This window comes from Ranitomeya variabilis, chromosome 5 (genome assembly GCF_051348905.1).
Source record: "Ranitomeya variabilis isolate aRanVar5 chromosome 5, aRanVar5.hap1, whole genome shotgun sequence".
Lineage (NCBI taxonomy): Eukaryota > Metazoa > Chordata > Amphibia > Anura > Dendrobatidae > Ranitomeya > Ranitomeya variabilis.
The window spans coordinates 371,409,298-371,553,476 of NC_135236.1; the positions used below are offsets into that span (position 1 = coordinate 371,409,298).

Here is a 144,179-nt window from a genome sequence, read left to right on the forward strand (position 1 = left end):
AGTGCCCATCAAACCAAACCAACTTGTGGGAGGGGCTTCTGGAAGCATGGGGTGAAATTTCTCCAGATTACCTCAGCAAATTAACTGGTAGAATGCCAAAGGTCTGCAATGCTGTAATTGCTGCAAAGGGAGCATTCTTTGACGAAAGCAAAATTTGAAGGAGAAAATTATTTCAAGTAAAAATCTTTTTTCTGTACCTTGTCAATGTCTGCACTAGATTTTAAATTCATTTGTCAACTCATTTGATTAATAAAAGTATGAGTTTTCATGGAAAACACAAAATTGTCTGGGTGACCCTAAACTTTTGAATGGTAGTGTATATATATAATGTAATAGATGAGGCTCCTCCAGGTCAGCTCTGTCCTTTGTGTATACTGTATATACTTGTGTATAAGCCGAGTTTTTCAGCACATTTTTTGTGCTGAAAATTCCCCCCTTGGCTTATACACGAGCCAATTGTCCCAGAAGCCGGCAGGGGAGGGGGAGCGGCGGAGCAGTGGGTCACTGAGGCAGGAGTCGGCAGCTGTGGCTAAAGCCTGTGCCGCTGCTGTAATAGCGCACAGTGCCAGCCGCAGCCCCCGGCTTCCAGCACACAGCCTACCGGCGCCTCCTCTTTGGCACTGCATCTCGGTTCCGGCGCCAGCAGCTCTTCCTCTGCCGAGCAATCACATGGCCCCGCTCATTAACTCTCCACTCCCATAGGCGTGAAGTGCATATTCATTACCTTAATGAGCGGGGCCACGTGATCACTCGGCCACAAGACAGAGCTGCTGGCACCAGAACGAGATGCATCAGGGAGCGCAGGAAGGTGAATAGGATGTTTGGTTTTTTAATATGAAACATGCATAAAAAGGATAAGGGAGCCATGCTTGCAACGACAGGGACAGTGGAGCCATACATACAACGACAGGGAACGGGGAGCCATGCATACAATGACAGACCGGGGAGCCATGCATACCAGGATGGGGATGAGGGGACAATGCATACCCAGCTTATACTCTGTGGCAAAATAAGGTTCCTCGGCTTATACTCGGGTCAGCTTATACTCGAGTATATACGATATATATACACTGCTCAAAAAAATAAAGGGAACACTAAAATCCCACATCCTAGATATCACTGAATGAAATATTCCAGTTGTAAATCTTTATTCATTACATAGTGGAATGTGTTGAGAACAATAAAACATAAAAATAATCATCGTAAATCACAACTAATATCCCATGGAGGTCTGGAGTTGGAATGATGCTCAAAATCAAAGTGGAAAATGAAGTTACAGGCTGATCCAACTTCAGTGGAAATGTCTCAAGACAAGGAAATGATGCTCAGTAGTGTTTCTGGCCTCCACGTGCCTGTGTGACCTCCCTTCAATGCCTGCACATGCTCCTGATGAGGCGGCAGATGGTCTCCTGAGGGATCTCATCCCAGACCTGGACTAAAGCATCCACCAACTACTGGACAGTCTGTGGTGCAACGTGACGTTGGTGGATGGTGCGAGACATGATGTCCCAGATGTGTTCAATCGGATTCAGGTCTGGAGAACGGGCGGGCCAGTCCATAGCTTCAATGCCTTCATCTTGCAGGAACTGCTGACACACTCTAGCCACATGAGGTCTGGCATTGTCCTGCATTAGGAGGAACCCAGGGCCAACCGCACCAGCATATGGTCTCACAAGGGGTCTGAAGATCTCATTTTGGTAACTAATGGCAGTCAGGCTACCTCTGGCGAGCACATGGAGGGCTGTGCGGCCCTCCAAAAAAATGCCACCTCAGACCATTACTGACCCACTGCCCAACCGGTCACGCTGAGGATGTTGCAGGCAGCAGATCGCTCTCCACGGCATCTCCAGACTCTCACATCTGTCACGTGCTCAGTGTGAACCTGCTTTCATCTGTGAAGAGCACAGGGCGCCAGTGATGCATTTGCCAATCCTGGTATTCTGTGGCAAATGCCAAGCGTTCTGCACGGTTTTGGGCTGTGAGCACAACCCCCATCTGTGGACATCAGGCACTCAGACCATCCTCATGGAGTTGGTTTCTAACCATTTGTGCAGACGCTGCACATTTGTGGCCTGCTGGATGTCATTTTGCAGGGATCCGGTAGTGCTTCTCCTGTTCCTCCTTGCACTATTGCTGAGGTAGCGGACCTGCTGCTGGGTTGTTGACCCTCCTATGGCCCCCTCCATGTCTCCTGCTGTACTGGCCTGTCTCCTGGTAGCGCCTCCAGCCTCTGGACACTACATTGACAGACACAGCAAACCTTTTTGCCACAGCTCACATTGATGTGTTATCCTGGATGAGCTGCACTACCTGAGCCACTTGTATGGGTTGTAGAGTCCGTCTCATGCTACCGCAAGTGTGAAAGCACAACCAACATTCAAAAGTGACCAAAACATCAGCCAAAAAGCATTGGTACTGAAATGTGGTCTGTGGTCCCCTCCTGCAGAACCACTCCTTTATTGAGTGTGTCTTGATAATTGCCAATAATTTCCATCTGTTGTGTATTCCATTTGCACATCAGCATGTGAAATTGATTGTCAAACAGTGTTTCTTCCTAAGTGGACAGTTAAATTTCACAGAAGTTTGATTTACTTGGAGTTTTATTCTGTTTAAGTGTTTCCTTTATTTTTTTGAGCGGTGTCTATATCTACTATATAATCATCTAATTCTGTCTGTCTGTAATGGAAATTCTGCGTCACTGATTGGTCGCCACATAGTTCACTCACGTTTACTGAACAAGTTCTGTCAGTCACAGTGCACGCAATTCAGTCACGTTTACTGAACAAGTTCTGTCAGTCACAGTGCCATGTAGTTCAGTCGCGTGTACTGAACAAGTTCTGTCAGTCACAGTGCCACGTAGTTCAGTCATGTTTACTGAACAAGTTCTGTCAGTCAGAGTGCCACGTAGTTCAGTCACGTTTACTGAACAAGTTTTGTCAGTCACAGTGCGACATAGTTCACTCACGTTTACTGAACAAGTTCTGTCAGTCACAGTGTGACATAGTTCACTCACGTTTACTGAACAAGTTCTGTCAGTCACAGTGTGATGTAGTTCAGTCACGTTTACTGAACAAGTTCTGTCAGTCACAGTGCCACGTAGTTCAGTCACATTTACTGAACATGTTCTGTCAGTCACAGTGTGACATAGTTCACTCACGTTTGACTGAATACGTTCTGTCAGTCAATGTGTGCAAAAATATTTTGGGTTGATATTGTTAACAAATATATTATAGTGTCGATGTACTTCTTTCATCCGATGATTTATTTAAATACAGTTAGATATTCATGTAACGGTTTATATATTTTGATGATCTGTTTAATAATTTCGTTCAGTAGTATTAAGTTCTATGAGCAATAAAATTTAATGATAATGTATATATTTTACCTGGAAAATCCTGTGTATTCATTGCATTATTCTAGAATACCCGATGTGTTGCAATCGGGCCACCATCTAATATATATATATATATATATATATATATATATATATATATATATATATATATATATATATATATATATATATATATATATATATATACACTCACCGGCCACTTTATTAGGTACACCATGCTAGTAACGGGTTGGACCCCCTTTTGCCTTCAGAACTGCCTCAATTCTTCGTGGCATAGATTCAACAAGGTGCTGGAAGCATTCCTCAGAGATTTTGGTCCATATTGACATGATGGCATCACACAGTTGCTGCAGATTTGTCGGCTGCACATCCCAAAGATGCTCCATACAAGGCAGGATGGATCCATGCTTTCATGTTGTTTACGCCAAATTCTGACCCTACCATCCGAATGTCGCAGCAGAAATCGAGACTCATCAGACCAAGCAACGTTTTTCCAATCTTCTACTGTCCAATTTCGATGAGCTTGTACAAATTGTAGCCTCAGTTTCCTGTTCTTAGCTGAAAGGAGTGGTACCCGGTGTGGTCTTCTGCTGCTGTAGCCCATCTGCCTCAAAGTTCGACGCACTGTGCGTTCAGAGATGCTCTTAGGCCTACCTTGGTTGTAACGGGTGGCGATTTGAGTCACTGTTGCCTTTCTATCAGCTCGAACCAGTCTGCCCATTCTCCTCTGACCTCTGGCATCAACAAGGCATTTCCGCCCACAGAACTGCCGCTCACTGGATTTTTTTTCTTTTTCGGACCATTCTCTGTAAACCCTAGAGATGGTTGTGCGTGAAAATCCCAGTAGATCAGCAGTTTCTGAAATACTCAGACCAGCCCTTCTGGCACCAACAACCATGCCACGTTCAAAGGCACTCAAATCACCTTTCTTCCCCATACTGATGCTCGGTTTGAACTGCAGGAGATTGTCTTGACCATGTCTACATGCCTAAATGCACTGAGCTGCCGCCATGTGATTGGCTGATTAGAAATTAAGTGTTAACAAGAAGTTGGACAGGTGTACCTAATAAAGTGGCCGGTGAGTGTATATATATACAGTACAGACCAAAAGTTTGGACACACCTTCTTATTTAAAGATTTTTCTGTATTTTGTTGACCATGAAAATTGTAAATTCACACTAAAGGCATCAAAACTATGAATTAACACATGTGGAATTGTATACTTAACAAAAATGTGTGAAACAACTGAAAATATGTCTTATATTCTAGGTTCTTCAACGTACCCACCTTTTGCTTTGATGACTGCTTTGCACACTCTTGGCATTCTCTTGATGAGCTTCAAGTGGTAGTCACTGGGAATGGTTTTCACTTCACAAGTGTGCCCTGTCAGGTTTAATAAGTTGGATCTCTTGCCTTAAAATGGGGTTGGGACCATCAGTTGTGTTGTGCAGAAGTCTGGTGAATGCACAGCTGATGGTCCTACTGAATAGACTGTTAGCTGCTTTTTTCTTGCCATAATACAAATTCTAAGTAAAGAAAAATGAGTAGCCATCATTACTTTAAGAAATGAAGGTCAGTCAGTCTGAAAAATTGGGAAAACTTTGAAAGTGTCCCCAAGTGCAGTTGAAAAAACCATCAAGCGCTACAAAGAAACTGGCTCACATGAGGACCGCCCCAGGAAAGGAAGACCAAGAGTCACCTCTGCTTCTGAGGATAAGTTTATCTGAGTCACCAGCCTCAGAAATCGCAGGTTAACAGCAGCTCAGATTAGAGTCTGGGTCAATGCCACACAGAGTTCTAGCAGCAGACACATCTCTACAACAACTGTTAAGAGGAGACTTTGTGCAGCAGGCCATCATGGTAAAATAGGAAACCACTGCTAAGGACAGGCAACAAGCAGAAGAGATTTGTTTGGGCTAAAGAACACAAGGAATGGACATTAGACCAGTGGAAATCTGTGCTTTGGTCTGATGAGTCCAAATTTGAGATCTTTGGTTCCAACCACTGTGTCTTTGTGCGACGCAGAAAAGGTGAACGGATGGACTTTACATGCATGGTTCCCACCGAGAAGCATGGAGGAGGAGGTGTGATGGTGTGGGGGTGCTTTGCTGGTGACACTGTTGGGGATTTATTCAATATTGAAGGCATACTGAACCAGCATGGCCACCACAGCAAATTGCAGTGGCATGCTATTCCATCCGGTTTGCGTTTAGTTGGACCATCATTTATTTTTCAACAGGACAATGACCCCAAACACACCTCCAGGCTGTGTAAGGGCTATTTGACCAAGAAGGAGAGTGATGTGGTGCTACGCCAGATGACCTGGCCTCCACAGTCACCAGACCTGAACCCAATCGAGATGGTTTGGGGTGAGCTGGACCGCAGAGTGAAGGCAAAAGGGCCAACAAGTGCTAAGCATCTCTGGGAACTCCTTCAAGATTGTTGGAAGACCATTTCCGGTGATTACCTCTTGAAGCTCATCAAGAGAATGCCGAGAGTGTGCAAAGCAGTCATCAAAGCAAAAGGTGGCTACTTTGAAGAACCTAGAATATAAGACATAATTTCAGTTGTTTCACACTTTTTTGTTAAGTATATAATTCCACATGTGTTAATTCATAGTTTTGATGCCTTCAGTGTGAATGTACAATTTTTATAGTCATGAAAATACAGAAAAATCTTTAAATGAGAAGGTGTGTCCAAACTTTTGGTCTGTACTGTATATACAGTTATATGAAAAAGTTTGGGCACCCCTATTAATCTTAAGCTTAATGTTTTATAAAAATTGTTTTTTTTGCAACAGCTATTTCAGTTTCATATATCTAATAACTGTTGGACACAGTAATGTTTCTGCCTTGAATTAAGGTTTACTGTACTAACAGAAAATGTGCAATCTGCATTCAAACAAAATTTGACAGGTGCATAAGTATGGGCACCTCACCAGAAAAGTGACATTAATATTTCGTAGATCCTCCTTTTGCAATAATAAGAGCCTCTAGTCGCTTCCTGTAGCTTTTAATGAGTTCCTGGATCCTGGATGAAGGTACTTTTGACCATTCTTCTTTACAAAACAATTCCAGTTCAGTTAAGTTTGATGGTTGCCGAGCATGGACAGCCCTCTTCAAATGATCCCACAGATGTTCAATGTTATTCAGGTCTGGGGACTGGGATGGCCATTCCAGAACAGTGTAATTGTTCCTCTGCATGAATGCCTGAGTAGATTTGGAACGGTGTTTTGGATCATTGTCTTGCTGAAAGATCCATCCCCTGCGTAACTTCAACTTTATCACTGATTCATGAACATTATTGTCAAGAATCTGCTGATACTGAGAGGAATCCATGCGTCCCTCAACTTTAACAAGATTCCCGGTGCCGGCATTGGCCACACAGCCCCAAAGCATGATGGAACCTCCACCAAATTTTACTGTGGGTAGCAAGTGTTTTGGAATGCTGTGGTTTTTTTGCCGCCATGCATAACGCCTTTTTGTATGACCAAACAACTCAATCTTGGTTTCATCAGTCCACAGGACCTTCTTCCAAAAAGAAATTGGCTTCTCCAAATGTGCTTTTGCATACCTCAGCTGACTCTGTTTGTGGCGTGCTTGCAGAAACGGCTTCTTTTGCATCACTCTCCCATACAGCTTCTCCTTGTGCAAAGTGCGTTGTATAGTTGACCGATGCACAGTGACACCATCTGCAGTAAGTTGAGGCTGCAGCTCTCTGGAGGTGGTCTGAGGATTGTCCTTGACTGATCTCACCATTCTTCTTCTCTGCCTTTCTGATATTTTTCTTGGCCTGCCACTTTTGGCCTTAACAAGAACTGTACCTGTGTTCTTCCATTTCCTTACTATGTTCCTCACAGTGGAAATTGACAGGTTAAATCTCTGAGACAGCTTTTTGTATCCTTCCCCTGAACAACTATGTTAAATAATCTTTGTTTTCAGATCATTTGACAGTTGTTTTGAGGAGCCCATGATGCCACTCTCCAGAGGAGATTCAAACAGGAGAACAACTTGCAAGTGGCCACTTTAAGTAGCTTTTCTCATGATTCATACACCTGCCTATGAAGTTCAAAGCTCAATGAGGTTACAAAACCAAAAAAAGTGCTTTAGTAAGTCAGTAAAAAGTAGGTAGGAGTATTTAAAACAAGAAAATAAGGGTGCCCATACTTATGCACCTGTCAAATTTTGTTTGAATGCAGATTGCACATTTTCTGTTAGTACAATAAACCTCATTTCAAGGCAGAAACATTACTGTGTCCAACAGTTATTAGATATATGAAACTGAAATATCTGTTGCAAAAAAAACTATTTTTATAAAACATGAAGCTTAAGATTAATAGGGGTGCCCAAACTTTTTCATATAACTGTAGATAGATAGATAGATAGATAGATAAAGGACTTTATTCTGGCTGTGTGTTTTTATTTACAATACAACTACAGGATTAGTAATGGTAATCCTAAGCCATGAGATTGATGTCTCTGTGCAAAATAAAAAGGTGATATAAACCCCACAAATATGAACCCCATTTGTCCATTTGTCACCGCCACAGGGCAAGTGAGATTAGCAAAGTGCCAGAATTGGCGCATCTAATAGATGAGCCTTTTCTGGGCAGCTGCAGGCTGCTATTTTTAGGCTGGGAGGGGGCAATATCCATGGCTCCTTACCAGCCTAGGAATATCAGACCCCAGTTGTCTGCTTTAGCTTGTCTGGTTGTCAAAAATGGGGGAGACTCAAAGCCATTTTTTAAGATTATTTAAATAATTCTAAAAAACGGCATGGGAATACCTCTATTGATAACCAACCTTGCTAAGGCTGACATCTGTGGGTTGCAGTCCCCAGCTGTGAGTTTTGCCTGGCTGGTTATCAAAAATACAAGGGAACCCATTTTTTTTTCTTATTATTATTATTTATTTACAGCGCAGGCGTTGGATAATGAATACTCCAATCAGCCTCTGTCTTTCTCTGATATTAGAGTAGTCCCATCAGCCGACGCCAATAACCGGAGGTAAACTTTTTACCTCCGTTCACAGCTGCAGGCTCCTGCTATCATTTGACAGCGTGGGAACCACGGCTGTCTGACTAGCGGTAATCATTTTTCCACTGGTCAAAGGCAGTGTATGCCGCGCTGTCATGTACATAACAGTGTGGCAAACACTGGATGTTTCATGTCCCCATTCAAGTGAATGGGGTCTGGATTCGGGTACTGTTCTGCTACCCAAAGTCAAACTTTTTTTAACTGTTGGGCTGGACCTGAACATCTAGGGTTCCGTCCATCTCTAATCATCCGTCCTGGTGAATGCGCTGAGCTTATCAATGTACTTTCACAGATATCCTTCTATGTATAATGTGTACCTATTTGAAAATTCCATTGTATTATGCAGAATATGGTGTTATTTGTGCCACTCAATTATTGCATTAGTATGTGTAATGTAATGCCTTTACACACAAATACATATATTATACTGTTTGACACCTAATATACAATACAGCATCTATTTAAAATAATATTTACCTTTCATATACTATGTTTGCAAATTATATTTCTAACCCTGAAACTGCCAGGCTTATAGTTTTAGGCTACGGTCACACATCAGCATTTGGTCAGTACTTTCCATCAGTTTTTGTAAGTCAAAACACAGAAATCACGGTATTTGCATGGAACATACTGTACATGCGATACCCCATGGAAATGGTCACTTTGTGGGATACCACACCTTTATTACCAAGGAACATGACTCTGGAATGGAGGGGCACAGAAAAAAAAAAGAAAAACTGTCCCAGAATTAGTGGAATAGCGGCAATAGGAAAATATACTGGAAAAAAATCCAGTTCACTTTACTGTTTTTTTCATTTTTTTCCCAATATACGGTAGTATTGCGCATGTATATTCTGGACATGACGTGCACTGTGTACTTTCACCTAAGTAGACCTGAGAAAGAACTGAATGTGTTTTCCTGCAGGCAATGTAAAGTTTTGATTTTAACTCCTCCTTTAATAGTAATTGCTGTTTTGTTTCCACCCTGTACTTAATAATCTCGGCCAGGAGCTATATTTTTTATTACAATTTTGCTCTTTTATCACAAGTAAATATGATAGTATATGATTTCCTGCTGTCAAACTTTACATCCAAATATAGAACTAATATTGTAATCCTATAGTTATTTTTGTAGGTATCACCATTTTGGATTTCAATGCAGATATTCTGTATAACTGGGAAAGAATTCAGCCAGCTGCTTCTAGACCTTACTTGCAGCATTAACAGCTTCTGTTCATTCCCCCACTCCCCCTCCTGCGCCGCCTTTGTGTAAGCTTCAGTACTGGGAACCGGCTATGCTTTGCCCAGACAGAGAATGGCACTGCTGCCGCAAGTGCTACTACAATGTACTGAGGTAAAGGATTATGTTCTCTTTGTTTGAAAAATCCGATAGGGCATATAAATACTGCCTTTAAAATGCCAGTCTGGGTCTTAAGTAGCCACCTTTCTTGTGGGAGATGCAAGCAGATACATGTGAGGGCACCCAGCAAGGTGTGATAATTGCTCAGAGTGACATTAGATGGAGAGATAGTGTAGAGAAGGGAGGAGAGAGGCTGTCTCGGTTACAGCCATACACAGGCGCAGAGAATAGGCTTGTAAACCCTACAGGCGGGGCTCTTTTCACTGACAGCAGCAGTACAGCCAGGGAGAAGCCTTCAGAAACAGAGGTTCTTCTGCATCTTGAGGGCCAACAGGGCTTCTTCACCTTCTCCTCAACCTATGCTCTCTAGAAGTCAGACAAGGAAACATTCAAGACAATTGTCAAGTCTTCTCTCTCTTTCCAGCCATGGAAGCCTGTTGTCTTTTTTTTTTTACTGTCCAGGCTTTAATCTGATCTGATGACATCTCTGCAACCTGTTTACTCTGAGCCTAGGAGGGATTATTTTCATTTGTGATTATTACGAGCAGGAAGAGCTATCCCTTGATGTCTTTGCAATGAAGCACTGAAAGAACATTTAAATGAGCAGCCAGGGAAAAGCGAACAGTTCTTACAAAGACAGTGGCACAAAAAGGGTGGAGCCCTGGTATTTCTATGAATGTACAGCATTGGCAACCTGAACTTTTTCTCCTGACGGCTTGTGCACTGATGCTGGAATGACTTCCACTCACTGAATTGCGGTGTCATTTACAATGTTTCAGAGGTGAAACTTTACTCCGAGGAGTGCGTAATTTATTTACACCCTGGTATTTCTCTGTCTGTTCCCACTGCTTTGTCTGGCACTGTGGAATCAAGTGACATGCACAGAACCAGCGATTTCCTTCTTGCTTTTTAACTGTATGTTTTCTTTTAAACATGCTCTTACCAATTTATACTATATCTTTTTTATTTTTTGGAGCATCAATAGTGAGTAATCATGAATTGCAAGATGATCTAAAGGTGAAATATGGAGATGGCACAACCTGGTGCCATGATCCATCTCCTTTTCTGGACAAAGTTAATTCTAAAAGGACAAAGGGTCAAACTGTTGACGAGAAGTCTATCCCAGGTGGGGGTTTAAGAAGCATTATTTGCAAATTTTTACAACCAAGCTTAAGCAAGCCTATTGAGTCTGCATTGATTGAACAGAATTCACATCAGCAAAATGGCAAACAAGGACAGAGAACACCTGCACCAAATATGCCATCTGAAACCTTTCCCGAGGAGCAAAGAAAACTGAGCATCACAGCCATGGAAACCAGGTATGAGGCTGAAACACCTGAGCAGCATCCTAAGGATCACATTGCCATGGTATATATCAGTGCAAGACATAAAAGGGAAGCATATGAACGGCAGTGGAAGAAAGGAAATGACAGCTCAAATAAAACAAACAGTGAAAAAAAACTATTAGTGGATTTGAATGAAACTTTGCAGAGTTCCAGTGTTGGAAAAGAGACAGAACCACATGCATTGTCCTTAAATGGATCGGTACCCTATGCTACCAATGACTTAAAAGTGTTCTCCGATAATATGGAAGCTAATCAAGCTTTAGTACCAAAAAACGCAACAAATAAAAAGCTTCACATTAAGAATCCATTTTACCCTTTAACAGAAGATTCGTATGGGGCATATGCAGTCATGTGCTTATCCATCATTATATTTGTTATTGGGATTATGGGTAATATGGCTGTAATGTGCATAGTTTGCCATAACTATTATATGAGAAGCATATCCAACTCACTTTTGGCAAATTTGGCCTTTTGGGATTTTTTGATAATTTTCTTCTGCCTCCCATTGGTAATATTTCATGAACTAACGAAAAAGTGGCTGCTGGAGGATTTCTCTTGCAAAATCATTCCTTATATTGAGGTAATATTTCTTAAATGTGTTTTAATAGATTTGTTATATATTATATTAGTTTAGAATGCACTGCGCATGTTTAACGCCAAATTAATTGTAGTGTTTTGCCATTGAGAGCTTTTATATTATGTACTGTTTGGAATAATGTTCTAAGAGACTTTATCTCCTTTATATGATATGGCTGCCTTGTAATGCACACATAATGTCCTGTTAGTGCAGTGTTTCTCAACTCCAGTCCTCAAGACCCACCAACAGGCCATGTTTTCAGGATTTCCATAGGAAATGGAGTTAATGCTGGAGCAGATAATGAAATTATCACCTGTGCAATACTAAGAGATCCTGAAAACTTGACCTGTTGGTGGGTCTTGAGAACACAGTTGAGAAACACTGTGTTAGTGGATCCAATAGCATCAAATAAATAGACACTGAGGCCACGATTCATTAAAGGGGTTGTCCACTAGTAGGTCAACTCCTTCTTGATCAAAATGTTTGGCACCCATAAAGTAAAAAAGCTTATACTCACCTCGCATCCCAGCACAGTGTCAGCATTTGTGGTCCCGGGGCTCTCATGCGGTTGTTGTGACACGTGACGCCGGCACCCAGTCAGCACTTGTGTCACTGTCCCCGCCTTCAGACAAATCGAACATGAAGAGGAAGTCCGGGCTGCAACTGATCTTTGACTTCCTCTTCATGCTCAATTTGACAGGAGACAGGGATAGAGATGCCAGCACTAATTGGGAGCAAGCGTCACGTGTGAAAATAACCGCACCAGAGTCCCAGGACCGCGAGTGCCGACACCGCCGGCACAGCGTCGCCGTGGGAGGTGAGTATAACCGTTATTATTTTATGGGGCCAAGCAAGGAGTATGACAAGAAGTTGTCCAAGTAGTAGACAACCTCTTTAAGTCTGGCATTCTACATTCCAGTCTCAAAGATGGGGCATTGTGGAGTAAGATGCACCTGAGTCATTAAGAGGTGCATGCTACTTAATGAATTTGTCTCATTTTATCACTGGTGTACAGTGTACAACTCAGTGCGCCTTTCAAAAAAAATCTTAATCCAGACAGGGACAGGTGTAATATTTCTGGAATAAGATATGCCACTACTGATCATGAACTGTATGGCATGCGATGCCACACCACCATCCTGCCCCAGCTCAGGACGGTCGAAACAAAGTCTGAAACCTTTGGCACAACCCTTATGCTGTGCAAAATTTTGTCTTTTTAAGGTTTTTACATTAGACTTCTTATGCTCAGTCTATTAAATATAGGCCACAGTCGGGTCCCCTATTGATTCAAATAAGGGGAAGATATGCAGTACCGGACGAGGCCACTACTCCTTACCGGAGCTGTGCAGTGCAGTTCGGCAACTCAACACATCGGCATTGGGAACAGCTGATTGGCGGAGATGTCGTGCTACCACCAATCAGATATTAATGACCTATCCCAAGGATTCAATATAAAAGTCACAGAAAACTCCTTTAAAATGTAAAAGGATAGTGGTTACATACTTCCTATTTGGTATTATAAAACCATTTCATACCCTATAGAGATGGGCGAACCCGACCGATAAAGTTGCGTCTGCACCGAACACCTACTGTTCAGGCATGTACACCAAACACAGGAGCAGTAGTCCCTTCAGCCAATGCCAGTGACCGGAGGTGAACTTTTTGCCTCTGATCACAGCTGCAGGCTTGCGCTGTCATTTGACAGCGTGAGAACTGCGGTTGTCTGATCGGCGGTAATGATTTTACCGCCAATCAGAAGCAATGTTTGCACAGCAAACACTGGATATTTTGGCCCCCCATTCAAGTGAATGAGGTCCAGGTTTGGATTCAGGTACTGTTCTGGTACCCAAACTTTTTTTTTTTTTTTAACTGTTTGGCCGAACCCGCTGACCCAAACATCCTGGGATCCGCCCATCTCTAGTAATCTACTTCTTTTACATACTCTTAAAAGCCACTTTCCAGAATTAGAAAGGTTATGTGCACAGGGGCATATACACAGAGGATTTCTATTCTGGATATTCAGGACAGAAAATCTGCTGTAGTATAGTAACAAGATATGGGTTTTATGAAATCTCTTCTACAGTCCACAGCGCAAGCTTATTTGTAACCCATGTTGATCTGTGTTTCCGATTTCACACTATTCAATGCAAAAGGATATAATTTGCATTCTATCAGCACGATTTTCAAAGGAAATCCGTACAATTTGGTGTGGATTTTGCCACTCCATAACTGATGTTTGTATGTGCCCCAAAAAGTTTGCCTGCTCCCCTAGAAATTGTGTTAGACCTTGTCCATGGGCTCTACAAAAGCTAAACTGCCTGTGAACTGATGTGGGACTCTTTCAGGAAAAAAAAGAAGCAAATCTATCATTTTCCCTATTGTGGTACAACTGGCATAGGAATCTGGATTTGGAAAATTGTTGCACTTGAACCTGAATGATTTCTGCATGTTTTTTTAGAATACAAGATACTATGTTTAATTAACATATATACCCTATTCTGGAGTTTCTCTTGACAAGAACCAACTGGTACAATATCTAGTAAAAGATGAGCAGGAGAGAGTGTGTGCCAAGTTTTTGTCTCCGCTTTGGAAATAAATATGGTCTCCTAAAGCTGTTTTGCCTGTCTCCAATTGCCATGCATATTTGTTCCTTATTTAAAAGTGATCAGCTTAACGTCAGTGCCAGTTTTGTGTCTTTCAGTCTGTATCCCTGCCAACCTCACAGCGAACTGGCTATAGTCCACTATTCCTCACATTGTGCATGACTGGGGGGATAAAATCAGCAGTCAATGCTGCCATCATTGTTTTTCTTAATTTAGAAATATATGTATGATATTTTTATTTCTAAAAGAGAAGTATGCACATGACAGTATTGCTGTTCTGACTTTATCCACTTCTCTGCTCTGAATTATGTGATGTTGGAATGCAAACTTTTACATCTTGCTTCAACTTGTTTTTCTCTCAATGAATGCTGTAGTCAGTAGTCACATATTGAAGAAAGTTTGCTTTTAAAAATTTCTATTAATTACTATTTAATACATAGATTTAGAAAGGAAAAAATCCCAACTGCATAGTGGCGTGTTATTTTTAAAAATGTGTAATTAAAATGTCATACTGTGCATTTTAGTTATAAAAAAAAATACCACATGCTAGAGTAACAGTCAATGCTCTCTCTAAGCAATTGTAGTCATTAATCAGGACAAGTAGAGAGACCTGGGCCTGGTTCCCTTTCTGCCAGGCAATATAGAACCACATCAAATAAATATAAATATAGTTATTACATAGCCATATAGGGCCACATAACATCAAGGTATATGGCAGCCTGATCAAGCACAGTGAAGGTCATCATCTACATCACTGGTGGTCTGATTGTTTGTTTCTGACCAAATACTTAATCAAGATTTCTGGCTCTCACAGACCTGTAACTTCTTCTTTAAGAGTCTCCTCTTTCCTCCACTCATTACCTGTAGTAATGGCACCTGTTTAAACTTGTTATCAGTATAAAAAGACACCTGTGCACACCCTCAAACAGTCTGACTCCAAACTCCACTATGGTGAAGACCAAAGAGCTGTCAAAGGACACCAGAAACAAAATTGTAGCCCTGCACCAGGCTGGGAAGACTGAATCTGCAATAGCCAGCCAGCTTGGAGTGAAGAAATCAACAGTGGGAGCAATAATTAGAAAATGGAAGACATTCAAGACCACTGATAATCTCCCTCGATCTGGGGCTCCACGCAAAAACCCACCCTGTGGGGTCAGAATGATCACAAGAACGGTGAGCAAAAATCCCAGAACCACGCGGGGGGACCTAGTGAATGAACTGCAGAGAGCTGGGACCAATGTAACAAGGCCTACCATAAGTAACACACTACGCCACCATGGACTCAGATCCTGCAGTGCCAGACGTGTCCCACTGCTTAAGCCAGTACATGTCCGGGCCCGTCTGAAGTTTGCTAGAGAGCATTTGGATGATCCAGAGGAGTTTTGGGAGAATGTCCTATGGTCTGATGAAACCAAACTGGAACGGTTTGGTAGAAACACAACTTGTCGTGTTTGGAGGAAAAAATACTGAGTTGCATCCATCAAACACCATACCTACTGTAAATCATGGTGGTGGAAACATCATGTTTTGGGGCTGTTTCTCTGCAAAGGGGCCAGGACGACTGATCCAGGTACATGAAAGAATGAATGGGGCCATGTATCGTGAGATTTTGAGTGCAAACCTCCTTCCATCAGCAAGGGCATTGAAGATGAAACGTGGCTGGGTCTTTCAACATGACAATGATCCAAAGCACACCGCCAGGGCAACGAAGGAGTGGCTTCGTAAGAAGCATTTCAAGGTCCTGGAGTGGCCTAGCCAGTCTCCAGATCTCAACCCTATAGAAAACCTTTGGAGGGAGTTGAAAGTCCGTGTTGCCAAGCGAAAAGCCAAAAACATCACTGCTCTAGAGGAGATCTGCATGGAGGAATGGGCCAACATACCAACAACAGTGTGTGGCAACCTTGTGAAGACTTACAGAAAACGTTTGACCTCTGTCATTGCCAACAAAGGATATATTACAAAGTATTGAGATGAAATTTTGTTTCTGACCAAATACTTATTTTCCACCATAATATGCAAATAAAATGATAAAAAAACAGACAATGTGATTTTCTGGATTTTTTTGTCTCAGTTTGTCTCCCATAGTTGAGGTCTACCTATGATGTAAATTACAGACGCCTCTCATCTTTTTAAGTGGTGGAACTTGCACTATTGCTGACTGACTAAATACTTTTTTGCCCCACTGTATGTATGTTAGTGACGCACACATATATATAGAGAGTAAACAAAAAGGTAAACAGTACAAAAAGATGTAAAAAAGAGGACTTTCCTTGAGAAAGGATTTGTTTTATCCGAAATGCTGCCACGCCACAGGGCATTAAAGTCCTCTTTTTTACATCTTTTTGTGCTGTTTCCCTTTTTGTTTACTGTCTGAAAGGCCATTGGTATACTGGTCAGGAGGGAAGCGTGCATGTTTATGGTATTTTTTCTGGTACTGTTCCACTTTTTCTACATATATATACCTGTATGTATGTATGTATGTATGTATATATATATATATATATATATATATATATATATATATATATACACTCACTGGCCACTTTATTAGGTACACCTGTCCAACTTCTTGTTAACACTTAATTTCTAATCAGCCAATCACATGGCGGCAACTCAGTGCATTTAGGCATGTAGACATGGTCAAGACAATCTCCTGCAGTTCAAACCGAGCATCAGTATGGGGAAGAAAGGTGATTTGAGTGCCTTTGAACGTGGCATGGTTGTTGGTGCCAGAAGGGCTGGTCTGAGTATTTCAGAAACTGCTGATCTACTGGGATTTTCACGCACAACCATCTCTAGGGTTTACAAAGAATGGTCCGAAAAAGAAAAAAAATCCAGTGAGCGGCAGTTCTGTGGGCGGAAATGCCTTGTTGATGCCAGAGGTCAGAGGAGAATGGGCAGACTGGTTCGAGCTGATAGAAAGGCAACAGTGACTCAAATCGCCACCCGTTACAACCAAGGTAGGCCTAAGAGCATCTCTGAACGCACAGTGCGTCGAACTTTGAGGCAGATGGGCTACAGCAGCAGAAGACCACACCGGGTACCACTCCTTTCAGCTAAGAACAGGAAACTGAGGCTACAATTTGTACAAGCTCATCGAAATTGGACAGTAGAAGATTGGAAAAACGTTGCTTGGTCTGATGAGTCTTGATTTCTGCTGCGACATTCGGATGGTAGGGTCAGAATTTGGCGTAAACAACATGAAAGCATGGATCCATCCTGCCTTGTATGGAGCATCTTTGGGATGTGCAGCCGACAAATCTGCGGCAACTGTGTGATGCCATCATGTCAATATGGACCAAAATCTCTGAGGAATGCTTCCAGCACCTTGTTGAATCTATGCCACGAAGAATTGAGGCAGTTCTGAAGGCAAAAGGGGGTCCAACCCGTTACTAGCATGGTGTACCTAATAAAGTGGCCGGTGAGTGTATATATATATATACTGTATATATATTTCTTACAGAGGTAGATAGCAGAAAACCCTGTAATTCACATGTCAGTTTTTGCTAAACTATTACCGAACCCAATAGGATATGAGACATGGTTTACATACAGTAAACCACTGCATATCTGTTTTATTTTTATATATCCCTCCCTAATAATGTTAGTAGTGTGTGTGTGTGTAATATTTTGGAGCTCTATGTGTTAAATTAAAGGGTTAATTCACAGAAAAAAATGGTGTGTGCTCCCACGCAATTTTCTCTGCCAGAAAGGGAAAGCCAGTGATTGAGGGCAGATATTAATAGCCTAGAGAGGGACTATGGTTATTGACCCCCCTGGCTAAAAACATCTGCCCCCAGCCACCCCAGAAAAGGCTCCTCTGTAAGATGCGCCTATTCCGGCACTTAGCCTCTCTCTTCCCACTGCCCTGTGGCATTGGCATATGAGGTAATAAGGGGTTAATGTCACCTTGCTAATGTAAGGTGACATTAAGCTTGGTAAATAATGGAGAGGTGTCAATAAGACACCTATCCATTATTAATCCAATAGTCTGAAAGGGTTAAAAATACACACACACATTAACAATAAAGTCTTTTAATTAAATAATTACACTGGTTTAATATATTTATTGTACGCTCAATCCAAGCGAAGCCCTCTTTCTTCTGTAAAAAAATCCAAAATAAAAAAGCAACAATATCCCATACCTGTCCGCTGTACAGTCAAGTCCCACGCTGTAAATGCATCTCAAGGGGTTAATTCATTTATAACCTGGAGCGGTGCTAATGCGACCGGCCGAGCTGTAAACCATGGAGGAATGAATGAAAAGCTGCCTGCGCAGCCTCCCCTGAGCGCATGCTCAGTGACTACCGCTGAAGTCACTTGGGCTGCGCTAACTCCCTGCCTGAGCTTTTACACACTTACACTACTAACATTATTAAGGAGGGATATATAAAAATATAACGGATATGCAATGGTTTACTGTATGTAAACCATGTCTCATATCCTGTCGGGTTCTGCAATGATTTTACAGAACCCGACAATTGAATTATTGGCTATTCTGCTATCTAGCTCTGTATGAAACATATATGTATATATATATATATATATATATATATATATATATATATATATAATATATGCGTGTGTGTCAATGACATTACATATAATATATATATATATATACACTAGATGGTGGCCCAATTGTAACGCATCAGGTATTCTAGAATATGTATGTATGTACGTCGCGCTGTGAGTGGGGGTTAAATTTCGCTCCCGGCTGGCCGATCAGCGAAGCGTGGTTCAAATCCAATGCCAATTCTCGGCCGGACTGCGTCTGTCGCTGATTGGTCGTGGCCGACCGGACGCGACCAATCAGCGAAGCGTGATTTAAATCCCGCGCCATTGTCGCTGATTGGTCGTGGCTGGCCAGGCGCGACCAATCAGCAACATGGGATTTCCGTGACAGACAAACAGACGGAAGTGGACGTTAGACGATTATACACTGTGTTCCAAATTATTATGCACAAAGAGTTTAGGAGTGATAAGGTTAGAATTTTTTTGTTTGTCATTTAAACTCATTGATGGTGATGTGTGTCAGGGCTCTTTATATCACTGAAAGCAATTGCAGATACCTGTGCAAATTAGTTTGGCAGGTGTGTCCAAATAAAGGCAAGACTACTTAAGAAGGCTGTTCCACATTATTAAGCAGCCTACATTTTTTGCCAAAATGGGAAAGAAAAAGGATGTGTCGGCTGCTGAGAAGCAACAAATTGTGGAGTATTTAGGTCAAGGCATGACTACAATCAACATTGCCAAGACACTTCATCGTGATCATCGCACAATCAAGAAGTATGTAGCTGATTCCCAGCACACACGTGTGCGTGCTGATAAGGAAAAATTGAGGACTCTTTCCAACAGGCAATTGCATCAGGTTAAAAGAGCAGCTGCAAAAATGCCTTGCTATAGCAGCAGACAAGTTTTTGAAGCTGCTGGTGCCTCCAACGTCCCCAGAACAACAAGATGCAGGGTCCTTCAGAGCTTTGCAGCTGTGAGTAAGCCATCCTGTCGACCACCTCTATCCACTGCACACAAGCAGAAACGGCTCCAGTGGGCCAAACGATACATGAAGACTGACTTCCAAACTGTTTTGTTCACCGATGAGTGCCGTGCAACGCTCGATGGTCCAGATGGATGGAGTGGAGGATGGCTGGTTGATGGACACCCCATGAAAACACAGCTAAGGCGCCAACAAGGAGGAGGTGGAGTAATGTTTTGGGCTGGAATCATGGGGAGAGAGATTGTCGGCCCCTTTATGATCCCTGAAGGGGAAAAGATGAACTCCATAATCTATGTGGAGTTTCTAAAACAACACTTCCTGCCATGGTTCAAGAGGAAGAACCGTGCTTTCCGCAGCAAGATCATTTTCATGCATGATAATGCACCGTCTCATGCTGCAAAAGACACATCTGCATCTCTGGCTGCTATGGGCATAAAAGAGGACAAACTTATGGTGTGGCCACCATCTTCCCCTGACCTCAACCCCATTGAGAACCTCTGGAGCATCATCAAAAGGAGTGTCTGATGGCGGGAGGCAGTTCACATCTAAGCAACAGCTCTGGAAGGGTATTCTGTCCACATGCTAAACAATTGAAGCAGAAACCATCCAAAAACGGACAAATTCAATGGACGAGAGAGTTCAGAAGCTTCTTTGGAACAAGGGGTCCTATGTGGTGCAAATGTAACATCACCTAGAATAAAGTTTTCACTTGAAAACTGTTTGATTTCAGTTTGTAATAAGCTGATAATGCTTATAACTTCACAATTTACCATTTTTTTGTTCAAAATAAAAAAAAGGTTGAAAACTCTGCTGTGCATAATAATTTGGAACATGCATTTTGAGTGTTTATTTTTTTTTAAAAGATACTGTTTTCATAAGCAGTTTGTTCCAAAACATTGCAATTCTACTAGAATGGTAGATGACTGGAAAACAACAATGACTGCAATTCAGATAGGTAATTTAGAGAAAATATGAGAAAATATTATTTGCATAATAATTTGGAACACAGTGTATAGATAGATGATCATATCAGTGGCCACCATATAACACATAGGGCAGCACAGTGGCTTAGTGGAAATGGGGTCCTGGCTTCAAATCCCACCAAGTACAACATCTTTAAGGAGTTTATATGTTCTCCCCGTGTTTGCAGGGATTCCCTCCAGACACGGGACATCTAGATTGTGAGCCCCAATGAGGACATTGATGATGATGTCTGTAAAGCGCTGTGGAATTAATGGCGCTATGTAAGTGAGTAAAATAAACAGTCGCAGAAAACACACTGCAGATTGTAGGGAATTCCATTGATGGAGGAGCAGCTAGAGAAACCCGCACAGCAAACGACAGCACAGTCCGCATGTAAAGCGATCAGACTATATTGCAGCCTCAGTGTAATCACAGTGTGACCCCAGGGCACCATCACCCTACTAACCTCTGACCACAGCGGCAGGTGAGGGGTGTGCAGAACTCCCACCATACACACAGGGGTATATAGCACTGGACCTCAGAGTATAATACTGCACATTTGATTCACCAAATTTCCCAGGGTGATTTGAGAGAATCTGCCCATCCTTATACCACAGCGGTATGGCCTTCACCCATCTGAAACACATGGCATATCCTAAAAGTAATCCTCTTTTACTAACATTGCACATCTGGTCACAAATGCATCAGACAGGCACCGATGTGCCAAAGGGGGGATGAGAAAAACAGCCACATTTATGCCAACTGCTGCTGTAGTCACAAATCAGTTCTCCTAGAGCCTATCATGTAGGACCATCAGGAGATGAGATCCTCCTGAGATGGCACACTGTACCCTGCACACCGTACCCTGCCCACCGCACTTTGCCCACCGTACCCTGCACACCATACCCTACACACAGCACCTTGCCCACTGTACCTTTCCCACCGTACCCTGCACACCGAACTTTGCCCATCGTACCCTGCACACCATACCCTGCCCTCGCCCATCAGCCACTTGAATCTTCTGGACTCTGAGCCTCGCTGTGTTTCCAGCCTCAGCTCAGACACTGGGTCGCAGCAGAGACCTGCAGTACAGATACAGAGCCTCAGTGTTCTGCAGGGAGAAGGGAAGACACCCGCTCACCATGACGAACACCCGGTCCGTGTCCGGATACGTGAGCGGGTCCTGGGGTCTCACCCACACGTTACACGGCAGCTTCACCTGCAGGCTGCTCAGCGGGTGCACGATGAGGGTACACTGCTTCAGGTTCTTATTCCGGGACTCTGCTGTCCAGTTACCTCAGTGCCGTGTGCCAGCCGCCAAAGACCACCATAAACGGCCGCGACATAGAGGGAGACCATTATTGCCCTATAGCAGCCATGCGGACACTTCTCTGTTTTCTCTGCGCACTGTACTCGCTGCCTCTGGGAAATGTAGTTAAAATGCAGAATATTACATGGCCTATGAGGGTAAGCAAACTACAACTCCCAGAATTCCGAGGCACATGTTACACGGCCGGACTAAGCCTGTCGCTGATTGAATCAGCGACGTGGTATTTCCGTTACAGACAGACCAACAGATGGAAGTGACCCTTAGACGATTATATATATATATATATATATATATATATATATATATATATATATATATGTACACACAGTGCCTTACAAAAGTAATCGGTTCCCTGGAACTTTTTAACCTTGTCCCACATATCATGCTTCAAACATAAAGATACCAAATGTAAATTTTTGGTGAAGAATCAACAACAAGTGGAACACAATTGTGAAGTTGAATTAAAGTGGTTATTTTAAACTTTTGTGGAAATTCCAAAACTGAAAAGTGGGGCGTGCAATATTATTCGGCCCCTTTAACTTAATACTTTGTTTCGCCACCTTTTGCTGCAATTACAGCTGAAAGTCGCTTGGGGTATGTCTGTATCAGTTTTGTACATCGAGAGACTGAAATTCTTTCCCATTCTTCCTTGGCAAACAGCTCGAGCTCAGTGACGTTTGATGGAGATCGTTTGTGAACAGCCGTTTTCAGCTCTTTCCACAGATTCTCGATTGGATTGATGTCTGGACTTTGACTTGGCCATTCTAACACCTGGATACGTTTATTTGTGAACCATTCCACTGTAGATTTTGCTTTTGTTTGGGATCATTGTCTTGTTGGATGACAAATCTCCGTCCCAGTCTCAGGTCTTTTGCAGACTCAAACAGGTTTTCTTCAAGAATGGTCCTGTATTTGGCTTCATCCATCTTTCCATCAATTTTAACCATCTTCCCTGTCCCTGCCGAAGAAAAGCAGGCCTAAACCATGATGCTGCCACCACCATGTTTGACAGTGGGGATGGTGTGTTCAGGGTGATGAGCTCTGTTGCCTTTATGCCAAACATAGATTTTGGTTTCATCTGACCAGAGCACCATCTTCCACATGTTTGGTGTGTCTCCCAGGTGGCTTGTTGCAAACTTTAAACAACACTTTTTTTGGATATCTTTGAGAAATGGCTTTCTTCTTGCCACTCTTCCATAAAGGCCAGATTTGTCCAGTGTACGACTGATTGTTATCCTATGGACAGACTATCCCACCTCAGCTGTAGATCTCTGCAGTTCATCCAGAGTGATCATGGGCCTCTTGGCTGCATCTCTGATCAGTCTTCTCCTTGTTTGAGATGAAAGGTTGGAGAGGTCTTGGTAGATTTGCAGTGGTATGATACGCCTTCCATTTCAATATGATCGCTTGCACAGTGCTCCTTGGGATGTTTAAAGTTTGGAAATCATTTTGTATCCAAATCTGGCTTTAAACTTCTCCACAACAGTATCACGGACCTGCCTGTTGTGTTTTTTGGTCTTCATGGTGCTCTCTGTGCTTCAAACAGAACCCTGAGACTATCACAGAGCAGGTGCATTTATACGGAGACTTGATTACACACAGGTGGATTATATTTATCATCATTAGGCATTTAGGACAACATTGGATCATTCAGAGATCCACAATGAACTTCTGTAGTGAGTTTGCTGCAATGAAAGTAAAGGGGCCGAATAATATTGCACGCCCTCTTTTCAGTTTTTGATTTTCCTCAAAAATTTAAAATAACCAATAAATTTAGTTCAACTTCACAATTGTGTTCCACTTGTTGATTCTTCACCAAAAATTTACATTTGGTATCTTTATGTTTGAAGCATGATATGTGGGAAAAGGTTGAAAAGTTCCAGGGAGCCGAATACTTTCGCCAGGCACTGTATATCTACCTATACTATGTGTAGACATTTATTTTATCTATTCTATTTTAACCTGTCAGTGTGATTTTACTTTACACCGCACTGAGTTACCGGCTTTCTATAGAACACCGGTGCTTATTTGTCGCAAGACACACTGATGGTCCGTGTGGTGTGCGAGTTTTTCTCGCACCCATAGACTTGCATTGGCAATTCTCGGCCGAGATACGCTGACAATTGCAGCATGCTGTGATTTCACTCGCACACTGAATATGCCCGAGAAAAAAAACGGATGATGGGCGCTGCCCCATAGATTAACATTGGTCCAAGTGCTATGCAATTTTTGATCGCATAGCACTAATCCATATTACGCTCTAGTGTGACTCCAGCCTTACTCGGTACGTCTTGTTCGGCTGGTACTTACCGACCTTAGATGTATTGAGTATTTTCAGGCAATTTTGCACTCACAGAGGCTGTGCATGCACTATTGCCGCCGGGTGTCAGGTGATTCTGACAGCTGACACCTGGTAATCAGGGCAAGCCTGGTGCCCGCACCGCTCACAGCACTTTAACCCCCTAAATACTACAATTACAGCATTTAGCAGGTGTGCAGAGGGAGGGAGCCCCCTCTGCACTCCGATTGTTGCCCCTGCGACATTATCACCAGGGCCCGATCGTTGCAATGATGACCCAATGTCATCATGATGACTTCAAGGTCACCAGGCTACAGCCAGCCCCTCAGACCATGCACAGAGCACGGGCCCAGGGGCTTGTGTCAGTGCCGCACTGACAGTTATAAGCCATTGCAATGCCATTTTTTCCTATTTAGCCCCTAGAAACCTTAAAAATATGGGGCTAAAGCAACATTTTAGTGGTTAAAATGTAATTATTCTTTCTTCACCGCCAATAGTATAAAAATATGTGAGACACATGTGGTGTCAATATGATTACTGTACTCCTAGATTAATTCATTAAGGAGTATAGTTTGTAACATGAGGTCATATATGGGGGTTCTTCTGTTCTGGCACCACAGAGGCTCTGCCAATGTGACATGGCACTGTCAAACCGTTCCAGCAAAATCTGAACTACAATAGGGCTCTCCTTCCCTTCTGAGCTTTGCACTGTGCCTCAAAAGTAGTTTTCGATCACATATGCATTTGTGGTATCGCTGTACTCAGGAGAAATTGCACAACAACTTTTGTGGTCCATTTTCTTCTGCTATCTTTGTGAAAATTAAAAAATTTGGGGCTAAAACAGTTTTGTGGGTAAAAAAATTTTTTTTACATTTTTACAGAGCAACGTTGTAAAATTCTGTGAAGCACCTGAGGTTTCAAGGTGCTCACCACACATCTAGATAAATTCCTTGAAGAATCTAGTTTCCAGAATGGAGTTACCATATATACTCGGGTATAAGCCGACCCGAGTATAAGCTGAGACCCCTAACTTTGCCACAAAAAACTGGGAAAACTTAATGACTCGAGTATAAGCCAATGCAGCAGCTATCAGTAAATTTCAAAAATAAAAATATATACCAATAAAAGTAAAATTAATTGAGATATCAGTAGGTTAAGTGTTTTTGAATATCCATATTGAATCAGGAGCCCCATATAATGCTCCATACAGTTCATGATGGGCCCCATAAAATGCTCCATACAAAATACGCCCCATTTAATGCTCCATAAAATTTATGATGGGCTCCATAAGATGCTCCATATTAAAATACTGTATGCCCCATATAATGCACAAAGGTTAATAATGGCCCCATAAGATGCTCCATAGACACATTTACCCCATACCGTGCTGCATAAAGGTTAATAAGGGCCCCATAAGATGCTCCATAGAGACATTTGCCCCATATAATGCTACACAAATGTTGATTATGGCCCCATAAGATGCTCCATAGAGATATTTGCCCCATATAATGCTACACAAATGTTGATAATGGCCCCATAAGATGCTCCATAGAGATATTTGCCCCATATAATGCAGCACAAATGCTGATTATGACACCACAAGATGCTCCATAGAGATATTTGCCCCATATAATGCTGCACAAATGCTGATTAAGGCACAATAAGATTGTCCATAGAGATTTTTGCCCCATGTAATGCTGCAGAAATGCTGATTATGGCCCCATAAGATGCTCCATAGAGATATTTGCCCCATATAATGCTGCACCAATGCTGATTATGGCCTCATAAGATGCTCCATAGAGATATTTGCCCCATATAAGGCTGCACAAATGCTGATTATGGCCCCATAAGATGCTCCATGGATATATTTGCCCCATATAATGCTGCACAAATACTGATTATGGCCCCATAAGATGCTCCATAGAGATATTTGCCCCATATGCTGTTGCTGTGATAAAAAAAAATGACATACTCATCTCTCATCGATCAGGCCCCCGACACTTGCAATATTCACCTTTCCTCATTCCACTGCTGGGCTCCGTCTTCAGCGTCCTCTGCACTGACGTTCAGGCAGAGGGCGTGCACTAACCACGTCATCGCGCCCTCTGACCTGAGTGTCACAGCAGAGGACGAAGAAGACGGAACCTGGCGGTGGAACGAGGACTGGTGAATATCGTGCAATGCTGCTCACCCTCCCCAGCATACTCACCTGCTCCCGGCGCGGTCCCTGGCAGCTTCCCTGATGGTCTTCGGGTGCTGACAGCTTCTTCCAGCGTTGAGCGGTCACCGGTACCACCCCTATGGGAGTGGAGTCGCAGGAGCAGGTGAGTATGTCCCAGCCGCCGCTCCCCCTCCCCCGCCGACCCCCTGGGACAATGACTCAAGTATAAGCCGAGAGGGGCACTTTCAGCCTAAAAAAATGGGCTGAAAATCTCAGCTTATACTCGAGTATATACGGTACTTGTAGGTGTTTTGCACTGTTTAGGCAAATCAGGGGCTCTCCAAACGCGACATGACACCCATACACAATTCCATCAAAGGCTGTATTTCAAAATGTCACTCCTTCCTTTCTGAGCCCTGCCATGCACCCAGTTTTCCCCCAGGAAATTGCACAACAAATCGTATGGTGCAATTTCTCCTGTTACCCATATGAAAATGCAAAATTTGGGGTTAAACAATATTTTTATGGGAAAAATATGCTTTTTTTATTTTTCACGGCTCAGTTATAAACTTCTGAGAAGCACCTGGGGGTTTAAGGTGCTCTCCATGCATCTGCATAAATTCCCTTAGGGGCCTCATTTCCAAAATTGTGTCCAAATGCAACATGGCATCCACTAATTATTCCATCAAATTTTACATTCAAAAACTCAAGTGGCGCTCCTTCCTTTCCAAACTTTGCCATTCGCTCAAAAAGTGGTTTTCCCCCACATGTGGGATATTGGTATGTTCAGGAGAAATTGCACAACAAATTTTGGGGTCAATTTTTTTCTGTTGCCCTTGTAAAAATAAAAAAAATTTGGTCTAAAGTGTATTTAAAAAAAAAAGTGTTCATTTTTTCTTTGCACAGTCCAAAAATTCCTGTGAAGCACCTGAAACACCTGAAGCACCTTGAGGAGTGCAGTTTTTAGAATGGTGTCACTTTGGGGTATTTTCTGTCTTTTAGACCCCTCAAAGTCACTTCAAATGTAATGTGGTCCCTAAAAAATGTTTTTGTACATTTTGTTGAGAAAATGAGACATCGCCAATCAACTTTTAACCCTTATAACTTCCTCACAAAAAAATTGTTTCAAAAATTGTGCTGATGTAAAATAGACATGTGGAAAATGTTATTTATTAACAATTTTATTATTAATAACTATTTTCACCACTTTCATGAAATACAAAATGTCACGAAAAGACAGTCACCGGATCAGTGGGATCGACATGTCGCTACCTTCTCCTGCCTGTCTAGTGCCATTACCCTGCATACACCAGTATGCAACATCACTTGCTGTAACACTTGATCAAGCGATCCATGTACACTGAAGATAAATAGTTCTGATGAAGGCCTAGGTATTGGCCGAAACGTCAACAATTTTTTTGTCAACAGTGGAGCAATAATAAAACTATGAATCTTGATTTCTGCATGATATTTGAGAGTGCCGAATTTTTTTCTTCAATATTGGGAGTGGTACCCTATTCGCGTACCTCACTTTTACGGAGTGCCGTGCAATTACCTTTTTCAAGGCCAAAGAGCTGTCTAAGGACACCAGGGGCAAAATTGTAGACTTGTACAAGGCTTGGATGGGCTACAGGACAGTAGGCAAGCAACTTATTGAAAAGGCAGCAACTGTTGGCGCAATTATTAGAAAATAGAAGAAACACTGATGATTGTCAATCTTCCTTGGTCTGGTGCGCCATGGAAGATCTCACCTCGTGGGATAAGGATGAAAATTCAGGAATCAGCCCAGAACTACTTGGAAGAACCTGTTCATTGACCTGAAGAGAACTGAAAATGCAAACATTACCTTTAATAACATACTACGCCGTCATGGATGAAAATCTTGCAGAGCATACAAGGTCCACCTGCTCACGCCAGCACATGTCCAGGCTGTTTTAAGTTTGCTAATAACCATCTGGATGATCCAGATGAGGCATGGGAGAAGGTCATGTTGTTAGATAAGCCCAAAATATAACTTTTTGGTATCAACTCTACTAGCCATGTTTGGAGGAAGAAGAAGGATGAGTACAACCCCAAGAACATTGTCCCAACCCTGAAGCATGGTGGGGGATCCTCATACTTTTGGGGTGCTTTTTTGCAAAGGGGACAGTATGACTGCACCGTGTTGAAGGGAGGATAGAAGGGGTCATGTATCGCGAGATTTTGGCTAGCAACCTCCTTCCCTCAGTAAGAACATTGAAGATGGGTTATGGCTGGGTCTTCCAGCATGCCAATGACCCAAAACACACAGCCAGGGCAACTAAGGAGTGTCTCTGTAAGAAGCATTTCAAAGTCCTGGATCGGTCTAGCCAGTCTGCAGACCTGAACCCAATAGAAAATTTTTGGAGGGAACTGAAACTCAATGTTGCCTGGCGACAGCTCCGAAACCTGAAAGATCTGGAGAACATCTGTATGGAGGAGTGGGCCAAAATGCCTGCTGCAGTGTGTGAAAACTTGGTTAAGAACTACAGGAAATGCCTGACCTCTGTAATTACAAAGGTTTCTCTACCAAATATTAAGTTCTGTTTTTCTATTGTATCAAATACTTATTTTATGCAATAAAATGCAAATTAATTATGTAAAAATCATACATTGGGATTTTCTGGATTTTTTTAAGATTCTGTTTCTCACAGTTGAAGTGTACCTACACTATATCCTAAAAATTGTAAAAGTGTCTCAATGGTAAGGAAGTCTTATTCCAATATCTGAATATCTTTGCTTTTGGCATATTCTACATCAGGACTCTTCTCCGCACATACAGTATACTTCATTTTTTAATTGTAAAAGTGGTATGTAAATCTAAAAACTAACTGAAATATGTAACTCTTCAGAATTGCCAATTTACTGAAGCTCATTAAGCGTGTTTTGTTTAATCGTGACTTCATGGTTTCGTATTCCCAAATCATTTGCATAACCATTGGTATTTAGGCAAAAGTGTAATCCTTTATCTTCCAGTATGCCGTGATACCAAACCCGGTATGTTACCATGGTCAGTAAACGCTGCGGGTTGGACGCTGTGTACATCTGCATGGTCCAGATGTCACAGCATAGTGGATGGGATTTCAAGAAATGCCATGCCCACTATGTGTGCATTGGTGCCCATGGCTTCCCTGCGGAGATGGACATACAGAGTGTCTTTCCAGACTGCAGCATGTCAATTTATCTTGCGGAGACGTTCCCGTGCAGTCGGTGGGCACGTCAAAACGCCGCATTCAACGCATGTCCCTGCGTACTCAATGTTAAAGATAGATACACAGGATGCATGCAGAAGTAGGCGGAGCTTAAGGGAGGAATTACGCAGCCAAACGCAGGCCAGCGAAACGCAAGTGTGCACTTAGCCTTAATGAATCAGCTTCTAAGTGTTGATTTTGTATTTTTGTTTTTCAGAAGAACTCTCAAGATGAAGTCTAAATAGTTATCAATACATTTGAAGGAGGCCATATTTTGCCAAAAAAATGGCAATCAGAATTAATAGAAGCTTTTAGGAGTGGTAAAATTAACAATTTTTTACATTAATGAAAAAGTAGAAAAGCACTTGTGAGCTCAACAACATCCAAAAATCTGGAAGACACCTAATCTGAATGATCTCAAAATTTCTTCCTTCGTGAAAAAAACAAATATATGTATCTGCTTGTGAAAGTGTAGCTGTTTCAGGTCAGCTTGCAGCGGCATGTCTGTGTCTGGCCCTATGCAGATAGGTTCTTCAGATAGGGAGAGGACAGGAATTTTAATGCTTCCAATCCTAAAAGTCAATATTATTCCTTTAAAGTACCTTGTCACATGACTTAGGATAAGAAGCCTAACCAAAAATTCCATTTATTTTTTGCCCCTTATCAGTGAGAAGCAGGAGAACTGGTTGGCTGAGTTAGCGGTCTCTGACATGGAGTCTTAGGCCATGTGCACACGTTCAGGATTTTTCGCATTTTTTTCGCGTTTTTTCGCTATAAAAACGTGATAAAAACGCGAAAAAAACGCTTACATATGCCTCCTATTATTTACAGTGTATTCCGCATTTTTTGTGCAAATGTTGCATTTTTTTCCGCGAAAAAATCGCATCGCGGAAAAAAAAAGCAACATGTTCATTAAAAATGTGGAATTGCGGGGATTCATTGATCTGCTTACTTCCCGCACGGGGCTATGCCCACCATGCGGGAAATAAGCAGATTATGTGCGGTTGGTACCCAGGGTGAAGGAGGGGAGACTCTCCTCCACGGACTGGGCATCATATAATTGGTAAAAAAAAAAGAATTAAAATAAAAAATAGTGATATACTCACCCTCTGATGGCCCCCGAAGTGTTCCCGCCTCTCCGGTGCATGCTCTCTCTTCCGTTCCTATAGATGGTGTGGTTCAGGACCTGTGATGACTTCGCTGTCTTGTGATTGGTCGCGTGACCGCTCATGTGAGTCCCGCGACCAATCACAAGCCGCGACGTCATCACAGGTCCTGAACCACACCTGCATCTATAGGAACGGACGCCGCTGAGGAGATTGGCTGTCTGCAGAGGGTGAGTATAACCATTTTTTTTATTATTTTTAAACATTCTATCTTTTACTATAGATGCTGCATAAGCAGCATCTATAGTAAAAAGTTGGTCACACTTGTCAAACAGTATGTTTGACAAGTGTGACCAACTTGTCAGTCAGTTTTCCAAGCGATGCTACAGATCGCTTGGAAAACTTTAGCATTCTGCAAGCTAATTATGCTTGCAGAATGCTAAAAAAAAACGTAAAAAAAACGCAAAAAAAAAAAAAAATGCGGATTTCTTGCAGAAAATTTCTGGTTTTCTTCAGGAAATTTCTGCAAGAAATCCGGACGTGTGCACATACCCTAAGAAGTAAAGATTCTTCATGTGGAGAGCATCAAGTTGACACAGGGAGACTCACAGACCTTGCAATGCTTCCATAGGAAGTGCTACCTATTGGATGTAGCAATGCTAAACGTCAATATCGACCCTTTAAAGGACCTTGTCACATGATTTAATATAAGAAGCCAAACTAGAAACTGATGAGAGGCAAAAACCTTAGAGCAAGTGTCTGCAAATGAAGTTTCTGATTTGGGCTCTTATCCTAAGTCACGTGGTAAAGCCCTTTAAAGGGTCAATATTGATTAAATATTGCTATCTTAAATAAGTTGTGCTATTATTCCAGTCCTATTCCTCTATGAAAATTCCCAGGAGAGCATTGCATGGTCTATAAGTCTGCCTATGCCAACTTATTGCTTTCCAAAAACAGAAAATGTATGTCTTAGACTCTTTGTGTATGCCTCTCTCTTTAGGTGCTCCCTTTTCCTCCCTCCATCCTTCTCCATAAACTTTTATGAACAGCAGCTGTTATATGATTCTCTAGTGAGATGAAAAACCTGTCTTCACTGAAGACAGATGTTTTCTGTGTATTGAGATTAAGGGTACTGTCACACTCTGCAACTTTCCAACGATCACGACCAGCGATACGACCTGGCCGTGATCGTTGGAAAGTCGTTGTGTGGTCGCTGGGGAGCTGTCACACAGACCACTCTCCAGCGACCAACGATGCCGAGGTCCCGGATAACCAGGGTAAACATCGGGTTACTAAGCGCAGGGCCGCGCTTAGTAACCCGATGTTTACCCTGGTTACCAGCGTAAAAGTAAAAAAAAAAAAACAGTACATACTCACATTCCGGTGTTCGTCAGGTCCCTTGCCGTCTGCTTCCCGCTCTGACTGAGTGCCCCCGTAAAGTGAAAGCAGATCACAGCGGTGACGTCACCGCTGTGCTCTGCTCCGGCCGGCAGTCAGTCAGAGCGGGAAGCAGACTGCGAGGGACCTGAAGGACACCGGAATGTGAGTATGTACGGTTTGTTTTTTTTTACTTTTACGCTGGTAACCACGGTAAACATCGGGTTACTAAGCGCGGCCCTGTGCTTAGTAACCCGATGTTTACCCTGGTTACAAGCGAACGCATCGCTGTATCGCTGTCACACACAACGATCCAGCGATGACAGCGGGAGATCCAGCGATGAAAGAAAGTTCCAAACGATCTGCTACGACGTACGATTCTCAGCAGGGTCCCTGATCGCTGCTGCGTGTCAGACACAGCGATATCGTATGGATATCGCTGGAACGTCACGGATCGTACCGTCGTAGCGATCAAAGTGCCACTGTGTGACAGTACCCTTAGTGATTAGTCCACGAAGGTAAAGAAGTTATTTTTTTTCTCGTAATAAGATATTAAAATGTGTTTTATCCTTGTTTGTACTATTTATGTAAAAAAAAAGTTAAAAGTATGGCTACTCAAAACGTCACGGACACTCTCAGATTGAGCAAATCATGTCAGTTTATTAGCTTTGCAGCACGCTGGTCCAGCAGCCACACCATAGCACTGCAAACCTCTTACTACCTCTGGCATCTACAGTACCTCATCTGATTAGTAGGCCGTACTAACATTATTATGCTGTGATGCGACATTTGCATGACTTCACAGAATCCTACTATTCAGAAGAGAGGTTGTAGGAGGCTCACAGTGCTCTGGTCTGGTGGCCACAGAATACTAAGGTAGTTGCTGGACCAAGGTCCTGCAAATCTTTTGGCCTACCTCCTGAGACTCTTGTCATATCTGTACCTAGATCTGTTTTAACAACATCTGCTTTTGTTGCTAGGAGCTTCCATATTCATTGTATCGCTGTGATGGAAAAGGCTTCATGACCAGAAGCTCTGGGCAGCGCAGGCTCTGTCTAGTCAGAGATACTAGTGTGGCTGGAAACTATAGTGTAACCCCATCTGACAATATGGGTTTGTGTGTGTGCTGTCCAGCCCTATTAAGAAACACCAGGCTAGCTCACCCAGTATTCCAATAACCATGCCTTCAAGAGTGGATTTATCACAATAGAAAGCATAGTGCATCATCAGACAAATGTGATTAAAGCATGGTTATGGCATGTATGGCTGCCAATTGAACTGAATCAGTGGTAATTAAGTGCAGTTATGATATTATTGATTATAAAAGTAGTAAGATGAACTCTAATGTGTGTATAGAGCTATGCATTCTATCTACTCAGACTTTGTCAAATCCTACAAAACTGATAGGACTGTTTTACAGTACAGATTATGACCAAAAATTATTCTAAAGCAGCTCAATATGCTGCTAAGGTAAAATACTGGAATATTCTATAATGCCTGAATCAGATACATGACTTCCCATTTGTGCATGCTTTTCAATTACTGGAGACAAAAACCTAAAGCAAACTTAACCCCTTAGAAACAGAGCCAATGATGTACTTAATGACCAAGCCCATTTTTACAATTCTAGATTTGTGCTTCTGTCTCCTTAACTGCACACTTCTCAGTCTTATTTTGTGAAGTTAATGAGGTATCTGACTCTGGACCCCCACCAATCTACATACAATATGGCTGCATGAAAAGATATATAAAAAAAGATCAAATGTTTAGCTGCTCCTTTTAATGATCTTTATAAAGTGATATGCTTGGAGGAGGGGCACAGTATCCCAGATCTTAATCCGATCGAACAATTTGGGGATGAATCAGAAGATTTGAAACTGTTATGGATGGCATGGTTGCTCACTGATCCGCCTGCACCTCGCATGCTGCTAATGCACGTGTGCAGTCCGTGCGACAAGAAGTGTGCCGCTCAGAAGGACAAACTGCTACTTTATTAGATATATTCCCTGCTGTTACTTAGCTTCACTGTCTAAGCCCATCAGCATAACAGGGTTAAAGCTGTTTTATAGGAGGAATGGGCTAAAATTCCTCCAAGCCGATGTGCCAGTCTAATGAACAATATTCAGGAACATTTAGGTGCAGTTATTGCTAAACATAGGGCTCACAACAGATACTGAAAGTAAAGGTTCACATACTTTGGCTACTCAGACCTGTGATATTATTACATTTTCCTCATTTAAAAAATGACAAACTCCAATATTTTTTTTACTCATTTGCTTTATATGATTCTCTTTATTTACTTTCAGATATGTGGGAAATTTTAGGTCAATTTTATGTATGCAGAAAAGCTATAATAGTAGAACTGTAAAAAACAACTTTAAATGCATGTATACATATATTGTGAATATAATAGCCAGGTGTATCATATTTCAGATATATGTCTTTATGTATTTTATTTAACAAAGTAGTTAGCATGGAATAACCCAAGGGCTAAAACAAGGCTTTATCAGATCAGTGAGTAAGCGCTGATGTTGTTGGAACTCAAGTAGCATTTACATTTGGCTGAGATGATAGATAAAAGTGGGTTATTATAGCTATGGACAATTTGGTAGAACCTCACTACTTTTCAGAAGAAACATCTGAAAGGGACTCTGATACAGATACAAACTCACAGTGATTGGTATAGTTGGTTCCCTGACAAAAAATGTCAGCTTGTTTTATCAAAAATTTATGAAATTAATCTTCAAGTGTGGGGTGCTTTAAGGTTGAAAGGAAAAAAATACTTCCTGACTCCACACGTGGAAATCAGACTTGCACCCATACAACCTGTAATATTATATTTAGCAAGAAAGGAATCCAAGCCTCCTTGTTTAGTGAATTGACCATCACAACATTGTGTGTCAGAGAGTTCGATAGTCTCAATGTTCTTAGCGTAAAAAATCAATGCATGTATTTTATGTTGTTTTTTTGTGTAGTACTTTTGGCTGAGATCTCAGCCTCAATTCTTCGAAAAATTGTGTATTAGTATTTTGTAAAGAATTATGATTAATAGTTACCACCAGTCATACAAATATTCTCTAAAAGTAATGATTCACTTCTAAGGATGTCTTTAGTAAACAGGTAAGGAAAACCTCTAATGTTGAACTGTTATTCACTAGTTTCAATACTGTGCGAGTATGCCCAGTTCTTATTCACATATTATGTATTGTACATTAGAAAATTACAATTTCACACAACTATTCTCATTAAATAGGGGTTTTTTGCCTTTTCCTTCTTTTTCTATCCACAGCTGGGGTTGGTGATAAGTTAGTTGGGGGGTTCTTCTTGCATCCTTTTATAAATATTTGATGATATTTGATATTTTAATTAGATTTTTGCAATAATAAAAATAATTTTCAAAGATAGACTGGTCCTATACTAAGCTGATGGCAATGAACTATTTATGCTTTACTTTTCCACTAAAAAAATCTATTGGATACCCATTATGGGTCAAGATGTTCCATCTGCAATCAAGTAAAGTGAGGCTGCAGAATCCAATGTAAAGATAATGCAAAGTCTTTATTCACTGAATATATACAATGAGATATTTCGCACCCTAGAGCATTTTTCAAGTCTGGTTCTGTCTTGCATGAGTATGCCATGCAATCTTGACCTTTTAAGTGTACACTGTCATTCCAAACAAAGGTCTTCATTTTATCAGTAAGGTCCTAAAATATCTAGATCACAAATTATAGGTATACAGTATGCTTGTAAGTTTTATTATATAAAAGATTCCTTTAGATATCTTTTGATGAAGCACCAAATTTTGCCTGAGGCTAAGGCTACACACAGACCTTTGTTGGACAATGACTCCGCTGTCAACAGCAGCAGTCATGCGTCTTGTTTTCCATGACTTATTGATGTACTTGTGTAGTAGCCTCATAAAAGTAGCATATTATGTGACTTTCATAATGTGTAAGTATGGATAGTGACTGTTGCACAGTTAAACATTTTGATGGATACCCAACCCTCTTATTCAGTAGTTTACACATTCAGTTTATGTCTTGTTAAGCAAGTTACTCACATCCGTGAAACATGGACAATTCTCAGATTAGAAGACTTTGCCCAACCTGAGCTAACTGCTTCATATATGCTTGTGAATCAATTTTCTAACAGAAAATTGTTGCAATTGCACGTTTTGTTATGCAAATGTTTATTTCCTTTGTGTGTATTGGAACAACACAAAAACAGTGGAAAAAGGCAAATTGGACATAATTTCGCCCAAACCTCCAAAATGGACAAAATTGTTGGCACATTTTCATAGTTGTGGGTAAACAACTTTGTTCTAAGCATGTGATGCTTGTTTTCAGTCACCTGTGGCAATTAACAAGTGTGGGTAATATAAAAATCACACCTGAAAACGGGAGAACATGACTCAATCTTGCATTGTGTGACTGTATGTGCCACATAAAGCATGGAGAAAGGAAAAAGAAGAAGAGGCCTGTCTCAGAACTTGAGAACCAAAATTGTTGAAAAATGTACTAATAAATAATAATATAATAAAAATATAACAATCTCAAGGTTACATCTCCAGAGATTTTGATGTTCCTCTGTCCATGGTGTGCAACATAATCAAGAAGTTTACAGTGAATGGCACTGTTGCTAAGAAAAATTGGTAAAAGGATGGTAAAGCACATCTTTGTACTGTTTACCAAACATGGAATTAGGCCTACAAAGAAAAGAACACAGCATAGTGACATATAAAAGTTTGTCCACCTCAGGTTAAAATTACTGTTATTGCGAACAGTTAGACGAGTTTAGCATGGAAGAACCTGACTGAACCACACAGAGCCCTGATCTCAGCCCCATTAAACAATTTTGGGATGAATTGGAACAAAGAGACAAAACCAGGCCCTCTCCTCCTATCACAAAGTCTATTTCAGATTAATGGGCAAAAATTCCCTCATACACACTCTAAAATCTTATTGAAAGCCTTTCGAGAAGAGTGGAAGCTGCCATTGCTGCAAAGAGTGTGCTTACTCCATATTAATGCCTATGGATTTGTGATTTAGTCATGTAAGCTCCTGTCTGTGTAATATATTGGTATCCCAATACTTTTGTCCATGTAGTATATGTCCAACTGCAATATCTAGGAACATGCAAGTCCTAAAATTCCTATTACAAGTTCTACAGTAGTGCAAACCTAAGATTCCCTCTATAGTATTCAAATATAATTTTTTATAAATTTATTTATACTTTTAGGTTTTCTCCTTAGCAATAAATACCTGCAAAAACAGTAACATACAGGCTATGTGTTGACAAATCTTATAGTTCTATTTTTTCTGTTACAACTTATCGTATTTGAATACTCAGAACAACTATTCCCATGTATTCATGGGACTGTAAAGGTTTGTGCAAAAACGTTAATCTCTATAACCTGTCAGACATCATTAGAATAGAGTGCAGACTAATAGCAAGAATGAAATGGCTGTGGTACTCATCATGGCAGCATGACCCTTCAATTCTGGAGAGTTGTCAGAACTTAGGTAATGTTCACACCTCAGTATTGTGGTCGGAATTTGTTATCCACAAAACACCAACAAATCTCTACTTGGCCGCAGGTCTTATGGTTTGAACGAATAGCATCATAGACATGTGTTTCTATCAGTCCACATCATCAGATCTCTCATTGGGCTGGGAAATTAGTACATGAAATACTTATAATTCTAGTAGTGCTTTTAAAAGGGAAGTATTAAAAGTAATCAGTCACCAGTTTTTGCTAAAGATTCAAATCTCAAAGGAGCATGATATAGAGATAAAAACAATGATTCCAGTCATGTGTCGCTTACTGGGTTTCTTGCTGTTGTTGATAAAATCACTGTTTTATCATCAGTAGATGATCACTAGAGTGCTAGAAAACTTGCTACCATGAAGTCTATTCATTTATTTATTTTACTCAATTATATAGTACCATTAATTATACAGCGCTTTACAAAGATTATCATCCCTGTCCCCATTGGGGCTTACAATCTACATTAACTATTAGTATATCTTTGGAGTGTTGGATGAAACCTTCGCAAACATGGGCAGAATATACAAACTCCTTGCAGATGTTGTCCTTGGTGGGATTAGAATCCAAAACCCCAGCTCTGTAATGCTACAGCGCTAATCCCTGAGGCATCGTGCTGCCTAGTCCTCCATATTCAGTTGCTAATCAATGCTACAGGCGGAGTTATACAGAACTCAGCATTCAGAGAACTAGTAGATCTGCAGCAGAAAAGTTAGTTTATCAAAACTGCAGAATGCAGTCCAGTAAGTAGTACAATACTGTAATCAGAGTCTATGCCCCTACTTCATGCTGCATTTAGCTGGGATAGCGAAAACCCAGTGTCAGATTCCATCTAAATGAGTAACTCTTGCCCATATGCCCTATTAAAACTTCACAATTTCTTGGGGGCTGTCATCCACTTGTTAATAAGTCCTCCATCTCTAACGTGTTAGCTAACGGGAAAAGCTCTCCTTGGTGATCAGTAGAGACGAGCAAATTTGCTCAGGTTCCTTTTTATTCGGCATGCTATGGCGCTTGCCGAATGAGCTGCAGAGGGTACCCGGCTTTTTGGATTGCACAGGCTGATCTGCGCCATAGCTGTATGTGTCGCGGCTCTGTCACAGCACATGCATGGAGAGTGGGAATAAGAGGGACATGTTCGCTCAACTCTAGTGATAACAGGTGAACTCTGCTGTTTTTGGTGACTAGGTTGGCTCAGAGTTGGGACATCCTATTTCTTGCCTCTTGACTTCAATATCTACTGTATACCTTCTGTACCCTGCATGCTTAATTATTAGGCAACTCTAGTAGGCATTTTGGGTGGGTCCTGGCTGATGTGTTGGTTTCAAATGTTCTACTCCTCTACCCAATCTGTTGCTTATTTAGCTTTGATTTTCCAGGTCAATGCACATATTATATGTAGTAATAAATAAATAATACACTTACTGTTATATTTAGCATGAACAGCTCATTGATTCAGACCGGGTTGTTTTCCGAGAATTGGTTGCGGATTACTTTTCTGAATGTCATGCGTGTAAAAATACAGTTATTTTAAAGCAAAGTACTAATAAGTCAATCAGTGTCTCATAAAAAGATGCTAAAATGGCAGACTTGCAAATTTCAGAATATTTTAGACGTTCCCATACTGTGCAGTATTCTGCCTGTATTATAAGCAGGTACTGTGTATCCCATAGAAGCTGAACATTGTTTAGTGCTTCAGTGTAAAAGCTAGCAAATCGTAGCAGCGAGTGTTAGAAATGCTAGTTATGGGACCGCAACTCATTAAAATTCATGGGAAAAATACCACTGTGTAATGCATTATTCTTTTTTATGGCTTTTTATGCTTGGGCAGAAATGCTGTATAAAAATTAGTTTAACGAACTTCATAAATAATGCAGAGGGAGCATTTTGCTTGTGGTCAAGATGTGCATTTATTAATGAATTATTATAATGAATGGCTGAACAAAAGACCTCTGTTTCACAGCACTATGTTAAGTAATAATGCGCCGTGTTACGAAACCAGTGGGAAAGTACACAATCTTTGTCAAGCCATTAATCTTTTAGAAACCGTGCAAAAACTAATTGCATGGGGATGTTTCTTATTTCTTTTGATCGTGTCATAGAGCATTCCTCTTAGGGTCAGGCTAAAATAATAATATTTCAGAATTGTCCATAGGTAGGGATGTACATACTGGGCCCTAGTGGTCCTCTCACATTTAGTAAGCCCACTGTCACCTGCAAAGTGGTTTCCCTCTATGTCCTAGATTGTGTGTAAGGCAGTTGTAGACTTAGGCAGAAAAGGGTCCTGTGCAAGAATAGCATGCAGTATGGGCCCCTTGCAGTCCTATAGATCTGTATGACAGAAACTGCTTGGTGCTTTTGATGTAGACGTGGGCCACCATACTTCTTGGGCCCCTGTGTGACTGCACAAGTTGCACTATGACATGTCCACCTCTGATGTAAGGGACTGAGCTAAAGAACTTCAAAACTTAGAGAATGTGCACATGGCGTCTTATAATGTAATATATCTTTATTATTCCAGCCAGAAAGCACAGTGGTGACGTCACCGCTGTGCTTTGCTTTCCGGCCGGCCGGCGCTTACACAGTGCAGAGAAGCACAGCGCCGGGGGACAGACACCGGAATGTAAGTATGTAGTGTTTTTTTTTTTTACGTTTACGCTGGTAACCAGGGTAAACATCGGGTTACTAAGCGCGGCCCTGCGCTTAGTAACCCGATGTTTACCCTGGTTACCAGTGAAGACATCGCTGAATCGGTGTCGCACACGCCGATTCAGCGATGTCTGCGGGAGTCCAGCAACAAAATAAAGTTCTGGCCTTTCTGCTCCGACCAACGATGGCACAGCAGGATCCTGATCGCTGCTGCCTGTCAAACTCAACGATATCGCTAGCCAGGATGCTGCAACGTCACGGATCGCTAGCGATATCGTTAAGTGTGAAGGTACCTTTAGTCTTAGCCTGATGAAGAGACCTGCGTAGTCTCGAAAGCTTGCAATTTGTTACCATCTTTTCAGTTAGCCATTAACAGGTATCAACCACTGAGGACTCTCATGTTTAAATATTTTTCTATCTACAGACTACCACGGTACAAAGATATATATCTTTCCTTTACTATGTGTAGACATTTATTTTATTCTATTTTAACCTGTCAGTGTGCTTTTACATTACACCGCACTGAATTGCTGGCTTTTCTAAAGGACACCAGTGAGTATTTCTCACAAGTCACACTGATGGTCTGTGTGGTGTGTGAGTTTTTCTCCCACCCATCGACTTTCATTGGCAAGTCTCGGCCGTAATACGGTGGAAATCGCAGCATGCTGCGATTTCTCTCACACGTATAATAAGACCGAGAAAACGGATGATAGGAGCTGCCCCATAGATTAACATTGGTCTGAGTGCTATGTGATTTTTTATCACATAGCACTCGTCCGTATTACGTTCTAGTGTGACTCCGGCCTAATATGGCACTCCACCCCCTCTGAGCTTTGCACTGTGCCTCAAAAGTAGTTTTCGACCACATATGGGGTATTAGTGTACTCAGGATAAATTGTACAATACATTTTGGGGTCCTTTTTCTCCTGTTACCCTTGTGAAAATGCAAAATTTGTGGTTACAAAACATTTTTGTGGGTAGAATATGATTTTTTTTTTCCACAGCTCAACATTATAAACTTCTGTGAAGCACCTGGGATTTCAAGGTTTTCAATACACATCTATATAACTTCCCTGAGGGGTCCACTTTTCAAATTGTGAGGAGTTTAGGCACCTCAGAGGCTCTACAAACGCGACATGGCGTACCCTAATTATTCCAGCAAATTTTGCATTCCAAAAGGCAAATGACGCTCTGTTCTTTCCAAGCCCTGCCGTGTACTGAGCCAATAGTTTTCCTCCACATATTGGGTATCAGTGTACTCAGGAGAAATTGCACAACAAATTGTATGGGCAGTTTGTCCTGTTTCACTTATGAAAATGCAAAATTTGCAGCTAAAAATTATTTTTGTGGGAAAAATGTGTTTTTTTATTGTTTTCAACCCCGTTGCTGATTACGTAACTTAAGTACCGGTCCTCCGTGAGTCTTAATGCGCATTTCTTTGGGTTCGCTGTTAACCCCGCGATTCTGAGAGACTCTAGCACTGCTTGTACCTGGGACAGGTGGATGTTCCAGATGATACTAGAGATGACCATGTCATCCGAATAGTCTGTCTCATATTCCGTTAAGGCTGTAATACAATGTCCATCAGACTCTGGAATGTGGCTGGAGCCCCATGTAACCCAAAAGGCAAGACAACATACTGGTAAAGACCCTCTGGTGTGATAAAAGCAGTCTTTTCTTTTGCTGACGCCATTAACGGGACCTGCTAGTAACCTTTGGTGAGATCAAGCATGGTAAAGTATTGGACTTCCCTCAGTCTCTCAATTAGCTTGTCCACCCGGGGCATTGGATAAAGGACAAACTTAGATACCTCATTTAATTTCCTGAAGTCATTACAAAAATGTAACAACCCATCTGGCTTTGGGATCAGCACAAAGAAGCTAACCCACTCACTCCGGGACTCCTCGATGACTCCCAATTGAAGCATTTGCTTCACTTCAGCCGCAATGGCCTGCCTTCGGGCTTCTGGCACTCGGTACGGTTTCATTCGTACCCTTACCCGGGGCTCGGTAACGATGTCATGCTGTATCACAGAGGTTCGCCCCATCAGTTCTGAGAATACATCTGTATTCTGCTGCACCAGAGCCCAAGCCTCTTGCCACTGCTGTTTGATGAGGGCATCATTTATTTTAACCTGACCCCCTGCTGGGTCCTTGGCTGGTGCCAGAGGGATCCTCGTCGGCACATCCGGAGTCGCCTCCACGACCAAACATTCCCCATCCTTTTAGCAGGTTGACTTGGTATAGTTGCTCGGGTTTAATTTTTCCTGGTTGGTACACTCTTATCTCATATGGCCCTTGCCCCATGGCAATTAGCTTACTCTCTGGGGTGGGTGTTAGTACCAACACCTGGTTCCCTTCTTTAAAGGTCCTGACCATAGCTCTCTTATTGTACGTGCAGCTCTGCTTGGCCTGGGCATCCATTAGTTGCTCTTTTACTATGGGCGATACTGCCGCAATCCAGTTCTGCATGCTCACGTGCTCGATTATGCTCCGATGCGGAGTTGGTTTCTGTTCCCACTTCTCCTTAGTTATGTCTAGCAGTCCCCTCGGGTGCCTGCCATACAACAGCTCAAATGGAGAGAACCCCCATGTACGCCGGCGGTACCTTGCGGATAGCGAACATTATATAGGGCAGTAACATGTTCCAATCACTCCCGTCCTTGGTGACCACCTTTTTTAGCATGGACTTAAGGGTCTTATTAAATCTCTCCACCAACCTGTCGGTTTGTGGGTGGTACACCGAAGTGCATAGCTGTTTAATCTGGAGCAGCTTACATAGCTCCCTGGTCACCTTGGACATAAAAGGAGTCCCCTGATCTGTAAGGATCTCCTTTGGCAGCCCAAGGTGACAAAAAACAGCAAATAGCTCGCGGGCTATTTGCTTTGCCGATGTGTGTCCTAGACCCGTTGAAGTGGTCACACGCAAAACGGCCATAATCCTTTCTCCCCGCATGCCTCCTTAACCCCTTCCCGACCTTTGACGCATACGCTGCGTCATGAAAGTCGGTGCCAATCCGACCTGTGACGCAGCGTATGCGTCATGGAGGGATCGCGCTCCTGCAGAAAGGGTGAAAGGGTTAACTCCAATTTCACCCGATCTCCAGGAACAGGGGGAGTGGTGCTTCAGCCCAGGGGGGGTGGCTTCACCCCCTCGTGGCTATGATCGCTCTGATTGGCTGTTGAAAGTGAAACTGCCAATCAGAGCGATTTGTAATATTTCACCCCAAAAAACGGTGAAATATTACAATCCAGCCATGGCCGATGCTGCAATATCATCGGCCATGGCTGGAAAACCTAATCTGTCCCCCCCACCCCACCGATCGCCCCCCCAGTGCTCCGTTACGTGGTCCGCCCCCCTAAGTCGTCCTGTCCGCTCCTCCGTCCTCCTGTCCGCTCCCCCCGTGCTCCGGTCCCCCCTCCCTGTGCTCCGGTCCCCCCCCCGTGATCCGATCACCCCCCCTTAATACTTGCCGGGCCTCCCGGTGTCCATCCGGCTTCTGCAAGGGCGCCGCCATCTTCCAAAATGGCGGGCGCATGCGCACTGCGCCCGCCGAATCTGCCGGCTGGCAGATTCGTTTCAGATGTATTTTGATCACTGTGATATAGCTTATCACAGTGATCAAAATAAAAAAAAATAGTAAATGACCCCCCTTTATCACCCCCATAGGGACAATAATAAAAATAAATAAAATATTTTTTATTTTTTTTTCTACTAGGGTTAGAACTAGGGTTAGAATTAGGGTTAGAATTAGGGTTAGAATTAGGGGTAGGGTTAGGGGTAGGGTTAGGGCATGTGCACCCAGTGCGGATTTGGCTGCGAATCCGCAGCGGATTGCCGCGGATCCGCAGCGGATTGGCCGCGGATCCGCAGCGGATTGGCCGCTGCAAATTCGTAGCAGTTTTCCATCAGGTTTACAGTACCATGTACACCTATGGAAAACCAAATCCGCTGTGCCCATGGTGCGGAAAATACCGTGCGGAAACGCTGTGTTGTATTTTCCGCAGCATGTCAATTTTGTGCGGATTCCGCAGCGTTTTACACCTGTTTCTCAATAGGAATCTGCAGGTGAAATCCGCACAAAAAAACACTGGAAATCCGCTGTAAATCCGTAGGTAAAACGCAGTGCCTTTTACCTGCGGATTTTTCAAAAATGGTGCGGAAAAATCTCACACGAATCCGCAAAGTGGGCACATAGCCTTAGGGTTAGGGTTGGAATTAGAGTTAGGGTACCGTCTCACAGTGGCACTTTGATCGCTACGACGGTACGATCCGTGACGTTCCAGCGATATCCATACGATATCGCTGTGTCTGACACGCAGCAGCGATCAGGGACCCTGCTGAGAATCGTACGTCGTAGCAGATCGTTTGGAACTTTCTTTCGTCGCTGGATCTCCCGCTGTCATCGCTGGATCGTTGTGACAGCGATGCGTTCGCTTGTAACCAGGGTAAACATCGGGTTACTAAGCGCAGGGCCGCGCTTAGTAACCCGATGTTTATCGTGGTTACCAGCGTAAAAGTAAAAAAAAAAAAACCGTACATACTCACATTTCGATGTCCTTCAGGTCCCTTGCCGTCTGCTTCCCGCTCTGACTGTCTGCCGGCCGGAAAGTGAGAGCACAGCACAGCAGTGATGTCACCGCTGCGCTCTGCTCTCACTGTACGGCGGCACTCAGTCAGAGCGGGAAGCAGATGGCAAGGGACCTGAAGGACACCGAAATGTGAGTATGTACGGTTTGTTTTTTTTTACTTTTACGCTGGTAACCACGGTAAACATCGGGTTACTAAGCGCGGCCCTGCGCTTAGTAACCCGATGTTTACCCTGGTTACCTGGGACCTTGGCATCGTTGGTCGCTGGAGAGCGGTCTGTGTGACAGCTCCCCAGCGACCACACAACGACTTTCCAAAGATCACGGCCAGGTCGTATCGCTGGTCGTGATCGTTGGTAAATCGTTATGTGAGACGGTACCCTTAGGGTTGGAATTAGGGCTAGGGTTGGATATAGGGTTAAGATTAGGCCTGTGGTTAGGGTTAAGGATAGGGTTAGGGTTGTGTTGGGGTTACAGTTGTGGGTAGGGTTGGGATTAGGGTTAGGATTAGGGTTAGGGTTGGATTTAGGGTTACGGGTGTGTTGGGGTTAGGGTTGTGATTAGGGTTATGGCTACAGTTGGGATTAGGGTTAGGGGTGTGTTGGGGTTAGTATTGAAGTTAGAATTGAGGGGTTTCCACTGTTTAGGCACATCAGGGGTCTCCAAACGCAACATGGCGCCACCATTGATTCCAGCCAATCTTGCGTTCAAAAAGTCAAATGGTGCGCCCTCCCTTCCAAGCCCCGACGTGCGCCCAAATAGTGGTTTACCCCCACATATGGGATACCAGCGTACTCAGGACAAACTGGGCAACAACTATTAGGGTCCAATTTCTCCTGTTACCCTTGCAAAAATAAAAAATTACTTGCTAAAACATAATTTTTGAGGAAAGAACAATTATTTTTTATTTTCACGGCTCTACGTTATAAACTTATGTGAAGCACTTGGGGGTTGAAAGTGCTCACCACACATCTAGATAAGATCCTTTTGGGGTCTAGTTTCCAAAATGGGGTCACTTGTGGGGTGTTTCTACTGTTTAGGCACATCAGGGGCTCTGCAAATGCAACGTGACGCCCGCAGACCATTCCATCAAAGTCTGCATTTCAAATGTCACTACTTCCCTTCCAAGCCCTGACGTGCGCCCAAACAGTGGTTTACCCCCACATATGGGGTACCAGCATACTCACAACAAACTGGGCAACAAATATTGGGGTCCAATTTCTCCTGCTACCCTTGTGAAAAAAAAATTGCTTGCTAAAACATCTTTTTTGAGGACAGAAAAATGATTTTTAATTTTCACAGCTCTGCGTTGTAAACTTCTGTGAAGCACTTGGGGGTTGAACGTGCTCACCACACATCTAGATAAGTTCTTTGGGGGGTCTAGTTTCCAAAATGGGGTCACTTATGGGGTGTTTCTACTGTTTAGGCACATCAGGGGGGCTCTGCAAATGCAACGTGACGCCCGCAGACCATTCCATCAAAGTCTGCATTTCAAATGTCACTACTTCCCTTCCGAGCCCTGACGTCCGCCCAAACAGTGGTTTACCCCCACATATGAGGTATCAGCGTACTCACAACAAACTGGGCAACAAATATTGGGGTCCAATTTCTCCTGTTACCCTTGTGAAAATAAACAATTGCTTGCTAAAACATCTTTTTTGAGGAAAGAAAAATGATTTTTTATTTTCACGGCTCTGCGTTGTAAACTTCTGTGAAGCACTTGGGGGTTGAACGTGCTCACCACACATCTAGATAAGTTCCTTGGGGGGTCTAGTTTCCAAAATGGGGTCACTTGTGGGGGGTTTCTACTGTTTAGGCACATCAGGGGCTCTGCAAACGTAACATGATTCCCGCAGACCATTCCATCAAAGTCTGCATTCCAAATCGTCACTACTTCCCTTCCGAGCCCCGGCATGTGCCCAAAGAGTGGTTTACCCCCACATATGGGGTATCAGCGTACTCAGGAGAAACTGGACAACAACTTTTGGGGTCAAATTTTTCCTGTCACCCTTGGGAAAATTAAAAAATTCTGGGCTAAAAAAATATTTTTGAGGAAAGAAAACACATTTATTATTTTCACGGCTCTGCGTTATAAACTTCTGTGAAGCACTTGGGGGTTCAATGTGCTCACCACACATCTAGATTAGTTCCTTGGGAGGTCTAGTTTCCAAAATGGGGTCACTTGTGCGGGAGCTCCAATGTTTAGGCACACAGGGGCTCTCCAAATGCGACATGGTGTCCGCTAATGATTGAAGCTAATTTTCCATTCAAAAAGCCAAATGGCGTGCCTTCCCTTCCGAGCCCTGCCGTGTGCCCAAACAGTGGTTTACCCCCACATATGGGGTATCATCGTACTCAGGACAAACTGGACAACAACATTTGGGGTCCAATTTCTCCTATTATCCTTGGGAAAATAAAAAACTCCGGGCTAAAAATCATTTTTGAGGAAGGAAAAATAATTTTTTATTTTCATGGCTCTGCGTTATAAACTTCTGTGAAGCACCTGGGGGTTTTAAGTGCTCACTATGAATCTAGATTAGTTCCTTGGGGGGTCTAGTTTCCAAAATGGGGTCACTTGTAGGGGAGCTCCAATGTTTAGGCACACAGGGGCTCTCCAAACGCGACATGGTGTCCACTAACGATTGGAGCTAATTTTCCATTCAAAAAGTCAAATGGCGCGCCTTCCCTTCCGAGCCTTGCCGTGCACCCAAACAGTGGTTTACCCCCACATATGAGGTATCGGCGTACTCAGGAGAAATTGCCCAACAAATTTTAGGATCCATTTTATCCTGTTGCCCATGTGAAAATGAAAAAATTGAGGCTAAAAGAAATTTTGTGTGAAAAAAAAGTACTTTTTCATTTTTACGGATCAATTTGTGAAGCACCTGAGGGTTTAAAGTGCTCACTATGCATCTAGATAAGTTCCTTGGGGGGTCTACTTTCCAAAATGGGGTCACTTGTGGGGGAGCTCCAATGTTTAGGCACACAGGGGCTCTCCAAACCTGACATGGTGTCCGCTAACGATGGAGATAATTTTTCATTCAAAAAGTCACATGGCGCTCCTTCCCTTCCGAGCCTTACCATGTGCCCAAACAGTAGTTTACCCCCACATATGAGGTATTGGCGTACTCAGGAGAAATTGCCCAACAAATTTTAGGATCCATTTTATCCTGTTGCCCATGTGTAAATGAAAAAATTGAGGCTAAAAGAAATTTTGTGTGAAAAAAAAGTACTTTTTCATTTTTACGGATTAATTTGTGAAGCACCTGGGGGTTTAAAGTGCTCACTATGCTTCTAGATAAGTTCCTTGGGGGGTCTAGTTTCCAAAATGGGGTCACTTGTGGGGAGCTCCAATGTTTAGGCACACGGGGGCTCTCTCCAAACGCGACATGGTGTCCGCTAAAGATTGGAGCCAATTTTTCATTCAAAAAGTCAAATGGCGCTCCTTCCCTTCCGAGCCCTGCCGTGCGCCCAAACAGGGGATTACCCCCACATATGAGGTATCAGCATACTCAGAACAAATTGGACAACAACATTCGTGGTCCAGTTTCTCCTTTTACCCTTGGGAAAATAAAAAAATTGTTGCGAAAAGATCATTTTTGTGACTAAAAAGTTAAATGTTAATTTTTCCCCTCCATGTTGCTTCTGCTGCTGTGAAACACCTGAAGGGTTAATAAACTTCTTGAATGTGGTTTTGAGCACCTTGAGGGGTGCAGTTTTTAGAATGGTGTCACTTTTGGGTATTTTCAGCCATATAGAACCCTCAAACTGACTTCAAATGTGAGGTGGTCCCTAAAAAAAATGGTTTTGTAAATTTTGTTGTAAAAATGAGAAATCACTGGTCAAATTTTAACCCTTATAACTTCCTAGCAAAAAAAAAATTTGTTTCCAAAATTGTGCTGATGTAAAGTAGACATGTGGGAAATGTTATTTATTATCTATTTTGTGTCACATAACTCTCTGGTTTAACAGAATAAAAATTCAAAATGTGAAAATTGCAAAATTTTCAAATTTTTCGCCAAATTTCCATTTTTTTCACAAATAAACTCAGAAATTATCGACCTAAATTTACCACTAACATGAAGCCCAATATGTCACGAAAAAACAATCTCAGAACCGCAAGGATCCGTTGAAGCGTTCCTGAGTTATTACCTCATAAAGGGACACTGGTCAGAATTGCAAAAAATGGCAAGGTCATTAAGGCCAAAATAGGCTGGGTCATGAAGGGGTTAATCTGTATGTCTGACCATTGTTCAAGTCGCACATGGTGAAATAAAGGATACTGGAATTTTTCTCAACTTGGTGAGTGCCGCATTTCTTTGTATTGTAACTTTAAGGTAATAACCCTATTTTATGGATTGCTTCATCTTTAATTAATCAGAAGTACATATTGCAATTGCGTTTTTCACTCCAAATGTGCTGCATAAGGGTGAATTCGTACATCACAGATTTTTTTGCAGTAATTTCTGCAACTGAAAATCAGTCCCATTCAGTTGCAACAAAGGGTTGTTTCACATGAATGGGACAGATGCAGTATTTTCCACAATTGCTGTGGAGGTAATAGCAGAGAGGACCACAGTGAACCACAATATACAGACTGAAATGTAAAGTTATGTTATAGTAAGGTCAGATATTGTAACCATTGCAGCCTCTTTGGCCATGAAAAATGTACATTGCAAGGGCATTTTTTTTTTTTTGTGAAAGCTAATTTTCAGACTCATGGTTTATGGAAATTATTATAAACCTTGGGGATGAGAAGCTTTGCTGAGCAAATTAATTATAATTCATTAGAAAAATAATCTGCTAGAAAAAAATCTCTGAGGCAGAATCGGAAGCATTTATAGAAATCTTAAAGCATCCTACTAATAGGAAAATGTCTTTAAAAACGCTGTATTACTAAAGACACAGAATATAGTTTATATGGCTGGAGTCACACTAGCAATTTTAAAATTGGTCCAATTTTGATGCAGGAGAGTCGGACGAGTGTAATGCAAGTGTCATGTGTTTTTCATGTGAGTACAATTCGATTTTTCACACCTAGCATCCGATTGCAGTGTGATTGCTATCAGACTGCAATGCGATTTTAACATGGGCTTATACATATAGAATTGCTCTGTCATTTACACATAATTTTCAAAAGAATTATTCTTCAAAACATTATATACACTGTGTTCCAAATTATTTTGCAAATAATATTTCCTCATATTTTCTCTAAATTACCTATCTGAATTGCAGTCATTGTTATTTTCCAGTCATCTACTATTCTAGTATAATTGCAATGTTTTGGAACAAACTGCCTATGAAAACAGTATCTTTTTAAAAAAAAATAAACACTCAAAATGCATGTTCCAAATTATTATGCACAGCAGAGTTTTCAACCTTTTTTTTTTATTTTTAACAAAAAAATGGTCAATTGTGAAGTTATAAGCATTATCAGCTTATTACAAACTGAAATCAAACAGTTTTCAAGTGAAAACTTTATTCTAGGTGATGTTACATTTGCACATAGGACCCCTTGTTCGAAAGAAGCTTCTGAACTCTCTCGTCCATTGAATTTGTCAGTTTTTGGATGGTTTCTGCTTCAATTGTTTTGCATGTGGACAGAATACCCTCCCAGAGCTGTTGCTTAGATGTGAACTGCCTCCCGCCATCATAGACACTCCTTTTGATGATGCTCCAGAGGTTCTCAATGGGGTTGAGGTCAGGGGAAGATGGTGGCCACACCATAAGTTTGTCCTCTTATGCCCATAGCAGCCAGAGATGCAGATGTGTTTTTTGCAGCATGAGACGGTGCATTATCATGCATGAAAATGATCTTGCTGCGGAAAGCACGGTTCTTCCTCTTGAACCATGGCAGGAAGTGTTGTTTTAGAAACTCCACATAGATTATGGAGTTCATCTTTACCCCTTCAGGGATCATAAAGGGGCCGACAATCTCTCTCCCCATGATTCCAGCCCAAAACATTACTCCACCTCCTCCTTAGCCATGTTTTCATGGGGTGTCCATCAACCAGCCATCCTCCACTCCATCCATCTGGACCCTCGAGCGTTGCACGGCACTCATCGATGAACAAAACAGTTTGGAAGTCAGTCTTCATGTATCGTTTGGCCCACTGGAGCCGTTTCTGCTTGTGTGCAGTGGATAGAGGTGGTCGACAGAATGGCTTACGCACCTCTGAAGGACCCTGCATCTTGTTGTTCTGGGGACGTTGGAAGCACCAGCAGCTTCAAAAACTTGTCTGCTGCTATGACAAGGCATTTTTGCAGCTGCTCTTTTAACCTTACGCAATTGCCTGTTGGAAAGAGTCCTCAATTTTTCCTTATCAGCACGCACACGTGTGTGCTGGGAATCAGCTACATACTTCTTGATTGTGCGATGATCACGATGAAGTGTCTTGGCAATGTTGATTGTAGTCATGCCTTGACCTAAATACTCCACAATTTGTTGCTTCTCAGCAGCCGACACATCCTTTTTCTTTCCCATTTTGGCAAAAAATGTAGGCTGCTTAATAATGTGGAACAGCCTTCTTAAGTAGTCATGCCTTTATTTGGACACACCTGCCAAACTAATTTGCACAGGTATCTGCAATTGCTTTCAGTGATATAAAGAGCCCTGACACACATCACCATCAATGAGTTTAAATGACAAACAAAAAAATTCTAACCTTATCACTCCTAAACTCTTTGTGCATAATAATTTGGAACACAGTGTATATATATATATAATTGGCTAGAGATAGAATAAAAGCCGCAATTCAGAGTAAAGTACTGCAGTGCGCTGGCACTGGGCCTCTTTGACCTTTCCCAGCGCCTGCACACTGCAGTACTTTACTCTGCCTTCCACAGGGCAAATAAGTACGCCTGCGCAGGTGCGTGATGCTGGGGAGTGATGAAGCAACAGGAGGGCGGTGATTATCAGAAGATGGGAGGTGCCGGACCTGACCTGCGACACCCATCAGACCAGACCGCCCCCCCTTCCTCGGGTGGGTGTAATAAAGCTTATTTTTCTTATCTTTCAGTTTGGATAGGCAGCTTATCTACAGCATTATAGAATGCTGTAGATAAGCCCTGAAAGGCAGTGGCCATATCTTATATCGGCCAAAACTGCTGACAGGTTCCCATTAAGTTAAGGGTAGCATCATTTCTGTCCAGGCCTATTTCATGAGTTTTATTTTTTTTTTTATTTATTATTACTTTTGTTATTTCTGTGACCAATGTGTGGGTTTTACTGTCATTAAACGAGGGGTACCAACAATTTTCACTATATATATATATATATATATATATATATATATATATATAATTCAAAAAAGTGGGCAGCACTCCATATCCTTGGTGAAAAATGTGCGGGATTTATTCAACCCACATGTCTGGGCGACGTTTCGGCTCTGAATGAGCCTTTCTCAAGCCTGACAAACTTTGACAGTGGCATTTAACACGCTTCCGGGAAGCCCATGTCACATGACTGCGGGTCGATGATGGGTTGGCAAGCCTCTATGGATGTCACTGCTGGATTGCTATGAGCGCCTCCCGGTTGTCGGAGCTCATAGAAAGTGATACACTGTTGTGTATAAATATGTGATTCTTGTATTAGTCTATGCCTGATGAAGAGGCCTGAGTAGTCTCGAAAGCTTGCAATTTGTTACCATCTTTTCAGTTAGCCGTTAAAAGGTATCAACCACTGAGAACTCTCAATTCCAAATATTATTCTATCTACTGGCTAACAAGGTACACCGATATATATCTTTCTTGTATCATAGCAAGTGAGCAATTCTGCTACATACAGGTGATCTGATCATAGCCTATATGTAGCAGAGCCGATCGGGCTATGACAGCTTCTAGTCTCCCATGGAGACTATTGAAGCATCTCAAAGGTAAAAAAAATGTTTTTAAAAAAATTTAAAAAATAAAAAACAATAAAAGTTCAAATCACCGACCTTTTTCCCCTTTCAAAATAAAACAATTAAAAAATCAAACAAACGCATATTTGGTATCGCCGCATTCAGAATCGGCCGATCTAACGAGAATCAGCGTAACAAGAAAAAAAGTCAAAACGCCAGAATTAGTTTTTTTGGTTGTCGCAACATTGCATTAAAATGCAATAGCGGGCAATCAAAAGATCGTATCTGAACCAAAATGGTATAATTGAAAACGTTAGCTCGGCACACAAAAAATAAGCCCTCACCCAACCCGAGGTCATGTAAATTGGAGACTTTACAGGTATCGGAAAATGGCGCAATTTTATTTATTTTTTAACAAACTTTGGAATTCTTTTTTCACCACTTAGATAAAAAAGAAACTATACATATTTGGTGCCTTTGAACTCATAATGGCCTGGAGAATCATAATGGCAGGTCAGTTTTAGCATTTAGTGAACATGGTAAAAAAAGCCAAACAAAAAACAAGTGTTGGATTGCACTTTTTTTTCAATTTCACCACACTTTGAATTTTTTTCCCATTTTCCAGTACATGATATGTTAAAAATAGTGGTGTTGTTCAAATGTACAACTTGTCCCGCAAACAACAAGCCCTCACATGGCCATATTGACAAAAAAATAAAAACATGTATCCGGGAAGAAGGGGAGCGAAAACAAAAATACATCCGGTCATGAAGGGGTTAAAAAAGTGTGTCTGGGGGTGTGTGTGTGTGTGTGTATGTATATATTGTGATGCAGCGGTAGGACCATACACAGTGAAACGGCAGTGACCCAAGCAAGTTCAAACAAAACGTTTCTTTATTGTGTTACTTCACACAGTCTATACATTTTACGGCTTCTTCATACAGTCCATTAGTAATACATGGCTTTATGATGCAGTCAATAAACAGGCCGAACTTCCATCTGTCCAGTTTCCCTGGGTGACCACACGCCGGTATCAAGTCTCTGTACTCACTCAGCGCACTCCACTCTTTAACCTCCGGATTGCAGCTGGGTAAACACAAGACAGCCCAAGACGCAGGGTGTCAGTCGCTTTGGTTCCTTCTGCCTCTGTGTTGCTCCACACAGAGAGAGCTCTGCAGACAACTGCTCTGTCTGCTTCCAAGCTCAACACTGACACACCTCCCCCTCTACTCCATGGCTTTTAGGCTATGTGCACATGTTGCGGATTAGGCTTAGGAATTTTTGGTGCGGATTCTGCATCTCTTGGCAGACAACGCAGGTGCGGATTTGGCGCGTTTTTTGTGCGGATTTACTGCGTTTTTTACCCCTGCGGATTTCTATAATGGAATGGGTACAAAAACGCTGCAGATCCGCAAAAAAGAAGTGACATGCTGCTTCTTTTAATCCGCAGCATTTCCGCACGGAATTTTCCGCACCATTAGCACAGCATTTTTTTTTTACCATTGATTTACATTGTACTGCAAATCACTTGCTGATCTGCAGCATTTCTGCATGGTAAAAAATCAGTCACTGCTTCACTATTCTAATTACAGCCACACCTGTGTCTGCAGTAGGCCCTCATGGCCTCACTACTCTTCCATGCACATTCTGAAGAGCACATACAGCGCCCCCTAACTGTAATAGCAGTCACTGCCTCACAATATATATATATATTGTGAGCCCTCGCGGGCAGGGTCCTCTCTCCTCCTGTACCAGTTGTGACTTGTATTGTTCAAGATTATTGTACTTGTTTTTATTATGTATACCCCTCCTCACATGTAAAGCGCCATGGAATAAATGCCGCTATAATGGTGTAGCAAACCAATCCAGCTCCATGCTACTAGTCACCTCATGATATAATAATAATTTAATAATTTTTTATATAGCGCCAACATATTCCACAGCACTTTACAATTAAGCGGGGACATGTACAGACAATAAATTCAGTACAAGTTAAGACAATTTAAACAGTGAAATTAGGGGTGAGGTCCCTGCTCGCAAGCTTACAATCTACAAGGCCATGATATGGCCTTTCTATACAATGTCTATATGGATAACTTCTGACAAGGTGTCAACCGAGTTCGGAATCCCTTAATATTACGAAGTATGACATTTTGTCAATATCCCTCGCTGCTCCCTTGTATTCCAGACATACAGCTTAGTCTGAAGTTTTCTTGTGTCCACAGTGATACTGCCTGCTGGATCTTTGTATTCAATGGCTGTAGACTTTTATATCTGTAACTTACTGAGGAGGGTTTGGCAGGTAACGTTTCCCTGTTTGTTGATGACACAAAGGTCCGTGATAGAGCGTATCTTTATTGAAGGATTTGTAGTAAACATTATTTATCTGTGAAGAAAATTGTTTAGAAAATTGGAAACTGCAGTTGAATGTTTCCAAATGGGATATGATGCACTCGGAGAGAAAGAATCCTCAGTACTTTTACTTAGGCTCTCCTATATTGGCCAGGACAATAGTGAAGGATTTAGATGAACTGATGTCTGACAGTTTCTAATCGTCTGACAGTATGGCCAGGCAGGAGGGAAAGCAAGTTTAATTTAAGCTGTATAGATAGAATACAGGTCTCTCCGATAGCGAAGACCTGTCAGTCACCAAGAGCGGCACTGGGATCTTTAAAGTAGGTATATTTTTTTTAAATGCTCTGTGCAGCCAGGCTCTGATTCTTGCTGCTGCAATTTTGGCAGCATTGGTCAGGAGGCAGGTTCCCTCTAATGCACCCAGCACAATGCTTGTAGTGGTGTAACTCGGGCCACCTCTGGTTTCTGTAGCAGTGGAAAACTGTTCTGTGGAACAACAAAGGACTTGACTGCTCTCAAAAGAAACAAAATCATTTTGTAGATATGATACTATTTAATTGATAACTAAAATAAATTATGTTACAAAGCAAGCTTTCAAGGCTGCTTACTGTAGCTCTTTGTATCAACAACGGTATATTTTATTTTTGTTAGCTTTTTTAACCCCTTAAAGGGAACCTGTCACCCCCAAAATCGAGGGTGAGCTAAGGCGACCAGCATCAGGGGCTTATCTACAGCATTCTGGAATGCTGTAGATAAGCCCCTGATGTATCCTAAAAGATGAGAAAAAGAGGTTATATTATACTCACCCAAGGGCGGTCCCGATGGGTGTCCCGGTCCGGCGCCGCCTATCTTCATCAGATGACGTCCTCTTCTTGTCTTCACGCTGCGGCTCCGGTGCATGCATACTTTGTCTGCTGTTGAGGGCAGAGCAAAGTACTGCAGTGCACAGGCGCAGGGCCTCTCTGACCTTTCCCGGTGCCTGTGCACTACAGTACTTTGCTCTGCCCTCAACAGGGCAGACAAAGTACGCCTTCACCAGAGCCACAGCGTGAAGACCAGAAGAGGACATCATCCTATGAAAATGGGAGGCCCCGGACCGCGACGCCCATCGGATCGGACCCCCCCAGGTGAGTATAATTTAACCTCTTTTTCTCATCTTTCAGGTTACATCGGGGGCTTATCTACAGCATTACAGAATGCTGTAGATAAGCCCCTGATGACGGTGGGCTTAGCTCACCGTCGATTTTGGGGGTGACAGGTTCCCTTTAACACTCCAGGATGTGCTAGGGAACTACTGAGATTGCTCCACACAGGGCAGATATCTGCTATATTATATTAGCGGCATCTGCCTTTAACAGCGATGATCAGTGCTACTGGAATCTGGCCTAGGAGTTTGTTTGGGTGCCTATTGGTTCCCCTATAAGCCCATTGGTTGTCAAGCAGATAGCCTAAGTCCCCATTTCATGGACTTCAAGCTCAGCAGAGAGCAAGAACTGGCCCAGTGTACTGCTTTGTTCAGCCTAGAGTATACTGTTCTTCATGGCCAGTGGCTTTGTCAGACTCAAACGGACCAGGTTATCCTCCACAAGTGTGGAACACCTTACATTTGTCAAAATAAAATCAGGCATGTATCAGAGCCAACTTTCATCCACCTATGGCTGATGCAAATGATTACACTAATTGTTTCATCTGCCATTTCATTGTCTTCTACACTGTTCTGCATCCACCGATGCCAATGGCCCATGCTCAGACACCTATTCCAACTTTATAAATGGCCCACCCAGGTGTATCCATATGAATGGCCCACCCTGTATTATACCATGCAGCTTCTGGTGCTACCTACCCACATACATCTCCCGCACTTGTAGAGTGTGTACCACAGCTGGGAAACATAGTATCTTGAACACACACGAACATGAAACAGCTTCCAAATTACGGATAACTTTATTCAAGGCTTTTTGACAATTTCTTCTCCACTTTGAAAATAGTTAGGCTACGTTCACATTTGCGTTGTGCGGCGCAGTGTCGGCGACGCAACGCACAACGCATGCAAAACGCAGCTTTTTGTGACGCATGCGTCCAATTTTGGCATGATTTTTGGCGCAAAATAAATGCAACATGCAGCGTCCTGTGTGCCCTGACGCTTGCGCCAAAAATGACGCATGCGTCACAAAACGCAAGACAACGCATGTCCATGCGCCCCCATGTTAAATATAGGGGCGCATGCACGGAAATGTGAACGTAGCCACAGCCTGTGCCGCACCCTATAAAGGGAACATTTTTGAATGGCTTGATAAAAAGCTTTTGTAATTGTTTCATCATTTTGAAAATTACAAATTTGTTGCAGATTCCCAAAAATGGGCATTTTTTCACTCCTACTTGAGAAGCCATTACCTTTTCACTTTCAAATCAGCTACCTTGTGGCTGATCCCTAAATGAAAGGGTAATTTTTGAACAGCTTGTGAAAAAGCTATCATTTTTTTTCATTTAGGCAAAGAACACAGCTATTCATGCACTCCAAAAAGGGATAATTTTTGCATGCCCCCAAGTGAAAAAGCCATGGCTTCTTACATTTGCACCTCCTGTGTATAAACACTAGTAAGACAGGCATCTGTCCCCAAAAAGTGATAGTGTTATGACTGTTTTTACAATTTAAAACAACCTAAAATGCTTTTTGCTGCAGTGATGGCAAATTGCCTGTTGGCTACCACCACTTACCATCCGTTTTCTACTAGCCATGTATGGTATTGGACATTACTAAGACCTATTCAGACGTTCATGTTTCATATACGTTTTCTATCCATGTTCTTCACAGATAGAAAAACTTTTTCCATTATAGTCTATTGGGATTTTCACATGCCCGTGATTTTTTGCATACCGTGTGTCCATGCAAAAATTCAGTAGACATGTATATTTTTTACAAGCATCATTGGCAAAAAGATGTAGTACAACTTTGAGTCCATGAAAATAATGGGCAAAACATGCCATCAATGAGCAGTTCATGTGCTGACTGTTATTAGCATTGCAAGGATAGGATAAACTTTGTAATGTATTTATCTACAGGTCCTTCTCAAAAAATTAGCATATAGTGTAAAATTTCATTATTTACCATAATGTAATGATTACAATTAAACTTTCATATATTATAGATTCATTATCCACCAACTGAAATTTGTCAGGTCTTTTATTGTTTTAATACTGATGATTTTGGCATACAACTCCTGATAACCCAAAAAACCTGTCTCAATAAATTAGCATATTTCACCCGTCCAATCAAATAAAAGTGTTTTTTAATAACAAACAAAAAAAACATCAAATAATAATGTTCAGTTATGCACTCAATACTTGGTCGGGAATCCTTTGGCAGAAATGACTGCTTCAATGCGGCGTGGCATGGAGGCAATCAGCCTGTGACACTGCTGAGATGTTATGGAGGCCCAGGATGCTTCAATAGCGGCCTTAAGCTCATCCAGAGTGTTGGGTCTTGCGTCTCTCAACTTTCTCTTCACAATATCCCACAGATTCTCTATGGGGTTCAGGTCAGGAGAGTTGGCTGGCCAATTGAGCACAGTAATACCATGGTCAGTAAACCATTTACCAGTGGTTTTGGCACTGTGAGCAGGTGCCAGGTCGTGCTGAAAAATGAAATCTTCATCTCCATAAAGCATTTCAGCATTTCCCCAGGTCAAGCCACTTTTGAACCATAAACAGCGGCAGAAGCGCCTGACCTGGGCTACAGAGAAGCAGCACTGGACTGTTGCTAAGTGGTCCCAAGTACTTTTTTCTGATGAAAGCAAATTTTGCATGTCATTCGGAAATCAAGGTGCCAGAGTCTGGAGGAAGACTGGGGAGAAGGAAATGCCAAAATGCCTGAAGTCCAGTGTCAAGTACCCACAGTCAGTGATGGTGTGGGGTGCCATGTCAGCTGCTGGTGTTGGTCCACTGTGTTTCATCAAGGGCAGGGTCAATGCAGCTAGCTATCAGGAGATTTTGGAGCACTTCATGCTTCCATCGGCTGAAATGCTTTATGGAGATGAAGATTTCATTTTACATACAGCAGGGGATCACAGTGGATTCATTTTCTGAGGTAAAATATTTCACTGACAGTTTTTAAAAAATATTTTACCTCACAAAATGTATCCTCTGCGATCTGCTGTAATGTCAGTATTGTCTTTTGCTTCCTCCCCTGCACAGGAGCTGTGGTATACTCAGTACACAGTCAGACACAGACAATTTTTAAAATGAACTTTAATTCATGGGAAAACCCTTTAAAAAGCAAATATCAAGGCCAATATGACTCCTCATAAAAAGTACGCCAATGGCAATGGAAGGAAAGAATCAAAGGCACAATGTCGAAGATAACAAAGGGCAAATGAGACTCTTGAAGAGCAACAGCATTGCATGAGTCCCATGATGCAAAAGTCATCAGATTATCACAGGATGCCATTAGGCAACAACAGCGTCGCATGCCCGTCCCCATCGTGACATTACTGCCCTCCCAATACGATAGCATCGGGCCTCCATCTAGTATAACATATATAATATATATTGGCTGCACCGCTGCTCTAAGGACCAGGGGGTGACTGTAGTGGACCGGTTAGGGTAAAGTATCTAGTCGCTGCTGATTGCCTCTTTCTGTCAATTATATCCTTGATCTATTATGTCATTTGATTTATGTGTGAGCATCTCTTTGGGTAAACTAGTAGGCTGATCTAGATTATTGTATCCAGATTACCATGTATCCCGATTATATTTATTATCGATAGGGTTGCTAGAACATGAGAAAGGCTCTTCTTCTATTTTTCAGGCTCTCTTTACCCTACATGTATATATATAGTGTGGTTCACTTTTAGATCCAAACAGCGCCTCCATAAAGGGTTCTACTTATTTGTGAAAAAAAATTTTCTCTGTTAAAAGTATATGCAGCATCTGTATTTAACTATTTGGTGCAAATAATAATTCACGGCCAGATTATACACATTACAGTATGGAAGATGGGAGTTCTCTACTTTTTAGAGTAACCTTTTAGATGTTTTTAATTGTGTGTAGTATTTCTTGTGTGTACAAATAAAATTTGATATATTTTGAAAGAATTTATTTGTGGAGTTCCAACCATTTCTTGCATGTACTTTTTTCTTTACTTCATAAATATATAATATATATATATATATTTCAAACTACTGGATGTGGACATGTGATCATACACCTAATAGTAAGCTATAATGGGTTGGGTTCAAAATTATCTTTTTGTGTAACAAAATCCTGACTGTGAATTCACAGTTAAACTTACTGTTATCCATGTTTTCTATACCCACTATTAGAAATTCTTTTTTTTTCATTAATACAAGACAGACTCTAGGGTAATTTAACAGCACTCAGAATTCTAACAGTGTTTTATCCAGGGAATTCATCTGATCTGATCCATTTGTTGTGGTCAGGAAAGATTTTAGCCACCATAAAATAGTATTTACAGATCCTCACTTGGGGTTTCTTTTTTATTTTTGTCTAGACAGGAGAGAGTGAAGATTGTACTCTCTTTTTTTCAGTCCCACACTGATGGATTAGGTGTCTGCTTTTCAGCTGACACTAAGCAAATATTTTTAGTCATTATGATGTATTGCAGTGTTTTACATTCAACAGTTCAGCTGAGTTGCTGATCAATTCCGGTTTGGAAATGTATGGCCATGTTGTGACTGAAGAATTTCCAGATAATTACAATGGCTTTTCAATACCAACCACCCTCATGTGTCTTATTATATTTGTTCAAATGTTCTTACAAGAAGACACTTTTTCTATTAGTCAATGACTACTGTAATTCACTTATGAGTCCGGAGAAAAACTGACAAGGCAGAAAGATCAAGCCTGAAGAATATTTCTTAGTAATATATATATGTAGTAGTAGATGTTGCCTAAATTGAAGGTTTTGATATTTGTAGTAATTCCCTCTGCTGCTCACCAGATGCTTGCAAAAATCTTGTTAGATGGTTTCCAGGCAAATAGATCTTTTGCTCACCATTACAATGTCTACACATGCACAATGAGATAATTGCGTAGACAATTGTAATCTAAATATCCATACTCATAAACCTAAATATACATATCATATATTATATTTAGGAAGAGTTTGAATAGGTAACAAATATACATTTACCATCTGCAATTTTATCAAACCAAGAAATATAGGCTTAGTGGAGGCAGTTGGTGCTATGAGGCTGGTCATTTTTAATTTGAGTCTTCATATTAGATTTTGATAGAATTCCTAGCCCCGACCTACAATCATCTATCAATCCTAACTGCAACTGGCATGTCTTATATACAAAACAACTGTCGTAATGGCTGGCGTCTCTTTCCAATAGTGGTCTACAAGTCCAAACTAATGAAGCACTTCTCTGTAGCATTATGCAATGCAAATAGCAATTTTGAAATGTATATAGCTCATGTATAGATCAGAGATTACAATCAGCATGTAGATATTGAATACACAAGATTGTATACTTAAGACATAAGGGCAATCCCTTTTACAGCTATAGAAATACTTGTAACATGGAATGTGTTAAACTTTTTGACCAATGACAGGAAATACTTAATGTTTGAAATATGGAAATATACAGCTCTGGTAAATTTATATAGCTTTTTCTCTTTATAGGTATATTTTTGAGTAAAATGTAAATTGTTCTTTTAGTCTATAATCTTCTGACAAGCTCACCCTTTGCGGCCATGTTCGCCTGCTCCCACGCGATGCCTTATTCTAGCTCCACCAGGCATCCAGGCTACTTGGATTTCTCCCTGGACTTTTTGTAGAAAACAGGAGATCCATAACAAGACATAAAACCAAGTCTTCTCATATCAGTTCTGATGAAGGTCCGGATGTGGACCGAAAACGTTTACCGCTAATTCTGGATGCAATAAATGGAACATTTTGTTTTTGTCACTTTTCTCTCTGAGTGCCAAATTTTTCTACAGTCATTACAATCAGTGTGTTTTCCAACAATAAGGTTGCAAAGGTTTTGAGATGCTCACTGGTTTTACTCATCATGAGATGTTTCTTTCTTGTGTGGCATCTTAGTAATGAAACACCTTTTTATAGGTTATCAATTGAACCAGCAGATATTTTTTACTAAGTGGCAAGATTGCTTTCTAATTATTGATAGATTTCAGCTGGTGTAATGACTTTCCATGGCTTTTTGTACCTCTCTTTCTTTATGTGTTCAATACTTTCTCCCTGTGTCATTTCTCATTATTACACATAACTTAATTTATGGACATCTATGGTTTGATTTCTATGCATGTGCAGATTTATTGGTTTTTTACCGACATCTATTGAGAATTTCATGTCAATAGCTTTAGAAATACCTTTCAAAATATATTTACTTAGAAAATTGGTGATGTGTTCAATGCTTATTTTACCCTTTGTATATACAGTTGAAACCAGAAGTTTACATGCGCTATATAAAAAAGACACATATGCATGTTTTTCTCAATAGCTGACATGAAATCAGAATAAACCTTTCTCCTTTTAGGTCAGTTAGGATTACCATAGTTATTAATTTTTGCCAAATGCCAGAATAATGATAATGTTTTAAGGCATTTTTATTACTTACTGCAAAGTCAAAAGTTTACATATATTTCATTAGTATTTGGTACCATCTCCCTTAAACTGAATGACTTGGGTCAAACGTTTTGGAATTTCCAAATTTCCAAAATACCCTGCTGAGAACAGGGAATGAGTGCATGAGAGGAAACCAGCAACAGTACAACAAGTGGCAGTGTTAGCTCATGAGATGCTCACTATCAAACCTCAGTAAAAGAATTTTCTGGCTTATGTAGAAAGAAGTACCAGCACCCCCCACCAGTGACACATTGTACTCCAGTCTGCAATGTTCACCCTCCAAATAGAGCACCACCACATTTTTTATGCAATGAGACTGGGAGGGAACGTAGTAGAGCATACATGATAAGGTTGTGAGTATCATGGGCATCTGCAGGCCGCATGCTGAGCTATCAAGTGAAGGAGTCATCCTCAAATCCTCATGTTTCTAAAGATGGGTATCCGCTTCCAAGCTCCCTTACCTTTTTTCTCCGAATGCAAATGGGAAGAAGTGCAATACAGTTAAGATGTTATTGATGCAGGAAGCCTGGTCATCTGCAAGCCACCTGTCCTGCTGGTTGGTTGAGGAATGACATTACACCAAATTGTCTTATTAGCTATCTACAGCAAACCAATGGAGGAAGATGTGTCACCACTCCAAGTTGACTTGCCAAATGACTCAGACATCAATGTTCGACCACTAGAGGTTTATGGGATGTGAGACACAGCCATGAGTTTCTCCAATCATCAAATAAAGCACTTACAGGAGGTAGTGGTTTGGACAGAAGTGATACAGCAAGGATTAGGATTATAATTGAATTAGGTGGAGGCAAATGAAGAAATATTCCAAAAGTGACTGGACTTTGGCTTTGGGGCCAAGCAATGCATGGTTGGTTTGAGTGGCCTGCCTGCAGATATTCTCCTAGGAAATGATGTGGTAGATCTACAATGCTGATTTGTTGGTGCAGAAAGCAGAGTTTAAGTCAAGGAAACTGGAGCCCGACCATTCAACACCATAATTTTACTGTATAATAACCGATAGGGAAGCAGCACCAAAATGCTGATGCATTTTCCAGATAGCAGAAGCCATGAGTCATCTCAGAAATATCAACCTGTACTTGACAAGCAACCTGATGAGGTCACTTGGCTGTACACAATTTAAGGGTGACAAGGGACTGTTACAGTGTGTCACCCTCAGACAGCTTCCATATACCATATAAGCCACAATTTGTAAGGTTGCACTATAATATGCAAAGGATTATTCTAGAACATTGAAACTGCAGTGCTGCCATAGGAAGTAGGAAAAAGTGGGAAAAAGCGCTATGTAATGTACATATGAAATATTTATCTGCAAAAATTGCTATGAAAACAAGGAATGTACTCCGTGCATAGATTGGCCAATATATGTGAGCCCAATTGCCACGTCAAGGAGTCCTTCGTAAATTGGTTCCCTGTCCGGATATATCACCTCTCCAGAGCAAAAAAGTCTACAATTTATGGGGCAGGAATGGACCAGCTAATTTGCTTAAAATCACCTGTGGCTAATGGGAGTGGGAGTGCACATGTCCAAAAGGCTATAATTCAATAGAAAAAAAGGACAAGCCCATCTATACTAGTGTGAACAAGTGCCAACCAAAAAAAGCATATAAGCAACAAATAGTAAGGAAATAGGAAAAAAGGAAGGCACTTCGCACCTACATTGGCCAATATACAGTACAGACCAAAAGTTTGGACACACCTCATTTAAAGATTTTTCTGTATTTTCATGACTGAAAATTGTACATTCACACTAAAGGCATAAAAACTATGAATTAACACGTGGAATTATATACTTAACAAAAAAGTGTGAAACAACTGAAATGTCTTATATTCTAGGTTCTTCAAAGTAGCCACCTTTTGCTTTGATGACTGTATTGCACACTCTTGGCATTCTCTTGATGAGCTTCAAGAGGTAGTCGCCGGGAATGGTCTTCTAACAATCTTGAAGGAGTTCCCAGAGATACTTAGCACTTGTTGGACCTTTTGCCTTCACTCTGCGGTCCAGCTCACCCCAAACCATCTCGATTGGGTTCAGGTCTGGTGACTGTGGAGGCCAGGTCATCTGGCGTAGCACCCCATCACTCTCCTTCTTGGTCAAATAGAACTTACACAGCCTGGAGGTGTGTTTGGGGTCATTGTCCTGTTGAAAAATAAATGATGGTCCAACTAAAGGCAAACCGGATGGAATAGCATGCCGCTGCAAGATGCTGTGGTAGCCATGCTAGTTTAGTATGCCTTCAATTTTGAATAAATCCCCAACAGTGTCGTCAGCAAAGCACCCCCACACTATCACACCTCCTCCTCCATGCTTCAAGGTGGGAACCATGCATGTAGAGTCCATCCGTTCCCCTTTTCTGCGTCGCACAAAGACACAGTGGTTGGAACCAAAAATCTCAAATTTGGACTCATAAGACCAAAGCACAGATTTCCACTGGTCTGATGTCCATTCCTTATGTTCTTTAGCCCAAAAAAGTCTCTTCTGCTTGTTGCCTGTCCTTAGCAGTGGTTTCCTAGCAGCTATCTTGCCATGAAGGCCTGCTGCACAAAGTCTCCTCTTAACAGTTGTTGTAGATATGTGTCTGCTGCTAGAACTCTGTGTGGCATTGACCTGGTCTCTAATCTGAGCTGCTGTTAACGTGCGATTTCTGAGGCTGGTGCCTAGGATAAACTTATCCTCAGAAGCAGAGGTGACTCTTGGTCTTCCTTTCCTGGGGCGGTCCTCCTGTGAGCCAGTTTCTTTGTAGCGCTTGATGGTTTTTGCCACTGCACTTAGGGACACTTTCAAAGTTTTCCCAATTTTTCAGACTGACTGACCTTCATTTCTTAAAGTAACGATGGCCACTCGTTTTTCTTAGCTGCTTTTTTCTTGCCATAATACAAATTCTAACAGTCTATTCAGTAGGACTATCAGCTGTGTATCCACCAGACTTCTGCACAACACAACTGATGGTCCCAACCCCATTTATAAGGCAAGAAATCCCACTTATTAAACCCGACAGGGCATACCTGTGAAGTGAAAACCATTCCCAGTGACTACCTCTTGAATCTCATCAAGAGAATGCCAAGAGTGTGCAAAGGGGTAACGTTTCTCCTTAAGGAGAGTGACATACCAGCTGGCTTGTCAAGGTAAGGAGGCTTATTCACCATGCAATGCTCCTCTGGGAATTTAAATATGCAAATTGCCTCTTCTGAGAAAAAGAGGACTTAACTATAGCGCCACCTGTTGGTAGTAGCGATCCTACAAGTCACAATCAACCCTTTAAAGGGAACCTATCACCCCGTTTTTTTCGGTATGAGATAAAAATACTGTTAAATATGGCCTGAGCTGTGCATTACAATAGTGTAGTTTGTGGACCCCGATTCCCCACCTATGCTGCCGAAATACGTTACCAAAGTAGTCATTTTCGCCTGTCAATCAGGCTGGTCAGGTCGGATGGGCGTGGCTTCTTCCCCCAGATATTGCGTAGTTTTCTGTTGGTGGCGTAGTGGTGTGCGCATGTCCAACGTCCCCAATCCTGCACGGGGGGGTGAAAATAGCAGCGATGTCCGTTATTCCATTGGTGGTCGGTGGGCGCGGCCATCTTCCTTTGGCCGCGCGTGCGCAGAAGCGGCGCTCTGCTGGCCGCGGCTTCAGGAAAATGGCCGCCGCGATCTCCATCTGCGCACGCGCGGCATCCCGCGGCAATTTTCCTGAAGCCGCGGCCAGCAGAGCGCCGCTTCTGCGCACGCGCGGCCAAAGGAAGATGGCCGCGCCCACCGACCACCAATGGAATAACGGACATCGCTGCTATTTTCACCCCCCCGTGCAGGATTGGGGACCTTGGACATGCGCACACCACTACGCCACCAACGGAAAACTACGCAATATCTGGGGGAAGAAGCCACGCCCATCCGACCTGACCAGCCTGATTGACAGGCGAAAATGACTACTTTGGTAACGTATTTCGGCAGCATAGGTGGGGAATCGGGGTCCACAAACTACACTATTGTAATGCACAGCTCAGGCCCTATTTAACAGTATTTTTATCTCATACCGAAAAAAACGGGGTGATAGGTTCCCTTTAACGAGTCGTGCAATATGACTTAGGATAACAGCCAAATCAGTATCTCAATTCGCAGACACGGTGTTTCGGGCTGTTGGCCCTCGTCAGTGCGAAGCATGAGAACTGATTTGGCTAGGTGAGAGGCTCTGGACTGGGGTCTAAGGGGTAACGTTTTTCCTTATGGAGAGTGACATACCAGCTGGCTTGTCAAGGTAAGGAGGCTTATTCACCGTGCAATGCTCCTCTGGGAATTTAAATATGCAAATTGCCTCTTCTGAGAAAAAGAGGACTTGACTCTATAGCGTCACCTGTTGGTAGTAGCGATCCTACAAGTCACAATCAACCCTTTAACGAGTCGTGCAATATGACTTAGGATAAAAGCCAAATCAGTATCCCAATTCGCAGACACAGTGTTTCGGGCTGTTGGCCCTCGTCAGTGCAAAGCCTGAGAACTGATTTGGCTAGGTCAGAGTCTCTGGACTGGGGTCTAAGGGGTAACGTTTCTCCTTATGGAGAGTGACATACCAGCTGGCTTGTCAAGGTAAGGAGGCTTATTCGCCGTGCAATGCTCCTCTGGGAATTTAAATATGCAAATTGCCTCTTCTGAGAAAAAGACGACTTAACTCTATAGCGCCACCTGTTGGTAGTAGCGATCCTACAAGTCACAATCATCCCTTTAACGAGTCGTGCAATATGACTTAGGATAAAAGCCAAATCAGTATCTCAATTTGCAGACATGGTGTTTCGGGCTGTTGGCCCTCATCAGTGCGAAGCATGAGAACTGATTTGGCTAGGTGAGAGGTTCTGGACTGGGGTCTAAGGGGTATTTTTCTCCTTATGGAGTGTGACATACCAGCTGGCTTGTCAAGGTAAGGAGGCTTATTCGCCGTGCAATGCTCCTCTGGGAATTTAAGTATGCAAATTGCCTCTTCTGAGAAAAAGAGGACTTAACTCTATAGCGCCACCTGTTGGTAGTAGCGATCCTACAAGTCACAATCAACCCTTTAACGAGTCGTGCAATATGACTTAGGATAAAAGCCAAATCAGTATCTCAATTCGCAGACACGGTGTTTCGGGCTGTTGGCCCTCGTCAGTGCGAAGCATGAGAACTGATTTGGCTAGGTGAGAGGCTCAGGACTGGGGTAACACCGTGTCTGCGAATTGAGATACTGATTTGGCTTTTATCCTAAGTCATATTACATGACTCGTTAAAGGGATGATTGTGACTTGTAGGATCGCTACTACCAACAGGTGGCGCTATAGAGTTAAGTCCTCTTTTTCTCAGAAGAGGCAATTTGCATATTTAAATTCCCAGAGGAGCATTGCACAGTGAATAAGCCTCCTTACCTTGACAAGCCAGCTGGTATGTCACTCTCCATAAGGAGAAACGTTACCCCTTAGACCCCAGTCCAGAGCCTCTCACCTAGCCAAATCAGTTCTCATGCTTCGCACTGACGAGGGCCAACAGCCCGAAACACCATGCCTGCGGATTGAGATACTGATTTGGCTTTTATCCTAAATCATATTGCACGACTCATTAAAGGGTTGATTGTGACTTGTAGGATCGCTACTACCAACAGGTGGCGCTATAGAGTTAAGTCCTCTTTTTCTCAGAAGAGGCAATTTGCATATAAGAGTGTGCAAAGCAGTCATCAAAGCAAAAGGCTACTTTGAAGAACCTAGAATATAAGACATAATTTCAGTTGCTTCACACTTTTTTGTTAAGCATATAATTCCACATGTGTTAATTCATAGTTTTGATGCTTTCAGTGTGAATGTACAATTTTCATAGTCATGAAAATACAGAAAACTCTTTAAATGAGAAGGTGTGTCCAAACTTTTGGTCTGTACTGTATGTGAGCCCAATTGCCACGTCAAGGCGTCCTTTGTAAATTGGGCCCCTGTCCTGCATAGCAATTTTTGCAGATAAATATTTAATGTGTAAATTATATAGCGCTTTATTTCCTATGGCAGCAATGCAGTTTCAATGTTCTAGAGTAATCCTTTGTATACTATGGTACAACCTTACTATTTGTTGCTTATATGCTTTTTTGGTTGGCATCTGTTCACACTAGTTTAGATGTGCTGGTCCATATACCATAATGTAATTTGTTCCTCTCTGCAGGGGGCCTACCTGATACAGAACTTTGCAGACTGGCAGGAGTCAGGACTTCAGGGACCTATTTTCGCTCTTTGAATTAAATATACCTGATGTTATAGACTATGGGTAATTAGATCAATGCTTGGTGGAATATTCTCCAAGTGACGCAATAAAGATTGTTTGATTGTGCACCGATCTGCTGTCCCTGCCTGCTCTGTCACAGTACTCTCCGATACATTCCGTATATGTTGATAAACCATTATGCTCAAGAAGTGTGGAATGTAGATTTGTGCTGAAGCCCTTCGTCCAAACTGATACTAGTTACACTTTATAAAACACAAACTCACCATGTCACACCATAGTAGCAGATTAATTTACAGTGCATGTATTATCATGGTAATGTTTTCTGTGATAATTGTTTACCAGCATTAATTAGAATAGGATTTGTGATGCCAGACAACAGGTGGAGTGAAGAAAAGCATGTTTTGATGGAAGAATACTGTAACTAGTTAAATGGTACATTAAACTTTAGACATTCAATATCTAAATGCATTGTCCTTCACTTGTCCACTTAATATAACGCTTTTATAATGTCTGATACTTTTACCGAAAAGAAAAACATATTTTATTTATTGGAGAACAAAGTGTGACACGCTGCGTTATACTTTTGACTGGTCATAGACAACTTACTATAGCATCCACTATATGAATGAACTGATAGATTTACGTGCAGCTCTCAAAATCTCAGTCAAGCATGTCATTTGGAGCAGCTGCATGTAATATTATATGTATAACATTTTTCCAACATTCACAGTCCGTCAATGGGAGACTTGCTGCTTGTTGTAGCTCCTGGTGATAAGCTAAAGTCCATATGGCAAATATAGGGCATATTCTCTTTGCAGAACTTATTGCATAACTGTTGGAGAAAAAGTCTTCCCTAACTTGGATTTGTTTAACCCCTTAACGACCAGAGAGGTATTTTTGGTTTTGCAGTTTCATCTTTCTCTCCCCCTCTTCCCAGAGCTATAACTTTTATTTTTGTTCAAAATGGCCATGTGAGAGGTTGGTTTTTTTTGGGACAAGTTGTACTTTTGAACGGCACCATTAGTTTTAACATATTGTGTACTGGAAAGCAGGAAACAAATTCCAAGTGCGGTGAATTGCAAAACAAAGTGCAATCCCACAGTTTTTTTTTTACCATGTTCACTAAATGCTAAAAGTGACCTGCCATTATGATTCTCCAGTTCATTATGAGTTCATAGACACCAAACATGTCTATTTTTTTTTTTAGATATATATATATACAAATAACTCCGGCACACTAAGAGTTCCAAAAAATGATACAATTTATTATAATTAGTTCAATACTCGGTAGCCAAACAGTGCAAGTAAGACAAGTATGTAAATTAACGTTTCCGCTTAATCAAGCCTTTATCAGGAAATACCTGTATCTTAAGAAGTATGGGTTTCCAGGGTGACCGAGTATGTGGCGAGGTTTTTTTTTATTTTAGTGGTGAAAAAAAATTCCAAAGTTTGTTAAAAAAAAAAAAAAGTTGTGCCATTTTCCGATACCCATAGCATCTCCATTTTTTGTGATCTCGGGTTGGGTGAGGGCTTACTTTTTGCATGCTGAGCTGACATTTTTTGATGATACCATTTTGGTGCAGATACGATCTTTTGATTGTCCGTTATTACATATTAATGCAATGTTGTGGTGACCAAAAAAACATAATTCTGGAATTTTGACTTTTTTTCTTGTTACGCCATTTAGAGATCGTGTTAATTCTTTTTTACTATTGATAGACTGGTCGATTCTGAATGCGGCGATACCAAATACACTGCTCAAAAAAAACTAAAAAAAATAAAGGGAACACTAAAATCCCTCATCCTAGATATCACTGAATGAAATATTCCAGTTGTAAATCTTTATTCATTATATAGTGGAATGTGTTGAGAACAATAAAACCAAAAATGATCAATGTAAATCACAACTAATATCCCACGGAGGTCTGGAGTTGGAATGATGCTCAAAATCAAAGTGGTAAATGAAGTTACAGGCTGATCCAACTTCAGTGGAAATGCCTCAAGACAAGAAAATGATGCTCAGTAGTGTGTGTGGCCTCCACGTGCCTGTTTGTCCTCCCTACAATGCCTGGGCATGCACCTGATGAGGCAGTGCATGGTCTCCTGAGGGATCTCCTCCCAGACCTGGACTAAAGCATCCGCCAACTCCTGCTGGACAGTCTGGTGCAACGTGACATTGGTGGATGATGTGAGACATGTCCCAGATGTGTTCAAGCGGATTCAGGTCTGGGGTACGGGTGGGCCAGTCCATAGCTTCAATGCCTTCATCTTGCAGGAACTGCTGACACACACTAGCCACATGAGGTCTGGCATTGTCCTGCATTAGGAGGAACCCAGGGCCAACAAGCTTATGGTCTCACAAGGGGTCTGAGGGTCTCATCTCGGTACCTAATGGCAGTCAGGCTACCTCTGGCGAGCACATGGAGGGCTGTGTGGCCCTCCAAAGAAATGCCACCCTACACCATTACTGACCCACTGCCAAACCGGTCATGCTGAAGGATGTTGCAGGCAGCAGATCGCTCTCCATGGCGTCTCCAGGCTCTCACATCTGTTACATGTGCTCAGTGTGAACCTGCTTTCATCTGTGAAGAGCACAGGGTGCCAGTGGCAAATTTGCCAATCCTGATCTGTGGCAAATGCCAAGCATCCTGCACAGTGTTGGGCTGTGAGCACAACCCCCATTTGTGGATGTCGGGCACTCAGACCATCCTCATGGAGTCGGTTTCTAACCATTTGCAGACACATGCACATTTGTGGCCTGCTGGAGGTCATTTTGCAGGGCTCTGGCAGTTCTCCTGTTCCTCCTTGCACAAAGGCTGACCTAGCAGTCCTGCTGCTGGGTTGTTGCCCTCCTACAGCCTGCTCCACGTCTCCTGGTGTACTGGCCTTTCCTGGTAGCGCCTCCAGACTCTGAAAACTACGCTGACAGACACAGCAAACCTTGCCACAGCTCGCATTGATGTGCCATCCTGGATGAGCTGCACTACCTGACCCACTTGTGTGGGTTGTAGATTCCATCTCATGCTACCATGAGTGTGAAAGCACAACCAACATTCAAAAGTGACCAAAACATCAGCCAGAAAGCATTGGTACTGAGATGTGGTCTGTGGTCCCCACCTGTAGAACCACTCATTTATTGAGTGTGTCTTGATAATTGCCAATAATTTCCATCTGTTGTCTATTCCATTTGCACAACCACATGTGAAATTGATTGTCAAACAGTGTTGCTTCCTAAGTGGACAGTTTGATTTCACAGAAGTTTGATTTACTTTGAGTTATATTCTGTTGTTTAAGTGTTCCCTTCATTTTTATGAGCAGTGTATGTATGTATGATTTTTTTATAATTTTATTTTGAATAGGACAAAAGGGGGGTGAATTTATTTTGGTAATCGTTGTGCAGTGCAACTGTTATATGGCATCAGCTTATACCATTTTGAAACACTCTTTTAAATCCTTAGTAAAATGAATGTATATCCGGAGACATTATTTGTCCCATTGTGGATTTGTATTCATCAATGATAAAGGTTATGTACAAAGAGAAACCTTTGATCGAAGTTTCCTGATTAAATGTTCATTCATTCTTCATTGTATGTGTTCATTGGATTGTTTCATCTTCAGTAAAGACAAATGTAAATTTCCTGTCATATTGCTGTTTAATAAGATAAATTATTGTTGGTTTGTGCTCATAGATGGTAATATTTAGAATACTTTGATTCATTGACAAAGAAATATGATAGGAGGTTTAACTGAAATACGTAACTGTATAGGGTAATAACATGACTAATATTCCACATCATCCCGTCAGGGCCACTGGATTACTACCCCTAATATCCCACATCATCCCGTCAGGGCCACTGGATTACTACCCCTAATATGCCACATCATCCCGTCAGCCAGAGCCACTGGACTACTACCCCTAATATCCCAATCATCCCATCAGCCAGAGCCACCGGACTACTAGCCTTAATATCCCACATCAGCCAATAGACACCTGACTACTACTCCTAATATCCCACATCATCCCATCAGCCAGAGACACCTGACTACTACTCCTAATATCCCACATCATCCCATCAGCCAGAGACACCTGACTACTACTCCTAATATCCCACATCATCCCATCAGCCAGAGCCACTGGACTATTACCCCTAATATCCCAATCAGCCAGAGCCAACGGACTACTACCCCTAATAAGTAGTACTACTAATCTTTATACTTTAAAGTGGTTGTCCACTACCAGGACAACCCCTTCTTGATCTAACTGTTTGACCCCAATAAAATAATAAAGCCTATACTCACCTGCTGTTCCAGCACCGTTCACGCGATGTTGGCACTCATTCTCCCTGGAGGTCTTGTGAGGTGTTGTGTCACGTGACCCTGGCACCCAATCAGTGATGGCCTCACTGTCCCTGACTTCAGACAAATCGAACATGAAGGGGAGGTCCAGGCTAGAGCTGATTTCTGACTTCCACTTCATGCTCACTTCGACAGGAGATGGAGACAGTGATGCTAGCGCTGATTGGGCACCGGGTCACATGATACAACACCGCACGAGAGCCCGGGGAGAGCGAGTTCAAACACTGCAGCATAGAAGGAGAGTATAAGCTTTATTATTTTATCAGGTCCAAGCGTTGGGAATGAGAAGAAGTTGTCAAAGTAGTGGACAACTTCTTTAACTTTGTCAGAACCTAACTTGCATAGTGCAGGTAATTACAGTAGGTGTATGCACAAAATGGACAAAAGCTGTGTGGATTTTTTTTCAGATTCAATGCAGAATCTACAACCACAAGTATGACTTGCAGATTCTGTTGCGGATTTCACTCAATGCACACAATGAGTGAAATCCGCGCATAAAATCAACACGCTGCGTATTTAAAATGCCACAGTGCAGGACACTTTCCTTATGGAGATTTGTGAAATCGTATTCACATTGCAGCTAATGCAAACTTTTGCTGCAAATCTGCAACATGTAAAAGGCCCTGAATCTTTTCTGCTTTCATCTTTTTATAATTAGCTTCATGGGAGGTCAAATCCAGAGATACTGGGTTCTTGATAAAATTATAACCTTACAAAGATAATGAACACTGGTTACAGAGCAGCAAAGGGACAAATCATATTGTTTGGAATGCATTTCATTTAACGTGTGATGAGCTGTAGGAGATTGTGGAGCATGTCCTGTTATTCCTATATGTATATTAAAGGGATGATCCTTTGCACTGATGCACTAGAGTCGGCTTTCACTGCGCTGTGAGGCGAACTTACACAGTGACTGTAATCGCCCCGTGCACACCTGCATGACTGGAAGCTGGTGTCTCCCAGGAGAAATAAAGGTAATATTCTCCTGGGTGTCCCACTTTCAGACCTTCAATTAGGCACCTTCCTAACACTATTTACCTTCAGATTGACTGTAGATTAATAGCATTATCAGAAATGACAGGTTCCCTTTAAGAAAAAAATAAACAAACTGAGCCTTACTTACTCTGCCCAGGTCTAGTGCTGCATCTCAACCTCATGTCAACATATCATGTCAACAGAGCGGCAGGCTACTGTGCTGTGCTGGTGTAAACCGCGCTAGCAACAAAGCTGCCAAGCTCAATGGTTGTACGTTGTCACAGCTATCAGGAAGAGCGGAGGCTCAGTACTGGACCCTGTTAAGATGAATTAAGCTCAGTTAAGTTTGTTTTCTGTACTATTAATGGAGCTTATAGGAAATCTTTTCTGAAAGGGGAACTCTTTTTATTGTGTATGGTGGCCACTATGAGTGTCTATGTCCTTCAGTCCAAAATATACACAATCAAGTGCACATGCTGATTGAACGTGACTCTATAGGTGCCATTTTCATAGCCTTTTTCCTTATAATCACGTAAGATACTGTATTTTTGTTTTTCTTAATTAAATATAAGATAAATATACTTTATTTGCAGTGGGTGTAAGTTGACATTTATCTTTCCTTCTTTTTCAGGTGGCCTCGCTTGGAGTTACTACGTTTACATTGTGTGCCCTATGCATTGACCGGTTCCGTGCTGCCACTAACGTACAGATGTACTATGAGATGATTGAAAATTGCACATCAACAACAGCAAAGCTCGCTGTTATATGGGTGGGGGCGCTTCTTTTAGCATTGCCCGAAGTTGTCCTCCGGCAGTTAACCAAGGATGAGTCGACAGTGAATGTCAACACTTTCAGTGAGCGATGTGTTGTCAAGATTTCCACAGATCTTCCTGATACTATCTATGTTTTAGCCCTTACCTATGATGGCGCTAGACTGTGGTGGTACTTTGGCTGTTATTTTTGTTTGCCCACTCTTTTCACAATTACATGTTCTTTGGTGACAGCAAGAAAGATCAGAAGAGCTGAGAAAGCCTGTACAAGAGGTAACAAACGTCAGATTCAACTCGAAAGCCAAATGAACTGTACAGTAGTTGCTCTAACAATTTTGTATGGTTTTTGTATAATCCCTGAAAATATCTGTAACATTGTAACGGCTTATATGTCCACTGGTGTCTCCAGGCAGACCTTGGATCTTCTTCATCTGATCAGTCAGTTTCTTTTGTTTTTTAAATCATGTGTTACCCCTGTCCTTCTGTTTTGCCTTTGCAAGCCGTTTAGCCGAGCTTTCATGGAATGCTGTTGTTGCTGTTGTGATGAATGCATTCAGAAGTCCTCAACTGCAACCAGCGATGATAATGACAATGAATATACGACAGAGCTAGAACTTTCCCCTTTCAGTACTATACGTCGTGAAATGTCCACATTTGCTTCGGTTGGAACTCACTGCTGAACATAAAAAGTCTGTTTTCACTTTCTGTGTAAATAATCTGTGACATACATTTTAAATCATTTTTAGTTCATGATTTTTTAAATGAAATATTCGACTTGTGTAAGAACAATTTTGGTATCTTCTGTATATTTATTATGTTATAGGTCTCCTAACAGGGTATGTTTCCAAAAAAATATTAACAGTCACATTTCTGCACCTTAATTCAATTGTTGTTAGCCTTTTTGATAATCTCAACTGGTAACTTTTTAAAATGTTATATATATATATATATAAAACTAGGTAAAATTATTATACTCCAAGGTGGTTTGCACTGAAATGAAATATTGTAATGTTTTGTTTTCTTTAACATTTCCAAAATTAGCTGTTAAATAAATTTTATTTTGTTTTTATGAAATATGCTTGTAAGGGTTTTTGTTTCCATAAACTTACAAACACAAGCATCTATATGTGATAAACTACAATGGTGCTTGAAATTTTGAGAACCCTTTATAATTTTCCATATTTTGCTAAAAATTTGTTCTAAAACTACATCAGATTTTCACTCAAGTCATAAAAGTAGCTCAAGAGAACCAATTAAACAAATAAATAAAAAATATTAGATTTTGTCATTTTTTTATTGCAGAAAATTATCCCGAATTCCAAAATTATTCAATTCTGAAGAGCTAGTGTAAGTCAGCCCCATCACCCTGTCCTGCCTTGACCACTTTTTCCTTTTGGTACTTACCTATGCATAATGGTTTCAGCCTAGCAAAGACATTTTGAAGATATTCTAACCCCAATGTATAATCATCCTCATCTAGTCAGGAGTTTGAAACAGCACATGGAGCGTTAACTTTGAAGTAGTGATTGCTGAGAACCACAGCTCAGTCCTTATTAAAGTGACTTGAACCAGAGCTGCGGCCACTACAGAGGGAAAGGAGCTGCTCTGTTCTGTCTCTGCTCACAGTTTACAACCGAGTTCTGACAGAGCAGAACCCAGTCAGACCTCCACGATATTGCTAACTTATCTTAACATAAGCATGATCAACACATTTAATAAATGAAGTATTAAACATATACCACACCACTTGTGTAACAATTCCTTTTATAACTTTACTATATCTTTACTAAACTTTTTAATGACTTTACACTTTAAATCAGCCAAATTTAGCAGGTTCTACCAACATATACCTAGTAAGTTATTAAGCTGGAGCTGGTAGGAATCCAACCCATGGACTCCTACTTATGTCTCCATGACACATTCAAATTTGCAGATGATGCAAAGCTAGGAGGGATTGCTAACACAAGTGAAGACAGAGAAAGGATTCAGAAGGACGTATATAAGCTTGATCAATAGGCAGCAACTAATAGAATGGTATTTAACAGGGATAAATGTAAGATTCTACATTTGGGCAATAAAAACAAAATTTACATCTTCAGAATGGGAGGAATAGAACTAAGCAACAGCACATGTGAAAAAGACTTGAATATACTAATAGATCAAAGACTGCACATGAGTCAACAATGTGATGCAGCAGAAAGAAAAAACAGTTCTGGGATGTATTAAAAGAAGCATAGAGTCTAGATCATGTGAAGTAATTATTCTCCTCACTCCTCCTTGTTCAGGCCTCATCTGGAAAACTGTGTCCAGTTTTGGGCACCACATTTTAAAAATGACTTTGAAAAACTGGAGCAAGTTTATAGAAGAAACTACTAGGATGGTGAGCGGATTGCAAAGTATGTACTACGAGGAATGGTTAAATGATCTGGGAATGTTTAGCTTGCAAAAAAGAAGGTTAAGAGGAGACTTAATAGATGTCTACAAATATCTGAAGGGATGTCACAGTGTTGAAGGATCATCCTTGTTCTCATTTGCACATGGAATCGCGAAAAGCAATGGAATTAAACTGAAAGGAAAAAGATACAAATAAGATATTAGAAAAAAACTTTTTGACAGTGTGGGTGATCAATGAGTGGCACGTGCTGCCACAAGAGGTGGTGAGTACTCCTTTAATAGAAGTCTTCAAACCAAGGCAGGATAGAGATCTGTCTGAGATTGTTTAGTGAATCCTGCACTTATTAGGGGGTTGGACACGATGGAAGTCCCTTCCAACTCTAACATTCTATGATTCTATAACTAAAGATACAACTTTACTACAAGTATACTTTAAATAATGTATAACACTATGAACACAGAGCCAAAGATAGTCCATTAAAAACGGAATATTTCTTTATTATATCATACTAGATGGTGGCCCGATTCGAACGCATCGGGTATTCTAGAATATGTATGTGTAGTGTATAGCACAGCCAACGCAGTACATTGCACAGCCAACGCAGTACATTGCGCAGCCAACGCAGTACATTGGGCAGCCAACGCAGTACATTACGCAGCCCACGTAGTACATTGCGCAGCCCATGTTGTATATTGCGCAGCCCACGTAGTACATTGCGCAGCCCACGTAGTACATTGCGCAGCCCACGCAGTACATTGCGCAGCGACCTTACATTGCACAGCCCACGTACATTGCGCAGCCCACGTAATATATTGCGCAGCTCACGTAGTATATTGCGCAGCCCACGTAGTATATTGCGCAGCCCACGTTGTATATTGCGCAGCCCACGTTGTATATTGCGCAGCCCACGTAGTATATTGCGCAGCCCACGTAGTATATTGCGCAGCCCACGTAGTATATTGCGCAGACCACGTTGTATATTGCTCAGCCCATGTTGTATATTGCGCAGCCCACGTTGTTTATTGCACAACCCACATTGTATATTGCGCAGCCCATGTAGTGTATTGTGCAGCCCACGTAGTATATTGCGCAGCCCACGTTGTATATTGCGCAGCCCACATTGTATATTGCGCAGCCCATGTTGTATATTGCGCAGCCCACATTGTATATTGCGCAGCCCACGTAGTATATTGTGCAGTCCACACAGTATATTGCGCAGCCCACGTTGTATAGTCACGTAGTATATTGCCCAGCCACGTAGTATATAGCACAGCCCATGTTGTATGTTGCCCAGCCCATGTAGTATATTGCCCAGCCACATAGTATATTGCCCAGCACATGTAGTATATTGCCCAGCCACGTAGTATATAGCACAGCCCATACGCATCGGGTATTCTAGAATATGTATGCGTAGTGTATAGCACAGCCCACGTAGTATATTTCACAGCCATGCAGTACATTGTGCAGCCCACGCAGTACATTGTGCAGCCCATGCAGTACATTGTGCAGCCTACGTAGTACATTGCGCAGCCCACGTAGTACATTGCGCAGCTCACGTAGTACATTGCACAGCCAATGCAGTACAATGCGCAGCCCACGTAGTTCATTGCGCAGCCCACGTAGTACATTGCGCAGCTCACGTAGTACATTGCGCAGCCCACGTTGTACATTGCGCAGCCCACGTAGTATATTGTGCAGCCCATGTAGTATATTTTGCAGCCCACGTAGTATATTGCGCAGCCCACGTAGTATATTGTGCAGCCCACGTTGTACATTGCGCAGCCCACGTTGTATATTGCGCAGCCCATGTTGTATATTGCGCAGCCCACGCTGTATATTGCGCAGCCCACATTGTATATTGCGCAGCCCACGTTGTATATTGCGCAGCCCATGTAGTATATTGCGCAGCCCACATAGTATATTGCCCAGCCACATAGTATATAGCACAGCCCATGTAGTATATTGCCCAGACACATAGTATATTGCCCAGCCACGTAGTATATTGCCCAGCCTCGTAGTATATAGCACAGCCCATGTAGTATATTGTGTTGTGAATTCTGCTCTTGGGCTCCCCCCAGTGGTTGTTGGTGGTAGTGCAGTTGTCTTGGGGTTGTAATCCAGGGCAGGTGTTTCTGCTGATTGCAGCTCTATTAGGTATTTAGGTGTGCAGGATCCATGAGTCAATGCCAGTTGTCCATTGTACTTGGAGGGATTGCATCTCTCTCTGGCTCCTCTTGCCCTGCTGCCAATTCAGCTAAGATAAGTGTCTGGGTTTTTTTTGTCTCTGTGCACACATGCAGTGTGCTTTGCAATTCAGTGCTATTCATTGTGTTTTTGTCCAGCTTAGACTATGTTTGGATTTTTCAGTCATGCTGGATTCTCAGGAGATGCAGATATACTTTCTATGTCCTTAGTTAGATGTAGTATATTTGTATTATCTGCTGTGGATATTTTTAGGATTTTAATACTGACCGCTTAGAATTCTGTCCTATCCTTTTCTGTTTAGCTAGAAGTGCCTCTTTTGCTAAATCCTGTTTTTCTGCCTGCGTGTGTTTTTCCTCTTATACTCACAGTCAATATTTGTGGGGGGCTGCCTATCCTCTGGGGTTCTGCTCTGAGGCAAGATAGAATTCCCATTTCCATCTACAGGGGTATTTAGTCCTCCGGCTGTGTCGAGGTGTCTAGGACGTGTTTGGTACATCCCACGGCTACTTCTAGTTGCGGTGTTAGTTTAGGGTTTCCGGTCAGTACAGGTACCACCTACTCCTGAGAAAGTCTCTCATGCGGCTCCAAGGTCACCGGATCATAACATATTGCCCAGCCACATTGTATATTGTGCAGCCCACGTTGTATATTGCGCAGCCCACATTGTATATTGCCCAGCCACGTAGTATATTGCCCAGCCACGTAGTATATAGCCCAGCCCATGTAGTATATTGCCCAGCCACGTAGTATATAGCACAGCCCACGTAGTATATTGCCCAGTCATGTAGTAATATTGCCCTGCCCATGTAGTATATTGTCCAGCCACGTAGTATATAACACAGCCCATGTAGTATATTGCCCAGCCCATATAGTATATTGCCCAGCCACGTAGTATATTGCCCAGCCCATGAAGTATATTGCCCAGCCCACATAGTATGTAGCAATGTGGGCATCATATCCCTGTTAAAAAAAAGAAATAAAATAAAAAATAGTTATATACTCATCTTCCAGAGCCCCCGGATCCAAGCGAAGTGGTTACCGACGCTGCTCGTGCGCTCCGGTCTCAAGAGTGCATTGCGGTCTCGCGAGATGATGACGTAGCGGTCTAGCAAAACCGCTACGTCATCATCTCGCGAGATCGCAGCATGGACCGGTTACCGGAGCGTTGCGAGCGGGAAAGGCCTGTTGTCGATCCGGGGGCCGACGGACAGTGAGTATATAACGATTTTTTATTTTTTTAATTATTTTTAACATTAGATCGTTTTACTATTCATGCTGCATAGGCAGCATGAATAGTAAAAAGTTGGTCACACAGGGTTAATAGCAGCTGTAACAGAGCGCATTACACCGCGGCATAACGCGGTCCGTAACCGCTGCCATTAACCAGCCCTGTGAGGGCAGACTGGAGGGAGTATGAAGCGGGCACTGACTGCGGGGAGGAAGGAGCGGCCATTTTTCCGCCAGACTGTGCCCGTCGCTGATTGGTCGTGGCTGTTTTGCCACGACCAATCAGCGACTTGGGTTCCATGACAGTCAGAGGCCGCGACCAATGAATATCCGTGACAGAAAGACAGAAGGACAGACAGAAAGACGTAAGTGACCCTTAGACAATTATATAGTAGATTATCAAAAACATGTAACAGACAAGAAATTTAATAAAAAGACACAGGTACTAAGGGTGAGGACACATGCATATAGGGACAGAGAAAGCAGGTTATCAATAGATGCTAAAGTAGGAACAATATTGTGTATATACTGTTGAAACCAGAGGTTTACATACACTATATATAGTAAAAAGACACATATGCATGTTTTTCTCAATATCTGACATGAAATCAGAATAAATCCCGTTTTAGGTCAATTAAGATTACCATAATTATTAATATTTGCCAAATGCCAGAATAATGAGAGAGAGAGAATGTTTTAAGACATGTTTATTGCTTACTGCAAAGTCAAAAGTTTACATACATTTCATTAGTATTTGGTACCATTGCCCTTAAACTGAATGACTTGGGTCAAACGTCTTGGATATCCTTACACAAGCTTCTCACAATAGTTGGGCTTATTCCTCCTGACAAAACTGGTGTAACTGATCCAGGTTTGTAGGTCGCCTTGCTTGCACCTGCCTTTTCAGCTTTGCCCATAAATTTTCAATAGGATTGAGATCTGGGCGTTCGGATGGTCACTCCAAAACATTGACTTTGTTATCCTTAAGCCACTTTATTACCATTTTGGTAACAGTTTGGTTACAGTTTCAACTGTAAATGTCTTCGTAATTATAGTACTCACAGATACAGATCATTGTGGTACATTGTACCACAAGAAAAAAATAAATAAATATAAACAATGCCAAGCATATAATCATACCGATATTAACTGCTTTTACCCATAGTTATCCCTGTATGACACCTGACCTGCAGCCAAAATGCGTGTTTTGCATGGGCCTCCTCAGGAGGCTGTGATGAGTTGTGTGTCCAAACTCGCCCTATATATTACTGCAACAGCTGTCAGCTAACCGGGTCTAAGTGATGGCGCATTTGTAACTGTTGCGAGCGCTAGAATTTGCATCACTCCCCGGCTGCCCATGTGACACAGCGGGTCAGGGGAGAACCCCCTTATGATGTCAATAACCCGCATGTGTCACACAAAAGTCACCATCTGTGATGCTCCCGAACACATCTCGTCAAAGATATGCACAATGGCTGAGGTACAATACATCTTTCACACTCCTTATCTATGAACTGTTCCAATATTTATGGACACAACTGTTTATCCCTCTCCCATAATGATAATTCTGCTTCACGTCACTTGTCTTATCTATTGCATTATTTCTGTGCTGTGTTGTGTATAAATATGTGATTCTTCAGATTTTGTATTAGTCTATGCCTGATGGAGAGACCTAAGTAATCTCGAAAGCTTGCAATTTGTTACCATCTTTTCAGGTAGCCATTAAAAGATATCAACTACTGAGGACTTTCAGTTCTAAATATTTTTCTATCTCCTGGCTAACACCGTAAAAAGATACATATCTTTCCTGCTATAAAGTGATAAATCAACACAAATATGTAAATATCATGAGATATATTGTGACGTATGAGCTATTAAATAAAAAAGCACCACAACGCAAGAATATGCTGGAGGTCCTATTCAAAAAACATGGGAGATCCATGTGTATAGAAAAGTCCTGTTCATATGTGATCGTTCATGCTTGGAAAAGAGTTCCTCATTAACGGAGTATAGCATTAAAAATAATGATGCAAGACACACAAATTAAAAGCCAGATCCAGAGACATATACTTTAAATTGCTACAGATACGACACAAACTTCAACTGTTCATTCAGACCATCTGGTACCATTGTGCCCAAGCCAGAGATCCACCTACATTCTTTTGATCTAATAAACATTTACTATCACCTCCTCTTATGCCAGTCTTTACCCTGTCAATACCCCAAACTTTCACTTCATTCAGATAACCATTGTGGAATGCCCTGAAATGTCGGGAGATTGTCTTTAGAGCACCAACATCCTCCAGATCACGGGCGGATATGATGTCCATCACACAATCACACATTTTAACGTGTAGTTCGCGAGATATGAGGCCAATATCGAAAATATTGCAAGTGCATCTTTCAAAATATAACACATGAGTTGTATTATATGTGATATAGTCATTGATTTAAAATTTTCTTATGTCATCCGATGATGTGAAGGATGTAGCTCGTACCAGATTTTTTTCAGGTTAGGCAGTCACCACACGGGTAGCAACCCTGTTTTTGTCTACCAGCTATAAATGGATTTGGGGATTTCTCCACATAGTGGCTATTAACAAGAATGTCTTTAATGTTTTTGCTTTTCCTGGCAGTTATTAATGGTGATTTGGAGAGACAATTTACTAACTTTCTCATCGTGTCCCACTGGTGGTTATGCGTCAAGATAAAGCGTATAATTTCATCATCAGACTTTCTATTATTCTTATTAAAGGTAAGTAGCATACCCCTCGGGGTATTTTTCACTCTAATGTGTCCTTTTCTAATACTCCTCTTGCTATACCTGCAATCCAAAAATCTCTCCCCAAGGTCCACAGATTCTTTTTCAAAGGATTCATCTGATGTACAGATCGTCCTAAGATGGAGAAACTGCCCAACACAAATCCACATGTGCCTATGAGGCACGAAGCAGAGCTTTAACCAATGTCTCTTTAATGTGTATGTCAGTATGGATCAAGCCATCAGTTTCCACCCTCAGCTTCACATCAAGAAATAACATTTCTTGATGATGGTAGGTGTATGTCAGTCTAATTTTTGAGTCATTGCGGTTCAACATGGCCATAAAACTCTGTAAATCATTAACAGAACCCTGCCAAATAAAAAGAACATCATCTGTGTAGTGAAACCATCGAAGGATCTGGGGAGATGACAAGATGAACCGCGACCACTCTAACACAAGAACCTGTATATCTGGATTCAAATTACTGGATTCCAGAAAAAAATTTAAATAATTGGCAAAGTCATAACATAAATTGTTTTATATCAAATCTATAATTAGGTATAAGAGAATCCGAACTGTAAAATTTGGGGTTTGTACCAGACACATAGTGTCCAGTGCTTAACTCTGAACACAGACGTCTCCCGGAAGGCTGTGTTACTGTTCGGAGTTTGGATGCTTAATACAGCTTGTTGAAAGGGTGCAGCACATCCAGTCAACAAGCTTTTAAGCTATGGGCACCTCCTGAACCATAGCTCATAGCGATATGATCAGCTCATAAGTATTTTATGCACAGGGGTGCATAAAAGTCCTATACATGTTCTAAGAAATCCCAATATTTGCATATATTATCTTTGTTTATTCAGGTGTTATTTATGTATGTCTCATTATGTTTTCTCCCTGATTGGCTGTGTCTTATATGCCAGACTGTGGCTATTACCGACCAACCCTGACAAACCATTTGTGAAACACAAGTCGAGAGAGTTTAGCGGGTGAGCCTCTATACCCAGACTGCCATTATACATACTACTATACCTAATGTTTTATCTTTATTGCATTACTATTTTTTCTTGGCATGTCATTGTGCTGCTATTATGCATATATATCTACTTATTGATCATGCTTTATATTACCTACAGTGCCTTGCGAAAGTATTCGGCTCCCTGGAACTTTTCAACCTTTTCCCACATATCATGCTTCAAACATAAAGATACCAAATGTAAATTTTTGGTGAAGAATCAACAACAAGTGGAACACAATTGTGAAGCTGAATGAAATGTATTGGTTATTTTACATTTTTGTGAAAATTCAAAAACTGAACACAGCTCATCACCCTGAACACAACATTCCCCACTGTCAAACATGGTGGTGGCAGCATCATGGTTTGGGCCTGCTTTTCTTCAGCAGGGACAGGGAAGATGGTTAAAATTGATGGGAAGATGGATGGAGCCAAATACAGGACCATTCTTGAAGAAAACTTGTTGTGTTCCACTTGTTGTTGATTCTTCACCAAAAATTTACATTTGGTATCTTTATGTTTGAAGCATGATATGTGGGAAAAGGTTGAAAAGTTCCAGGGGGCCGAATACTTTCGCAAGGCACTGTATTAGCATCACTCTTATTATTATCCTTATGAGTGTTTGTCCTTTTGGTTCACCCATCAACACATCAAATGTGTTTTTGTGTTTGAACTCATTGTTTTTAATAATTTTTGTAATAAAAATCATTCATTTTATTCATATTTTTTTCTGGCCTGCACTTTATCATTATTGTTTTTTTACTTTGTGCCAGTGCTCTTAGAACTACTACATTACTCTATTATGGTTTATGGTTATTGGTTTACATTGCTGTTCATTGTACAAGCGATCAGACCATTAAAGGTTCAAGTCCCCTAAGTGGACTAATAAATACAGTAAAAAGTAAATATATATATATATATATATATATATATATATATATATATATATATATATATATATATATTAGATGGCAGCCCGATTCTAAAGAATCGGGAGTCTAGAGTCCATATATACTTTATTTATTCAAATGTAAGAATAATACAATTAATAAATAATAGTAAGAAAGAACAAAAAATGGCTGCACTCACCAGCTCTTGACAATTCTTGTTATTTAAGGTACAGTTACACAGGATCCATGAACATGCTTATGAGGGGAGTGATGAAAGACATCAGACAACAACTTTGCGTGTTGTGGCAAATGCCACAACAACGGTTCTTTGCTTAAGAACAATAATGTAAATAATAAATAATATGTATCAATAACTATGTATATTGGTATGTTCTATGACATTTTAAAATATTTCATTATTATGTGGAAAAGCTCTTAGTACCCATACTGGCGCATACTTGTGTGCCCATCAGGTATTTTCACAGTAATTTTACATCTGATGGGTTGGTATGAAACGTTTTTAATCATCTCTTGGGCTTAGCTAAGCCTTCATTTTAAATAATTCTAATAAGTACAACAGAAATAAAAGCCTTTTTGTGTATCCAAATTTTTTGTGTTTATTTTTACAGAAGTGTAAAATTTAAGAAATCAACGTTCATAGTACACCGATGGGCTAATATAAGCATGCCCATCAACCACGTCACGGTAGCCTTTGAACTGATGGGTCCTAACTAACTGATTCCTATTTCTTAATACTCAAACCTCTTTCACATCTGCATGTTTCTGATATTTGCAGAAGTAATGTTAAAAACAATACAACTTCCACACTTGGCACCAAAGAACTGACCTACAACACACTTTCAGCAAGTGCCATGCAATGTAGATGAAGCTTGGAGTTAACTTGCAGTAAATGCGGCAAACGCGGCTTCGACAATTGCATTAAATGCAGCCACAACAAAAACACTGGTAAGTGGAGATTTTGTGGCGAAAACTGCAGAAACCACATGTGCCGCACCTGCCGCAAGTGAAGTACAAATTCCGTATACATTGCATGCAACTTACAGCAAGAGTGGCGTGGGTCAGCCCTTAGGCAGGAAGTGCAGAAATAGCCTTTTTTCCACCATAAATTCTCCAAATAGCAGAAAAATGTTGATGTGAAAGCAAAATCTCTATTCTTTCCCTATCTATCTAAATATGTACCTATCTATATATCTATTTCTATGTACAGAACACACCTGGAGATAGAGATGTGTGTGAACAGCCATCCCACCCGTCTCTTACCTGTTCACAAAAACCTCACCCTTTTTAAAAACAAAATGAAATCTCTCAGCAGCTATACTGCTGGAGCTTCAAATACAGGTTCCTATCACCAAATACAGGCATTTGGATGATACACATCTTACATCTTGTACTTAATGTGTGTTCTACTTACCTATAAAAATATGTATTGATATATCATATTTCTAAATTTATGTAGATATGATATAGAGTTATTAACCCTATATGCTAATGAGTACGTATGTTATATACGTATCTATATATATAATTGTCTAAGGGTTTTTCCGTCTGTCTGTCTGTCTGTCTGTCTGTCCTGGAAATCCCGCGTCTCTGATTGGTCGAGGCCGCCAGGCCTCGACCAATCAGAGACGGGCACAGCATGGCGACGATGATGTCATAAAGGTTGCCTCGACCAATCAGTGACGGGCACAGTCTGCCGTGAATTCGCCTCGACCAATCAGCGACGGGCACAGTATCGACGTAGATGTCATAATGGTTGCCATGGCGACGATGATGTCATAAAGGTTGCCTCGACCAATCAGCGACGGGCACAGTCTGCCGTGAATTCTGGAATCATCATTGTCCATATACTACGGGGACATGCATATTCTAGAATACCCGATGCATTAGAATCGGGCCACAGTCTAGTTTCCTACATAAGTACTTAAAATCTATATGTCTATGGCTGCACTAATTTTTTTTTTTTTTTTTTTTTTTTCCTTATCTCTATACATAGAATTTGCCTATTGCTGTCTATGTTATTAGAAAAACTGAATAATGAAAAAAAAGAAAAGTAACTTTAAACTAAAATATTTTTGTACACAATATTACGTGTGAAGACTTTAGTACTATCAGCCAATAATTGTCCTTGAAGTGGTGTATTAACCACTTTAACCCTCACATTGCAACATTGCTTCACCCTGGAAAAAGCAACATACAATTGACCATGGGCAAAAGCAGGTTCTGGTAGATAAATGCCAACTCGATGGAGGGTCTGGCCTTGAGATTTATTTATGGTCATTGCAAATGCGGGCTTGATGGGAAATTGTCTCCGTCTTAATTTAAAAGGTAATCCAGTCTCTGATGGACACAAATCAATTCGTGGAATGAATACCACATTTCCTGCTGCTGACCCACTAATTACTTTAGCCAGTATGATATTGGCATGTAAGGCAGTGACAATGAGCCGCGTACCATTGCAGAGACCTTTGTTCGTGTTCAGATTACGTAATAACATGACAATGGTGCCAATTTTAAGTTTCAGCCGATGTGAAGGCATTCCAGTTGGTGTTAGTGAATTCAAAAACTCAAGTGGGTATTGATCGAGGTCATCAGCTTCATCAGGATCGATGGAATCATCACTGATATATTCAGTATAGTCACCTATCAATAAATCCATGACTTGGGAATTGACTTTCTCAACGTCCTCATTTTTTGGACATAAAATTGCATGAGATGCAGCTGTATTTATGCTTTCGGTGTCATTCACATCAATACAAAGATTATCTCCAAAAATTTCAATTATTAAAGAGCCAGTGCATACCATGTCTGGAGGAATTTCAATTACATCATCTCCAAGGTTATGTTCATTAGATAGTTCACCATTTCCCAGTTGAAGCAACCAACTGCTGTAGTGAGGATCAATGGAGCGCATGTTGTTAATAAGTGGCAGGCGAGTAAAATGTTGCCAGTGTTGTGAATATTTTATACAGCTCTCTACAACATCAGTTCTTGTCCCATGAGGGATGACAGGAAGACATTGTCTAAAGTCGCCTCCAAAAACAATCACTTTACCTCCAAACGGTGTTTTTTCTTTGTGAGCTACATTTGTTGTCATGACATCACGTAAAACTCTATCAATGACATGCAATGCATATTTGGATAGCATTGTGCACTCATCAATAATAAAAAGTTTAGTGCTGTGCAAATCTTTTGCTGCATCGGTATCATTCTTAATCCTGGAAACAGATGTTTCATTCACAGGAATTGGAATCCCATAAAGAGAATGAATGGTTCGTCCACCTTGTAGCAAGTTGGCGGCAATTCCAGTAGTGGCAGCAGGTGACACAATGTCTCCTTGTCCTCTTAGCTGATGTAGGAGTAGATGATATACAGTTAGGTCCATATATATTTGGACAGAGACAACATTTTTCACATTTTGGTTATAGACATTACCACAATTTAATTTTAAACAAAACAATTCAGATGCAGTTGAAGTTCAGACTTTTAGCTTTCATTTGAGGGTATCCATATTAAAATTGGATGAAGAGTTTAGGAGTTTCAGCTCCTTAACCTGTGCCACCCTGTTTTTTAAAGGGACCAAAAGTAATTGGACAATTGACTCCAAGGCTATTTCATGGACAGGTGTGGGCAATCCCTTCATTATGTCATTCTCAACTAAGCAGATAAAAGGCCTGGAGTTGATTTGAGGTGTGGTGCTTGCATTTGGAAGGTTTTCCTATGAAGTAAACATGCGGTCAAAAGTGCTCTCCATGAAGGTGAAACAAGCCATTCTTAAGCTGTGAAAACAGAGAAAAAACCCATCCGAGAAATTGCTACAATATTAGGAGTGGCAAAATGTACAGTTTGGTACATCCTGAGAAAGAAAGAAAGCACTGGTGAACTCATCAATGCAAAAAGACCTGGGCGCCCACGGAAGACAACAGTGGTGGATGATCGCAGAATAATCTCCATGGTGAAGAGAACCCCCTTCACAACAGCCAACCAAGTGAACAACACTCTCCAGGAGGTCGGCGTATCAATATCCAAATCTATCATAAAGAGAAGACTGCATGAAAGTAAATACAGAGGGTTCACTGCACGGTGCAAGCCACTCATAAGCATCAAGAATAAAAAGGCTAGACTGGAATTTGCTAAAAAACATCTAAAAAAGCCAGCACAGTTCTGGAAGAACATTCTTTCGACAGATGAAACCAAGATCAACCTCTACCAGAATGATGGAAAGAGAAATGTATGGCGAAGGCGTGGTACAGCTCATGATCCAAAGCATATCACATCATCTGTAAAACACGGCGGAGGCAGTGTGATGGCTTGGGCATGCATGGCTGCCAGTGGCACTGGGTCACTAGTGTTTATTGATGATGTGACACAGGACAGAAGCAGCCGAATGAATTCTGAGGTATTCAGAGCCGCCATACTGTGTGCTCAGATCCAGCCAAATGCAGCCAAACTGATTGGTCGTCATTTCATACTACAGATGGACAATGACCCAAAACATAAAGCCAAAGCAACCCAGGAGTCTATTAAAGCAAAGAAGTGGAATATTCTTGAATGGCCAAGTCAGTCACCTGATCTCAACCCAATTGAGCATGCATTTCACTTGTTAAAGACTAAACTTCAGACAGAAAGGCCCACAAACAAACAGCAACTGAAAACCACCGCAGTGAAGGCCTGGGAGAGCATCAAAAAGGAGGAAACACAGCGTCTGGTGATGTCCATGAGTTCAAGACTTCAGGCAGTCATTGCCAACAAAGGGTTTTCAACCAAGTACTAGAAATGAACATTTTATTTAAAATTATTGAATCTGTCCAATTACTTTTGGTCCCTTTAAAAACAGGGTGGCACATGTTAAGGAGCTGAAACTCCTAAACCCTTCATCCAATTTTAATGTGGATACCCTCAAATGAAAGCAGAAAGTCTGAACTTCAACTGCATCTGAATTGTTTTGTTTAAAATTCATTGTGGTAATGTCTATAACCAAAATGAGAAAAATGTTGTCTCTGTCCAAATATATATGGACCTAACTGTAGGTACGTTTTTCCGCTGCCACCAGGACCATCAAGGAAAAAACACTTTGCTGTAGAATTAGTGTCTTCTAAAGCTTGAGTGATAGCATCAAAAGCGAAAAGTTGGTCCTCATTTAGAGTAGCTTTCATTTCAGCAGCTGCTGATAACTCATAATCTTTATCATACTGTGGGAGGAGGTGTTGTTTCTTGACTGGACGTGGCAAATTAAAATCAGTATAAGTTTTGCCATGAGCTTTAAGAACATGTTGGACATCTGTCATAGCATAGCCTTCACAATTGACACACTCCAGAGTGTCGGAGTGGTATGCATAGCAGTAGTCTTCTACAAAGTGTTCCTTAAATTCATCCCATAAGTCCCGAGGTTTAGCTGGAGGACCAAAAATACAAATGTAGGCAAACATGTCACGTAGCTGTGCTGGCATGTTGAGAATACTGGCATCAAGTAATGTATTTCTCCACAGACTATCATCAAATAGTAAGCCAAGAGCTAATGCCGCATCTTTGAAGGTTTCATGTGTGACTCCGTGTACAGTTTTTATGCTGTCAAAACTGGTTGCACCTTTGACATGTAACAATAACAATCTTAAATAGTAGCGTTCTTGGTCTTTCACACTGACAGTATACATTCGTCCAATCACAGAACCACCTGCTCGCTTTCTAACTTCCCAAGAACCTTCTTTCCAAACATAGTTTTCGGGAATTTCACGGTATAAATAAATATGAGCATGATGGTCGTTCTGATTAAGCTTGAAGTAGGCCATAAGTGTAGAATTTTGATGGAGCTTTTGTTTGATGTTTCCAATAGAGTCATCCTCATGAAAATAGAGTGGCTGAGAATGCGGTAGATGTACAGCAAGGCGAATGATGCTACGAGATTGTTTATGCATTGGATATGAGAATATTCGCCAAGCTGCCTCTGGTGCACTGACATATCTTGAATCCATGAATTGGTGTGTTTCATCATGTTGGATGTTAGTCTGGCAGATTTCAAGATTGGCTTTATCATGTCCTTTGTAGACGTATTTAAATAAATATTTCACAGCCTGAATGGAACCACAAACTTCGACATTTATATGGCACTTGTATTTTAATAGCAGGAACGGATTATATGGAACCACCCACGAATTGTCAATCATGTTAGAATGGTGTTGAAAAGATGGGCCAAAGTGTCTGCGATAAGTAGGATAGGCGTCCTTAGCTATGATGGTTCTTGGTTGCAAATCTTTAGGGAAACCTTTTGTACACTTCCCCAGATCCATACAGGGAGAATTTGGGTTGTGTTCTCCACACGGACCATGAATCATATGTTGGAGAACAATTTTATGGAGCTGAGGGTAGTGGGTAGGATTGGGAATTTCAGCCCACACTGTATTGTCTATGTCCTCCTCAGTCCTTAATTTGGAGTTGCTGTCCAGAATAATCAAAATGTGAGCGTGTGGAAGGCCACGTTTTTGAAATTCAATTACATGAACCATAGCGCAAACTTTCCCAAATAATCCGTTGTTAATGTCTTTTAAGAGTGCTTCCAGTTTTATTTTGAAAACACGTGCCACCAAATCAGGTCTATGTTCCACATGCTGCCAAGGTTCCAAATTCTCAGTAATCTCATTCCATTTCGGATTACAGGTCATGGTGATGAATAGATCAGGACGACCATATTTAGTCACAATAGCCATGGCATCCTGGTACCGCTGCTGCATATTCCTGGGACTGCCTTCAAACGAAGATGGTAAAATGACCGTTTTTCCAATGGGGATGCCCTTCTCAATGGATTTTTTCTGGAGATGTTCCTGGAGTACACAATAATCCTCTACTTTCAAATCCTTTTGGTGTTGACGGATATAATTTAGGCGATTTGCCTCGATTTTCACATAAGCATCCACTAAGTACTGCTGAGTGAGTTTGCCACCATTCAGGAGTGGATTAAACTGATTACGGACAGACAGCACATAGCAGTAATATTGCAGTTGTGTAACTCTGCGTGGACTTTGCCCTTGTTGCTTGAGGCCATCATGCCAGCCCTGGTCTCCGTAAGGGAAAAATAAAGGATAGAGTAAAGCATTTAAATTACTGTGTAGAATGCTGACCTGTTGTGTTCTTGGCGCCAAAGGATTTTTGGGGTCCGGTTGTAAATGTATTAAAATATCACGATTAAATGGTGGCTCTCCATTGTCATTTTCAAATATGACAGCAACTTCATTGACAGTTGGATTATTATATCGGCGAGGGTCTTGATTCCGATCTTGTTTAAGGGCCATGATGATATTTGGCATGAGAGTGCCATTAGCTTCAGCTTTAAGATGTTCTTCATGTTCCACATCTCGTAACATTTTGTAGGCAGCAACAAAGGGATTCACATTGTCTAACTGAAGAGCAATTATACTCATCAAAGTGGGATGACATTTTTGATTTTGTTCACAGTTTAAACGTTGTTCATTCGCGGTAGCGGTATCCAAAATATACAGTTGGGCATAAGCTGGAACTTGATCATCACTGGGATGTAGGGTTCCAGTACGATGATATATTTGTCCATGTATACGGAAACAGTAAGGGCCATGTCCAGGTGGAGGGGATATATTGGCACCCATGGAGGCGAAAGCAAATGAGCTGTTAATACTATGAATATTTTCCATGAGATTCTTACTGAACTCACTCTCCCCTGTCAGCAATCGTTTAAAGACCTCGGGATATTGGGGTATAGGTATATGCACTTTACTCTTGTGACAACACAGAGTAACATTTTTATCTGCTGGTATCTCAGCATTAAAATGTAATGCTTGACAATGTTCACATAAATAGTTCATAGGACCACAGGAGTGTTCTACTATGGTACTGTCATCATTAGTAAAACCTGTAGGATGTTGAGGTACAGGTTGTGGTAACGGAGCATTGGAATGTTTCTTTAAGCCAACATATATAAAGCGTGGACCTGGTAGAGGATCTTCACTGTCCACAGATTTAATCACTGAGGAGTTGGAAGGTGTATCGTGGTCAGGGTTTATTAATATGGAAGTGCAAGCGGTTTTTCTCAGTCGCCCATGACAGCACACCAGAGAGAGGGGATCCGCCCTTCAGGGACAGGAAACCTACAGGATAAAAGGGCGGTACCTCTCCCCTGCATCAGTTTTGGTTTCCTGTCCCTGACGGGGAACCTTCTGGACGGTACCTGAGAAGCTGGAACCGTGAAGAAGCCTGGAATCCGGAGCCGGCCAGTCCAAGTCCTGGCAGCGGGGAGGCCCCTGCCACGGCTGGTGCGGTGTCCGAAGCCGCCACGGCTGCGACCGACGGGCCGTCAGCGTGAGCGGGAGGAAGTGTAGCCGCCACTCCGGATAGGAGGCTGGGGCTCCCGACACTCTGCCACACTCAGGACGCCGGCATTTCCAAAATGGCGCCGCACCGGAGGTAGTATGTGGCTTCCGGTTCGGGGGCAGCGCTGTAACTAAGGTGTACCAAGATGGCGCTGCCCCGGAACTGGATTGCTTCATTTCCGGGTCCCTGACGGCGCGCGCATGCGCAGTAGCATGTCAGAAAAAAAAAAAAGGACGCTTCCTCCTTCACGCAGCCACAGAGGAGGGGCTATTAAGAAGCGCTCTGTTTAAAAGATGGTGCGCATAGGAAACTCCTTGCTGCATGCCGTCCCAAGCTAATAGAGCCATGGAAGACAGCGACCAGCAGCTCCAGCCGCCGCCGCCACCGCAGCAGCAGCAGCGCCACCACCAACGACCGAAACCGGACGCACAGAAGAAGCGAACCTCTGCGGGCACCCGGAGTTCTCGGTCTGGTAGCCATTCCACACAACGTAGCAAGAGTTCCAGTGTGGTGAATCAGCTACCATCTACGGATCTCTCACTTCAAGATCCTACCCCTCCTCCAGAACCGGTACCTGTGGCTGCGTCTGATTGGTGAGTGATCTTCGTGAAAGCTCATTTGTTTGTAACTGGGGTCCCTCTTCTCCTTTATCCTAGGCAAGGAAGAGAACGGCAAAAACAAAGCACAGAACCTGCCCATTATGCGATATAGAATTACCGCAATCTTGGGATAAAAAGTTATGTGATTCGTGTATTGGTCAAGTCCTCTGCGAGGAGACACCAAACTTTGCCTCTGAGTTACGCTCCGTAATCAAAACAGAGGTAGAGTCTGTTTTTAAAACCCTTAAAGGAGGAAAGAAAGTCAGTAAAGAAAAACCTAATCCCTATAGGAACTCCGATTCCTCCAGCTCTGATGTCGTAAACTCAGATACACAGGACTCCTCCTTCTCTTCTTCAGATGACGAAAGGGGAGGTCGTCATTGTTTTCCCTTAGACGAGGTTGACGGCCTTGTTAAAGCAGTGAGGTCGACAATGGGTGTATTGGACCCTCGTCCTGACAAAACCGTTCAGGATGTCATGTTCGGAGGACTATGCCAAAAAAAGCAAAAAGTTTTCCCCCTAAATGAAAATATACAAACCTTAATCAAAAGAGAGTGGGAAAAACCAGAGAGGAAAAATGCATCAGTTCCCTCTATTAAAAGAAAATATCCATTTGAAGAGGAATCCTCCTCTTCATGGGATAAGGCTCCCAAACTCGACGTGGCGGTAGCTAAAGCCTCAAAAAGATACGCGTTACCATTTGAAGATATGGGAACCCTAAAGGATCCTCTTGACAAGAGAGCCGACACCTTTCTCAAAGGTGCCTGGGAGTCGGCGGGGGGATGCCTGAGACCGGCCATAGCAGCGGCTTGCACGTCACGCTCCCTTATGATCTGGATTGACAACTTAGAGAAACAACTGAGGGATGGGGTACCCAGAAATAAGGTGTTAGACTCTATTCCCATGATTAGAGGTGCCGCGGCATTTCTAGCCGATTCGTCTGCCGATTCGATTAAATTAACGTCTAAATCTGCAGCCCTCTCGAATGCCGCACGCAGAACCCTGTGGCTCAAAAGCTGGCCAGGAGATTTACAAACTAAACACAAACTGTGTTCTATTCCGTGTGAAGGCAAGTTTCTCTTTGGAGAGACTCTAGACGACATCCTGCAAAAAGCAGGCGATAAAAAGAAAGGGTTCCCCATCCTACCTCAAACGTTCAATAAACGGCCCTTTCGGAGTAGGAAATTCTTTAGAAGAAGACCGCCAAGAGAACAAAACCGCTGGGAAGATGGGAAAAGAAGAGAAAGAGGTTTCCTCTTCGGTAGTTCCCCACGAGATAAGAAACCCCCCCCTAAGTGACATCTCCCCCAGGGTGGGAGGGAGGTTGTCTCAATTCCTCCCGGCCTGGGAAAAAATCACTACCAGCCCCTGGATACTAAATCTAATACACGCGGGTCTTCAAATAGAATTTTTTTCCCTACCCCCCCGACATTATGTAGTAACTTCACCGAGGTCTTCTCCCCAACAACAAGAAGCTCTAGAACTCGAAATCCTAAAATTATTGGACAAAAATGTCATTCTGGAAGTTCCCCCTCTGGAGAGGAAGAAAGGTTTCTACTCCCCATTATTTCTGGTTCCCAAACCAGACGGGTCTTTCCGGACCATAATAAACTTACGGAAACTAAACACTTACGTAAAAAACAAACGATTCAAAATGGAATCAATAAAGTCGACAATAAAAAACCTGTTTCCGAACTGTTTCATGGTAGTTCTAGATCTCAGCGACGCGTATTATCACGTCCCCATCCACAAGAATTCTCAAAAATTCCTCAGACTGGCAGTGGTCATGAAAGGGCAGATAAGGGAATACCAATACAGAGCCCTTCCCTTTGGCATATCAATCGCACCTCGCATCTTCACCAAATTGGTAGCAGAGATGATGGCACATCTAAGGGAAGAGGACATCTTAATCGTTCCATATTTGGACGACTTTTTGATTGTCAGCAGCTCGGCCCAACTCTGCAGTCAGCATTGCCAAAGAGTGATAGACATTTTGGGAAAACTAGGCTGGTTGGTGAACCTTCAAAAATCAAAACTGGAACCAACCAGGGTTCAGGAATTTTTGGGTCTTACTTTGGACTCAAGTTCCCAAGAATGTCGCCTCCCAGTTCAGAAAAGACAAAAGATATTACATCTAGTGTCGGAAGCTTGCTCAAAACCATCCATGTCTCTGAGGAAGGCGATGTCGTTACTAGGGTCCCTCTCTGCTTGCCTTCCAGCAGTTCAGTGGGCGCAGCTCCACACGAGACCCCTCCAGTGGGACATTTTAAAAAACCAGAGTTTACTGAGAGGTCGGTTAGAGGGTCGCATGACTCTAAGTTCGCCTGTTATTCATTCCCTAAACTGGTGGTTAAATCCCACCAATCTATCAAAAGGGATTCCATGGGTAATAGAAAACCCTCAGATAGTAACAACAGACGCAAGTCCCACAGGGTGGGGGGCTCACCTGAACAACAAAGTCGCTCAGGGGGTATGGTCAAGTCAGGAACTCGAGACTTCCTCAAACCAAAAAGAGCTGAGAGCGGTGAATCATGCACTACGTTTTTTCCTAAGAGAATTACAAGGGCATCACGTCCGAATTTTTTCAGACAACAAAGTAGTTGTAGCTTACTTGAATCACCAGGGGGGTACCAGGTCTCAAACACTAATGGAAACTACCTCCGAAATTCTCAGCCTAGTGCAGAACAGTTTTCTATCCATATCAGCCCTACACATAAAAGGGGTAGAGAACCAGGAAGCGGACTTTCTAAGTCGTACCCAACTAAAACAAGGGGAATGGTCCTTGAATCAGGGAATCTTCAAAAAAATCACAGACTTATGGGGCATCCCTGTAATAGACCTCTTTGCAAACAGGCACAACAAGAAGGTGAAAACCTTTTGCTCCTTAGATCCCAGAGGGAATCCTCGGGCAGTAGACGCATTTACGATTCCCTGGACACACACTCTTGCATACGCATTTCCTCCCATCATCCTCATCCCAGCAGTTCTGCGAAAAATCAGGCAGGACAAATCCAGACTTATCCTAATAGCCCCCTTCTGGCCCAAAAGGGCCTGGTTCTCCTGGCTGAGGATGCTATCGATCACAGATCCCTGGGTCCTTCCGGATCTTCCGGACCTTCTGTCTCAGGGACCGGTGTTCCACCCCCAGTCAGAGAATCTCCACTTAACAGCGTGGAATTTGAGAGGTCACTATTGAGGGATAGAGGTTTTTCTAACAAACTAGTTTCTACACTAATGAAAAGTAGAAAACCAGTGACCACAAAAATATATGGTAAAACTTGGCAAAAATTTTTATCCTCCTCCGGGGTCAGGTTACAAGACGGGGTTCCAGTGACTGAAATATTAGAATTTCTACAAAAGGGGTTAGACCTGGGCCTTTCAATAAGTACCTTAAAAGTACAAATATCAGCTCTAGGAGCACTTTACTGTGAAAACATAGCAGCAAACCCTTGGGTGATGCGGTTTATCAGAGCAGCCGCAAGGTCTAAACCTGTAACAGTAAAAAAATTACCAACTTGGGACTTGAACCTGGTCTTGTCAGCCCTGACAGAACCCCCGTTTGAACCTGTAGAGTCAATACCTCTTAGGATTCTATCACTTAAAACTGCCCTCCTAATAGCCCTGACATCGGCCCGCAGAATAAGTGATCTCCAAGCCCTGTCCGCAAACCCTCCCTTTACACAAATCCTGGATGATAAGGTTGTACTAAAAACAGACCCTGCCTATCTACCCAAAGTAGCATCCATATTTCACAGGTCCCAGGAAATAATCCTTCCTTCCTTCTGTCCAGACCCTAAAAATAGGAAAGAAGAAAAATTCCACACACTAGATGTGAGAAGGTGTCTAATCCAATATATTAAATCCACCCAACAGTGTAGGAAGGAAGGGTCTCTTTTTATCTGTTTCCAGGGGCCTAGGAAAGGACTCAAAGCTTCTAAGAGCACTATAGCACGATGGGTAACAGACGCAATAGCCTTGGCCTACTCATCCACCGGGAACGCCGTCCCACAAGGACTGAAGGCCCACTCTACAAGGGCTATGGCGACCTCCTGGGCCGAAAGGTCAGAGGTACCATTAGACCAAATCTGTAAGGCGGCCACCTGGTCTTCACCTTCAACCTTTTTCAGACACTATCGCCTAGACCTAGCCTCCTCGTCTGACCTAACCTTCGGAAGAAGGGTTCTACAGGCTGTGGTCCCTCCCTAACCAATATATCTCTGCAATTCTCTCTGGTGTGCTGTCATGGGCGACTGAGAAAGTCATAGTTACTCACCGATAACGGTGTTTCTCAGAGCCCATGACAGCACCTACTTATTCCCCCCCTCATCACGTGTGCGGTGAGCACATTATTTTGTGTGAAGTGCCTTGTTATATAGACACGGTGTTTACCTGTTAAGCAATATGATAAATTGTACTTTTTCTGTTGTTGTAACTAACCTGGAGGACCTCCGATGCTCTGTAAACAAAACTGATGCAGGGGAGAGGTACCGCCCTTTTATCCTGTAGGTTTCCTGTCCCTGAAGGGCGGATCCCCTCTCTCTGGTGTGCTGTCATGGGCTCTGAGAAACACCGTTATCGGTGAGTAACTATGACTTTTTGCGCCGTTCACGGCGTGCACCAGCTGCATTTGGTAATGGTTTGTTTGTTGCCTTAGAAGAGTCAGGTGTGAAGCATGTCTTATAAGCAGACTTAACGGTGTACAGGCGACGGCGTTTATCATTTGGAGTGTAAGTAGGACAGTGTTTGCGCTTACGTGCAGATTTACCAACGGTTAAAGGAGCTTCAGGCTGCACACATTCTATGAATGGAGACAAAGAAGCTGTATTGTGGGCAGAATCTATGACTGAGGACGTGGAAATATTATGTTTGCAACGTTGAGAGCGTGCAGCAGCAGCTTTATTACTTAATCGATTAGTTTTGTCCTCAAAAGACTCATTAGTAATGCGTTTATTGCAAGCAGCATTAACAGTGTCCAGGCGCTTCTGTCTGTCCTCTGTAGTCTCGTTAGCACGCTGTTTGCGCTTACGTGCGGCATCGGCGGCTTTTCGCTCTGCGTCATTGGTATACTTATTATCAGACCTGATGTTACGTGCGCCATCAGCAGCTTTGGGCTCTGTGTCATTAGTATACTTAACAGTGTCCAGGCGCTTGCATCTATCCTCTGTACTCTTGTTAGCACGCTGTTTGCGCTTACATGCAGCATCGGTGTCTTTTCGCTGTGCGTCATTGGTATACTTATTATCAGACCTGATGTTACGTGCGCCATCAGCAGCTTTGGGCTCTGTGTCATTAGTATACTTAACAGTGTCCAGGCGCTTGCATCTCTCCTCTGTACTCTTGTTAGCACGCTGTTTGCGCTTACGTGCAGCATCGGCGGCTTTTCGCTCTGCATCATTACCATACTTTATATCACACCTGATCTTACGTGCGCCATCAGCAGCTTTGGACTCTGTGTCATTAGTATACTTAACAGTATCCAGGCGCTTGCATCTATCCTCTGTACTCTTGTTAACACGCTGTTTGCGCTTACGTGTGGCATCGGCGGCTTTTCGCTCTGCATCATTACCATACTTTATATCAGACCTGATCTTACGTGCGCCATCAGCAGCTTTACACTCTGTGTCATTAGTATACTTAACAATATCCAGGCGCTTCCATCTATCCTCTGTACTCTTGTTAGCACGCTGTTTACGCTTACGTGCGGCATCGGCGGCTTTTCGCTCTGCATCATTACCATACTTTATATCAGATCTGATCTTACGTGCGCCATCAGCAGCTTTGGACTCTGTGTCATTACTATACTTAACAGTGTCCAGGCGCTTGCATCTATCCTCTGTACTCTTGTTAGCACACTGTTTACGCTTACGTGCGGCGTCGGCGTCTTTTTGCTCTGCATTATTAGTATACTTTATATCAGACCTAATCTTACGTGCGCCATCAGCAGCTTTGGGCTCTGTGTCATTAGTATCCTTACTATTAGAGCTCATGTTGGCTAAGCTAAACAGCTTTAAGCGTGGTGGTGGCAAACAACAGGTTAATAAGAGGCAGTGTCAGGTAGTAGGAAAATAGCCAGTTAATAATAGGCAATAGTTCTTTGCAGGAATACAGATATTAATAAATAGGCAGTTTATATTGCAGAGAAATTGCTGGGCAATAATGGACAATGTCCTTATGTGGCAAATAATAGAGCAATATACCCAGTGTGGCAAAGAAGAGGTTAATAAACGGCAGTCTCTCAGTATAACAGTCAGTGAATAATAGGCAGTATATGGAGAAAACACCAAACAAAAGTTCAAAATTGGTGTGAAAATGTCACTGAACCACTTCACAACTAAATATATATAGTTTTGGTAAATGGTATTATCATTTTTTTGACGAAATTCGGCAGGAGCTTGAAGAGCGACGTCACTGGGACCACTTCCACGCAGTAGAAACTTGCTGTGAGGTAAAAATTCAAAAATCACACCAAAATGGCGGGCGGAGTGTGTCACAGTACAGCACATTTCTGATTGGTCGCTCGCGGCAGGCGGCAACCAATCAGAAAAGTGCCGCGCACCACGAAGGCATATATCCTTGTCCACCCTGAGCGGGTGTAGGACGCTGGTGACGTCACTTATCTCCGGACATTATCTCCGGACAAAGCCACGGAAGTTGGCACAAATTGCCGGAAGTAGTATTCTAGGCAATTATATATTAGATTTTAATGTTATCAGTGTTTACCTTTGAACGTTTATATTGTATTGTCCTGTCACCAGCCATGTGTACGATTATCGGCCGAAAGCCTCTCTGGAACCAATAATCACCCCATGTAAAGGTATCTTTATAAGTTAAAGATTCAGAATACTATGACTTTTATCATATCCTGAACAGTCAAGTTTTTTATGAACCGTTAAGGTTTTCTGGTTGAAGTAAAAAAAACTCTGAGTGTTTACAGTTTGAAACCATAAAATGTTGAAAAATTATGTCATTCTTGAGTATATCACTCAATGGTGCTCATAAACGTGTCAAATTTGATCTATAATATACTTTAATATACGTTACTTTAATCTTTAATATACTTAAGAACAGGGCCCCAGACATCACACAGGGGGTCTGAAACACCGCACAGTGGTCCAAAATATCGCTGTGCTCTGCCTGGGGCCCCATATGCTGCCTGGGGCCCCTGTGCTCTGCCTGGGGCCCCATATGCTGCCTGGGGCCCCTGTGCTCTGCCTGGGGCCCCTGTGCTCTGCCTGGGGCCCCATGTTCTGCCTGGGGCCCCTGTGCTCTGCCTGGGGCCACTGTGCTCTGCCTGGGGCCCCATATGCTTCCTGGGGCCCCTGTGCTCTGCCTGGAGCCCCATATGCTGCCTGGGGCCCCTGTGCTCTGCCTGGGGCCCCATAGGCTGCCTGGGGCCCCTGTGCTCTACCTGGGACCACTGTGCTCTGCCTGGGGCCCCATGTTCTGCCTGGGGCCACTGTGCTCTGCCTGGGGCCCCATAGGCTGCCTGGGGCCCCTGTGCTCTGCCTGGGACCACTGTGCTCTGCCTGGGGCCCCATATGCTGCCTGGGGCCCCTGTGCTCTGCCTGGGGCCACTGTGCTCTGCCTGGGGCCCCATATGCTGCCTGGGGCCCCTGTACTCTGCCTGGGGCCCCATATGCTGCCTGGGGCCCCTGTGCTCTGCCTGGGGCCCCTGTGCTCTGCCTGGGGCCCCATGTTCTGCCTGGGGCCCCTGTGCTCTGCCTGGGGCCACTGTGCTCTGCCTGGGGCCCCATATGCTGCCTGGGGCCCCTGTGCTCTGCCTGGGGCCCCATATGCTACCTGGGGCCCCTGTGCTCTGCCTGGGGCCCCTGTGCTCTGCCTGGGGCCCCATGTTCTGCCTGGGGCCACTGTGCTCTGCCTGAGGCCCCATAAGCTGCCTGGGGCCCCTGTGCTCTGCCTGGGACCACTGTGCCCTGCCTGGGGCCCCATATGCTGCCTGGGGCCCCTGTGCTCTGCCTGGGGCCACTGTGCTCTGCCTGGGGCCCCATATGCTGCCTGGGGCCCCTGTGCTCTGCCTGGGGCCCCATATGCTGCCTGGGGCCCCTGTGCTCTGCCTGGGGCCCCTGTGCTCTGCCTGGGGCCCCATATGCTGCCTGGGGCCCCTGTGCTCTGCCTGGGGCCCCTGTGCTCTGCCTGGGGCCCCATGTTCTGCCTGGGGCCCCATGTTCTGCCTGGGGTCACTGTGCTCTGCCTGGGGCTCCATAGGCTGCCTGGGGCCCCTGTGCTCTGCCTGGGGCCACTGTGCTCTGCCTGGGACCCCATATGCTTCCTGGGGCCCCTGTGCTCTGCCTGGGGCCCCATATGCTGCCTGGGGCCCCTGTGCTCTGCCTGGGGCCACTGTGCTCTGCCTGGGTCCCCATATGCTGCCTTGGGCCCCTGTGCTCTGCCTGGGGCCCCATATGCTGCCTGGGGCCCCTGTGCTCTGCCTGGGGCCCCTGTGCTCTGCCTGGGGCCCCATGTTCTGCCTGGGGCCCCTGTGCTCTGCCTGGGGCCACTGTGCTCTGCCTGGGGCCCCATATGCTGCCTGGGGCCCCTGTGCTCTGCCTGGGGCCCCATAAGCTGCCTGGGGCCCCTGTGCTCTGCCTGGGACCACTGTGCTCTGCCTGGGGCCCCATATGCTGCCTGGGGCCCCTGTGCTCTGCCTGGGGCCCCTGTGCTCTGCCTGGGGCCCCATATGCTGCCTGGGGCCCCTGTGCTCTGCCTGGGGCCCCATATGCTGCCTGGGGCCCTTGTGCTCTGCCTGGGGCCCCTGTGCTCTGCCTGGGGCCCCATGTTCTGCCTGGGGCCCCTGTGCTCTGCCTGGGACCACTGTGCTCTGCCTGGGGCCCCATATGCTGCCTGTGGCCCCTGTGCTCTGCCTGGGGCCACTGTGCTCTGCCTGGGGCCCCATATGCTGCCTGGGGCCCCTGTGCTCTGCCTGGGGCCCCATAAGCTGCCTGGGGCCCCTGTGCTCTGCCTGGGACCACTGTGCTCTGCCTGGGGCCCCATATGCTGCCTGGGGCCCCTGTGCTCTGCCTGAGGCCACTGTGCTCTGCCTGGGGCCCCATATGCTGCCTGGGGCCCCTGTGCTCTGCCTGGGGGCCCATATGCTGCCTGGGGCCCCTGTGCTCTGCCTGGGGCCCCTGTGCTCTGCCTGGGGCCCCATGTTCTGCCTGGGGCCCCTGTGCTCTGCCTGGGACCACTGTGCTCTGCCTGGGGCCCCATATGCTGCCTGGGGCCCCTGTGCTCTGCCTGGGGCCACTGTGCTCTGCCTGGGGCCCCATATGCTGCCTGGGGCCCCTGTGCTCTGCCTGGGGCCCCATATGCTGCCTGGGGCCCCTGTGCTCTGCCTGGGGCCCCTGTGCTCTGCCTGGGGCCCCATGTTCTGCCTGGGGCCCCTGTGCTCTGCCTGGGGCCACTGTGCTCTGCCTGGGGCCCCATATGCTGCCTGGGGCCCCTGTGCTCTGCCTGGGGCCCCATATGCTGCCTGGGGCCCCTGTGCTCTGCCTGGGGCCCCTGTGCTCTGCCTGGGGCCCCATGTTCTGCCTGGGGCCCCATGTTCTGCCTGGGGTCACTGTGCTCTGCCTGGGGCCCCATAGGCTGCCTGGGGCCCCTGTGCTCTGCCTGGGGCCACTGTGCTCTGCCTGGGGCCCCATATGCTGCCTGGGGCCCCTGTGCTCTGCCTGGGGCCCCATATGCTGCCTGGGGCCCCTGTGCTCTGCCTGGGGCCACTGTGCTCTGCCTGGGGCCCCTTATGCTGCCTGGGGCCCCTGTGCTCTGCCTGGGGCCCCATATGCTGCCTGGGGCCCCTGTGCTCTGCCTGGGGCCCCTGTGCTCTGCCTGGGGCCCCATGTTCTGCCTGGGGCCCCTGTGCTTTGCCTGGGGCCACTGTGCTCTGCCTGGGGCCCCATATGCTGCCTGGGGCCCCTGTGCTCTGCCTGGGGACACTGTGCTCTGCCTGGGGCCCCATATGCTGCCTGGGGCCCCTGTGCTCTGCCTGGGGCCCCAGAGGCTGCCTGGGGCCCCTGTGCTCTGCCTGGGGCCCCATGTTCTGCCTGGGACCCCTGTGCTCTGCCTGGGGCCACTGTGCTCTGCCTGGGACCCCATATGCTGCCTGGGGCCCCTGTGCTCTGCCTGGGGCCCCATATGCTGCCTGGGGCCCCTGTGCTCTGCCTGGGGCCCCTGTGCTCTGCCTGGGGCCCCATGTTCTGCCTGGGGCCACTGTGCTCTGCCTGAGGCCCCATAAGCTGCCTGGGGCCCCTGTGCTCTGCCTGGGACCACTGTGCTCTGCCTGGGGCCCCATATGCTGCCTGGGGCCCCTGTGCTCTGCCTGGGGCCACTGTGCTCTGCCTGGGGCCCCATATGCTGCCTGGGGCCCCTGTGCTCTGCCTGGGGCCCCATATGCTGCCTGGGGCCCCTGTGCTCTGCCTGGGGCCCCTGTGCTCTGCCTGGGGCCCCATGTTCTGCCTGGGGCCCCTGTGCTCTGCCTGGGGCCACTGTGCTCTGCCTGGGGCCCCATATGCTGCCTGGGGCCTCTGTGCTCTGCCTGGGGCCCCATAAGCTGCCTGGGGCCCCTGTGCTCTGCCTGGGACCACTGTGCTCTGCCTGGGGCCCCATATGCTGCCTGGGGCCCCTGTGCTCTGCCTGGGGCCACTGTGCTCTGCCTGGGGCCCCATATGCTGCCTGGGGCCCCTGTGCTCTGCCTGGGGCCCCATATGCTGCCTGGGGCCCCTGTGCTCTGCCTGGGGCCCCATGTTCTGCCTGGGGCCCCTGTGCTCTGCCTGGGGCCACTGTGCTCTGCCTGGGGCCCCATATGCTGCCTGGGGCCCCTGTGCTCTGCCTGGGGCCCCATAAGCTGCCTGGGGCCCCTGTGCTCTGCCTGGGACCACTGTGCTCTGCCTGGGGCCCCATATGCTGCCTGGGGCCCCTGTGCTCTGCCTGGGGCCACTGTGCTCTGCCTGGGGCCCCATATGCTGCCTGGGGCCCCTGTGCTCTGCCTGGGGCCCCATATGCTGCCTGGGGCCCCTGTGCTCTGCCTGGGACCACTGTGCTCTGCCTGGGGCCCCATATGCTGCCTGGGGCCCCTGTGCTCTGCCTGGGGCCCCTGTGCTCTGCCTGGGGCCCCATGTTCTGCCTGGGGCCCCTGTGCTCTGCCTGGGGCCACTGTGCTCTGCCTGGGGCCCCATATGCTGCCTGGGGCCCCTGTGCTCTGCCTGGGGCCCCATATGCTGCCTGGGGCCCCTGTGCTCTGCCTGGGGCCCCTGTGCTCTGCCTGGGGCCCCATGTTCTGCCTGGGGCCCCATGTTCTGCCTGGGGTCACTGTGCTCTGCTTGGGGCCCCATAGGCTGCCTGGTGCCCCTGTGCTCTGCCTGGGGCCACTGTGCTCTGCCTGGGGCCCCATATGCTGCCTGGGGCCCCTGTGCTCTGCCTGGGGCCCCATATGCTGCCTGGGGCCCCTGTGCTCTGCCTGGGGCCACTGTGCTCTGCCTGGGGCCCCATATGCTGCCTGGGGCCCCTGTGCTCTGCCTGGGGCCCCATATGCTGCCTGGGGCCCCTGTGCTCTGCCTGGGACCACTGTGCTCTGCCTGGGGCCCCATATGCTGCCTGGGGCCCCTGTGCTCTGCCTGGGGCCCCTGTGCTCTGCCTGGGGCCCCATATGCTGCCTGGGGCCCCTGTGCTCTGCCTGGGGCCCCATATTCTGCCTGGGGCCCCTGTGCTCTGCCTGGGGCCACTGTGCTCTGCCCAGGCAGAGCACAGTGGCCCCAGGCAGAGCACAGAGGGAAAAAAAAAAAAAAAAAATTGTAGCAGACTTCTTTTTTCTCTCCTTTCTCAGCCAGAAATTTAACCCTTTTTTGGGCCGGTCAAACTGTCATGATTCTCAATGGCGAGAGAACATAGCCCAGCATATATGAGAACTAGCTCTTGGAAGATGGAAACTATACTGACCATGAACTAAACCTGCCGCACAACTAGAAGTGGCCGGGTAGCATGCCTACGTTTTTTTATCCCTAGATGCCCAGCGCCAGCCGGAGAACTACCTAATCCTAGCAGAGGAAAAGACAGTCCTGGCTCACCTCTAGAGAAATTTTCCCAAAAGGCAGACAGAGGCCCCCACATATATTGGCGGTGATTTAAGATGAAATGACAAACGTAGTATGAAAATAGGTTTAGCAAAATCGAGGTCCGCTTACTAGATAGCATGAAGACAGAAAGGGCACTTTCATGGTCAGCAGAAAACCCTATCAAAACACCATCCAGAAATTACTTTAAGACTCTAGCATTAACTCATAACACCAGAGTGGCAATTTCCGCTCACAAGAGCTTTCCAGACACAGTAACGAAACAGCAGCTGTGAACAGGAACAAAATGCAAAAACACACAAGGACAAAAGTCCAACTTAGCTGGGAGTTGTCTAGTAGCAGGAACATGCACAGAAAGGCTACTGATTACATTGTTGACCGGCATGAAACTGACAGAGGAGCAAGGTTATATAGCGACTCCCACATCCTGATAGGAGCAGGTGAACAGAGGGGATGATGCACACAAGTTAAATTCCACAAGTGGCCACCGGGGGAGCCCAGAATCCAATTTCACAACACATCACACACACACACGCAGCCATCACACACACGCAGCCATCACACACGCAGCCATCACACACACACACACAGCCATCACACACATGCAGCCATCACACACACACGCAGTCATCACACACACGCAGTCATCACACACACGCCGCCATCACACACACGCAGCCATCACACACACACACGCAGCCATCACACACACACACGCAGCCATCACACACACACACGCAGCCATCACACACACACACACATGCAGCCATCACACACACACACATGCAGCCATCACACACACACACCCAGCCATCACACACACACACACAGCCATCACACACACACACACAGCCATCACACACACACACAGCCATCACACACACACACACAGCCATCACACACACACCCAGCCATCACACACACACACACAGCCATCACACACACACCCAGCCATCACACACACACACCCAGCCATCACACACACACACCCAGCCATCACACACACCAGATACCTCATACACACATGACACACACACAAATGCAGCATCACACACACACAATGACGCCGGAGCTCCGTGCACACACAGGAGGAAGTGAGTCGCTGACCTTTCATCTTGATCGCTGCTGGCTCTCTGCCTCAGCGTGGCAGCGCCGCACAGGGGGCGGGGGGGGGGGGGGTTCGGGATCGGTCGGGAGGAGACCCAGCATGTATAAGAAAAAAAAAACAGACACAAACCTAAGCTACTCAGGTGCCGCCCCCTGCATTGTCCCCGCCCTAGGCACGTAGTGCGGGACATTAGTGTCCCGCCCAGAATCCCGGGGCTGACTGTCAAAATCAGGACAGTCCCGCGGGATCCGGGACGGTTGGGAGGTATGTGTTCATTTATATCCGTCTTTTTTATTGTGTTTTATTCCACTTTTTGTTCGGTGGTATGATGATAAAGCATTGTTTTCTGCTTGTTTTTTTATATATTTTTTATGGTGTTCACTTAAGGGGTTTGAAAGTGGTACAGTTTTATAGGTCGGTTCGTTCTAGATGCGGCAATTCCAAATATGTGTACTTTTATTGTTTACTGTATTTTTCGGTTTAAAAGACGCACTTCTTTTCCCCAAAATTTGGAGGGAAAATGGGGATATGTCTTATAATGCGGATATAACTTACCAGCCGCAGGCTGGGATGAGGGGGTGTTCGGCTGAGATCTCATCTCCCGAGATCTTGGTGCCAAGGTCTCCATCTGCGCATGTGCCGCCCCCAGCCGGCAGCCATTTTCCCGGAGTCCAGTCCACCTCATAGGAAACCATGTGACTGTGGGGGCTCTGTGCTTTCGCATGATGTCAGCTGAGCCCCCGCAGCACCGGACACCTGCAGCGGCACGCAGCACCGCACATCCGAACAGCCCCTCATCCCAGCCTGCGGCCTGCAGCAACGCTCCGCTCTAGCCTCCTCCAGCAGCGACCCTGGGACCTTGGTTCACCGCCGCCACCACCCCCGGTAAGCAATAAGATGCATGGGTTATAAGAAGCACCACCATTTTATTAAAACAAGTTTTTTTGCCAATTTTTCTCACCTATAATTCCATATTATTCTCCTGCACTGCAGAGCATCTCACCTATACCTGCATACTATCCCCCTGTCCTGCAGAGCATTTAACCTATAGATCTATGCTATTCTCCATCCTGCAGAGCATCTCATCTATACCTGTATACTATCCCCCTGTCCTGCAGAGCATTTAACCTATAATTCTATATTATTCTCTGCCCTGCAGAGCATCTCACCTAAAATTCTATATTATTCTCCTGCCCTGCAGAGCATCTCAGCTATACCTGTATACTATCCCCCTGTCCGGCAGAACATCTCACCTATACCTGCATACTATACCCCTGTCCTGCAGAGCATTTAACCTATAGATTTATGCTATTCTGTGTCCTGCAGAACATCTCACCTTTAATTCTATATTATTTCTATATTTTTTTCCTGCCCTGCAGAACATCTCATGTATACCTGTTTACTACTAATTTTACTGTGGGCAATTTTCCTGTGGGCATTTTTCTGGTCACCGTTGGGAAGGGGTAAAATAAATTGTCCTAGCTTTGTCTTTAACCCCTTCCTGACGTCGGACGGGATAGTACGTCCGACGTCAGGTCCCCTGCTTTGATGCAGGGCTCTGCGGTGAGCCCGCATCAAAGCCGGGACATGTCAGCTGTTTTGAACAGCTGACATGTGCCCGCAATAAGCGCGGGCAGATCGCGATCTGCCCGCGCCTATTAACTAGTTAAATGCCGCTGTCAAACGCAGACAGCGGCATTTAACTACCGCATCCGGCCGGGCGGCCGGATATGACGTCATCGCCGACCCCCGTCACATGATCGGAGGTCGGCGATGCTTCTGAATGGTAACCATAGAGGTCCTTGAGACCTCTATGGTTACTGATCCTCGGCAGCTGTGAGCGCCACCCTGTGGTCGGCGCTCACAGCACACCTGCATTTCTGCTGTGTAGCAGCGATCTTATGATCGCTGCTACATAGCAGAGCCGACCGCGCTGTGCCTGCTTCTAGCCTCCCATGGAGGCTATTGAAGCATGGCAAAAGTGAAAAAAAAAAGTTTAAAAAAATGTGAAAAAAATAAAAAAAACATAAAAGTTTAAATCACCCCCCTTTCGCCCCAATCAAAATAAATCAATAAAAAAAAAATTAAACCTACACATATTTGGTATCGCCGCTTTCAGAATCGCCCGATCTATCAATAAAAAAAAAGCATTAACCTGATCGCTAAATGGCGTAACGAGAAAAAAAATAGAAACGCCAGAATTACGTTTTTTTGGTCGCCGTGACATTGCATTAAAATGCAATAACGGGCGATCAAAAGAACGTATCTGCACCAAAATGCTATCATTAAAAACGCCAGCTCGGCACGCAAAAAAATAAGCCCTCAACCGACCCCAGATCATGAAAAATGGAGACGCTACGAGTATCGGAAAATGGCGCAATTTTTTTTTTTTTTTTAGCAAAGTTTGGAATTTTTTTTCACCACTTAGGTAAAAAATAACCTAGTCATGTTAGGTGTCTATGAACTCGTAATGACCTGTAGAATCATAATGGCAGGTCAGTTTTAGCATTTAGTGAACCTAGCAAAAAAGCCAAGCAAAAAACAAGCGTGGGATTGCACTTTTTTTGCAATTTCACCGCACTTGGAATTTTTTTCCCGTTTTCTAGTACACGACATGGTAAAACCAATGATGTCGTTCAAAAGTACAACTCGTCCCACAAAAAATAAGCCCTCACATGGCCAAATTGACAGAAAAATAAAAAAGTTATGGCTCTGGGAAGGAGGGGAGTGAAAAACGAAAACGGAAAAACGGAAAATCCCACGGTCATGAAGGGGTTAAAAAATGCAAAATAAAATTCTGAACCTAATTGTCCACACAGTCATAAAAAAGTGTAGTCAAATAAGCAAAGAAACTGGCCAGCTTTAGTCATATCATAAATGTGTTATGTTTAAAGGATTAAAGGACATCTAACCAGCTTTATCATTCTGTTCACCAGAGAAAAAAAATGAAATATCACTTAAAAAAAATCATATCAACTGTTATATTAAGGGGATTATTTACTGCGTGAAATGTCAATGTCAAAAATTGTGCATTTGATAAATGAAATGAGAATTACATGAAAGAATGAGAACATGCACAAAACATTCACAATCAATTTATAGGACACCCACTTTCCATGGCTTGTCGTCCGTACAGTCGAACCCCGATCCTGCTCTGCCCCATTCCCATTGAGGTCAGCTGGCACTAGGTGAGGTTTTAATGTTAGAGTATAAGACCATCCCATTGGGGTACTCCTTGTTGAGGTGTTTGCTAAGTATTCAGTGTTATTTATAGTATATGCACTATTGCTTTTTACTTGCAGCAGGGTATATATATGTTCATTTTGTTGGCTTTTATAGGTTTTTTTTTTAATCAAAAGCACAGTTTACTCAGTGCCCTGTTTATTTATATGCGCTATCGATGTTTACTTACTTACAGGAGGGTATATGTTCATTTTGTTTCAATCTTGATAGGGATGAAAATACAGATGAAAAAGTATGTTTTTTTTCTGAATGACAATCGGTGGATTTTTTAATGAGCTTAGCTTAACTAACATATTTTTGTATAATGAGCTACAACATAGAAAAGATCATACGCTTAAGCATACAGTTGGAAAAACAACTTATTGTCTGTTAAATGCCAGAGTGAACATGCTCTTATACTTTGCGTACATACCAACTTATACTCCAGCTCTTTTCTTTGGATTTGCTTTAGTGATTTGTAGCCAGTACAAAAGAGGGTGTAGCCCCCATTTTTCTGAACTGGGAATCACATTTATATAGCTTTATATGACTAAATGTCAATAGAGTCGGGCCCCAGTCCTGCTGTGCCCCTTCTGTGGTGAGGTCTTAATATTAGAGAATGGGACTGTCCCAATCGGAGTACACCTTGTCATGGTGGTTAGTACATACACTATGTTATTTTTCTGCACTATTACTTTTTACTTACAGCAAGGTAAATGTTCATTTTGTTTCTGTCTTAGGTTTTGTCTGTGTGTGAACATGCTCTTATACTTTGCATATGACGTCTCATTTCTTTGAACTTCATATGTAAATCGTATGGCATCAGTTTTTATACGTAAATAGTTTTTAACATTTATCAACCCATTACAGTTTCTTAGCTTAAGAACTGCAATGTATCCATAAAAAATTGGATGCTATATGGTTGATCTGTAAGGGATACGATATTTTTTGTGCTCCCATAGACTTAAGTAGGTGAATTTTATCTGAAATTTGGACCAGAAGAATGCATACTGAGATTTTTTTTTTTTTTTTTAAAAAAAAGGACACTTGGTCCATTAAAAAAAAAAACCCTGAAGAGCCATCTGAACAGCCTGGTTGAATATCACTGGTACGAGTGCTGTCAGTTTTTCTACGAACAGCACTCGGACCGAAAACACGGTTGTGTTAGTCTGGCACCAAAGAAAGATATAATCAATTGTTCTAAGGGTATGGCTCCACAGTCCGGAGGGGCGGCGGTATCACCGCAGCGGCGAAGCCGCTCGGCGCTAAGCCCCGCCCCCTTTCTGGGACGCGATGGTGCCATAGGGCCCTGTGATATGCCTTGCGGGGATGCTGCGTCCCCGCAAGGTGTACGGACATGCTGCGATCTTAAAAGACGCGCAGCATGTCCGGAGTCGCAGGGCCGCCGCGTGCGGGTTTCCACGCATAGTGGAGACGGGATTTCCTAAAATCCCCTCCACTATGCTGGAACATCTGGACGCTGCTTGTTTGACGCTGCAGCGTCAAACAAGCAGCGTTTACTTACCGTGGAAACATACCCTTAGCCTGAAACATGAGCAGAGCAGTTGTCATTTCCCACCTCTTGGCAGGTCATACTAAGTACATTACTCCACAGCGCTGGAGAAAGGGCCTCTGGGTGAAATAATTCTAATTCCTGAATCATTATGGGAAAGAAAATCAGAATGAGAATAATGTGTGTAGGTAAGTCAATCTGCATGAAACAGCAGCTAGAAGAACTGAGCATTACATTTGTAATCTGCATAATATATTGATCCTGAGATTGTGGCTGCTTCATGTAATCAGATCAAATACACTGTTCTGTCTGTCAGACAATATTACTGTATCTCCTGAAAAGACTAGTTATGTTTGGTCCACAGTCTTTAGCAGATTCAATTATACTTACTAGGGCATACTACGCCAGTAATATTATTCTTCCACCATTCCTGTATAAGTAAAAAGTGTACAATGTGATGTCATAACGAAAGACACTGTAAATAATGGGAGCGCGTGCACAACCAGTTAGAGGTGCAAAGGTAGGTTCCCACACCTTACAGTATATAAAATAAAAGACCTTGCACTCAACTTAAATGCTCAAGTGAGATATTTAATGTAGTACTCCACAAAACGTTTCGGTCCAACATACAGGACCTTCATCAGTTACGTACTGCTAGAAAAGTTGTGGATAGACACGACTAGCGTGTCTCTAGGCACTTGTGTACACAGCATCTGTAATAGGATGTAATGAGAAAACCAGACCTTCTGGTGTCCGATGTTACGAGCGGGGGATACCGCGTCTGAATCGGGCACACATCCACGTAACATCGGACACCAGAAGGTCTGGTTTTCTCATTACATCCTATTACAGCATTTAAGTTGAGTGCAAGGTCTTTTATTTTATATAACGAAAGACACTGTCACTGCACCGCCTGTCACACTGTTCATCACCTTTTGTACAGCTCCTTGTCATATAGTGATGTGTGGTGGCTTCTCTATTACTGCATTAGCTAAACTCAGTGAGTGCATAAATCTATATACAGTGGGGCAAAAAAGTATTTAGTCAGTCAGCAATAGTGCAAGTTCCACCACTTAAAAAGATGAGAGGCGTCTGTAATTTACATCATAGGTAGACCTCAACTATGGGAGACAAACTGAGAAAAAAAAATCCAGAAAATCACATTGTCTGTTTTTTTATCATTTTATTTGCATATTATGGTGGAAAATAAGTATTTGGTCAGAAACAAAATTTCATCTCAATACTTTGTAATATATCCTTTGTTGGCAATGACAGAGGTCAAACGTTTTCTGTAAGTCTTCACAAGGTTGCCACACACTGTTGTTGGTATGTTGGCCCATTCCTCCATGCAGATCTCCTCTATAGCAGTGATGTTTTTGGCTTTTCGCTTGGCAACACGGACTTTCAACTCCCTCCAAAGGTTTTCTATAGGGTTGAGATCTGGAGACTGGCTAGGCCACTACAGGACCTTGAAATGCTTCTTACGAAGCCACTCCTTCGTTGCCCTGGCGGTGTGCTTTGGATCATTGTCATGTTGAAAGACCCAGCCACGTTTCATCTTCAATGCCCTTGCTGATGGAAGGAGGTTTGCACTCAAAATCTCACGATACATGGCCCCATTCATTCTTTCATGTACCCGGATCAGTCGTCCTGGCCCCTTTGCAGAGAAACAGCCCCAAAGCATGATGTTTCCACCACCATGCTTTACAGTAGGTATGGTGTTTGATGGATGCAACTCAGTATTCTTTTTCCTCCAAACACGACAAGTTGTGTTTCTACCAAACAGTTCCAGTTTGGTTTCATCAGACCATAGGACATTTTCCCAAAACTCCTCTGGATCATCCAAATGCTCTCTAGCAAACTTCAGATGGGCCCAGACATGTACTGGCTTAAGCAGTGGGACACGTCTGGCACTGCAGGATCTGAGTCCATGGTGGCGTAGTGTGTTACTTATGGTAGGCCTTGTTACATTGGTCCCAGCTCTCTGCAGTTCATTCACTAGGTCCCCCCGCGTGGTTCTGGGATTTTTGCTCACCGTTCTTGTGATCATTCTGACCCCAAGGGGTGAGATTTTGCGTGGAGCCCCAAATCGAGGGAGATTATCAGTGGTCTTGAATGTCTTCCATTTTCTAATTATTGCTCCCACTGTTGATTTCTTCACTCCAAGCTGGTTGGCTATTGCAGATTCAGTCTTCCCAGCCTGGTGCAGGGCTACAATTTTGTTTCTGGTGTCCTTTGACAGCTCTTTGGTCTTCACCATAGTGGAGTTTGGAGTCAGACTGTTTGAGGGTGTGCACAGGTGTCTTTTTATACTGATAACAAGTTTAAACAGGTGCCATTACTACAGGTAATGAGTGGAGGAAAGAGGAGACTCTTAAAGAAGAAGTTACAGGTCTGTGAGAGCCAGAAACTTGATTGTTTGTTTCTGACCAAATACTTATTTTCCACCATAATATGCAAATAAAATGATAAAAAAACAGACAATGTGATTTTCTGGATTTTTTTTTCTCAGTTTGTCTCCCATAGTTGAGGTCTACCTATGATGTAAATTACAGACGCCTCTCATCTTTTTAAGTGGTGGAACTTGCACTATTGCTGACTGACTAAATACTTTTTTGCCCCACTGTATCTGTACCCGAGTGACTCAATCAAATCTTCATCAAACTTGCATTGTACAAACAAGATTTGTTGGCTCTAGTTCTGTCGTTTTGTATGCCAGTCTTAATGAAGGCCGTAAAGAAGTAAGATGCGCCAAATACATTAAGAAATGCACGCCATATAGTTTGGCACATTTTCTCATTGGTGGGAGTCTCCTTGTGCTTTGCCAGAAATGCTGCTCCAATCAGAAACAGAGACTGGAATAACATTTCTGGTGCAAGAAACACCGCCACTGTTGATGTATTTCATTGGTGGCCAATGGCACTACCCATCCCACCCTGGCTCCTTTTCAGCCCTGTCCATTTAGGTGGAGGTGCCTGAAATTAGTGTGAAAATGGCAAAAGTCGCTAAATTTTTGCACAACTCAATTGCACAATCATTTTGCAACCTTTCAAAGCGTTTTATGCCTGAAACTGGTGTAGACTCTTCTATGAATCAGGCTATAGTGTTAAATTTTCTCCTTCTGAACTCATCCCCTGAGGCTGTTCTGGGTTATACTCACTTGCAGAACTCCGTCTGTGGGTTGATTTTCTGTATTTTCATGGGGTCTGGTATTAGATGCATTCGGCAATTCACATCATTTTCATTTAGGTAATGAAAAGACTTCAGCCTTCAACTAGCTGAGAGCTCATTTTCAGGTCAGGTCAGGATTAAACCACTTTGCATGCTGTATTTAGAGATCTCATTTTAATTGAGAATGTACAGTACTGGTTGGTCTATTTGCAAACCATATATTTACCAACCTGTTGTACTAGACATATTAGGGATGGCATGAATGTAATCGGTCCCAAATAAAACATTGACGAATTACAGAAAGGTTGGAAGATTAATTGTATAGTTGTCTCCTCATTTTCTGAGTTGGGCTTAGCTACAGCCGAAGGTTGAAAGGAATTATTAAAACACGCGGCAGAATTAGTTATGGGAAAATGATGAGTAATAACTCCATAAGACGTCTGTTTCTCATGCACGTGTTTTTCCTGTGTTTTTCAGAGACAGAACATTATACCCATTATAGTCTATGCAGCTGTTCACATGTTCACATTTTTTGTGGACAATGTGGCCACAAAACATAATGCAGAAATTTCAGTTCTTAATCCTAATCACAGATCAAAATTACCCATGCAATTCTGTGAGTCCATAAAAATCACAGACAGCACTTGGATGACATCAGCTGTCCATAATTAACATTGTAATGGAAAGGATAAGCTGACACATTGACAAAACTGATAAAAATGTAATCAAAACCATTGCTGACGCTTAAACTGTATTTTGCACACCAGAAAAATTACTACAGTCTGAATAAAGCCTTAGGTCACGTTCACACGTTCAATATTTAGTCAGTATTTTACATCTATATTTGAAAGTCAAAATCAGGAGTGGAACAATCAGAGGAAAAGTATAATAGAAACACGCCACTACTAGGGTTGAGCGACTTTCATTTTTTTAAGATCGAGTAGGGTTTTGGGAAACCCGATTTTGTCCAGAGTCGAGTCGAGTGCAGTCGGCCGATTATCGCTAAAAGTCGGGGATCGACCGAAACACGAAACCCAATGCAAGTCAATGGGGAAGCATAGTCGGCAGTGAGTGGAGGCCAGGAAAACACCTACAGTGCCCATTTTAATGCCAAAAACATCCATTCTTGTTTCTGAAGCTTGCCAATCTTAATTAACTGTATAATAATAGTTGGGCATAAGGAATTGGGGGAAAGTTGTGGGGGGAGTAGGGCTGGCTCAAGTTTTTCGTGGGCCCAGGAAATGCGGACTACGTCACGGCGGTGTTGCAGGGAAAGGTAAGTATTTAAAAGTTGCAAGTGCTGTGATCCTGAGCAAGCAGGGGGGGCCCACTCGTTCGCATTGCCACTGGCACAGGGCCCCTCAAAGTACGGCGGTGTGTTTGCATGGCGGGGGCGCCTCCCACCAGCAGCGACACTTTTGCGTACTCTGAGGGGCCCTGTGCCAGTGACGTCGCCAACGAGTATGCCCCCCCACCTGATGAAGGAACCTGCACTTTCATCTGCACCTTCCTCTTTGTCCCTGTGTAAGGTGGTATAACATGCGGGAAGGGGAACCTTACTTTCAGCAGGGTCAGATTCTGGCTGTGTAGAGTACAAGGGGAATGTAGTGGTCTAGGTCAATGTACCAGCAGACTCATTTAGCAGTGGCTGGGCAATGGGCAGGATGAGGAGGAAACAGATATAGGGCCAAAGAATAAAGTAGGCTACATGCAGTTCAAAATTGGTAACAGGACTAAACAGGCGGCATTGCTTTGTTCAGTGGAGTAGCAAACCCAAGAGCAGCAGACACTGTTTCAAGGGCCTAACCACACTAGTAGGCCAAATGCAGTTTAATATCTGATAGTATAGGGCGAAAGCCAGAATGTGGAAGCTCAGCTTTGTTCAGTTGAGGACAACACCAGGGAGGGGCAGACACCTTTAGTAGGCCGGAAAAGCCTATTGCATTTTTTAAAATGGTAATTTGGAGCAGAAGGTTGAAGCTCAGCTTTATTTAGTTGAGGGCAACACCAGGGAGGGGCAGAAGCCGTTAGTAGGCCCTAACCACCATTTTTTTTTTTTTTAAAACCACTTAATGAGAGCCGGAAGGTTGAAGCTCAGCTTTATTTAGTTGAGGACAACACCAGGGAGGGGCAGAAGCCGTTAGTAGGCCCTAACCACCATTTTTTTTTTAAAACCACTTAATGAGAGCCGGAAGGTTGAAGCTCAGCTTTATTTAGTTGAGGACAACACCAGGGAGGGGCAGAAGCCGTTAGTAGGCCCTAACCACCATTTTTTTTTTAAAACCACTTAATGAGAGCCGGAAGGTTGAAGCTCAGCTTTATTTAGTTGAGGACAACACCAGGGAGGGGCAGAAGCCGTTAGTAGGCCCTAACCACCATTTTTTTTTTTTAAACCACATAATGAGAGCCGGAAGGTTGAAGCTCAGCTTTATTTAGTTGAGGACAACACCAGGGAGGGGCAGAAGCCGTTAGTAGGCCCTAACCACCAATTTTTTTTTTTTTAAAACCACTTAATGAGAGCCGGAAGGTTGAAGCTCAGCTTTATTTAGTTGAGGACAACACCAGGGAGGGGCAGAAGCCGTTAGTAGGCCCTAACCACCATTTTTTTTTAAAAACCACTTAATGAGAGCCGGAAGGTTGAAGCTCAGCTTTATTTAGTTGAGGACAACACCAGGGAGGGGCAGAAGCCGTTAGTAGGCCCTAACCACCATTTTTTTTTTTAAAACCACATAATGAGAGCCGGAAGGTTGAAGCTCAGCTTTATTTAGTTGAGGACAACACCAGGGAGGGGCAGAAGCCGTTAGTAGGCCCTAACCACCATTTTTTTTTTTTTTAAAACCACTTAATGAGAGCCGGAAGGTTGAAGCTCAGCTTTATTTAGTTGAGGACAACACCAGGGAGGGGCAGAAGCCGTTAGTAGGCCCTAACCACCATTTTTTTTTTAAAACCACTTAATGAGAGCCGGAAGGTTGAAGCTCAGCTTTATTTAGTTGAGGACAACACCAGGGAGGGGCAGAAGCCGTTAGTAGGCCCTAACCAAAGTTGAAGGCCAAATGCAGTTTAATTTCTGATACTATAGGCCGAAAGCCAGAAGGTGGAAGTTCCGATTTAGACAGTGGAGGACAATTTGAATTAGGGACTGCAGACAGACTTAGTAGGCTGTCCCCTGTGGACCATGCATCCACCACATTAACCCATTGCGCCGTAATGGACACGTAATCTTCCGTGGCCATGCCTACAGGTCCATGCGTCTGTTGTCAGGTGCACCTTTGTACTCACAGATTGCCAGAGTGCATGGACAATGCGGTCTTCTACATGCTGGTGGAGGGTTGGGATGGCTTTTCTCGCAAAAGAAGTGTCGACTGGTTAGCTTGTAGCGTGGTACAGCGTAGTCCATCATGGCCTTATTAATAGTAAATAAAATATATAACTAGGCTCTATGAACTTTTAAATAGGTTCCAGGGGTACACGGGCAGCATTGGTGTGGTCAGTGGAGGAGTATTGCAAGTAGGGGCTGCAGACAGGCTATCAAAGGCCTAAAATAACAAACAGTAGGCAGTCATGGCAGTTTTACATCGGTTACATGGATACACAGGCAGGCACTCCAGGCAGCATTGTGCTCAGTGGAGGAGTATTGCAAGTAGGGGCCGCAGACAGGCTATCAAAGGCCTAAAATAACAAACAGTAGGCAGTCATGGCAGTTTTACATCGGTTACATGGATACACAGGCAGGCACTCCAGGCAGCATTGTGGTCAGTGGAGGAGTATTGCAAGTAGGGGCCGCAGACAGGCTATCAAAGGCCTAAAATAACAAACAGTAGGCAGTCATGGCAGTTTTACATCGGTTACATGGATACACAGGCAGCTAGGTGGTGAGTGGAGGAGTATTTAAAGTAAGGACCGCAGACAGGCTATCAAAGGCCTAACATAACAAACAATAGGCTCATGGCAGTTTTACAGCGGTTACATGGATACACGGGCAGGCAGCTTGGTGGTGAGTGGAGGAGTATTTAAAGTATGGACCGCAGACAGGCTTCGAAGGCCTAACACAATAAAATGGGCTGGCTGTAGGCACTTTAAAATTGGTTCCAGGGGTACACGGGCAGCAGTGGTCTGGTCAGTGGAGGCCTAGTGGAAGGAGGGACCGCAGACAGGCTTCGAAGGCCTAACACAATAAAATGGGCTGGCTGTAGGCACTTTAAAATTGGTTCCAGGGGTACACGGGCAGCAGTGGTCTGGTCAGTGGAGGCCTAGTGGAAGGAGGGACCGCAGACAGGCTTCGAAGGCCTAACACAATAAAATGGGCTGGCTGTAGGCACTTTAAAATTGGTTCCAGGGGTACACGGGCAGCAGTGGTCTGGTCAGTGGAGGCCTAGTGGAAGGAGGGACCGCAGACAGGCTTCGAAGGCCTAACACAATAAAATGGGCTGGCTGTAGGCACTTTAAAATTGGTTCCAGGGGTACACGGGCAGCAGTGGTCTGGTCAGTGGAGGCCTAGTGGAAGGAGGGACCGCAGACAGGCTTCGAAGGCCTAACACAATAAAATGGGCTGGCTGTAGGCACTTTAAAATTGGTTCCAGGGGTACACGGGCAGCAGTGGTCTGGTCAGTGGAGGCCTAGTGGAAGGAGGGACCGCAGACAGGCTTCGAAGGCCTAACACAATAAAATGGGCTGGCTGTAGGCACTTTAAAATTGGTTCCAGGGGTACACGGGCAGCAGTGGTCTGGTCAGTGGAGGCCTAGTGGAAGTATGGACCGCAGACAGGCTTCGAAGGCCTAACACAATAAAATGGGCTGGCTGTAGGCACTTTAAAATTGGTTCCAGGGGTACACGGGCAGCAGTGGTCTGGTCAGTGGAGGCCTAGTGGAAGGAGGGACCGCAGACAGGCTTCGAAGGCCTAACACAATAAAATGGGCTGGCTGTAGGCACTTTAAAATTGGTTCCAGGGGTACACGGGCAGCAGTGGTCTGGTCAGTGGAGGCCTAGTGGAAGTATGGACCGCAGACAGGCTTCGAAGGCCTAACACAATAAAATGGGCTGGCTGTAGGCACTTTAAAATTGGTTCCAGGGGTACACGGGCAGCAGTGGTCTGGTCAGTGGAGGCCTAGTGGAAGGAGGGACCGCAGACAGGCTTCGAAGGCCTAACACAATAAAATGGGCTGGCTGTAGGCACTTTAAAATTGGTTCCAGGGGTACACGGGCAGCAGTGGTCTGGTCAGTGGAGGCCTAGTGGAAGGAGGGACCGCAGACAGGCTTCGAAGGCCTAACACAATAAAATGGGCTGGCTGTAGGCACTTTAAAATTGGTTCCAGGGGTACACGGGCAGCAGTGGTCTGGTCAGTGGAGGCCTAGTGGAAGTATGGACCGCAGACAGGCTTCGAAGGCCTAACACAATAAAATGGGCTGGCTGTAGGCACTTTAAAATTGGTTCCAGGGGTACACGGGCAGCAGTGGTCTGGTCAGTGGAGGACTAGTGGAAGTATGGACCGCAGACAGGCTTCGAAGGCCTAACACAATAAAATGGGCTGGCTGTAGGCACTTTAAAATTGGTTCCAGGGGTACACGGGCAGCAGTGGTCTGGTCAGTGGAGGACTAGTGGAAGGAGGGAGCGCAGAAAGGCTTCAAAGGCCTAAAATAACAAACAATAGGCTCATGGCAGTTTTACAGCGGTTACATGGATACACGGGCAGGCAGCTTGGTGGTCAGTGGAGGAGTAGGGACCGCAGACAGGCTATCAAAGGCCTAAAATAACAAACAATAGGCTCATGGCAGTTTTACAGCGGTTACATGGATACACGGGCAGGCAGCTTGGTGCTGAGTGGAGGAGTAGTGCAAGGAGTGTCTGTCCCAGTACTCCCAAAATATAAATAGATGTTAATGTCTCGCAAAACAACCAAAACAAAAAAAAAGATGGCATACTTAGGTACAGGGGTGGGCTCATCTGCTGTGTTTCTGACATAGTAATTTGGCAGTAACTATTTAATGGTGCCAATATAGGACACAGACACAGACTACTTTAAGTTGCATCATAGATGTCTACAAATTTGTATTGTCAGTGCCAGACATTGAATGATGTCAGCGAATAGACTAAAGATTGGTGGAGCTGTGCGACATAATTTTGCACGTAGTACAGCCCAGTTTGAGCTGGGGTAGGGGGGAACTCTCTTGAGGCCGGCGGGACCGCCCCAGGGCCACTCATGTTACAACGGTGTGTCTGACGTTGGGTGCGCACCACCACCGCCAGAGACACTACATTGTACTATGAGGGACCCAGTAGCAATGCCGTCAACCAAAAGCGAGCACACCCACCTCTTCAGACAAACAGCAGTCTCACGGGTGCTTGCGCCAAGTCGCGATACCACGGCCCCGTGTGGGGAGTTTGGCCATTTAGGGAGGTGTAAACATGTCGTATGCTGTACAATCTGCAGCAGCAAATTAGACATTAGAAAAGTAATTCACAGGCAAGAGCTTTTCATAGGAAAGCTAGGTGTCGGCCGGGCAAGGTGGGGCAAAAGATTTTGAAATCCAGTTGTGGTTCATTTTAATGAATGTTAGATCGTCAACATTTTGGGTAGCCAGACGAGTCCTTTTTTCGGTTAATATTGACCCTGCAGCACTGAATACTCTTTCTGATAGGACACTTGCTGCCGGGCAAGCAAGCTCCTGCAATGCATATTCTGCCAATTCTGGCCAGGTGTCTAATTTGGAGGCCCAGTAATCAAATGGGAATGACGGTTGAGGGAGAACATCGATAAGGGATGAAAAATAGTTAGTAACCATACTGGACAAATGTTGTCTCCTGTCACTTTCAATTGATGCAGCAGTACCTGTCCTGTCTGCGGTCATAGCAAAATCACTCCACAACCTGGTCAGAAAACCCCTCTGTCCAACGCCACTTCTGATGTGTGCACCCCTAACACTCCTAGTCTGCTGCCCCCTGGAGCTCGTGTGAGAACGATCACGTGCGCTGTGTGCTGGGAATGCCTGAAGCAAACGGTCAACAAGAGTTGATTGTTTGGTTGCTAATATTAGTTCCAAGTTCTCATGTGGCATAACATTTTGCAATTTGCCTTTATAGCGTGGATCAAGGAGGCAGGCCAACCAGTAATCGTCATCGTTCATCATTATCGTAATGCGTGTGTCCCTTTGTAGGATACGTAAGGCATAATCCGCCATGTGGGCCAAAGTTCCACTTGTCAAATCTCCGGTTGTGATTGGTTGAGGGGCAGTTGCAGGCAAATCTACGTCACTTGTGTCCCTCAAAAAACCAGAACCCGGCCGTGACACGCAACCAATTTCCTGTGCCCCCGTGAAAGTTTCCGCATTAAAAATATACTCATCCCCATCATCCTCCTCGTCCTCCACCTCCTCTTCGCCCGCTACCTCGTCCTGTACACTGCCCTGACCAGACAATGGCTGACTGTCATCAAGGCTTCCCTCTTCCTCTGGTGCAGACGCCTGCTCCTTTATGTGCGTCAAACTTTGCATCAGCAGACGCATTAGGGGGATGCTCATGCTTATTACGGCGTTGTCTGCACTAACCAGCCGTGTGCATTCCTCAAAACACTGAAGGACTTGACACATGTCTTGTATCTTCGACCACTGCACACCTGACAACTCCATGTCTGCCATCCTACTGCCTGCCCGTGTATCCTCCCACAAATAAATAACAGCACGCCTCTGTTCGCACAGTCTCTGAAGCATGTGCAGTGTTGAGTTCCACCTTGTTGCAACGTCTATGATTAGGCGATGCTGGGGAAGGTTCAAAGACCGCTGATAGGTCTGCATACGGCTGGCGTGTACAGGCGAACGTCGGATATGTGAGCAAAGTGCACGCACTTTGAGGAGCAGGTCGGAGAACCCAGGATAAGTTTTCAATAAGCACTGCACCACCAGGTTTAAGGTGTGAGCCAGGCAAGGAATGTGTTTCAGTTGGGAAAGGGAGATGGCAGCCATGAAATTCCTTCCGTTATCACTCACTACCTTGCCTGCCTCAAGATCTACTGTGCCCAGCCACGACTGCGTTTCTTGTTGCAAGAACTCGGACAGAACTTCCGCGGTGTGTCTGTTGTCGCCCAAACACTTCATAGCCAATACAGCCTGCTGACGCTTGGCAGTAGCTGGCCCATAATGGGACAACTGGTGTGCAACAGTGTCATCTGCCGATGGAGTGGTTGGCCGACTGCGTTCTGTGGAAGAGCTGTAGCTTCTGCAGGAGGACGAGGAGGAGGAGGAGGGGGTGCGAACGCCTACAGCCAACTGTTTCCTAGACCGTGGGCTAGGCACAACTGTCCCTAAATTGATGTCGCCTGTGGACCCTGCATCCACCACATTCACCCAGTGTGCCGTGATGGACACATAACGTCCCTGGCCATGCCTACTGGTCCATGCATCTGTAGTCAGGTGCACCTTTGTACTCACAGATTGCCTGAGTGCATGGACGATGCGCTGTTTAACATGCTGGTGCAGGGCTGGGATGGCTTTTCTGGAAAAAAAGTGTCGACTGGGTAGCTCGTATCGTGGTTCAGCGTACTCCATCAGGGCTTTGAAAGCTTCGCTTTCAACTAACCGGTAGGGCATCATCTCTAACGAGATTAGTCTAGCTATGTGGGCGTTAAAACCCTGTGTACGCGGATGCGAGGATAAGTACTTCCTTTTTCTAACCAGAGTCTCATGTAGGGTGAGCTGGACTGGAGAGCTGTAGATCGTGGAACTTTCGGGTGTGCCGGTGGACATGGCAGACTGAGAGACGGTTGGAGACGGTATTGTTTCCGCCGGTGCCCTACATGCAATATTTCCTCCTACAAAACTGGTGATTCCCTGACCCTGACTGCTTTTGGCTGGCAAAGAAACCTGCACAGATACTGCCGGTGGTGCGGAAAATGGTGGCCTTACAGTGACGGAAGGGATGTTGCGTTGCTGACTAGCTTCATTGGCCGAGGGTGCTACAACCTTGAGGGACGTTTGGTAGTTAGTCCAGGCTTGAGAATGCATGGTGGTTAAGTGTCTATGCATGCAACTAGTATTTAGACTTTTCAGATTCTGACCTCTGCTTAAGCTAGTTGAACATTTTTGACAGATGACTTTGCGCTGATCAGTTGGATGTTGTTTAAAAAAATGCCAGACTGCACTCTTCCTAGACTCTGATCCCTTTTCAGGGATTGCAGACTGAGCTTTAACCGGATGGCAACGCTGTGCTCCAACAGGTTTTGGCTTTGACACGCGTTTTGGTCCAGATACGGGCCCGGCAGATGGAACCTGTTGCGATGTTGATGCCTGCTGCGGCCCCTCCTCCACCTCCGCTTCTGAACTACTGCCGCCTGCACCCTGTTCCCCCAATGGCTGCCAATCGGGGTCAATAACTGGGTCATCTATTACCTCCTCTTCGAGCTCGTGTGCAACTTCGTCTGTGTCACTGTGTCGGTCGGTGGTATAGCGTTCGTGGCGGGGCAACATAGTCTCATCAGGGTCTGATTGTGGATCTGTACCCTGAGAGGGCAATGTGGTGGTCTGAGTCAAAGGAGCAGCATAGTACTCTGGCTGTGGCTGTGCATCAGTGCACTCCATGTCAGAATATACTTGTAATGGGCATGGCCTGTTAAATGTTTCACTTTCTAAGCCAGGGACGGTATGTGTAAAGAGCTCCATGGAGTGACCCGTTGTGTCGCCTGCTGCATCCTTCTCTCTTGTTGTAGTTTTTGCTGAGGAGGACAAGGAAGCGACTTGTCCCTGACCGTGAACATCCACAAGCGACGCGCTGCTTTTACATTTACCAGTTTCGGAAGAGGAGGCAAAAGAGCTAGAGGCTGAGTCTGCAATGTAAGCCAAAACTTGCTGTTGCTGCTCCGCCTTTAAAAGCGGTTTTCCTACTCCCAGAAAAGAGAGCGTTCGAGGCCTTGTGTAGCCTGACGACGAAACTGGCTCCACAGCTCCAGACTTAGGTGGAATATTTTTATCCCCACGACCACCTGATGCTCCACTACCACTACCATCATTACCAGCTGACAATGAACGCCCACGACGACCTCTTGCACCAGACTTCCTCATTGTTTTAAAATCTTAACCAAAGTAACTTTATTTGTTGCTATCAAACAACTTACACGGTGAGCTATAACTTCAGTATGATTTCAATATCCCTTAACAGGTTGGTGAGACCACAAGGAAAATCAGGCACAATGTTACACACTCTGTTTTCTGTGGCACAAAATCACAGAGATGACACACACGCAGGACTGTCACTCAAGCACTAATGTCAATATTAATCTCCCACCTAATTTATTTATTTTTTTTTCTCAGGGAGACTTTAGAAACCAAATAATATTAAAAAAAAAAAAAAAAAGGCTTTCTATGGCCCACAATTAGAGAGAGAGAGGTGGCACAACCAGGAGTCAAGACTGGCGCACAAGCTGAAAGGGCAATATTACTCTCCCACTGTTTTTTATGTTTTTTTTGTTTTTTTCAGGGAGACTTTAGAAACCAAATAATATTAAAAAAACCAAAAAAAAAAAAGGCTTTCTATGGCCCACTGAATGAAAGGGAGAGAGGTGGCACACCCAGGAGTCAAGACTGGCACACAAGCTGAAAGGGCAATATTACTCTCCCACTGTTTTTTTATGTATTTTTTGTTTTTTCAGGGAGACTTTAGAAACCCAATAATATTTAAAAAAAAAAATAAATAGGCTTTCTATGGCCCACTGAATGAGAGGGAGAGAGGTGGCACACCCAGGAGTCAAGACTGGCACACAAGCTGAAAGGGCAATATTACTCTCCCACTGTTTTTTTAGGTTTTTTTTTTTTTTTCAGGGAGAATTAGAAACCAAATAATATTAAAAAAAAAAAAAATAGGCTTTCTATGGCCCACTGAATGAAAGGGAGAGAGGTGGCACACCCAGGAGTCAAGACTGGCACACAAGCTGAAAGGGCAATATTACTCTCCCACTGTTTTTTTATGTATTTTTTGTTTTTTCAGGGAGACTTTAGAAACCCAATAATATTTAAAAAAAAAAATAAATAGGCTTTCTATGGCCCACTGAATGAGAGGGAGAGAGGTGGCACACCCAGGAGTCAAGACTGGCACACAAGCTGAAAGGGCAATATTACTCTCCCACTGTTTTTTTAGGTTTTTTTTTTTTTTTCAGGGAGAATTAGAAACCAAATAATATTAAAAAAAAAAAAATAGGCTTTCTATGGCCCACTGAATGAAAGGGAGAGAGGTGGCACACCCAGGAGTCAAGACTGGCACACAAGCTGAAAGGGCAATATTACTCTCCCACTGTTTTTTTATGTATTTTTTGTTTTTTTCAGGGAGACTTTAGAAACCCAATAATATTTAAAAAAAAAAATAAATAGGCTTTCTATGGCCCACTGAATGAGAGGGAGAGAGGTGGCACACCCAGGAGTCAAGACTGGCACACAAGCTGAAAGGGCAATATTACTCTCCCACTGTTTTTTTATGTATTTTTTGTTTTTTTCAGGGAGACTTTAGAAACCCAATAATATTTAAAAAAAAAAATAAATAGGCTTTCTATGGCCCACTGAATGAGAGGGAGAGAGGTGGCACACCCAGGAGTCAAGACTGGCACACAAGCTGAAAGGGCAATATTACTCTCCCACTGTTTTTTTAGGTTTTTTTTTTTTTTCAGGGAGACTTTAGAAACCAAATAATATTAAAAAAAAAAAAAAAAAAAAAAAAATAGGCTTGCTATAGCCCACTGAATGAGAGATAGCACACACAGCAGTGGCACACAAGCCCTTACTGAGGCCAATATTTTTCTCCCACTGATTGATGTAGTGTTTTTGTGTTGAGGTAGAATTTAGAACACAAATCACGGAAAAAATAAATAGGCTTTCTATGGCCCACTGAATGAAAGGGAGAGAGGTGGCACACCCAGGAGTCAAGACTGGCACACAAGCTGAAAGGGCAATATTACTCTCCCACTGTTTTTTTATGTATTTTTTGTTTTTTCAGGGAGACTTTAGAAACCCAATAATATTTAAAAAAAAAAATAAATAGGCTTTCTATGGCCCACTGAATGAGAGGGAGAGAGGTGGCACACCCAGGAGTCAAGACTGGCACACAAGCTGAAAGGGCAATATTACTCTCCCACTGTTTTTTTAGGTTTTTTTTTTTTTTTCAGGGAGAATTAGAAACCAAATAATATTAAAAAAAAAAAAATAGGCTTTCTATGGCCCACTGAATGAAAGGGAGAGAGGTGGCACACCCAGGAGTCAAGACTGGCACACAAGCTGAAAGGGCAATATTACTCTCCCACTGTTTTTTTATGTATTTTTTGTTTTTTTCAGGGAGACTTTAGAAACCCAATAATATTTAAAAAAAAAAATAAATAGGCTTTCTATGGCCCACTGAATGAGAGGGAGAGAGGTGGCACACCCAGGAGTCAAGACTGGCACACAAGCTGAAAGGGCAATATTACTCTCCCACTGTTTTTTTAGGTTTTTTTTTTTTTTCAGGGAGACTTTTGAAACCAAATAATATTAAAAAAAAAAAAAAAAAAAAAATATAGGCTTGCTATAGCCCACTGAATGATAGCGCACACACAGCAGTGGCACACAAGCCCTGACTGAGGCCAATATTTTTCTCCCACTGATTGATGTAGTGTTTCTGTGTTGAGGTAGATTTTAGAACACAAATCACGGAAAAAATAAATAGGCTTTCTATGGCCCACTCAGTGAGAGATGGCACACACAGGGATGGCACTGTAGCAGAAATGCCAATCTTAATCTCCCACAAAAAAAAAACAAAAAAAAAAAAAAACTGTCCTACAATTACTATCTCCCTGCAGTAATGTAAGCCAGGTATGGCAGGCAGCAATAGGAGTGGACTGATGCACAAATTAAATAAAAAGTGTGGACAAACAAAAAAGATAGCTGTGCAGAAAGGAAGGAACAAGAGGATATGTGCTTTGAAAAAAGCAGTTGGTTTCCACAGTGGCGTACACACAGCAATACAGCTATCACGGAGCCTTCTAGGGCAGCCCAATGAGCTACAGCGCTGAGGGGAAAAAAAAAAAAAAATAGCTTCCACTGTTCCTGCACACCGAAGGTGGTGTTGGACAGTGGAAATCGCTGCAGCACAAGCGGTTTGGTGGTTAGTGGACCCTGCCTAACGCTCTCCCTGCTTCTGATGAAGCGGCAGCAACCTCTCCCTAAGCTCAGATCAGCAGCAGTAAGATGGCGGTCGGCGGGAACGCCCCTTTATAGCCCCTGTGACGCCGCAGACAGCAAGCCAATCACTGCAATGCCCTTCTCTAAGATGGTGGGGACCAGGATCTATGTCATCACGCTGCCCACACTCTGCGTTCACCTTCATTGGCTGAGAAATGGCGCTTTTCGCGTCATTGAAACGCGACTTTGGCGCGAAAGTCGCGTACCGCATGGCCGACAAGCACAGGGGTCGGATCGGGTTTCATGAGACGCCGACTTAGCCAAAAGTCGGCGACTTTTGAAAATGATCGACCCGTTTCGCTCAACCCTAGCCACTACTTCTGTATTTATCACCCACTCCTGGTTTTGGCAAACACAGAGTCCATGTTACTGTTCGGGTTCGGCCTCCTGAACATTGAGTGTTTCTTGTGCTGTCATCTGCATCACAGCTCAAAAAACACCGGTGGCTCTGATTGGTGGTAACATTAATACCACCTGCATGAGCGCTGCTGTTCCCACGCTGTCAGATGAAAGCATGAGCCCATAGCTGTGACCGGCGGTAAAAAGTTTACCTCCCATCAGCCTACACCTACTGGCGATAACAGCTAGAGCAGGGGCAGCTGATGGGAGTATTAATCAGCTGGCGCCTTCACTATAAATAAATAAATTTAAAAAATATCGTGGGATTCCCTGTATTTATGATAACCAGCCAGGCAAAACTGACGGCTGCGGGCGGCAACCAACAAAGTTTTCTCACGGTACAGTGCTGAGCTCAGTGACTTCACCGCAGTTCACCGTGGCTTTTTCTCACAATGTGAATGGCAATCTCACTGAGGTCACCGCAGGTCAGGGGCTCAGCTGGGAACGCAGCCTCATTGACCTGCAGTAACCTTGATGACATCACCGCTAGTTACTGATGCTACGCTTGCAGCAGCTCATTCTCCTGTGGTTTTTATCCTTGACAGTCGCATCTTGGCACCATGCAATTATTGCAGACATGGATTACGGCATGGGACAGAACATCAGACAGGTGAGGGATATGGCCGTTTTTTATCTTTATTTTTTTTTTACAGTAGACGATGGCTTAAAGGGACTCTGTCACCTGATTTTGGCGGGCCCTGTGTCCGGTCCGATGGGCGGTGTTTTCTTTTGTTTCATGCACCCCTTCCTTTCCCGCTGGCCACACTGTTTTCTTGAATGAGAGTTGGTTTCCTCCGTAGTACACGCGTGCGCAATGTAATCTTGCCTTGCGCACACGCAGCATGCTTTGCCCATCTGCGGGCAAAGCCGAAAAGCATTAGTGCACATGCGCCGCCGCACTATGTCCCGGAAGTATTTATCTGTGTTCTGGGAATATGTAAAAATATAACAGATATGAAATGGTTTACTGTATGCAATCCATGTCTCATATCCTGTCGGATAAGGAATTAGCAAAAGCCGGCAATTGAATTACTGGCTTTTCTGCTATCTAGCTCTGTATTAAATATATATATATATATATATGTGTGTGTGCGTTAATGACATATATATACAGTACAGACCAAAAGTTTGGACACACCTCATTGAAAGATTTTTCTGTATTTTCATGACTATGAAAATTGTACATTCACACTGAAGGCATCAAAACTATGAATTAACACATGTGGAATTATATACTTAACAAAAAAGTGTGAAACAACTGAAAATATGTCTTATGTTCTAGGTACTTCAAGGTAGCCACCTTTTGCTTTGATGACTGCTTTGCACACTCTTGGCATTGTCATGATGAGCTTCAAGAGGTAGTAACCGGAAATGGTTTTCACTTCACAGGTGTGCCCTGTCAGGTTTAATAAGTGGGATTTCTTGCCTTATAAATGGGGTTGGGACCATCAGTTGTGTTGTGCAGAAGTCTGGTGGATACACAGCTGATAGTCCTACTGAATAGACTGTTAGAATTTGTATTATGGCAAGAAAAAAGCAGCTAAGTAAAGAAAAATGAGTGGCCATCATTACTTTAAGAAATGAAAGTCAGTCAGTCTGAAAAATTGGGAAAACTTTGAAAGTGTCCCAAAGTGCAGTTGCAAAAACCATCAAGCGCTACAAAGAAACTGGTTCACATGAGGTCCACCCCAGAAAAGGAAGACCAAGAGTCACCTTTGCTTCTGAGGATAAGTTTATCCGAGCAGCAGCTAAGATTAGAGACCAGGTCAATGCCACACAGAGTTCTAGCAGCAGACACAGCTCTACAACAACTGTTAAGAGGAGACTTTGTGCAGCAGGCCTTCATGATAAACTAGCTGCTAGGAAACCACTGCTAAGGACAGGAAACAAGCAGGAGAGACTTGTTTGGGCTAAAGAACACAATGAATGGACATTAGACCAGTGGAAATCTGTGCTTTGGTCTGATGAGTCCAAATTTGAGATAATAATAATAATCTTTATTTTTATATAGCGCTAACATATTCCGCAGTGCTTTAAAGTTTGCACACATTATCGCTGTCCCCGATGGGGCTCACAATCTAGATTCCTTATCAGTATGTCTTTGGAATGTGGGAGGAAACCGGAGTACCCGGAGGAAACCCACGCAAACACGGAGAGAACACACAAACTCTTTGCAGATGTTGTCCTGGGTGGGATTAGAGCCCAGGACCCCAGCGCTGCAAGGCTGCAGTGCTAACCACTGTGCCATTGTGCTGCCCGAGATCTGAGATCTTTGGTTCAAACCACCGTGTCTTTGTGAGACGCAGAAAAGGTGAACAGATGGACTCTACATGCCTGGTTCCCACTGTGAAGCATGGAGGAGGAGGTGTGATGGTGTGGGGGTGCTTTTCTGGTGACACTGTTGGGGATTTATTCAAAATTGAAGGCATACTGAACCAGCATGGCTACCACAGCATCTTGCAGTGGCATGCTATTCCATCCGGTTTGCGTTTAGTTGGACCATCATTTATTTTTCAACAGGACAATGACCCCAACACACCTCCAGGCTGTGTAAGGGCTATTTGACCAAGAAGGAGAGTGATGGGGTGCTACGCCAGATGACCTGGCCTCCACAGTCACCAGACCTGAACCCAATCAAGATGGTTTGGGGTGAGCTGGACCGCAGAGTGAAGGCAAAAGGGCCAACAAGTGCTAAGCATCTCTGGGAACTCCTTCTAGATTGTTGGAAGACCATTCCCGGTGACTACCTCTTGAAGCTCATCAAGAGAATGCCACGAGTGTGCAAAGCAGTCATCAAAGCAAAAGGTGGTTACTTTGAAGAACCTAGAATATAAGACATAATTTCAGTTGTTTCACACTTTTTTGGTAAGGATATAATTCCACATGTGTTAATTTATAGTTTTGATGCCTTCAGTGTGAATATACAATTTTCATAGTCATGAAAATACAGAAAAATCTTTAAATGAGAAGGTGTGTCCAAACTTTTGGTCTGTAGTGTATATACATACCTATTCTACGTGTAGACATTTATTTTATCAATTCTATTCTAACCTGTCAGTGTGATTTTACTGTACACCGCACTGAATTACCGGCTGTTCTATAGGAAACCGGTGCGTATTTCTCGCAAGGCAGACGTGTGGTCCGTGTGTAATCTGTATTTTTCTCGCCCCCATAGACTTTCATTGGCATATTTTTCTCGGAATACACTGACAATCACAGCATGCTGCGATTTTCTCAGCCTGTAAAATACGGCCGAGAAATATACGGCTGCTGGAAGCTGCCCCATAGAGAAACATTGGTGAGTGTACAATGCGTTGTTTTTGCGCCTCTCCCTCGTCCCTATTTCTCTCTAGTGTGACGCCGGCCTTACTAAGCCGAGGGCTTGATGTCACTGGACAACACAAAGGTGATATCAAACCCACAAATATGAACCATAATAATTATATACATACAGTAGTACACATACGATTATGTTGCAGCACAGGTGCCTCGGCCGGCACCTGCCTGCAGAAGGTTTTTTTTTTCTCAATATGTATATACAGTGGGGCAAAAAAGTATTTAGTCAGTCAGCAATAGTGCAAGTTCCACCACTTAAAAAGATGAAAGGCGTCTGTAATTTACATCATAGGTAGACCTCAACTATGGGAGACAAACTGAGAAAAAAAAATCCAGAAAATCACATTGTCTGTTTTTTTATCATTTTATTTGCATATTATGGTGGAAAATAAGTATTTGGTCAGAAACAAAATTTCATCTCAATACTTTGTAATATATCCTTTGTTGGCAATGACAGAGGTCAAACGTTTTCTGTAAGTCTTCACAAGGTTGCCACACACTGTTGTTGGTATGTTGGCCCATTCCTCCATGCAGATCTCCTCTATAGCAGTGATGTTTTTGGCTTTTCGCTTGGCAACACGGACTTTCAACTCCCTCCAAAGGTTTTCTATAGGGTTGAGATCTGGAGACTGGCTAGGCCACTACAGGACCTTGAAATGCTTCTTACGAAGCCACTCCTTCGTTGCCCTGGCGGTGTGCTTTGGATCATTGTCATGTTGAAAGACCCAGCCACGTTTCATCTTCAATGCCCTTGCTGATGGAAGGAGGTTTGCACTCAAAATCTCACGATACATGGCCCCATTCATTCTTTCATGTACCCGGATCAGTCGTCCTGGCCCCTTTGCATAGAAACAGCCCCAAAGCATGATGTTTCCACCACCATGCTTTACAGTAGGTATGGTGTTTGATGGATGCAACTCAGTATTCTTTTTCCTCCAAACACGACAAGTTGTGTTTCTACCAAACAGTTCCAGTTTGGTTTCATCAGACCATAGGACATTTTCCCAAAACTCCTCTGGATCATCCAAATGCTCTCTAGCAAACTTCAGATGGGCCCAGACATGTACTGGCTTAAGCAGTGGGACACGTCTGGCACTGCAGGATCTGAGTCCATGGTGGCGTAGTGTGTTACTTATGGTAGGCCTTGTTACATTGGTCCCAGCTCTCTGCAGTTCATTCACTAGGTCCCCCCGCGTGGTTCTGGGATTTTTGCTCACCGTTCTTGTGATCATTCTGACCCCAAGGGGTGGGATTTTGCGTGGAGCCCCAAATCAAGGGAGATTATCAGTGGTCTTGAATGTCTTCCATTTTCTAATTATTGCTCCCACTGTTGATTTCTTCACTCCAAGCTGGTTGGCTATTGCAGATTCAGTCTTCCCAGCCTGGTGCAGGGCTACAATTTTGTTTCTGGTGTCCTTTGACAGCTCTTTGGTCTTCACCATAGTGGAGTTTGGAGTCAGACTGTTTGAGGGTGTGCACAGGTGTCTTTTTATACTGATAACAAGTTTAAACAGGTGCCATTACTACAGGTAATGAGTGGAGGAAAGAGGAGACTCTTAAAGAAGAAGTTACAGGTCTGTGAGAGCCAGAAATCTTGATTGTTTGTTTCTGACCAAATACTTATTTTCCACCATAATATGCAAATAAAATGATAAAAAAACAGACAATGTGATTTTCTGGATTTTTTTTTCTCAGTTTGTCTCCCATAGTTGAGGTCTACCTATGATGTAAATTACAGACGCCTCTCATCTTTTTAAGTGGTGGAACTTGCACTATTGCTGACTGACTAAATACTTTTTTGCCCCACTGTATAATATTCATTATATAAACTAGGGGTCAGGTTACCGAGGGATCAGTGACATGTCAGCAGTCTTCATTATGAATAGCTAATCAGAGCACCACAAAAAGGACCCCCCACAGGCCTGCTCCAGAGCACGGGCATATCATTAACACAAAGCTACAAATAAAGATTAAACAACAACCACAAGATGGATTTCATCAACCAAGGTATCATTTTAATCAATATAACAGCACCGACCTGACACTGTCTGTAGGTTATTGTGCACAATCCTGCTGACATGTTCCCTTTAACTAACAGTTATAAAATTCTGTAATATTGTGAGGGAGGGGCAGGGCCATAGTCGTGGCTGAGGTTAAAGGCCTTTTCACACCCTGGCCTCCCGTCACATGCCAAGAACGTAGTTCTATGAGGGTAGTTGTCTCTCTGTTATCCGTACTCTCCGGGTCTCTTCTGAGCTGCTGCAGACCCTTTTCATACGATTGTACACAAATTGAGACATAGTCTTGTTTTAACTTCAAATACAAAACTTTACTTGCTTCTGTTCACAGCACATCCTTCTCAGTTACATTTACAGCATCGGGTTCCATACAGTCCGCATCCTCCACTTTCCCTGCTTCTCCTCTTATGGCCTTCAGTACGTGCCCGGGTCATACCACCTCTCGCAGTAACGCAGTGTCCTCCCTGTCCAAACTGAGTGCGCTTGGGGTTCCCATAGGCGTTTTGCTCCGGTTCTGAGGGCATTAGCCCATGTGATAAGGTACCACATTATGGAGCCACCTGTGCCCCGTACTGTCCTGGCCCTGCTTTCAGCCTTCGTTCCAACACTGCTGTAAGCCCACTGCTCAGCTATACTTCTGTGCTGTACTTTAACGTTGCGGAGCTACTGAGTAGGTTGGGCTCTGGCACCCTCCCCACCTGCCTGGGCACCCCGTCCCCTACTGACTCTCACCAGGAAACTGTTCCTACCTTACCCCAGCTAGCTCCTCCTATGGTTACCTATTTACACCACTTATTATCATACTGTGTCATGGGCCCCATCTAGTGGGCCAAACAGGGTAATATGCTTTCCCTATGCTCATCATTATTAGCAAAACATACATATATACATACACAGTTTCACATGAAGGTAACATTTACATAATGACTTACAGCCAAAGCTAACAGACAATTCTCTTTACTCCTCCTTCTAGACCTGTCCTCTGCCTTCGACACAGTTGACCACTGCCTCCTACTACAGATCCTCTCTTCCTTTGGTGTCAAAGACCTTGCCCTATCCTGGCTCTCCTCATACTTTACCAACTGCACATTTAGAGTTTCCTACTCCCATACTACCTCTTCATCTTGCCCCCTCTCTGTTCGTGTCCCTAAAGGCTCTGTCCTATGATCCCTTCTCTTCTCAATCTATACCCTTGGCCTGGGACAACTCATAAAGTCCTATGGCTTCCAGTACATCTATATGCTGATGACTCTCAGATCTACCTCTATGGACCAGATGTCACCTCTCTGCTCTCCAGAATCTCAGAGTTTCTATCAGCCATATCCTCCTTCTCCTCTCGCTTCATCAAACTCAATGTGGACATATCTGAACTAATAATCTTTCCTCCATCTCGCATACCCCCCTACCTGATCTATCTATCACAATATATTAATTCACACTTTCCCCGGTCCCGGTAATTCACTGCCTCGGAGTAACCCTTGACTCTGCCCTGTCCTTCAAACTGCACATCCAAGCTCTCGCCATCTCCTGTCGCCTCCAGCTCAAAAATATTTCCAAAATCCGTCCTTTCCTCGAACCTCACTGTAACAAAATGCTTGTGCATGCCCTGATCATCTCCAGCCTCGACTATTGCAACATCCTGCTCTGTGGCCTACCTTCTAACACTCTTGCACCCCTCCAGTCCATCCTTAACTCTGCTGCCCTACTAATTAATCTCTTTCCTCGCTACAGTCCTACTTCCCCTCTTTGCAAATCCCTTCACTGGCTCTCAATTTCCCAGTGTATCCAGTTTAAACTACTAACACTGACCTACAAAGCCATCCATAACCTTTCTCCTACGTATATTTCCAAACTAATCTCTCAATATCTTACCTCACGTAATCTCCAGTCCTCCCAAGACCTCCTTCTCTCCTCCATGCTTATTCGCTACTCACCCAATCACCTCCAAGACTTCTCCTGAATATCCCCCATCATCTGGAATTCTGTGCCCTAACAAGTCCAGTTATCCACCACATTTGGATCCTTCAAACGGAACCTGAAAACCCATCTCTTCAAAAAAGCTTACAACCTGTAATGACCACACAGCCACCGCAACACCATCGGAGCTACTGCAACCGTGACCTACTGACTTTTTCCCCATAATCCTGTAGAATATAATCTTGCAAGGGCAGGGTCCTATTCCCTCTGTATCAGTCTGTCATTGTTAGTTTTGTTTACTGTAAGTGATATTTGTATTTTGATGTAACCCCGTCTAATGTACAGCACCATGGAATTAATGGTGCTATATAAATAAATAATAAGAAGAAAAGAAGGGAGTAGAGTATCACACGTTCCCAGTAGACCCCTTACAATATTATATATTCACTTTGCTTAGTTTTATGTACCCCCTGGAAAGCTCCCACATACACATTGGTATTTATTACTTGTGCCATTTTGGCTTTCCACTGGTGGGTATACATCAGTATTAAAAAAAAAGTTAAGGAAATGTATAGTAGGCCAATAATATGAACATAACCTTGAACGGTACCAGTCACCAGTATGGGGCTACCCTCTCATAAAATTAAAAGGGAAGCCCCAGACTGATGATAAGTACCGTTTATCAATAGTTTTTTAAGTGATCATCATTGTCATATATTGCTATAAGCCAATAATGCACATTGATGTTCTTATTATCCACTTGGTCAGTATTTTACAACAGTATTTGTAAGCCAAAATAAAGTATAATAGAAACACGTCACCACTTCCGTATTTATCACCCACTCCGGGTTTTGGCTTCCAAATACTGATGTAAAATACAGACCAAATACTGAACGTGGCCTTACAAAAAGCCTTATGTCAAGTGTAAGTATATATAGACTATTATAGTAAGGCACAACAATAAGATTGAGCAAGCTCATTTTAGGGAGTTTTCAGCAGATTTATTGTAGAGTGACTTCTTCTTCCAGGACATGCATCAGAGAAGGTAATATTTTATTTCATTAGACATTCCAGCCTCCTCCTCTCTTCATTACTGCAATTCCTTGGCTCCATGGAGAATCTGCTGTTCAGCCACCTGCTCAGTGTAACATTTATTAATAAGTGTAAACATTACATTTATATTTCTTCTCATTTGTTACTTTTAATAAATTCAAAATTTCTTTAGCCATAATTTCTGAAATATTTATGGTAAATGGATAAGTGTTAATTTAATTATATCAGCTGTCCATTTTCTTAGCTTAGAAATGATACCTGTATATAACAACATTACATTTACATGTAATGCATTTGCTTCTGTGTTTTCAGTTTTGCTGCTTTTTAGCTTTGCTTTATTAGTGAATAATTGACTCCACATTGCCTCTAATTTAATTACATTGTCTTCTACAATATAGACGTAATTTGCAGTCCACCTCTTGTCACATTATAAAAATTGATCAAAACAACATACATATCGTATTTTAAAATTGCACTGATAAAAGCTACTGCAAAAAGAAGTCCTCATACACCTCAATCCCCCAAAATAAATGGTAAAATAAATGTAAAAAAAAATTTAAATTTTTTTTTTTTTTTTTTTCAACCATTGAAATAAAAAAATCTACAAGTTTTATATTATTATATCCATATTGGCCTGAAGAATCATGTTGCCTGGTAATTTTTACCACAATGAACGCTGTAAAAAAGAAACCCCAAAACATTTACAGAATTGCATTGTTTTCACAATTTTACCCCACTTGGAATATTTTTTTCCACTTTTAAAAAATGTATATGGTAAAATAAATGATGTTAATCAAATCTACAACTTGTCCTGAAGAAAAAAAAACAAGTCCTTAAATGAGATCTTGGAAGTTATGGTTCTTGGAAGGCATTGTGAAAACAGCAAAGTAAAAAAAAAATATTACATTTCCAAGGGGTTCAATGAAAAAAAGAAATTAAATCTGTGACTAAAAGGCAATTAAAACAAACAAAAGTCAATAAAAGTTCTTCCACTTTTTAACCATTTAAAGTTTTTTTTATTTCTAATTATCCGATCCATTGCAGCATTCCAAATCAGTTGTTATATTTTATCAAATCATGAAAGTTATAAAGCACGGTTGCTTTCCGCAACATGTAACCATTTGCAAAATTTATCCTCACTTAGATGTGACCCAATAGCCCATTGATATGTTTGAAAAATAGTAATCTTTGTCATTTTAATGCTTACAACATCAGGCTATAAAGTGCTGAATGATATCACTCCCTGGATAACATTTTTATAGCATTTATTCTTCACCAGCTGCTAAGCTGGAAATGTTTTATAGCTTACAACTTAGTCTATAAAATATACTATAGTATTTATCACAAATATTTGAAGAACCAAAAGACTAGGATCATTATGTACGGAAAACCAAAATCATTTTTTCGTGGTCCTAGATGAAGACTTGCTATGGGATCAAGATGTAATTAGTGATATGTGTCTTTCATATTGTATGATGGTAATGTACAACGTATAAGAATGTAAAGTGTTAATGTATAATATGAGTAGTGCATAGCACAGGGCAAGCAGAGAGTTAGACCTGAAATAATATGAGTACTGTTAATTAGTGTTGAGCGATACCGTCCGATACTTGAAAGTATCGGTATCGGAAAGTATCGGCCGATACCGGCAAAGTATCGGATCCAATCCGATACCGATACCCGATACCAATACAAGTCAATGGGACTCAAGTATCGGACGGTATTCCTGATGGTTCCCAGGGTCTGAAGGAGAGGAAACTCTCCTTCAGGCCCTGGGAACCATATTAATGTGTAAAAGAAAGAATTAAAATAAAAAATATTGCTATACTCACCTCTCCGAGGGAACCGGCAGCGTTGTTTGCTTAAAATTCGCGCTTTTCTTTCCTTACGTGAAGTCCCGGCTTTGTGATTGGTTGCGTCGCAGTCACATGGGCGACGCAACCAATCACAGCAAGCCGTGACGTAATTTCAGGTCCTTAAGGATTTTAAAATTACGTCCCGGCTTTGTGATTGGTTGCGTCGCAGTCACATGGGCGACGCAACCAATCACAGCAAGCCGTGACGTAATTTCAGGCCCTTAAGGATTTTAAAATTACGTCCCGGCTTTGTGATTGGTTGCGTCGCAGTCACATGGGCGACGCAACCAATCACAAGCCGTGACGTCACGGGAGGCTGGACACGCGCGCATTTTAAAATGCGCGCTTGTCCAGCCTCCCGTGACGTCCCGGCTTGTGATTGGTTGCATCGCGGTCAACCAATCACAAGCCGGGAGGCTGGACACGCGCGCATTTTAAAATGCGCGCTTGTCCAGCCTCCCGTGACGTCCCGGCTTGTGATTGGTTGCGTCGCGGTCAACCAATCACAAGCCGGGAGGCTAGACACGCGCGCATTTTAAAATTTTAAAATGCGCGCGTGTCCAGCCTCCCGGCTTGTGATTGGTTGCGTCGCGGTCAACCAATCACAAGCCGGGAGGCTAGACACGCGCGCATTTTAAAATTTTAAAATGCGCGCGTGTCCAGCCTCCCGGCTTGTGATTGGTTGCGTCGCGGTCAACCAATCACAAGCCGGGACGTCACGGGAGGCTGGACAAGCGCGCATTTTAAAATGCGCGCGTGTCCAGCCTCCCGGCTTGTGATTGGTTGACCGCGATGCAACCAATCACAAGCCGGGACGTCACGGGAGGCTGGACAAGCGCGCATTTTAAAATGCGCGCGTGTTTAGCCTCCCGTGACGTCACGGCTTGTGATTGGTTGCGTCGCCCATGTGACTGCGACGCAACCAATCACAAAGCCGGGACGTAATTTTAAAATCCTTAAGGGCCTGAAATTACGTCACGGCTTGCTGTGATTGGTTGCGTCGCCCATGTGACTGCGACGCAACCAATCACAAAGCCGGGACGTAATTTTAAAATCCTTAAGGACCTGAAATTACATCACGGCTTGCTGTGATTGGTTGCGTCGCCCATGTGACTGCGACGCAACCAATCACAAGCCGGGACTTCACGTAAAGGAAAGAAAAGCGCGAATTTTAAACAAAGAACGCTGCGGCTTCCCTCGGTAAGGTGCAGGCTGCGTCGGAGAGGTGAGTATAGCAATATTTTTTATTTTAATTCTCTCTTTTACACATTTTTACATTAATGTTGTTTCGATACCGATACCCGATACCACAAAAGTATCGGATCTCGGTATCGGAATTCCGATACCCGCAAGTATCGGCCGATACCCGATACTTGAGGTATCGGAATGCTCAACACTACTGTTAATATAGTTGCTTAGCAACGACATAGAACATAAGATAAGGACAATAAGTTTAGTCAACAGGATATTATATAGTTAATGGATAGAACTAACCCAGTTAGTGGGAACTATTGCTAGTGAAAAGTGGGCACTTCCTGATAGTAGAGCAGATGGTGAAGTACTGTGACAAGGTCAAGTTCAGGTGCAGTGGACTGCTAGGGCCAGCATGTGCCAATCATTCGAGGCAGTGTGAGGCCCTTGTGGGCATTCCTACAACGTCCGAAGTCTAGGGCTAGGTCCAGGTACTAGGAAGAATGGTTTTCTGACATCTCAAGGTCGGTGGACGTGGAATCACATGAAGGGTGGCTGGCCTGTCCCGGGTGCACTGCTGAAGTGGGCAGGAAATTCCAGAGACAGACGGATTCCATGGGCTTATTGATAGTCCAGTAAGAACAAGTGGTAGGGCTGAAGATATGTTGTATTAAGGAAGTAAGAAACATGAAGTGCTGTGTCCTGTCTCACTTGCTACCCCTGATGATCTTGAATTGACCAGTAATTGTTTGCTTTTTGCAATGAACTTTGTGTCCCCTGAATTGTGTGCAATGGCTCCCTGAGGATGAATGCCTGGAGACAGCGGAGGCCTGTTGCCTACAAAAGAGTGTGATGCACCCCACATATAATAGCACACTTAGGACTGTTGCACTGCAACTCAGTAATGACTACTGCTCTTGAGCACTTTACATTTGGTATATCCTTCAGGATCCCACCATGCATCAAGATAATTTGACAGATGCAGATAAAAGCCAGTGAAAACAAAGCTGAGCACAGACTGCAAAATGGTGGTGAATGGTGCTAAATGGCAAGATGAACTTGCCCATCGTGGACTTAAAAGAAGTATAAAGGCTTGAAAATCCATCCAGCCTGGGAAGTGACTTGTCTGGAGAGGCCGGCCTGTAGTGAGCAGTGCCCGACCCCAAATGGGTGCAACGGAAGGAAAAGAAACCTTGCCCGTTGCAGAAAGTCAATAGAGATCGGGTGCAGACTGATAGAAAATTGGCAGATGAGCTGGAAGTAGCAACACCCAGGAAAATGCGGAACCATGACGTGCCCCAGAAGCTGAAAGAGATGATGCCATTCATAGTTAGTGAATTCGCAAAAGAGCAACAGGGTGAGACTATGGTGTAGTTAAGCAAAGCTTATGAGTGTGCGATTGTAGGAGTGAAGGAACCAGAGCAGGTCAAAACAGCAGTAGGGGGGCGTGTCCGGATGCCGAGCTGAGCAGACGTATGGTGAGGGAGCTCCCGCCATCTTCCAGCTATAAATAGCATAATATCACCCTGCATCACCGGGTTCCACAGTCAGCATGGGGCCCAGGAAACCTAGAATCACACAGCCGCCAGTGGTGGACCAGCCGGCACAGCGGACGGCTCTGGATGCCTTTCTGGGCCTTGAACAAGTCCAGGGAGATACACAGGCGCCATCTTTACAGAGGCAGGGCGGTGAGGAGGAAGCTTCCCGGCACGAGGCTCTGCATCAGGATGGCACTCAGGAAGCAGATGGCTGCGGGGAGGAGGAGGAGATCTCCCCCTCTTCATCGGGGGATGAGCCGTACACAGAAGGAGCAGGACTTCATGGAGACCAGATCAGCACTGTTGCTGACAGCGGCCATGAGGTGAGGGGGAAGGGGGGTGTTGGACCCCCCCTCCTATACCCCTCATATCAGCCCACACAAACAAACAGCCGCTCCTTACATCAGGAGGTCCATGGACAGAAAAATATTCAGGATACTGCCTATATCCAGCCCCATCAGGGATAATACTTCTCTCATCATCCACATTATTCAGTTAACTATCCTCCTAACTCACAGGCTGGTGGCAGCTTCAGGGGGCCTGCCCCTCCCTCCCAAGACTTGCAGTCTATTCTGGCAACCCTACCATCTAAAGAGGACTTTAAGATCCTTATTAGTGAGGTCAAAGACATATGCAGGGCAGAAATAGCCAACGTAAGACGAGATTTGCAACACTTAAATGGGAGGATTGAGGCCCTGGAAGAGGAACATGACTCCACAAGAAAGCACTTGACAGAAATTAACCAGCTAGTGTCCTCACAACAAAAAGTGATGGAGGAAATGCAGTCCCACTTGGAGGATTTGGACAATAGGGGACGCAGATGCAATATACGTGAGAGAGGAGTGCCTGAGGTGGAGGACTCTGAGTCTCCAGATCTGATCCTGCAGGATATCTTTAATAACATTTTGGGTGCACCTTCAACCAATATAACTAAGTTGGACAGAGCACACAGGGCGCTACAGCCTAAGAACATGTCCACTCAACCCCGAGATATTATATGCTGTGTTCACGACTTTACTACTAAAGAATTGATCATGTCCAAAGCCAGGACCCGGAACCAGACCCTCTCATTTTGGGGAGCAGAGGTCCAGCTCTTCCCTGATCTCTCCCGTATAACCCTGCAGAAGCGGAGACACCTCAGGCCCCTGTTGCTACTAATCCAGGAACACCAAATTAAGTATAGATGGGGGTTTCCATTTGCCCTGACAGCCAGGAAAGATGGAAAGTCCGCGTCTCTGCGCACCCCTGCTGATGTGACGGCCTTCTGTACAACCCTGGAGATCCCGGCGGTCAACATTCCACCATGGGTCCTGCATGTACCTGTGGCTCCCCCTCCACCGGTGTGGACCAGGATGGGGGGGAGATGCAGGGCGCATGGGGGAGGCGGGGGGAGCGGTGGCTGCGCCCCGTCTTCCCCCCGTGCCCGTTGACTTGACTTCTAGTTTAGGCTTGTTTAGTATAGGCCACATATTCTTTTTTTTTTCTCTCTAAGCCCCCTTTCTGATTGGTCCCTCTGCTTTCTGGCCTGTGATGCTGGAAATGGAACACCTAAACCCCGACGGGGGATGGACACAATGCTACCTCTGTGTTCCTGGAGCCACATCATTTACTGAAACAATTGAAGCAGGTCACCCGGGAAAGCGGGTGGCGGGGGCTTCACCAAGGCCACTTCGGTTGCTTCCCAGTTGTCCCTTTCTCCACATTGGAGGGGCGGCTGGCTGGAGATGGACCAGCTTTCTCGGATTCGGAGACCTCCACCTATCCTAGGGCTTCCCTGGGATTGATATTGAGACCTACTTTTTCTACCACTCTGGCCAAGAGTGGGTTTCCTCAGGGGATCCCTCTCCAGGTTAATCCCCTGGTATTGTTCTCAATTGTTCTTCTATGTTTTTTCACTTTTTGGGTATGTAATTTACTAACTGAGTGTCTATGTCTTCGCTTTTCCTTGTTGTTCTTACCCTACCCAACCATCCAAATTTCGTTTCCACC

General features: G+C 43.7%; 1 protein-coding gene across 1 annotated transcript; it reads left to right on the plus strand.

Annotated features, from left to right (window-relative positions):
- The first annotated feature begins 9,711 nt into the window (after positions 1 to 9,711).
- Positions 9,712 to 76,227, plus strand: GPR37 (G protein-coupled receptor 37). Its single transcript, XM_077264930.1, has 2 exons — positions 9,712 to 11,676; positions 75,018 to 76,227. The coding sequence occupies exons 1-2, from the start codon at positions 10,684 to 10,686 to the stop codon at positions 75,834 to 75,836; spliced, it is 1,812 nt and encodes a 603-aa protein (XP_077121045.1). The 5' UTR covers positions 9,712 to 10,683; the 3' UTR covers positions 75,837 to 76,227.
- Positions 76,228 to 144,179: the final 67,952 nt, after the last annotated feature.

Excerpts from the sequence above, each read along its gene's own strand:
- GPR37 (XM_077264930.1), top strand. The coding sequence starts at position 10,684 with ATGCTCTTACCAATTTATACTATATCTTTTTTATTTTTTGGAGCATCA. Across the intron at positions 11,677-75,017 it reads AAATCATTCCTTATATTGAG|GTGGCCTCGCTTGGAGTTAC; the intron begins GTAATATTTCTT and ends CTTCTTTTTCAG.